The sequence below is a fragment of the Budorcas taxicolor genome, chromosome 7, assembly GCF_023091745.1.
Source record: "Budorcas taxicolor isolate Tak-1 chromosome 7, Takin1.1, whole genome shotgun sequence".
In the NCBI taxonomy this organism is placed as follows: domain Eukaryota; kingdom Metazoa; phylum Chordata; class Mammalia; order Artiodactyla; family Bovidae; genus Budorcas; species Budorcas taxicolor.
The window spans coordinates 62,212,987-62,314,351 of NC_068916.1; the positions used below are offsets into that span (position 1 = coordinate 62,212,987).

The following is a 101,365-nucleotide window of genomic DNA, read 5'->3' on the forward strand; positions in this document are numbered from 1 at the left end:
TTTCCAGTAGTCACGTACAGATGTGAGAGTTGGACTATAAAGAAAGCTGAGCACTGAAGAATTGATGCTTTTGAACTGTGGTGTTGGAGAAGACTCTTGAGAGTCCCATGGACTGCAAGAAGATCCAACTAGTCTATCCTAAAGAAATCAGTCCTGAATATTCATTGGAAGGACTGATGCTGAAGCTGAAACTCCAATACTGTGGCCACCTGATGGGAAGAAGTGACTCATTTGAAAAGACCCTGATGCTGGAAAAGATTGAAGGTGGGAGGAGAAGGGGACGATGGAGGTTGAGATGATTGGATGGCATCACCGACTCAGTGGACATGAGCTTGAATAAACTCCTGGAGTTGGTAATGGACAGGGAGGCCTGGCATGCTGCAGTCCATGGGGTCACAAAGAGTTGGATATGACTGAGCGACTGAACTGAACTGCACTGAACAGTCCTGGTTATGGTTCAAGTCTCAGGGGCTTCAGTGATGCCTCCCTCTTTCCTGGTCAGAATTAATTCTCCTTTTGAGTTCCTTTTTGAGAACTTATCTAAGGACCAATTCAAGAGAATAGTATTTATTTAATGCTGTTCTTTCTTTTCTTTTTTATAAATGATGAGTATGGATTACTAAGAAAATTAAGTCTCAGTGATCAGATTATATTTTTCTAAACATAGGTGGCTCAGCTGGTAAAGAATCTGCTGCCTGCAATGTGAATGACCTGGGTTCGATCCCTGGGTTGGGAAGATCCCCTGGAGAAGGGAACAGCTACCCACTCCAGTATTTTGGTCTGGAGAATTCAAAGGACTATGTATAGTCCATGGGGTTGCAAAGGGTCAGACATGACTGAATGACTTTCACAAACATTTTTTATATATTAGATTAAGAATGTGAATTTCTGTTCTTTAGGGCCATACTTACAATAGCCAAAAATCGATTGGGGGGGGCTTCCCTGGTAGCTCTGATGGTAAAGAATCCGCCTGGAACGCAGGAGACCCTGGTTTGATACCTGGGTTGGGAAGCTTCCCTGGAGAAGGGAAAGTCTACCCATTCCAGTATTGTGGCCTGGAGAATTCCATGGGGTCATATTGAGTTGGACAAGACTGAGCAACTTTCACGTTCACATAAGAAAAAAAGATATGTCTTGGTTTAGATTTTCTTTTTTTAAGAAAGAGGGATGACATGTATGGGGTTGCATTTTCAGGGGTCCAGTTCTTTCCATGGTGCAGCTTGCTGGCATCTCTTCTCTATGCTGAAGAAACTCTGTCATGCCATTACTAATCTCCTCTGTTGAGGGGAAGCCAGCCACACCCTGTACATCATCATTCTGTCTCTGGGGACTGAACTCACTCACTAGCAGCTGCGGAAGCTGAGGATGATGCTTACCTGGGTGGTGGCCCCAAATTTGTGGTAGCTTTAGGCCCAGAGCCTTCTGCATGCTATAGTGACTGCCAACATCCCTCCATATAGGATGAGTGGATGTGGCCTTGGCATGGTCTCATATTTTGTTCTCCAAAGGCAAAACCTGCGAATGGAAGGACCATAATTACTCAGTGGTTCCCATTTATGTTGAGATCCCATTTACCCACTGTTTATCATTCTATATTTATTCATTTCAGCCAACAAAAAGCTCAATACAGAAAAACAAACAAACAAAATAAAACAGGTTCCCCGGTTGCCTACTGGTTAGGATTCCGGGCTTTCACTGCTATGGTCCAGGTTCAATCCCTGGTCAAGGAACTGAGATCCTGAAAGCCTTGAGGTACAGCCAAAAAAAAGAAAAAAGAGAAAAAAAAAAGCCAAACTCCAATACATGACACCACTAGGTTCAAGAAACTATTGAACTATAATAGTAACAATTACTAAAAAGGCCTTAAAGGTCTTCTACTCCAGCCACGGTGCAGACTGCACTGGCACCCGGACTGAAGAAACCTTTTTCCTTATTCGTGGTACGTTAGTTGTCTAGAAAACTCTCTACATGTTCATCCTTTATTCCAGCTAACTATCCTTCTATGCTCAGTGAAGGCTCTACTTCTGAGCAGTTCTGTGGCCCATGGATTATGATGATGATGATAGCTGTTAGAGAAAATCACTGTTCAAGTGTGTTAATCTAAGTTGGTGTCTTTGTAGGAGTTGTGCTTCTAGGCTCAGACCACCTGGGGGAGCACCACTCCTAATTTTAGGTCTGGAAAGTGACCTAGCAGCACAGATTTGCAGTCCAAAGTATAATTTTGGATTCCTTTTCCATGGGGAGAGAGGGGAGAGACTCTTACATACCAGAATATGCAGTGGATCTTGTCCAAAGGATGAAAAAGGAATGCAGATTGCACTGGCACCAGGACTGAAGAAATCTTTTTCCTTATTTGTGTTATGAGTTGGTTGTCTAGAAAACTCTCTACATGTTCATCCTTTATTCCAGTTCCAGCTCTCTGAGACCTATGATTCTGTGTCTCAGAGTAGGAATGTGGGAGCATCAGCTCTGAATGATGGTTCAGGCAGCCTTGCTCGTGTGTGTGTGAGTGTGTGCGTGCGTGTGTGTGTGTGTGTATGTGTGGAGAGAGAGAGCGAGAGCAGCGGGGGAGCTGGTGGTGAGGAGATCCAGAGACAGTTCTGTCAAAGGAGAACTAAAAAGGAAACTGAAGATAAAAGGAGACCACAAGGAGAAGTTGAGAAGGAAACTTGGATCTGAGAGCTGGGGGATAGGAGCTTAAGCCTTGGCTTTAGAATTTAACAGCCCTTTGCTCTCTGACAAGCTATATGGCTTCTAGCCTTTGTTTTCATTATCTGTGAGTGGATGTGAGCACATACATTCAGTGCTGATTTTTTTCCAATAATTTTTCTCTTGCTGGATTAGCTCCAGCACTCAAATGTGTCAATTAAGAGCATATCAAAGTAAATAGATTTTTAATATGATGTTTCATAGGTTGTTTAAATAGGCTGACTTGTTGGCAGGAATTGTCACAGAAGTCTTTATTTCTCCCATTTTATAGATGGATAAAATGAGGGCTACTGAAAAGAGAAGATTCAACATTCCAAATCTTTCCGTCAGATATTTTCCCCTGGCATGTTAGAGGATGAGGGTGCTGTATGGCCAGAGATGCTTAGCCTTCTCATCTGATGCCTTCACTTTACAGATGGGGAGCATGAGGCTCAGAGAGACTATCAATGATCATAGTAATAAGGTTTCTCATTTAATACTGACAATGTGAGCAGCTAGCATTTCTTAGGTATGTATGACGGGCCAGGCAATGTACAAAGTGCTGTAAATGAACTGTTTAGTTCTCACCACAATCCTACCAAGTAGGGATAATTATCTTTATTTTAAAGATAAGAAAATCGAGACCCAGGGACTCTCTTGCTTTAGTTTCTCCATCCATAAAACAAGGAAACTGAACTGAAACAGCATGTCTGGAACTTAAGTCATTTATCACATATGTGTTCTATTTATATTATTTTTCTCATCAAGTCAATAATTTAAAATTAAATTATTTTATTTTATTTGAATTTCAGGGTAGTTTATTGTGTAGCATTATCACAGTAGCTAACTGATATACGTAGGCTGTAATAAAATTTTAAAAAGAAGTATTATAACTCAATTCTAAGCCACCATGGATTGAACATATTAACACAAATACATTATTATGAAAGTAAATAGGGGCTTCCCTGATGGTCCAGTGGTTAAGAATCTCCCTTGCCATTCAGAGGATGCTGGTTTGATCCCTGATCCAGGAAGATCCCACATGCCATGGGGCAACTAAGCCCGTGGGCAACAATTACCAAGACTAAGTGGCAAAGCTACTGAAGCCCGCACACCTAGAGCCCATGCTCTGCAACAAGAGAAGCCACTGCAATAAGAAGCCTGCGCACGGCAGCTAGAGAGTAGCCCCTGCCCACCACGGCTAGAGAAAGCCCATGTGAAGCAATAAAGACCCAGCACACCTATAAATAAATAAATATATATATATATATAAAAGAAAGTAAATAAATGTTACCCATCTCCCCACTAAGTTCATCACATACGTGTCAGAGACACCCTGAACAACCGCCGAATTAAAGAGCTTCCAGATGCAGTCCTATCTCTGACTGTCTATGAACACGGACTCCTGGAGGCTGGTGGGGCCTGACATTGAAGAACAATACTCTTTAAGAGACATCAGCCATGAAAAGGAACAAATTGACTTTCAGGTCAATTCCACTGTAAACAAAATGACTTCCAGGCAATTTACAACAAATGGGACTCCAGAAGCCTCCAAAGGTTCTTTATTCTTTCCGGCTAAGGGGATATACTTTTGCAGCCAGGCAAGTGGTAAGTGGATGACCTTCTCCTGGGGGGTTTCCACCGTGGCTCAGGTGGGTTGGGGGGTGGTCCCCAGGAGATAAAGGCTATCTGAAGCATTCCCACACAGCTTCCTTTCCTTACCTTGTTTTTAGCTCTTGAGAAGAAGAAACATTAGCAGCTATTCCAACTCAACCTTGTGGCACTCAATAGGCTTTGGGTCCAGCAGCATTATTGGGGGTGTGTAATCCATACATGCAGTTATAAAGTACTTTGGAGTGTTGGGACTCAGAGTACTGTTTGAGGACCAGCAGTGTTGGCCTCACTTGGAGGCTTGTTAGGAAAGTAGAATCTCAGGTGGCACCCAGACTGCTGAACCAGAACCCGACTTGTAACAAGGGCCCCAAGTGATTTGTGTGCACATCGGAGTTTGTTCTGAGTTGCTGCTGGTCTGAAAACCACACTCTGCATAGCAAGCCTTCACCCCTATACTTGGCTGATCATTCAAATCAACTGGGGAACTCTAAACTCCCCATATTCCTAGATTCCAAATTCCAAAGATTCAGATCCTATACAACTAGGGAAGGTTCCTGGGAGTCTATTATTAGACAAGGTCTCAAAGTGATTCTGAAGCTTAGCCAAGTTTGGAGGAAGTAACAGCTTGTATTTAGGGAGAACTACGTACCAGGCAGGGGCACAAGCTCTTTACAGATATTAATCCATTTGGTCCTCACAATAGGCTTAGGAGATAGTTTGTAGTATTAGTCCCACTTTCCAGATGGGAAAACTGAGGTATAGAAAAGTAAGGTTATTTACCAAATTTTGAAGTGATGGAGATATAAATAGAATCAGATAACTTGGCTCTAGAGCATGGTTTCTCAGCTTGAGCACTGTTGATATCTGAGGCTGACCTGTGCATCACAGGATGTTTAACTGCATCCCTGGCTTCTATCCAGTAGTTCTACCCCCTCCTACTTGTGACAACCAGAAATAAATCCACACATTGCCAAATGACTCCTGGGAGCAAGCTCACTCCTGCCTGAGGGCACTGCTCTAAAGTTTATACTTGTATTCACTGAACTCACTCCACTGCTTCTCTAAGAACCACTGGTTTCTCACCAGTAGTTTTTCACAACAGCCTAGAAAAAGAAAAATTATTAGCCTCATTCTAAAAGCCTGACTTATCCAGGGTAACATAGCTTGTGAGCTGCAAAGCTAGGACTCATAGCCACACAGAGATCCAGACATGGTGGATATACGGGTTAAGTTTTTGTGAGTCTTTAATGAGCAAAACTGAAGGCTAGGGATTGAATCTGTCCAATTTTTATTCCTGTTTTATTTTTTCTTTCTTCAAACCTTGTCATGGATGTCTATGGGCTTATCTGCTCAGAAACCCTACCCTCTTAACCTGAAGTGACCCAACCCCACTTCTGAATTAGCTGTGGTTTCTACCAGCACTTTCCTAACTACAGCTGATTTGTTCAGGGGTGGTTACTTGACCCAAGCTGAACCACTAAATCAATTCCTTCCCTGGATTACTGAAACCAGACAGATCATCAGATTAGTCTCCTTCTGGTGCCTAAAATGGTAAAAGGTAAAACTCAAGAGCTGTGGACAGAGCTTGTTCACATCAAAAGTAAGGAATGAAGCCAATACTCAGAGCTAACCTGAGCAGGGGTGCTGGAAGCCCTAATGTGACTTGACTCCTGGGTGTGTCTGCTCCCATGCCTGACTGCCTCAGGATACTTCTTGGGGCCTGACTGCTCCATGACAGTTCCCAAGACCTTTCTTATAAAGTCTCCTTTTGTTCCCCAGTTACTTTAGGTTGAGTTGAATGAGAGTCCTTATTACAGTTTTTTCCCTAAAACCAAAATAACTACTTGTTGTGGGGGTGGTGGGGAGCCCTTCTTAATATCAGTAATCTCCTAAAATTTTGATCCATGCAAGCATGCCTGATAATCTAGTTCCTGTTATTTTGAATTGGAAAGATTATGTCACATGACAGATCAACCCTAAACACAGCCAATTTTTGTTGTTTTTTAAATTTTATTTATTTATTTATTGAAGTTGATTTTGAATAAGTAAAATAATTTGGGGGAATCTGAATCAACACAGTAGATGGAAGGGTGATAACTATGGACCCAGTCCCCATATTGTACAGAGAATGACCTTTGCTGATGAGTACCATGCAAATTTGCCTCCTATGCAAAGATGGTTAGATATGATTTCAGAATAAATCTCATTGCAGGAGTGAAAACTTTATTATCAACTGAAAAACATCCCAGACCTGTATCTCAGGAAAAGAAAATATAACTTTAGTGCCCTTGCCACTTAATTTTTAAGAAATGTGAAGCTCTCATGTAAACATATCATTACCCTGTTTAACACTTGAATTGTCTTTTTAAATTTATATTGAAAATGTTTATCTTTTAGAAAAAAAATTTTTTTTAATTAGCCAGGTATTAGTTGCAATTTTTTAAACATACCTAAGATGTTCATGTACATGTCTATATGTAGGTAATCAACTGATGTTAGGTTCTAAATGCGTGCAATGTGATACTGAACACAAATTAACATGCTTGTTACAAAAAGTTGCTTGTCTACAGTAACATCTTCCATATCCTCTTTGTGGACATTTGTTCTGAGTTCTAAGTTGTCTGTGTGGGATTCTAACATTTGGCTGTGTCTGGAATGTAAGACAATGTAAGAAATACCTCAAGACATTTCTCGCAGATTGTTTTGTTAAACCTGCTGTAGTGAGTCTAGGGACATAAATATAAATGCTTCCTAAACAAATATTGTATAGAAAAATTATAGTGGGATAGATACATTTATTCTATGAAGTTTGGGCATTAAAAAATAGAGAATTGTTCTATTAGGAACACAGTGGAAGAAATTTTCTGTATGGCAATCCTGTATATATGTCAATACAGCTGTATATAAAAAAGCATATGAAAGTGTCAGTCGCTCAGTCATGCCAGGTGATGGCCTGGGGTAAGAAGCTTGCCTGCAGGAGGTGCTGGAAGATGAGGAGGACCTTGGCCAGCACTGAGCATTGTCAACATGGCTCAGAAGTTCAAGATGAATACAGCAGCACCAGGAAGGGAAGTGCCCACACTGCGTAGATGCTGAGGACTCACATCCAGAGGTGTGAGTCCTGATCCATCTATCCTGGCAATCCCATTGGCTGTTTCAGTCACCTACAGATAAGAAAGGATGACGTGAACACCAGCTGCCACCCACCAGTCCCTGACCCCATGCCCTCCAGCCTATTCTGCCAATCATCAGCCCTCACAAGCACCAGGCCACTAGAGATTCCTCTGGACAATATTTCCCTTCTCTCCTAACCTTCTCTTTAGTTATTGACTGTTCAGTCTCACTAGATCAGGCCCTGTACACTAGATCAGAGCACCCAGCCCATTCCCTCAATAGGGTTTGTTATGGATTATAATTGTATGCTGGCATGATTATGGCTAATGTTCATCTTTCCAACTGGAATATAAATTTCCTGAGGGTAAGGACTTTAACCAGTTTGTTCACTATTGTATTGCCAACACAGTGACCAGCACATGGCTGATAATCAATATGTATTTGTTGAATGAACTCATTTATTGAAAGAGTTAACTTGGTAAATCATATACAATGAATCGATGATTTATTATTGAGCAAGAAAAAAGTAAATGGAAGATTAATATCATTGTTTGAAAATGATTATTGGGTATGAATATTCAAATATGCATGAAAAAAACCCGACAAACTATTCACATAACTTTTCAGTTCAGTTCAGTCACGTCCCGACTCTTTGCACCACACCAGGCCTCCCTGTCCATCACCAACTCCCGGAATTCACCCAAACCCACGTCCATCGAGTCAGTGATGCCATCCAGCCATCTCATCCTCTGTCGTCCCCTTTTCCTCCTGCCCCCAATCCCTCCCAGCATCAGAGTCTTTTCCAATGAGTCAACTCTTTGCATGAGGTGGCCAAAGTATTGGAGTTTCAGCTTTATCATCATTCCTTCCAAAGAACCCCCAGGGCTGATCTCCTTCAGAATGGACTGGTTGGATCTTCCTGCAGTCCAAGGGACTCTCAAGAGTCTTCTCCAACACCACAGTTCAAAAGCATCAATTCTTCGGCGCTCAGCTTTCTTCACAGTCCAACTCTCACATCCATACATGACCACTGGGAAAACCATAGCCTTGACTAGACGGAACTTTGTTGGCAAAGTAATGTCTCTGCTTTTCAATATGCTATCTAGGTTGGTCATAACTTTCCTTTCTAGGAGTAAGTGTCTTTAATTTCACGGCTGCAATCACCATCTGCAGTGATTTTGGAGCCCAAAAATTAAAGTCTGACACTGTTTCCACTGTTTCCCCATGTATTTCCCATGGAGTGATGGGACCAGATGCCGTGATCTTCGTTTTCTGAATGTTGAGCTTTAAGTTTACTTATTCACTCTCCTCTTTCACTTTCATCAAGAGGCTTTTTAGTTCCTCTTCACTTTCTGTCATAAGGGTGGTGTCATCTGCATATCTGAGGTTATTGATATTTCTCCCGGCAATCTTGATTCCAGCTTGTGCTTCTTCCAGCCCAGCGTTTCTCATGATATTCTTTGCATATAAGTTAAATAAGCAGGGTGACAATATACAGCCTTGACGTACTCCTTTTCCTATTTTACTGGTGTGTTTTTGTAGGAGAGATTTATGGGGACTTTTAATTTGGTAATTTCTATATTACTGATTGATTTTAAGAAATAACTGCATTCTTTTTGTGTTCTAAAAAGAAAAAATTAGCCATAAAGATTTAAAAATGAAGATAAACAATATATCTGTGTATAGAAAAGAGACTTGTGACTCCCAAGAAGGCAGGGGGGCAGGGGAGGAAACGACTAGATGTTTGGGCTTAGCAGATGAGAACTATTATCTATTGGATGGATAATCAAAATGTCCTACTGTATAACACAGGGAACTATATTCAATATCCTGTGATAAACCATAATGGAAAAGAATATATATATATATATGTATGTATAACTGAGTCACTTTGCTACACAGCAGAAATTAAATACACATTTAAAATTTTAAAAAAAGATACATTTATAGATTCATTTCAGAAAGGTAACTGCTGTTAATATTTTAGAGTACATATTGTATACACTTATACATATGCATATATGCTGTTGTTTGGTTGATGAGTCACATTCGACTCTTTTGCAACCGCATGGACTGTAGCTCGCCAGGCTCCTCTGTCCATGAGATTTCCCAGGCACATATGTATATACACACATGCAAACATATATATCTATAAAAGTGAGACCTAAATGTACTTGGTGCTTTGTAGCCTGCCTTTTTATGGACTACACTGCTTGAATTTCTTCCAGCACAAGGGTTTGAAGACCTATTTGCTGAAAATACACACCTAACAAATATTTGTCAAGCAGCTATTTTAATAGTTCAAGAGGAACTTTTCTAGTCTCAGTGAGTTCATAGGCTACTTAAGAGAAGAAATACAGACATGTCTAGATTCAAGAGAAACTATACATTAAAGAAAATAGGATTGAATTATCAACAGCTATTCACCAACAACTTGCACAATCAAGAAATGGACAGGGAATTCCCTGGCTGTTCCGGGGTTAGGACTCTGCACTTCTACTGCTGGAGGTGTGGGTCCAATGGTTGGGAAACTAAGATCCTGGATGTTGTCTGGCATGGCCAACCAACCAAACAAAAATCTCACCTATGTAAATCAACTATAATGGTTAGTCTCTCAGTCATGTTCAGCTCTTTGCAACCTCATGAACTGTAGCCTACCAGGCTCTATCTATGGAACTCCAGGCAAAACTACTGGAGTGGGTGGCCATTCCCTTCTCCAGGGGATCTTCTTGACCCAGGGATTGAACCCAGGTCTCCTGCACTGCATGCAACAGTTTTTTTTTTTTTTTTTTAATCTGGGAGCACTAGAGAACCTGGATGTTTTAGAGTATAGCACACATACAGAAGACGAAGTATATGATAGGTGGGGGTCAGGTGAGCTGGATGGTAGATGGGGACCACATTATCCAGGGTCTTATGAGCCAGATTAGAATATATCCAGTTCAATAGGGAGAACTTGAAGATTCTAAAGTAGTACTGCTTTGAGATAAGGACTGAATTTTGTAGGCTTTCAAAAGCAAAGGCTCATAGTTTAGGCTTTCACTAACTTGAAATTTATTCAAATTGGTTGACTGGGAAAGAATTGCTCAAAGTTCACAGTGGGCTTCCCTGGTGGCTTAGATGGTACAGAATCTGCCTGCCAATGCAGGAGACCCAGGTTTGATCCCTGGGTCAGGAAGATCCCCTGGAGAAGGGAATGGCAACCCACTCCAGTATTCTTGCCTGGAGAATTCCAAGGACAGGGGATCCTGGAGGGTTACAGTCCATGGGGTCACAAACAGTCGGACATGACAGAGCGACTCACACTTTCACTTTCACGGTGGGATAACTCCTGCCACCTTGCATTTCTGCTCCAGGGCTTTGCCTATCTGTTTACAGAGATCTAGCACAAAGGTAAGGAACATACAGAAGAATCCCAGCTGGTCCACAAACAGGAGGAAAAACATGACTGTACCTGAGTGTTGGGAGATTATTTGTTATGAAGAGAGGGAACATGGGACCACCCACTGTGCAGGAGTTATTAACTTCTGCCTCACCTGTCTTGCCTGGGTCCCCCTGCTACTCACATCCACAGGTAGGAAGCCCTGGGGAAGCCTCAGACCTCTTGCTGCTCAGGGAGAGGCAGGAATGCCCTGCAGGCTCTTTTTACCTGTGTCCAGGTATGTTCCCAGGTAGAGCCTCTGTGTCCAGGTAGTTATGGAGCCAAGGGCCTGCCTTGGCCTCCCTACCCCATTATCTGTTGCCCAATCTCACCCGCTTGGAGAAGGAAGGCTCTGGCCCCTGTAAATTCTGATTTGACTTGGACACTGAAATCTCTGCTTGGTCTTGGTCATCCCTTCCTCCACAGAATGACTGTTTCTTCTCTTGGCTCTCCAATCAATGATCCATGCAGCAGCTGAGTGATCTTTTAAAATTTATTGACCATTTTATGATCTTTCTCTGCTTACAACCCTTATGGGGCCTTCCTCTACTCCTAGAATAACATTCTAGCACATGACTGGTTCCTGCCTCCCGTTCCCTTCTCTCTTTCTGTATCTCTTACCCCTCACACAGCATGCTTCACCAGCTTCTGGAGGACTCTGAGCCCATCCCACTCCATGGCCTTTGATACTATTCCCACACCTCTTCCATCAGTCAACTCTTGTTCTTCAGATCTTGACTTAAACTTCATGTCCTCAGACAGGTTTTCCCCACCCTCCCTGTAACTCTTATCTTAGTTCAGAATTATCGGAGAAGGCAATGGCAACCCACTCCAGTACTCTTGCCTGGAAAATCCCATGGATGGAGGAGCCTGGTAGACTGCAGTCCATGGGGTCGCTAAGAGTCGGGCACGACTGAGTGACTTCACTTTCACTTTTCACTTTCATGTATTGGAGAAGGAAATGGCAACCCACTCCAGTGTTCTTGCCTGGAGAATCCCAGGGATGGGGGAGCCTGGTGGGCTGCCGTCTATGGGGTCGCACAGAGTCGGACACGACTGAAGTGACTTAGCAGCAGTTCAGAATTATACATTTGCTTCTTTTCTTATTTACTCTGTCTCTACTGCTAGATCATGAAACTCCATCAAGGTAGGGATCATGCCTACTTCATTTACCCTTATCACCATAACACCTAGAAAGCCTGGTCTATAGTCAATACTCAGTGACACTTGTTCAATAAGTGGATGGATGAACTGATAACTGAATGAGATGCTGGTTTCTCAGTGAGTCAACTGATCTTTTAGGAAGTATACACAGGATCCTCCTGACTCTTAGTTACTACATGCCGCTCTAGGTCATGAATCATCTTGAACTGCCCTGGGGCCTCCATAGCCTGAGCCCTCTTCTCTTTATGCTTAACTGAACCTTCTAGTTTCTTGGCCCTGGCTGCCGAAGTCAGCGGAGCTGAAGCGCCTCCATCATCTACATTTTGGCCTCAGCATGCCTCGGCCCTAGGCTCTTTCTCTTTAGGCTGGTCTACAATTAACAGAGTTAATAAGGGTGAGTAAAGATGCTTGCAGAGTACCTCAGATCACATGACTGATTCAAGACCTGACCTCAGGTCTCCTGGCTCCACAACAGTGATTTTCCTATCACACCCTGAGCTTCCCAGACACCACACAAATTGCTGGTATTTGTGCTAGTGATGAAGATTATCACACACACTACCCCTTGGTACAGTGGTTTTTACCAGCAGTGCAGGAGTTCATACTTCTAAGGGCACATGAGAATTTCAGGGAAATGAGAAGTCATGTGACTTTTTTTCCATTTAGTTAAAAAAATATAGCAGTGATGAATGCTTGTTATCAAATGACTGAATGGTACAGAAGTATATATGTAAAAAGGGAAGATCTCTATCTATACCCCCTTCCCACCTCATCCCAATCTAATTCTCCTTCCCACTTCTTTCCTCAAAGTATGTACTTTTAACAGTGTAGTGTAATTAAGTCCAGACACTTTAAATATATTTATAAACATTATGTATAATTTATATAGAGATATAAATAGTTTTTTTAATCCTGCAGTTTAAAAAACATATTCAATATTATTTTTTAAATTGCATATGTTGAAAGTGAAAAAAGGACACCAACTTTGTAATGGAACATACCCTTGGCTGAAGGAGCATGATAGAGAGGCCTTGTTCTGGTATGCGTATAAGAAGAAATAGCAGGAGACATGGCAAAATCTGTCAGGAGAACTAACACGAAGGAAGTCTTGTTTGTGGGATGGCTCAAAGACTCTCACCAGCAGTGGAAGTGGTGGGTATGGCTCACTAGGACACCCGTGTGGGGCACGGCCACAGACTATCATCTACAGGCTGCCAGGGCCCAGCTGCAGATGTGGATGTGGACAGAAGGAAAGGAGCTGAGTAGGTACGTTAGGATGAAAAACATAGGACAAAAATGGATTTGTGAGGACAAGTCATAGACTAAGAGAAAATATTTGCAAATGACATATCTGAAAAAGGATGATTATCTCCCTTAAAACTCAACAATAAGAAAATGAAGAATCCAATTTAAAAAATAGGCAAAAGACAGGAACAGACCTCTCATCAAGGAAGTATGGTGGTGGTGGTGATTTAGTCACTAAGTCATGTCCTACTCTTGCGATCCCATGGACTGTAGCCCACCAGGATCCTCTGTCCATGTAATTTCCCAGGCAAGAATATGGAATGGGTTGTGATTTCTTTCTCCAGGGAATCTCCTCAACCCAGGGATCAAAGCCAGGTCTCCTGCATTGTGGCGGTCTCTATTGGAGGTGGATTCTTTACCGACTGAGCCACCAGGGAAGCCACCGAAGGAAATATACAGAAAGCAGAAAAACATATGAAAAGATGCTTCATACCATATGTCATCAGGGAAATGTAAATTAAAATAACATGGAGATGGGACTTCCCTGGTGGTCCAGTGGCTAAGACCCGTGCTCCTAGTGCAGGGGGTCTGAGTTTGATCCCTGATCAGTGAACCAAATTTCGCATGCCACACTAAAAGATCCTTCATGTTGCAACAGAGATTGAAGATCCCTAGTGCTGGAACTAAGACCTGATGCGGGCAAAAAATAATAATAATAAAAAAAAACAAAAACAAACAAAAAACCATGGATGGGCTTCTCTGGTGGCTCAGTGGTAAAGAATCTGCCTGTCAATACAGAAGGCATGGGTTCAATCCCTGATCCAGGAAGATCCCACAAGTTGTGGAGCAACTGAGCCCATGTACCACAACTATGTATTCTAGAGTCTGGGAGCCTCAACTACTAAGCCCATGTGCCGCACCTATTGAAGCCTGCGCACCCTAGAGCCTGTACCCCACAACAAGAGAAGCCACTGCAATGAGAAACCTGCACATCACAACTAGAGAGAAGCCTCCTCTCACCACAACTAGAGAAAAGCCTGTGCAGCAATGAAGACCCAGCATAGCCAAAAAAAAAAAAACAAAAAAAAAAAAACAAAAAAAACCCCACGGAGATATCACTACATGTATATCAGAAAGGCCAAAATGACCACTCAACATCAAATGCTAGTGACAATGTGGAGCAACAGAAACACTCACATTGCCAGTGGGAATACACAATAGTATGCAAGTCACTCTGGAAGACAGTTTGGTGGTTTCTCACAAAACTAAATGGATTGTTAGCATACAATTCAGCAACTGCATTCCTTAATATTTTCTCAAATGAGTTGAAAACTTTTGGCAACACAAGACCATACATGAATATTTATAGCAGCTTTGTTCATAAAGCCAAAAACTTGGAAGCAATCAAGATATCTTTCAGTAGGTGGACAAATACACTGTGGTATATTCAGATAGAGCAAAAGAAAAAAATGAGCTGTTAAGCCATAAAAAGACACTGGGGGAAAATTAAATGCATATAACTAAGTGAAGGAAGCCATCTGAAAAGGCTACATACTGTATCATTTCAACTATATGACATTCTGGAAAAGGCAAAACTTAGAGAGACAGTAAAAAGATCAGTAGCGGCCCAGGGTGAGGGGAGGAAGAGTTCAGAGAGCACAGAGGATTTCTAAGGCAATGAAATTATTCTGCATGATAAATGATGGTAGATATCTGTCATACCACGCAACTGCACTCATCTTACACACTAGCAAAGTAATGCTCAAATTTCTTCAAGCCAGGCTTCAACAGTACATGAACCGAGAACTTCCAGATGTTCAAGCTGGATTTAGAAAAGGCAGAGGAACCAGAGATCAAATTGTCAACATCTGTTGGATCATCGAAAAAGCAAGAAAGGTCCAGAAAAACATCTACTTCTGCTTTATTGACTATGCCAAAGCCTTTGACTGTGTGGATCACAACAAACTGTGGCAAATTCTTCAAGAGATAGGAATACCAGACCACCTGACCCGCCTCCTTAGAAATCTGTATGCAGGTCAGGAAGCAACTGTTAGAACTGGACATGGAACAACAGACTGGTTCTGAATTGGGAAAGGAGTACGTCAAGGCTGTATATTGTTACCCTGCTTATTTAACTTATATGCAGAGCACATCATGTGAAATGCTGGGCTGGATGAAGCACAAGCTGGAATCAAGATTGCAAGGAGAAACATCAATAACCTTAGATTTGCAGATGACACCACCCTTATGGCAGAACGTGAAGAGGAATAGAAGAGCCTCTTGATGAAAGTGAAAGAGGAGAGTGAAAAAGCTGGCTTAAAACTCAACATTCAAAAAATGAAGATCATGGCATCCAGTCCTATCACTTTATGGCAAATAGATGGGGAAACATTGGAAACAGTGACAGACATCATTTTCCTGTGCTCCAAAATCACTGCAGATGGTGACTGCAGCCATAAAGTTAAAAGACGCTTGCTCCTTGGAAGAAAAGCTATGACCAACCTAGATAGCATATTAAAAAGCAAAGACATTATTTTGCTGACAAAGGTCCATCTAGCCAAAGCTATGGTTTTTCCAGTAGTTATGTATGGATGTGAGAGTTGGACTATAAAGAAAGCTGAACACCGAAGAATTGATGCTTTTGAACTGTAGTGTTGGAGAAGATTCTTGAGAGTCCCTTGCACTGCAAGGAGATCCAACCAGTTCATCCTAAAGGAAATCAGTCCTGAATATTCACTGGAAGGACTGATGCTGAAGCTGAAACTCCAATACTCTGGGCACCTGATGGGAAGAACTGACTCACTGGAAAAGACCATGATGCTGGGAAAGACTGAGGGCAGGAGGAGAAGGGGACGACAGAGGATGAGATGGTTGGATGGCATCATCAACTTGATGGACATGAGTTTGAGCAAGCTCTGGGAGTTGATGATGGACAGGGAGGCCTGGTGTGCTGCAGTCCATGGGGTTGCAGAGTCAGACATGACGGAGCAACTGAACTGCGCTGGTTTGTCATACATGTGTTCAAATCCATAGAACCCAACAGAGAACCCTAATGTAAGGTATGGATTCTGGATGGTAATGATGAGTCAATGAAGGATCATCACTTGTAACAAATGGGGCTTGTGAGGCAATGGAACAAGCCCTGCTCTGGGAGCTCCAGCCCAGTTTTTACCTTGGCATTGCCTCTGGTTTGCTGTGCAACCTGGAACAAGTCTCCTCCCCTCTCTAAGCTAATTTTCTCTTTGTGTGAAGTGGGCTTGCAGTTCTCAAGGATCTCTTATTTCTTCAGGTTTTATGCATTATTTCCTGGTAGTGGAACTTTTGAATGCTTCCTAAGATAAGGGTAATTAGAGTAACCATTGAGGGTGTTTGCTAAGTGCTACGGTCTCATTTAATCTAGGGAACAGCTCTCTACTATTAGACCCATTTTACAGATGGAGTGTAGGGAGGTTGACCAATGCCACAGAGCTGGTCAGTGGTAGCACCAGTATTCAAAGAAGGTAGACTCCTTTGCCCTCCCTCTCCAACAAACTGAAGGAAGAGCATCTAGGCTCTGCTGCCTGCAAGAGGAGAACAGAAAATATAAAATAAAAGCACTTTATGTTAGACAGGAAATGGGTCTGACCACGGACACTCTCCCAGTCATTTATCACAGAGAGCCAAGAAAGAACCCCAAGGGCACGGCAACTTCAGAGGATGGTGGGTGTGCAGATTTCAACATCACTGGAAAAGGAAAGATAAAGGACAGGCTCTTGAGGCTAATCTCTGGAGATATGAATGCTTTTAGGGGAAGATAAAATGGACTTCTAAGTTAAAGGAAAAATTCAGGTTATCACTCCATCCGTATGCAGAAAATCAGTAACTTTTCTTTTTTTTTTTGAATCACAAATTTCTTTTTCTATGAGATGAAGAATTGATCCTCTCAGAGAAAAAGCAAACAGTAATTATTAAATTTTACCTACAATTTCATGAGATTTATGGAATTCCTATGAAGACCCTGGCCTAGGGAGACTCATAGGATGAGAGTAATCATTAATTAGTAATTATGCTAAAAATAATAGTGAAAGTATTATTAAGTGTCAAGTACTCTAACATTTACAAAACAATCGCATACACGACTTAAACTTTCCAATAAGCAGGCTGTCAACCTCCTCCCCCTTTCTCGGCTGCACCACGCAGCATAAGGGATCTTAGTTCCCTGACTGATAGGGATAGAGAGGACAGTTACATAGGTAGTTGTAGTAGTCTCAGTAGGGCATTATAGGTAGAGATGGAAACCGAGGGAACTTTGGGGGACCACTGTAAGTTAATGATCACTCAAGAAACCCATCAGAAGGTCGTGGAATGAAGCAAGCTTGTTTAACTATAAAGCCATAAATAAAAGCAAGAGATATAGCCCAGGTCATTAAGTGAAAGAAAAAAAAATGAGGCCTGCATTCTGCTGGCCATGGTCAGCAAGACAGTGATCCTTAGGACCAAGGAATTTAAGGGAAAGGTGGCATTCCTAAGTTGGAGACCCTCATTATACAGACACCTGAGATGATCCAACACATTTTAGTAACATATGTTACCATCTTTCTCCTGATTTGAGTAAGTGCCATGACAGTCCCAGTTTGACCTCATAAGGTCAAATACTCTCCTATCTAATATGAAGGAGGAGCTGGTGATATAAGCCTAAAGTCTACTCAAAGAATGAGGAAGAGGGCAGTCTTTTCCCTCTTCCCCACTTTACTTTGATTATAAAAATGTAGTCTGCTTCACCCTCGGGGCAGAGCTCCGTCGCCTGCCTGCCTGCATCCCTCACAAAGCATCCCATATTAACAAATCTACTTCTCGCCTATCGTTTTGCCTCTCACTGAATCCCTCCTGTGCTTAGACACAGAGAACCTGAGCCTCAGCAAATCCAGACACCAGGTGAGTGACTCTAATTGAAAGATCGTGGGTTCAAGTCCCCATCAGAGGTGCACAGTTTCGCAACCAGGGATCAAACCTGAGCCCACTGCAGTGGAAGTGCAGAGTCTTAACCACAGGACCATCAGGGAAGTCCTTCAATATCCATTTCTGTAGGTGAGAAAACTGAGGTTCAAAAGAGCCAGGGAAGGGAGTGACTGTACTTGGGCAGGTTTCTTTTAGGAGGGCCACGGGATACACACACACACACCTACACACCTTTATACAGTATTAAGCCCACTTCTACCATTATGTTTTTAAAGAATAAGACTGTGCCTATCTGTGCATAATAGATATGGCTCATACTTCATTCTTTTTCCAACTGTGTACTATTTTGCAAAAGGCTGTATCATGGTTTATTTAACCAGTTTGGTTGTTTCTCCCGACTGGGGAGAAGGTCAACAGAAGTGGATGGTACCATGCAGCAGCTTTCAACGCATCTAAGAAACCCCTCAAAGACACTAAAACTAGACTGGTGGTTGCCAAGAGATATGGGTGGGGTTGGGAGAAAGTTGGATTGGGAGCTTGGGATAAGCAGATGTAAACTGGTATATAAAGAATGGATAAACCACAAGGTCCTACTGTATAGCTCAGGGAACCATATTCAATATCCTGTGATAAACCATAATGGAAAAGAATAGGAAAGCATATATATATATATATATAACTGAGTCAGTTATTAACACTGTAATTCAGCTAGTTGTGTCTGACTCTGTGCAGTCCTGTGGACTGCAGCCTGCCAGGCTCCTCTGTCCATGGGATTCTCTAGGCAAGAATACTGGAGTGGGTTGCTGTGCCCTCCTCCAGGGGATCTTCCTGGGGATAGAACCTATGTCTCATATCTATCTGCATTGGCAGGTGGGTTCTTTACTGATACTGCCACCTAGCGTTCACTTAAAAAAACCCCTCAGATCTCTCCAAAATTGTCCTTAGAAGACTTCTGGGGGGTAGTAAGCTCCTTGTCAGAAAGGGTATTCAAGCAGAGATCAAGGTATGCAGGAGAGGGTTAACTGGCAGTTTCTATTCCTACATCTTTTTGCTGTGTCTTCCTCTACTGCAGAGGGAAAGGGAAGTTAGTTACATCTCCTACACGTTTCAAAGTATGTTCTTTCCTTTCTGGCCAAAAACACTGATGGAGTACCCCTGTGGTGGCCCCTCAGCTGGGTGCTAGGGACCCACCGCTACCAAGATGCAGAACGTACCTTCCATGACCTTAGTTGGAAGTCATGAATATCAATCAGGGTTTCCCATACGGAAGTAAAAAAATTTTTCAACTGTGGTAAGTGCTCTGAAGGAAAATTTCAAAAGGCTGAGCGTGTGTAATAAACAGGAAGGCTTCCCTGGAAAAGAGGTTCTTTTCACCTCCTTGCTGTAACTAAATTCAACATCCCCCTAAAGTCACTGCTTCCTCTGCAGGCCTCTGAGAGAGGCTCCCCTCTCTTTACATCACGTGGCCAGGAGCCAGGGAGGATCCTTGTTCCCGTTTCTTTCCTCCTTCCTCTCTAAGATAGTTGGCTCCTCGGGAACACGGGACAGCAGACCACAGCACCTCTACTTGCTTCAGCATGCACAACCCTCAGGCCGGCCCCCTCTTCCACCTAGCACCTTCTCTCTCTCTCTCTCTCACTGTTTTTATCTCTCTCTTGCCCTATCTCTCTTCCTCCACCATTTCCCTATTATCATTCTTTTTTTTTTTTTTTAAATTCAGCTGTGCTCAGTCTTAGTTGCAGCATGTGGGATATAGTTCCTTGACCAGGGATCAAACCTGGGGCCCCTGCAATGGAAGTGTGGAGTCTTAGCCACTGAACCACCAAGGAAGTCCCTTGCTGTGATCATTCTTGATACGTTTATCCATATAGAAGTGTCACCTGTGCTCCAGTCTCTTAAATTCTTGACCCCTTTTGCTTCCAAATAGCTTGTTCTCCACCCTACCCCACACATTCCCTTCTACCATCACACCCTAGACCTTGTCATTATCAAAACCTGTACCACTCTTTTTTTTTTTTTTTTAAGTTTTACTGGAGTATAGTTGATTTATAGTGTTGTGTTCCTGCACCACTTTCAAGGCCTCTGTTTCAAGCACCCTATTTTCTGGGTGCCACACCACTCCTGCTGGTCTGTTTCATATCCACTAGTGTGTAGAGCCTACCAGATTGTGACCACATCAGGGTCTCTAGTCTAATGCTAGTCTGTGACCCAGCCACTGCTCTTCATCCCCACATAGCTTCACTCCCTTTTTCACCCAGTGACTGGTCAACCATGTTGGCTCCCTGCTACACACTCCCATCCTCTTGTCCCTCTCCTTGTTTTGCAGCCATCCTCCAAAGCCACAACACTGTCCCGATGCACCTTTGCCTCTGCTTTAAGACTACACCCAAGCCATTGAATGTGGCTAGAGAGCAAAAGGCAGGTTTGCCAACCAGTCACACTTTCAATTTATGAAAACCTCAGGTGGTATATATATATACAATGGAATGTTACTCAGCCATTAAAAGGAATTAAATTGGGTCACTTGTAGTGATGTGGGTGAAACTAGAGTCTGTCACACAGAGTGAAGTAAGTCAAAAAGAGAAAAACAAATATCATATATTAACACATATATATATGGAATCTAGAAAAAATTGTACTGATGAACCTATTTGCAGGGCAGGAATAGAGACACAGACATAGAGAGCGAACTTGTGGACACAGTGGGGGAGGACAGAGTGGGACAAATTGAGACAGTAGAACTGACATATATACATTACATGTGTAAAATAGATAGATGGTGAGAAGCTGCCATATAGCACAGAGAGCCCAGCCCCATGCTCTGTGATGACCTAGACAGGTGGGAAAGAGGGGGTGGGAGGGTGGCACGGGAGGGAGGGTTTATATGCATACATATGGCTAATTCACACTGTTGTACAGCAGAAAATAACACAACATCATAAAGCAATTATCCTCCAATTAAAAAAACAAAAACTAAACCTCAGGTGAGTCCTAGCACTGCGGGGCAAACCTATTTGTCTTATTTATGTTGCTCTTCCACTCTTTAAGAGGCTATTTCCTGAATTCAAACTTCCATTACTCTCCCTCTTTTCACTGTCAGCTGATGACATTGTTCTCATTTCACTGAGAAAACAGAAGCAATCATAAAAGAACTTCCTTATCCTCCAGCCACTAAATCTACACACTGACATGTGTCTGAACGCACAGACTAACTAGGCTTTTTCTGCCGTGAGAATAGCTGAGTCATCCTCATCCTGCCCTAAGTCTCTTTATCTTGTGTACTGGATCTCATCCCCTTTCCTTCACCTACTCAAGAGCCTTCCTCCTGCAAAGATCCTTCCCTCTCTCTTGCATCATTTCCATGAACATATAAACATACCACAGGACCTTTCATCTCTCATCTCTCTGTTCCCTTTCACAGTAAAACTCCTTAAAAGAGTCATCTCTACTCACTCTCTCCAATTTTTCACTTTCCATTCTGTTGGATTTACTTCAGCTGACTTCATCCTTATTACTTCACTGAAACTGCTCTTCCCAATGGCAATGATGCCTCCCACTGCCAAATCCAAAGGCTTAACCTTAGCCCTCTTCTCACTTGTCTTGACAGGAGTAGAAATTGAAGAGCCTAAGCTACTCCATCTTGTAAAAGAGCTCCATTTTGCAAAGGTACTGGGCAAACAGACTTAGACTTTGGATACTGCCTAAACTTGCCCCACTGTGCACGAGCCAATCAGCCCTTAGGTTAAACCTCCTGACTTTAAGTTCAAGAATTTGTGATTTACCTTTGTGATTTACCTTGGAAGTAATGAGTTACCTTTGTGATTTACCTTGGAAGTAACGATTCACCATGGAAGTAAAAAAAACAATCAGAAATCCACACACAACCCTATAGAAGAGGGTAACCAATCAGTAGTCCTTCAGCCTGAACAACCCCTTTGTTACCCTTTCACCTGAATATTCCCTATATAAGCAGTGTAACCCAAAACTCAGGGCTCCTCTCCTTAGCTGCTGCGTTGGTAACGGTGGGAGCCCCAGCTCGAGCTTGGTAATAAAAACTCTCTTGCTTTTGCATCGGATACTGGCTCCCTGGTGGTCATTGGGAGATTTGTGACTTGGGCATAACAAAATTTTGGTCCTATCTACACACACAATTTTTAGTGCTGTGGTGATAGACTCTAACATGCTGCCTCCTTTGATATGTATGGCATTCATGCCCTTGTTTATCTCCTCCTCTTGAGTGTGAGTGGGACCTGTGCTTGCTTCTAACTAATAGCATGTGGCAAAGATGATGTAATGTCACTTTCATGATTACATCATGTCATATGAGATTTTGTTTTACTGACAAACTCTGGAGACTTCAAAGTCAACAGCTTATTTCTTGAGTGGTGGCATACAGATATTTATTCTAATATCATTCTTTAAAGTAGACATATATTTTTTAAACCTTTCTTTATACATGTCATATTTCACAAGATAAAATTTAAGACCTGCAACATGGAGATATTCAACAAACAAACAAAAAGTCCAGCTGACTTTAAAGAAGTAAGTGGTCATGTTAGGAAGCCCACATGGTTAGGAGCTAAGGGTCAGCAAAGAGCTGAGGATCAGCAAGAAGCTGGGGCCCTCAGTCCTACAACAGCAAAGGAATTAATTGTGCCAAAAACCTGAGCTTGGAGTACTATTATTTTCCATTTGTGCCTCCAGATGGGACTAGAGCTCAGCCAAAACCTGGTTGCACCCAGTGAGCCCCTATAAGCACAGGACTCAGTTAAGCCATGCCTGAACTCCTGACCCACAGAAATTGAGAGACAATAAATAAGTCATTTTAAGCCACAATGTTTATGGTAATTTATTAGATAGCAATTCGCAGAGTCAGACACAACTGAGCAACTAACACAATAGGAAACTAATATAGCCGCTTATCTTTTTTATACGGTTGTTTTGTCCATAATAGCATCTTACATCGTATTTTTAAAAGAACACAGTCACAATGTATTTTCATATTAAACTGGTACCATTCAATACCTTCACATGGCAAATCATGACCACAAAAGGCCTGGGTCTAAGTGAGGGTTCAGAGGAGAACCCAGATGCTCTCATACCTCTTATAAAGCCTGACCCTGACCAAATATCTTTGTCTCTCTAAGGTCCAGTTCCCCATATAAAAAATGAATTGGGGGAGGTGGCTTCCCTGGTGTTCCAGTGGTTAGGACTCAGTGCTTCCACTGCAGGGAGCTGGGTTCAGTCCCTGGTGGGGGATTTAAGATCCTGAAAGCCATGAAGGGTACCCCCCCACACACAAAAAACAAGAATGAATGGGTTGTAGCAGACCATCTCAAAGAAACGCTAAAGTGTGATATATAATGGTTCTGTGGCTGACTGACTGAGGGCCCATCCAGTCATCTTTGGAGGAAGGGTGTTGCTAAAGTATGAAAAAGAAGGACTCAGAGCTGAAAGATGTGGAAGATGAATTTCCTCCCCTATTAATTTCATTGGTGAGAAACTGAAGCCCAGATGAAAGGGACTTGCTAAGACATGGCAGAGTCAGCCTCAGCCCTTCCCTTTGGGCTCCTACATCAGTGTTTTCTTCAGTGGCAACCAGGAGGCACTTCTCTCTTCTAAGGTCTCCCAGGTTCTTTGTTACCATTGTGAGGTAATCCCAACGCCTGCCCACACACTCTACAGACAGGACCTCGTGGGTTTGCTCCAGATCTTTTAAGAGTTTGGGCCCAGTCCTAGGAATATTCCTCATCCAGTGTGGCCTTTTCCTGCCTCATTTCAGGAGGACCTACCAGTTGGTGTTGTCCTGTGCTGAGACAGAGATCGAGGAAGCTCTTGGCTGAGTCAGAGGTAGGGGAGTGTGTATGGGTGAGATGGAAGCTGTATGCTGTTTTCAGGTAGATTGGAAGCTAGAGTTTTGGAGAACCTGAGACCAGTAAGCTCTTGGAGGCTCTACAACACACTAATATTCATATTCTAAGAAAGATGTCCATAGATAAATCCTTAAATTTTTTTAACCAAGAGATTTTTAATTAGAAGCTAGAGTCTCCTTATCTGACCATCTCCATTCTTCTTACTGGAGCAATTCTTTTTTTTTTTTTAATTGCTTTTGTTTGTTTGTTTTAGTTCTTTAGTTCTCCATTTCTTTGTATAATACACTTCAATGACATTTTTCAACTAATCAACATGATGTTAGATGCAAATTTACACCTGTCAACCTCCCCTACCCCTCCTCTCAATATAATTATTTCATTTTAGTTCCTTTTAATGTATCTCTGTACTTTTAAAAACTATGTAAGCATAAACTTCTTATAAACAGTTATTTGTGTTAGTTTCCTATTGCTGCTTTAGTAAATTATACATATTGTGCATAAGACAACACAAATTTGTTACCTTGTGTTGTTGGAAGTCAGAAGTCCTAAAATCAAGGTGCTGGCAGGGCTGTGTTTTGGAGGCTCTAGGAAGAATCTGCTTCCTTGCTGTTCTAGTTTCTAAAGGCTGCCTGTATTCCCTTGGCTTGTGACCCCTTCCTCCATCTTCAAAGCCAGTAGAGTAGCATCTTCTCCCTTCTCTGACTTTCCTGCTTCCCTCCTATAAGAACATTTGTGATTACATTAGGCCCAACTGAGACAATCTAGGATAACCTCCACTCATCAAGAGCTTTAACTTACATCTGCAAAGCCTCTTTTGCTGTCTAAGGTAACATATCCACAGGCTGTGGAAATTAGGACCTAGACATCTTTGCAGACCATCATTCTGCATACTCCACCATACATCCTGGTTTTCTTGAAACAGTCCCATTATATGCCTGGTGTGAATACAGCTCCTTTCATTCTCACAAGTATCTCCACCTGAACAAAAAAATCAAACAAACACAAAACTTATCCAGCGGTTCCCAATCTCTTTTATACCATACACTTGTGGAAAAAGCTAACATTTTATACACTGTCAGGATAAAAGAATTGCTCATGACTATAGGTAACTGTCTCAGAAGTTTCAGCCACCTGGTTGCCCCTGGAGGAAAATTACCAGTATCAGTATCCCTATAACTCATTTATGGTACCTCACTGACCAATGCACACCCCACGAAAGCAATATAATATGTTTTAAAGTCTGTTCTTTGGATGTGTGTAGGGAACAAGGTATAAGGAAGGTTGGGAAGTGCCTGCAAACGAGACTTTCAACCAGGGCTGAACATTCTTGCAAACAAGATGTTCTGCCCAGTGTAGGGAACTAGGTATAAGAAAGGTTGAGAAGTGCTTGCAAACGAGACTCTCAACCAGGGCTGAACATTCTTGCAAACGAGATGTTCAGCTAAGAATCCTCTGTTCCCGTGGGAAAAGAACATTTCTTGCACACAAGGATTTCTCTGATTCCTCAAAAGGAACAGACCTAGGGACAAAACGGATTCTAAGTTGATAAAGAAGTTCCCCAAAACAAAGTCTTAGCTGCAGTAAATAAGTTAAGGTAAAAGTTATCTTGCCCTGCGCCTGTGCACTGTATAGTCACTAAATCATAGTGCTTGGCAACTTGCCCTATAGATTGTTGTGCAAAGGATATAAAATAAAGCAGCTGTAAGAAGCAAAGAGTTAAAGTAAAAAGATTCAAACCACTCTGCAGTGTTGGTGTTTCATTTCGTCGCTAGCAGATGTGCTCCTTTAAGAGCAGCATTTGATTCCAAGGAGTGTACACGGGTCCTCACACACATGCACTGACAATGCTCCTGTCACTGCAATCCTGCCTGCAGGTCAGCTTAGGATGACAGACAATTGGCATTTTTCACATATGCCCTCTGGTTCTGTGCCCCTGCAGAATTTCCCATCCCTTGAGCATTCTCCTATACATCAGAGTGTTGTATTGATGGTAGAGTGGTCCTACTGGATTCTCTGGATGGGCTTTTAGACACTTCGCAAAATTTTTCTCTGGGTCTGTGGAATGCATAAATCTCTTAACTCTGTAACACATTTTTTCCCCTCTAAACATACTTCATTTACCACAAAGACACTAGTGATAAAATTTACCATCATTACTCCCTTTCTAATGATCAAAAGTCACAGAGCCTGGCTCAGAGGCACATTAGAGTGTGTTGATATAGCACCAGCACTTTTCCTAGTATCTGAGTTGCTGTTTGTTCCCACAGTGAGGTCCTTGCTTTAAAGGCTGCTTTTCATTTCAACCGTGTTGCTAATTTACTAAATGGAATGCACTCTCCTTTGTCATATGCATGTTACATCTTGATGTGTTTGGCTGTTTTTAATTTCTCATTTCTATAGCAATTTCTGATTTCCATTTCCAAACTAAGAATTTTTAAGTTAACTTTTCGGCACTTGTACCACTGAATGAATTCTCAAATTATACTGTTATGGCTTATAGAATATTTTAATTACACTAACAATAGATGTTTACACTATGGCTAGTAAATAACTCAATTCGCCCACAGAAGTTCCATATGAACAAAGGCATTTAATCTCTGGCTTCTGACAAAACTGGGCAGACACTTCTGTGTCCCAGCCAAAGTGCAGCACAGTTTACAGTTAACTCTTTTGAACATCAGTTGTGCTATTACGGGATACCCTGTGAAACTTTAAATTTGAGTGGGATTCTAAGTACCCTCGGAGAAGGCAATGGCACTTCACTCCAGTACTCTTGCCTGGAAACTCCCATGGATGGAGGAGCCTGATGGGCTGCAGTCCATGGAGTCACTAATAGTCGGACACGACTGAGCGACTTCACTTTCACTTTTCACTTTCATGCACTGGAGGAGGAAATGGCAACCCACTCCACTGTTCTTGCCTGGAGAATCCCAGGGACGAGGGAGCCTGGTGGGCTGCCATCTGTGGGGTCACACAGAGTCAGACACAATTGATGACAATGTGACTAAGCACCCTAAACTCTGCCTATGAAGTAGAACTTTAACATTTTTATACCACACCATCTTAAATTCATGTAATCCAGATATGTATACAGAGACTGAACTGTGCACCCCGGGTGTTTTTCCTCCTTAACCACATAGGCTCATTCTACTTGTGCTATTTGGTACTCTGCATGATGTGGGACCAAGGGCTTGGAAGCAAGAGCCAAGAAACACATGATGTGTGTGACTCTGGGAATACTGCCCCTTATCTCTAGGCCTCCACTGAGAATGACAGGTTGGGCTCACTGACCCAATGGGGGCTTTCCAGCTCTGATAATCTAGAGTTAAAGGAAGCTCCCTGGAAGACTCTCTCATTCTCTTTATGTCTAGTGGTATAAGAAAGAAGAAAAAGGAAACAAAGCGGAAAGAAAAGAAACAACTACAAGAAAAAAACAGAAGGAGCAGAAACATGTTGATAAAAGAAGAGGAAAAGAGCAAAAAGATCCCTCAATTCACAAAGTGTGAGTATGGACTTCATTTATTAACAAGTAGGTTTCAACCCATGATATTTTTTAAGAACACCAGCTGTGGAGTTACACAGAGCTTGTCTCCTGGCTTCAACACTCAGATTCTTGTGTGACTTTGGGCATAGTTTTTCTGTCTTCTTGCCTCAGTTTGACCTATTAAGTGGAATTAAAAATAGTGATCTCATAAGATTTTAGGTGGGGAGTAAATCAGTTGTAAAGCACATGGCAAGCACCCGGGGCATCTGAGATCTTACTATCAATACCATCACTTTCCTGGGGTCACTCTGAGACACTGGGGAAAGGAATTCTTCTTCCTTTAAGGTGTCTGTAAGTCGCTCTGCCCTTTCCCATCCTCATGAGGCCAAACAACTCCAATTCCTGACTGAAAAACCTAAAGAGGCAAAGAAAGCATATTATCCTCATGCTAACCAAGTCTGAGGAGGACAGTGAGAAAAATAAGAATCACTTCTTGTGTCGGCGGGCTGATCTACAGTGTACCAAATGCTCTGACGCCCATCAGACCCTTTCTGGCTGATAGAGGAGGAGGCAGAGGCTCAGGGAGGTTAAGCCTCAAGAGGTAATGTCACCTGCCCAGAGCTACAGAAGGTCGAGAGGCTATATCTCAACAGTTTTGACATAATAGCCTGCTCAGTTTCTCCAAGGAGGAACATGCAAACCTGCATGTTCTCAGCCCTTCAGTGACATTCTCCACTCTCCTGCTTCATTAACTTTGGGTGCTGCTGAGTGGTGGGTGTGGTGAGATGATTAAGTATGTGGTCGCTGGAATTCTGGCTTCAGCCCTGATTAGCCATGTGAACATGAGTGAGTGTTTTTAATCTTTCTAAAGTCTACTTTTGGACTTGTGGACACAGTAGGGGAAGGAAAGAGTGGAGCGAACAGAGTAAGTAGCATCGACATATATACACTACCATGGGTGAGGCAGATAGCTGATGAGAAGCTGCTATATAACATAGGGAGGCCAGCCTGGTGCTCTGTGATGACTTAGAGGGGTTGGATGCAGGGAGGGGAGGGAGGCTCAAGAGAGAGGTGATATATGTATAATTGTGGCTGATTTGTGTTGTCATACGGCAGAAACCAATACAACATTATAAAGCAATTTTCCTCCATTTAAAAAATAAAATAAATAAAGTCTACCTTTCCTCATCAGTAAAATGGGGATGATGCCTTATGCCTATAATGAGAAGCTGAGATACGGCTTCTTGAGCAAGTGATTTACTGAGGGAGTATTCTCAGGAAAGGAGAAGGCAATGGCAACCCACTCCAGTGTTCTTGCCCGGAGAATCCCAGGGATGGCGGAGCCTGGTGGGCTGTCGTCTATGGGGTTGCACAGAGTCGGACACGACTGAAGTGACTTAGCAGCAGCAGCAGCATTCTCAGGAGAAGGGATGAGAGGGAAGCAGAAGTGAAGAAAAAGGGAAAGGCTAAGTGAGGATGCGGTCTCAGCTGGAGACTTGCTTCAGCCGGATCCCACGGGGAATGCTGGAGCACAACTTGCATCACTGAGCTGGTCCCACCTAAAGGTCAGGGGACTGACCTTTGGATCCCATTCCCCTTAAGTAATTGGCTGTGAGTGGCACTTTCCCCATCTGTCATAGAGTGTAAAGGAAATGGATTGGGGACTCAAGGAGTCTTGGAAGGAGAGATGGAGAGATAAGGGGAAACTGAGCAGGACTCATAAGACAAACACAATCTCACCATTCTCCTTATTTTTTCCTGTAGGGATATAACTGGAATTTGCTTCAAAATAATTTAGGGTTACAGGGGCATTGGGTGTGGTGGTGTTTGGTTGGGATACAGATAGATAATATTGGCCAAGAACTCCCTCCAGAGTTGGGTTCACTCCCAGCACCCAGTCACATCTGCTCTTTTGAGCACCATCGGTGGTTATTCTTTTGGGGGGAGGGGGCTGTTCTGGGTCTTTTTTGTTTCGCATTGGCTTCTCTAGTTGCAGTGGGTGGGGATTACTCTTCATTGCAGGGCACAGGCTATAGGTATGTGGGCTTCGGTAGTTGCAGCTCACAGGCTTAGTTGCCCCGCAGCATGTAGGATCCTCCTGAACCAGGGATCGAACCCATGTCCCCTACATTGGCAGTGGGACTCTCAGCCACTAGAGAAGTCCCCATCAGTGGTTATTCTTTACTAGATACAATGGTCTGTTTTCAGTCCTCTTTCTACATGACCAAGCAGTAGCATTTGACATGGCAGTCCTTCCCCTCCTAGAACAACTTTCTTCAGTTGGCTTCCAGGACAACACCACTCCTGGTTTTCCTCCTAGCTCAATGACCATGCCTTCATGGTCACTTTTGCTCATTCATAATCATCTTTCTGTCCTCCCCTATACTTGATTTTTGGGTTTTCTCTCATCTTTATTTGCACTCACTTCCTTGATGATCTCATCTAGTCTCTCTGCTTAACTACCATTAATTTGCTGACAATGGTGACATTTTTATCTATAGGCTGGATCTCTCTCCTCTCCACAATAATTCCAATGCCTACCTAACCTTTTCCCCTGGATGGCTAATAGGGGCTTCACACACAATAATCTCTAATTCCTCCCCACTCAAACCTATTCCTGCCATTGTCTTTCTAATCTAGTTAAAAGCAATTCTCTTTCCTGTTGCTCAGACCCTTGTCTCCTCTGTCTCATATTCCACTTCCAGTCCATCAACATAGCCAACCTATTATAAAAATGTTTTCAGAAACTGACCACATTCACCTCTGTCCCTCTTGTCAAGTCATCACAATCTTATTCTTACTGCAAACTGCCTCCCAACAGATCTCGCTGTTTGTGTCTTTGCCAACATCACCCCAACAGACAAAGCATCCTTTTAAAACCCAAGTCAGATCATGGCACTCTTCTGCTGAAACTCCTCAAATCTCTTCCCATCTCATTCACACACACACACACACACACACACACACACACACACACACACACACCCCTTAAAACGGCTCACAGAGCACTATACAATTTCCACCCTCGGTGTTGCTCTGACCTAATCTACTTCTCTTTCACTAACTCTCTCTGCTCCAGCCACAGTGACCTCGTTGTCATTCTTCAAACAGGTGAGGCACACTCCCACCCCAGGGCCATATACTATTCCCTCAGCCCAGAATGCTCTCCCTAAAAGAAGTCCACATGGCCTGTTTCTTCACCTATCTCAGGTCTTTGTTTACATTTTGCCTTCTCAGTGAGACCTTTCTTAACTATTTTAAAAGGTTGTAGGGACTTCCCTGGTGGTCTAGTAGTTAAGACTCCAAGCTTCCACTGCAGAAGGCACAGGTTCGATCTTTGGTAGAGAAACTTAGTAAGATCCCATGTGCTGCGAGGCACAGTCATAAATAAATAAATAAAAATAAAGAGGTTGCAATCCTTCCTTCTTCCTCTAAACTCCCTCTTCCACTTTCCACTCTCCATAGCAGGTACACCTGCTGACTTGATATGTATCTTACTTAGCTGAATGTGTGCATGTTCTCAGTTGCTCAGTCATGTCTGAATCTTTTGTGGCCCCAATGGACTACAGTCCACCAGGCTCCTCCATCCACGGGATTTCCCTGGCAAGAATACTGGAGTGGCTTGCCATTTCTTTCTCCAGGGGATCTTCCCAACCCAGAGACGGAATCCTGAGACTGCATTGGAGGGATATTCTTTACTGCTGAGCCACCAGGAAAGTCCACTCCATAAATATTTACTGATAAGAAAATTAACATTTTCTCATCCTTACTTTCTTACTATTCGATTTGATTCTTGATTTCTCTAACTGTATTTAAATTTCCAAATTTTTACTTAAATAAAATTTTTAAAATATAAAGTGTATAGTTTTTCTCAGAGTATTCTTTTTTGAATATTTATTTATTTGTTTTTGGTTGTCCTTGGTTTTAAGTGCTGTGTGCAGGCTTTCTCTCACTATGGCAAAAGCAGGCTACTCTCCAGTTTCAGTGTGCATTCTTCTCATTGGGGTGTCTTCTCTTCTGTGGAGCACGGGCTCTAAGGCATGCAGGCATCAGTAGTTGTGGTGCATGGGCTTAGCTGCCCCATGACATGTGGAATCTTCCTAGATCAGGAAGATTCTATCCTCTGCACTGGCACATGGATGCTTAACCACTGGACCATCAAGGAAGTCCAGAATATTCTTTTTTAAAACACATTGTTGTTTTTTTATTTTTACTTTTTAAAAAATTTATTTATTTTAATTGGAGGCTAATTACTTTACAATATTGTGGTGGTTTTTGCCAATGTGAACGTATGGCAAAAACCACCACAATATTCTTTCTGTTGTCCTCATCTTCGTTACCTTCCCCATCCAAACGAGGTTTAGCAGAGTTTTTTGTTGCTAGTTTTGCTAAACTGTCCATGCATGTTGTTTCAGACAAAAGGGATATAGCTGTGCAACTCTGAGTGAGCTTTTCACTTTCATGATGTTTTTACTGATGCTTTCCTAAGATCTACCCCCATCCCCAACCCCTGTCAGTCCCTTCACTCCTGAGTTTCTTTTCCTTTCTCCTACAGTTTCTGTCTAGTCTCAGATGCTTTACATGCCCTTACATGTATTTTGGTATCTGTGGATTCTGTTTCTCTTCTGGTTTTGTTGAAAAAGAATTTGAAAAGTTTTTTTCCTTTTTGCTTTTAAAATAGTTTGTAAGAGTCAAAACAGCTATTTACACATCCATTTGCATTGGAAATCTTTATTTTTTGAGTAAACAGTGGGACCAGAGGTAGACATTTGTATAGATTGGGGAAAAGTTACCTGGCAAAGATAAGAGTTATCTGGCAAAGATATAGAGATATGCTGTTGTGTGCTAGTTTTTCTCTTTCTTTCATTTTATTTTTGGTTGCACTCAGTCTTCTTTGTGGCACACAGGCTCTTCCTTGCTAACCACAGGCTTTCTCTATTTGCACTGAGAGGGGGCTACTCTCTAGCTGTGGTGCATGTGTTTTTCATTGTAATGGCTTCTCTTGTTGCAAAGCAGGGGCTTTAGGAAGTGCAGGCTCAGTAGTTGTGACTCATGGGCTTAGCTGCCTGAAACATGTGGGATCTTAATCCCTGGTCCAGGGATCAAACCCATATCCCTTGCATTGGCAGGTGGATTCTTATCTGTTGGACACCATGGAAGTCTCTAATTTCTAATTGGGGCTTCATAATAATAAGGTTGGGCTTCCCAGGTGGCGCTAGTGGTAAAGAACCCGGCTGCCAAAGCAGGAGACGTAAGTGATGTGGGTTTAATCCTTCGGGTCCGGAAGACTCTCTGGAGAAGGAAATGGCACCCCATTCCAGTATTCTTGCTAGAGAATTCCATTGACAGAGGAGCCTGGTGGGCTACAGTCCACGGGGTCGCAAAGAGTCAGACACGACTGAAGTGACTTAGCATGCACGCAATGATAAGGTTGGGTTTCTCTGGTGGCTCAGTTGTTAAAGAATGTGCTTGCAATGCACAGGCAGGAGACCCAGCTTCGATCCCTGATTTGGGAAGATCCCTTGGAGAAGGAAAGGGCAACACGTTCCACTATTCTTGCCTAGGCAATCCCATGGACAGAGGAGACTGGCAGGCTGCAGTCCATGCGGTCACAAAAGTTGGACAGACTCAGTGACCAAACTACCACCAATGATAAGGCTGATAGAGTCCTAACAGTATCTGAAAACTGTGCAGCCTTTTAAGAGTCTCTCTAATAATAGTATAGCAGGGCTTCCCTGGTGGCTCAGAGGTTAAAGCGTCTGCCTGCAATGCAGGAGACCCAGGTTCAATCCCTGGGTCGGGAAGATCCCCTGGAGAAGGAAATGGTAATCCACTCCAGTATTCTTGCCTGGAGAATCCCATGGACGGAGAAGCCTGGTAGGTTACAGTCCACAGGGTCGCAAAGAGTCAGACACGACTGAGCAACTTCACTTTCAGTCATCATGGGAGGAAGAATCTTATCTACACTAAAGGCCTCCCAGGTGCACATGGGGAAGGCAAATTTCCACTTGCTTCAGTAATTCCAATAAGTTCTGTCTTTCTGGGTAAAACATTAGGAGGAGCCATAGAATAAATGAAATTTGAGGCCCGGAGGTGACCTAAAAGAGGCATTCTAGACTTGGGCTCAGCAGCATTTCAAGCATAGCTCCTGGCACTGAGCAGTCAATGAACTGGGGAGTTCTACCAGGGATGGGATGAACTCATTCATCCTCTTATTTTGACTGGGCATGAATCTACATTCTTTTCTTTTTCCCTGGTGAAATGAACCAACCAGAGTAGATTTTTAAATACATATAAATAGGTTATAGAACAAATAAAGATTTTGAACATATATATATATAAAGTAGTATATGTTTATGAAATAATTTAAACAATGCAAACAGTGAAGAGTAAAAATCTTAAGCAAAACCGTAAGTACTAGTATTCATGATTCTAAATTTTAACACCACGATCTGTACATGCCTATATATAGATATTTCTATAAATACATAGCATAGTGTTTAGAAAACAACAGTAACATGATGGTAACTGTAAATCTTTGGAGAGGAGAGCGAATTTGGAAGAAGAAGAATTTTCACTGTTTACAGAGTCACATATTGTCAAACATTTTTAATAAGAACATGTTACTGTATTACTTGTTTTTGCTGACTGTATAGAGTGTCTCCATCTTTGACTGCAAAGAATATAATCAATCTGATTTCAGTATTGACCATCTGGTGATGTCCATGTGTAGAGTCCTCTCTTGTGTGGTTGGAAGAGGTGTTTGCTATGACCAGTGCATTCTCTAGGCAAAACTCTGTTAGCCTTTGCCCTGCTTCATTTTGTATTCAAAGGCTAAACTTGCCTGGTACTCGAGGTATCTCTTGACTTCCTACTTTTGCATTCCAGTCCCCTATGATGGGGCTTCCCTGGTGGCTCATATGGTAAAGAATCTGCCTGCAATGCAGAGACCCAGGTTCAATCCCTGGGTTGAGAAGATTCTGTGGAGAAGGAAACAGCAACCCACTCCAGTATTCTTGCCTGGAAAATCCCTTGGACAGGGGAGCCTAGTGGGCTACAGTCCATACGGTCACAAAGAGTTGGACACACCTAAGCGAATAACACTTTCTCTTTCTTCATGATGAAAAGGACATCTTTTTTGGTGTTAGTTCTAGAAGGTCCTGTAGGTCTTCAAAGAATCATTCAACTTCAGTTTCTTTTACATCAGTGGTTGGATTACTGTGATGCTGAATGGTTTGCCTTGGAAAGGAGCCAAGATCATTCTGTCCTTTTTGAGACTGCACCCAACTACTGCATTTTGGACTCTTTTGTTGACCCTATGACTATGAGGGTTATTCCATTTCTTTTAGGGAATTCTTGCCCACAGTAGTAGATATAATGGTCATCTGAATTAAATTTGCCCATTCCCATCCATTTTAGTTCACTACTTCCAAAAATGTCAGTGTTCACTCTTGCCATCTCCTGTTTGACCACTTCTAACTTACCTTGATTCATGGACTTAATATTCCAGGTTCCTATGCAAGCAATATTGTTTTTTTACAGCTTCAGACTTTACTTTCATCACCAATCACATCCACAACCGGACTTTTTTTTTTTTCACTTTGGCTCTCTCTCTTTATTGTTTCTGGAGTTTCTTCATTGTTTCTCCACTCTTCTCCAGCAGCATATTGGGCACCTACCAACCTGGGGAGTTCATCTCCCAGGGTCCTAACTTTTTGCCTTTTCCTTGTGTTCATGGGGCTCTTGAGGCAAGAATACTGTAGTGGTTTGCCATTCCCTCTTCCAGTGGCCCAGACTAGCACGGACATGCCCTCAGCCACTCCACACAACTGGACAACATGCCCAGCACCCTGGTCGTCCCACTGCTCATCGTTGTTGAGCCTGTAAACCTTCACTGGCCACCAGGTGTTGGTCAATGTGCTGCCATGGTCTGGGCAAAGGCCTTGCTGGAATCCACAGGAAAGGGGTGTGGGGAAGCCTGGAATCAAGGTTGGAGGCAGCCAGGAGCGGAGGGCTTCTCGGCCCAGCTGCTGCTGGCCGCCGTGGGCCCCTTTGGCTGTCTGCATGGTCGGCTGCCGGCCAGGCTCTGGTCCCCGCTCTGGTCCCCGCCTTTCCTCTCCTCTGGCTCCTCGGCTTTATTGTCCAGGCCCAGGAAGCCCAGCCACCGAGAGAGGGGCGAGCAGTGCTTCCCAGCCTTTCATGGTTCTGCCACAGGAATTTGGGGGCTCCCGCCTCCGCCACAGTCTCTGTGAAGCTGCTTCCTTGCCATAAGTCCCCTCCTCAGGCCCTGCCACTGTACTTATAATTTTTACTGAATATTATAACAGCTTTATTGTGGTATAATTTACATACAATAAACTGCACAAATTTAAAGTGTATAATTGGTAACTTTCAACATGTATATTCACCAGTGACACTGTTACCACAGTCAAGATAATGGACGTATATGTCACCTGAGAAGTTTCCTTATGTCCCTTTATAATCACTTTCTTCTCTCCTGACCTCAACAACCATTCCCAGGCAACCACTGATGTGTTTTCTGTCAGTGTAGATTATTTTAAAATTTCTAGATTCTATAAATACAATGTTTTTTTCTGACTTTTTTCAATAAAGATTTATCCATTTTGTAGCTGTATCAATAATTTGTGGGTTTGTTTCTCTGAGTAGTTAATCTTTTTAAAGTTAAATCTTTAACTTTTTAAGTTAAATTAAAAATTTTTTAATCTTTAAAATTTTAAAGACTTTTTTTAAAGTAAAAGAGAAGCGTAGATAAGACATACACCTCAAACATACTGAAAAGTTGTCATTCAAAAATGTTACTTAAATTTTTAAAATAGAATTGGCCTTACCTCAGAGTCCCACTTCCGGTCGCCACCACATACGTTTGGTAGTTTTAAAATATAACTAAAGTTTTCAAAAGATGTATTATTTCTCACTCATAAAAGCAACATATGATCATTGAAACGTCTTAAAGAAAGTCCAGCGGGTGGAAAACTGAGCCACCTTCCACAAGCCCACAACTCAGGTGACTGCGCTCTGCGACGCCGGGCTCGCGGCTGGTGCCCAGATGTTCGACGCCCGGCTCAGTCCCAGCTCCCAGAGAACCGTCGTTCCCGCAGTTTCAGCTCCCCGTCGCCAGGTGGTGCTGCGAAGCCGAGCCCACCAGAGGGGAGGCGTAGCCGCGCGAGGGAGCACGTGACCCGCGCCTAGGTTTGGGCGCCTGGGTCACGTGACGGGCCCGGAAGCGGCTGCTTGGGCAGCGAAGGGTGGGGATGGCTAGGGCTTCGAGCTGAGGCAGGAACTGGTGGACTGGTGGGCTGCTGCACTGAAGTGGGAGCCAGAGCTGGAGTCGGAACCCGAGCGGTAAGTCTGGGGCTGGCGGCGGGTGGTCGCCTTCTGCTGGACGCAAGTCGCCTTCCTCCGGGTGCAGCAGATGCTCCGGGTCTGGCACCGACCGGCCTGGGCTGCGAGTCCTGGTCTCCTCGGCTCTCCGGTGGCAGCTGCGGTGCGTTGTGGGCTCCCCTCCAGGAGGAGTGGTGTTCTTCGCGCTGTCTCCTTTGACCTCCCCATCCTTTTTGACAGGTGTGGGAATAGGTCCCGAGATGGGAAGGATCAACGAAACGACTAGCTAGGGCTTCTGCTGCGCTTCCTACGATGGTCCAGACATCGCGGGGAGGTGACCCGGCAGTTGCGGGAGCCCTGCTGGGAGATGGCTGATAGCTGGTCTTTGGGTCATAGGATGCCGGAACTACCAGGACTCTGGGAAATTACCTTTTGCAATCACTTTCTAGAGCTGTTGAGGAAATCGAGGTCCAAGAAAAAGTAGGGGTTGCCTAAGGTCATCCGGTGAGTTAGTCGCAGCCTTGCGACTAGAATCCAAGTCTCCGTAAACTCCAGCGGCTCTTTGCTTTTCACCAGACTGCCTCCTGCAGAAAATTTGACAGGTTGGAAAAAAAAAAAAACCAACAACACCCTTTTCCTACGTTCGTTCTTCTCCCCTTTTCAGCTTTGCATTCTCAATTGCCGCTAGATCGGCTTGGCTCTGGGTGTGGTTCCCTCATTCACTGTTCCCCGATTTTTCTGCAGACTCATCATTCGGTAGGTTTTGTTTTTAAGCATTCTGCAGTTTTGTGTAAGTCATCCCAAAATATGAAATAAGAAGCAGAGTATGATGCTCTTGGGAGGGTAGGCGGCGCCCAGCTGAGGTTATGGAGAATGCTAGCATTAACTTGAAGAATGTCAAGACCTTTGCTTTGTTTTTAATGTAGCTTGTCAGATTTGAGGAATGCTGGTTATTCTGATGAATGTTTTGCAGTAATTTGAGGCTTGCTGAAAGAAGATAGCTTGGTGTAATGGAAAGAACTGAGATTGGGAAGTTAGGAGATTTTGTTCTAGTTCTGACACTTGCTTTGCAACCCGGGATGACTTCCATCCTTGCTTGGGTTTAGGTTTCCCAGTCTGTACAGTGATGGGGTGGAATCCCTAAGGTCTCCTTCTGCTCTGACATTGTCTGTATCTCAGTCTGTTTTCTCTCCAGAGAGATCCTACCTCCCCCCTCCATTTGTTTCTTAATACAGTTGTCCAGAAAGCAGTTTCCCTACTTGTTTGTAGCTTGCCGTGAAATCCACCTCCTTTTTTCTTACTGTTTATATTATATCTAAGCTAAATGCTGACAGCTGAAAATGATCTTAACTTTTATTATTTTAAGTATGATCAAGGGCCTCTTTGATTCTTGTTGAGAGCCTATTTTACAGTAATTAACATGATTGTATGTTTAGAATGTGGTTTTTTAAAAGGTGTTCTTGAAGTCAAGAGGACACCAAAGGCTTAATCATTTGCTCTGAGTTTGAGACTGAGGTGGAGGCCTTATGCAACAGAGCCTTCTCTGATGATGATATTAAGTCCCTCTCTCTTTGTTTTCTGATTGTGCCATTTATAATTGTCTGTTCTTGAGTCCTTGTTTTGCCTTTGAAGCATGTATCTGTTCATTTGGCCTCATCCCTGTGGCAGCTTGAAGCGCTCAGATCTTTGTCTATTTTAAAGGCAGTATAAGGAGGCGGATTCCATTTCTTTCGTAGTGTTCCAGATTCGACAGCTGGGACCGGTGGATGGAAATACCATAATGGAAGTGGTTTTTGGGTGAGAATGCTGTTGCTGCTGCTAAGTTGCTTCAGTTGTGTCCGACCCTGTGCAACTCCATAGACGGCAGCCCACCAGGTTTCTCTGTCCCTGGGATTCTCCAGGCAAGAACACTGGAGTGGGTTGCCATTTCCTTTTCCAATACACGCATGCATGCTAAGTCGCTTCAGTCGTGTCCGACTCTGTGTGACCCCCGTGGACAGCAGCCCACCAGGCTCCTCTGTCCACGGGATTCTCCAGGCAAGAACACTGGAGTGGGTTACCATTTCCTTACCCGTTGGGTGAGAATAAGAACTTTGAAAGAAGTGCTGCTCTAGCATGTTGCAACACAGAGTATGCCAGTCCCTATCACTAGAGGTCCTTGTCACTGGGCAGTTACTTTTGGGAATGTGGTAGGTAGAGGATCAGACTAGATAAAATTTTTAAGTTTTCTCCTAGCTAAGGTCATGTGAAATTCTAGGACTGGACTTGTTAGCAGGTGGGATGTGAGTTAGAGATAGTGGAGCAGCGGGCCCACTTTTGTGCATGCTTTATTTTTCTCTTTGCTTAGATAACAGTTCTCATGTTAAATGCTTCTGCTCTTTCTTTGTTTTTTTCCCCTCTCTCTCCTCCTTTCCCCACCGAGTGTCTCAGCTCTTTAAGTTCTTGATACCTCTTCCAGGATCAGATGCTGAGGAGACATTACTGTTAATGATATATTCCTTCTTTCCACCCTGACTTGGAGTGAGATCCTAGAACTGGGCTGAGTGAGTGGAGTTTGGTTTCTACTTGTGTTGACTCGTCCTCATAATTTCTTGCAGAAGTATGTGACTACCCCCTAAGTCCTAGGCTAGCATTTCTCTTTTTCCCAAAGAGGAAGTTCACATTGAGTCTTAACTCAGATCTTGGAGGAATCTTGTACCTCCTTCCTTTGGCCAGGCCTAACTAGGTCTGAGCACACAAAGCTAGCTTCTATTTAATGAGTGTGTGGGGTCCATTGGATAGGACATCTGCATATACTGAGAAGAGTAAGCTCCTGATACTATATTTGGTGCTATCTCTGCTCTTTTCTCCCAGACATTTCTCTTGGAATCCTTGACACCCAGGGCCAGTTCTCAATGATGCTATCTAGTAGGAAGGATTCCTCTGTGCTTCCCTTTTCTGTGAAGTTCAGCATTCTGTCTCCATGGGTTACTGGGATGCTCTCAGCAGATAGATGATTGTTTCTGAGGTGAAGACCTGGCTCAGCTCTCCAGAGTGAAAGGATGGAGGAAGTCCTGTGGCACTTTATTTGTGTAGTGACTCCCTGCCTTGAACTTCCTTCTCTCTAGTAATAACATAGCTGCTACCATTAATGCACCAAGCAGCATATTTAACACCTTTTACTTCTACATTTGTAACAATATTGTGATGTAAGTGTTATTAATAACATTTTTCAGATGAGGAAAGTAAGACAAAGGGAGATTAAGGTCACATAACTAGGCTCTGAACTCATGTACTTTTTGTTATGTGGGATTCCCCCTGTAGACTTAATCCTGCCCGAGTTCTGTTCCCAGGGAGATTTTAGGAAGAGTAGGTGGTGTGTTAGAAAGAACACTGGGCTAGGAATCTGGTATGCTGGTTTCTGATCCCAAACTGTTAACCAGCTGAGGCTTTGGTGTTCTCATCTATAACTGGGAAGCTGGAGCTTGGTCACCTGTCAGTCATGCCTGGTGCTAATGTTTAGAGATTTTTATGATGGTGAGTAAAAGTCAGTTTGCTCATTCAGCTGCTCCTGTGCAGAGCCTGCTGAGGTCAGCAGCTGTTTCGTGGCTGCCCATGCAGCACACTCTGTCAGGCAGGAGTTTCAAGTCAGGGGAAGTGATTCTGTGGTAGATCAGATGGAGTACTATCCCATGTCCTCGAAAACAAATCATGTGGATGTCAGACTTTTTTACTTCCCTCCTTGTAGACCGCATATAGGAATACAGTCTATGACTTTGTTCGTGTGTTTGGAATTCCAGCAATGGAGAAGAGAGCGAATATCTAGAGAATTCACTGCTTCTCTGGGTTCTAGAAAATGTAGTTGTTTTATAATGTAGTACTTTTAATCTGCATTTATCACCAATCCATAAACTTTGGTAGGAGATGAGGCCTGGGGTGTACCTATCATAATAAGAAGCCTGTTAAGTGCTGAGACTGAATCAGATTGGGCCCAGAGACCGGTTTGTTTGTTTTAGCAGTTTTATTGAGATTAAATTCACATAGCATACTATTCAACCATTTAAAGCATACAGTTCAACAGCTTTTCTATTGAATTCACAAAGTTGTGCAACACAGTCATTTTCAGAACATTTCCTCACCCCCAAAGAAACTCAACCCTTTAGCCGTCACCCCTTAATCCCTCCCAGCTCCCAAATGTTCCTCTGTGGCTGACTTCTTCCCCTTAGAATAATGTCTTCAAGGTTCATCCATGTGTAGCATCTATCAGTATTTCATAATTTTCTTTTTTCATTTTTTGCTAAGTAATATTCCATTGTATGGATATATCACATGTATCCACTCATCAGGTTTTTTTCCCCTCATTTTTTGGCGAATAGGAATAATGCTGCTATGAATATTTGTCTGTACATTTTTCTATGGACATACATTTTCATTTTGGTATGTACCTAGGAGTGGAATTGCTGGGTCCTGTCCACCACTAATAGGTACATACCAAACTGAAAATGTATGCCTCTAGAAAAATGTACTTAAAGATGTTCATAGCAGCATTATCCCTAATAGCCAAAATTAGTGGGTCATATGGTAACTATGGGCTTCCCTGGTGGCTCAGACAGTAAAGAATCTGCCTGCAATGCAAGAGACCCGGGTTCAATCCCTGATTCAGGAAGATCCCCTGGAGAAGAAAGTGGCAACCCACTCCAGTATTCTTGCCTGGAGAATCCCATGGGCGGAGGAGCCTGGCAGGCTATAGTACAGTACATGGGTACTATACAATTGTACATGTACAATTGTTTTGGCACCCTTGTCAAAAATCACTTGACCTAGGTATAGAGTTTATTTCTGGACTCTCAGTTCTGTGCAGTTGATCTGTACGTCTGTCCTTATGCCAATACTGTACTGTCTTGAGGTTACTGTAGCTTTGTATTAAGTTATGCAGTTGGGAAGTCCTCCAGCTTTTTTCTTTTTTTCAGATTTGTTTTGGCTGTTTTGGACCTTTTGAATTTCCATATGGATTTTAGAATTGGCTTGTCAATTTTTGCAAAAAGGGAGCTGGGATTTTGATAAGGATTCAATGGAATCTGTACATCAGTTTAGGGAATATTGCCACCTTAATAGTGTTAAATCTCCTAGTTCATGAATATTGGGATGTTTTCTCATTTACTTAGGTCGTCTTTACTTTCTCTCAATGGTGTTTTATAGTTTTCATGTACAAGTTTACAGCTAATGGCTAAATTTCTTCCTTAATATTTGATTCTTTTTGTTGCTGTTGTAAATGGAGCTGTTTTCTCCGGTTTGTTTTCACATTGTTCACTGAAAGTGTATAGGAATACAACTGATTTTTGTATATGGATCTTATATCCTGGAACTTTGCTGAATTTATTAGTTTTAATAGTTTTTAGTGGATAATATTTTTATGTGTTTACCAGTCACCCTTAGGAATGTTGTTTAGCTTTTGGTAATGAAGCGAACTGACACTTGGAGTGCCTTTCCCGCCCTCTTCTCTTTTCCCCTCCTTGACTTTCCTGTGGGCCCCAAAGGAGACCTACAAGTTTATATAAATGGATTCTCCTTGTTGGAAGTCATCCTGTTTACTATACTGAAATTTGGAGTAGAATTTAATCAGTAAATTAAATTTGGCCAGTCTGCTGTGCAGCATGTGGAATCTTTAGCCCCCTGACTAGGGATTTAACTGGCACTGCCTACATTGGAAATTCAAGGAGTCCTAACCACTGGACCACCAGTAAAGTCCCATCACTGAACTCTTAAATTGCTGTCTTAAGAACATTTTAGATTTTCAAAAGTGAGTTCAGAAATGAGCTGCTGCTGCTGCTAAGTTACTTCAGTCATGTCCAACTCTGTGCGACCCCAGAAACGGCAGCCCACCAGGTTCCCCCGTCCCTGGGATTCTCCAAACAAGAACACTGGAGTGGGTTGCCATTTCCTTCTCCAGTGCATGAAAGTGAAAAGTGAAAGTGAAGTCGCTCAGTCGTGTCCAACTCCTAGCAACCCCATGGACTGCAGCCTACCAGGCTCCTCCGTCCGTGGGATTCTCCAGGCAAGAGTACTGGAGTGGGATGCCATTGCCTTCTCTGCAAAAATGAGCTAACTATTTTCAAAACTGTGAGTCTGATAGGTGGAGGAAAGATGCTCTTAAAGTCTTGATTATCAGTTTCTTTTTTTGGAAATTAAAGAAATGTAAAATAAAATAAATACAAGGAGCCATTCATTCATCAGAAATATCAGAAATAAAAATGATACTATCCATGTATTCCCTGGTTGTCCAGTGGTTAAGACTCAGCACTGTGAGGGCCCAGTTCAATCCCTGGTTGGGGAACTAAGATCCTACAAGCCATGTAGCATGGCCAAAAAAAAAAACAAGAAAGAAATAAAATCCAACATTGTCAGGGTTATGAAGAGATAGCCATGTCCATATATTGCTAGTGACACTTTAGGTTAGTTCAATCATTTGTGTAGTAAAACCATTTAAAAAACCTATTCACCTAACTCTACTCCAAGGATATGACTTGAAAATTAAAAATTATGTGTGGGAATTTTTTAGCTATAAGAGAGTCATTAAAAGAAGGAGAAGCTCAAAATTTAACTGGGAGCTAGTGAAGCAAATTATTTTATTATTATAATGATGGACCATTATATTACAACTAAACATCATTTGTGTATATACTGTATTGATTTAAGGAAGAGTAGATATGAAATAAGTGAGAAAAGACCTTAAAATAGCAATTGTTGATTAGTTAAAAATAATTTTTATATAAGGGAAAAGAGCATTTATCAAGGTTATTTAAAGAGTTGATGTTTCAATTTTGGTTCGAATGTATTCTTGAATATATATGTATATTTGTCACCCAACATGCAGACTTTTCTTACTTAGTACTCTCTTGAATCTGAATATTTTATGGAGATTTTTTACTTTGTGTTGATGGACCACACATGTTATATAAACTCAGTTCATTGTCCTCAAGAACCTGAAGAACAAGCTTGTTTTGAGCTCTTAAATATTACATCCCTCATTTGGACAGTTAACAGGGTCTATTAAAACTCCCACAGGGCAGGAATTGGCAATTATAGCAGCAGATGGTGGAAACCAGATTTCATCACAGAGAGCTCAGGGCAGGGTGGCCAAGAAGACTAGCACTAAGTGGGGATAGCTGGAGAAAAGATGCGGAGGCCTTGGTTGCCAGAAGAGCCCTAGAAGGAAGTAACCTCCAGAGAGTGATCACACCCACCCTCTACAGGCTTCATTTCCTGCCTAGCAGTTCTGAGAAGGGCTTCTGCTTGGAACTTTCCAGGAATAAGATACACTATCTCCTACAATGATCCAGTGATCCATTTGGACAACTCCTGTTTTGTTTTGTTGTTTTCCTTTTTGGCCATCATGGAGCTTGCAGAATCTTAGTTCCCTGACCAGGGATCAAAGCCGGTACGTCTGCAGTGGAAGCATGGAGTCTCAACCCCTGAACCAAGGACTCAGGGAAGTTCCTGGATACTGCCTTTAATACACACACACACATATATATTTTTTAAAATATCCTTATTTATTTATATATTTGGCTGCGCCAGGTCTTAGTTGTGGCACACGGGATCTTTAGTTGTGGCATCTGGGATCTAGTTACCCAACCAGGGATCAAACCCAGGCCCCCAGAATCAGAAGGTCAAGTCTTAGTCACTGGACCACCAGGGAAGTCCTGTGGATAACTCGTTTGAGAGTTGGCTTCCTTATGCCAAAGACCTGCCTCCCTTTACTTTCCACCTAATGATCCTGTTTCTGAGTAATCTTTGAGGCTCCAAAGGATGAATCTGATCCCTAGAACAGCTTTGAAAGACAATTTTTGTACCTCCTGAGTTTCCAGTTCTCCAGGTTGAACCTTCTCAGGACTTCCAACCATTCTTCATTTAGCTGCTTTCTTTCCCCCTAGTGACCTTGGTGCTGACCCCTGGCTATGCAGCAGTTGATCATCATCCCCTTTATAGTGTGCTGCCTGGAACAGAGTACAAGGTATGGCAAAAAGAAGAACAGTCTGTCATCTCCCTGGGGTTCTTTCTTGTAGTGAAACCGAGAATTGCATTAGCAGAATTGGCATCTATTGCGTTATCATTGATTTCTGTTGAGCTTATCATCAACTAAAACCAGTAAGTAGCATTATTCTCCTTTTTCAACATGCACAGTTGCCAAGCCACATCTTCCACATCCTGCAGTTGTTCACTGGACTTTCGATCTGTAGATTTTCAGCTTCTTTCTGAGCAGTTTTCTTAGTGATAATCTGCTGTGGGTCACTTCAGTTTTTACAGTGACATGAGGAGGCTTCTTAACAGTGTCTGAAATAAATTGAGTGTCTGTACCAAGAGTGGTTTCTTGGTTGATGGGGAGGGATTGGGGAACTTGTCAGTGTCTGTTTTCTGTTCCTCTTCTTTGGTAATATGCAGGGTTCACCTGGAAGGCTTCTGTTCCTCAGACGCTTTGGGTATGTTGGAAGAGATTCAAGAGTAGCCGTTGTTTGCATAAAGAATTACATTGATTCCTGGAAGAGGTGCTGAGAGATAGGTTAGTATACCATACCCCCCACACCCAAATTTTTAGCATTTGGAACAAAGACCTGAGTCAAATAGGAATTGCTTCAGGCCACTGAGCAAACTAGTGATAAAAGGCAGCTTTAGCACCCAGGTCTTCTGACATGCTTTCCTAGTGGCTCAGATGATAAAGAATCTGCCTGAAATGCAGGAGACCCAGGTTTGATCCCTGGATTGGAAAAATCCCCTGGAGAAGGGAATGGCTACCCACTCCAGTATTCTTGCCTGGGAAATCCGTTGGACAGAGGAGGCTCAACAGGCTGCAGTCCATGGGATCGCAAGAGTCAGACACAGCTGAGCAACTAACACTTTCACTTTTCACACTTCTGACTTGCATAGATACTAACCTTTTTTTTAAAAAAAAAAGAACAAACTATTTATTTACTTATTTGGCATGCTGGATCTTAGTTGTAGCACTCAGGATCTTTAGTTGAGGCATGTGGGATCTGGTTCCTTGATCAGGGATTGAACCTGGGCTCCTGTGGGGTCTTAGCTGCTGGACCATCAGGGATGTGTCCTGCATAGAAACTCACTTAATCGATTTTACCTGAGTAGCAGCTTTCAGCTGTTCACATTAAGATACTTTATAGATTTCCCCCCACCCCAGCCTTCTTATGAGTTTAGTTGCCCCAAGAGCTTAGATGACTCCTTGAATTCTTCCACCATGTGAATAAATGATGCTCTCTTAGATGCTTAGCAAGGTCAGCTCTGGTGGTGAAGTGAGGCAGAATCCTCTCTGGGACTTCCAAGTCCTTTACTGGCTTTCTGCCAAGCACTTTCTTCATGAGGTTATGTGGTTGAAGGGAGAAAATGAGATCACCCTGGATCACTCAGGTGCCAGGTGGGGTCTGAAGAATCCCCAGGGGCTGGACTTCTGGGAGCACTTGACACAGAGCTGTCTAGTCTCTGGCAACTAATGTTACGTGTCAGGTGGGACAGCACGTTGCGATGGCCCTTGGAGGTCCTGTCTTCTACTGGGCATCTGAGGCAGCGTATGAGATTCAGGATAGGGAAAAGCACTTTGTAGGCAGGTGGTCGTACCAGTCTGCCAAGTGTCAGAAGGATATTTGTGATTTTTACTGTTTATGAACCTTTTTTTCCTTACTCAATTGCAGATTCCTGGAGGAAGTTGACTCTCTTTTATTATGATATTCCATCACTGCAACTGGCAGTGTATTCAGTAATGTTTCGAGATTCAGGCAGAGTGTCAGGATGTATGTTTACTGCTTGGCTGCTACCTGGCTGTAGCAGAGCAGGTCCCTTCAGCTTTTGGGGAGGTTGATTCTTTATCTGTAAAATGAGCAGTTTGGAGTGACCTCCAACGGCTCTTTTAGCAACAGATGCTCATATTCAGGGAGCTTACACTGCTCTTGGAACGTATACTTGTAGTGTATCTTAGCGAAGTCCTTGTTCTCTTTTCTGCTGCTTAATTACTAAAGCAAAGTCCACCCAGAGGATACCATCTTCTCTGTCCTTCCTCTGCATGTAATAGGAAGGTTTTCTTCTTCCACTGTCTTTAAAAAAATTGGCAGATCTGTTAAAAAGGAAGACGGGTGGAAGGGAGATGTTGCAACAAGAGCCAGTGGCGGGTACCTGTCATGCTCCTAAGTCTTCCTCTGAGCTGCTTTTAGCTCCGTTTCTCAATATTCATGCTGGTTGCAAGAAAAGAGTCCTAGGATGAGGGAGTGAGTATACACCAAAGAGTATAGAACATACCAGAGGTCCTGGCAGAAAGGGAACATCTTTTGTAGCTTTGGGACCTGGTGGAGAGTTTGAGTAGAATCAGATGATCTGGACGGGATTTCTGGACTGCAGAAGGTTCTTACTGTCCTGAATGCATAGGAAAAATAGAATGCAGCTTAGGAATATTTAGGTTCCTGTCCTTTAAGAGCTTGCTTTTGGGGAAGATGGATGTAGGTAAAATGTCACTATTGTCCGGGGTCCAAGAAATTAGCTCAGTGGAAGGGGTTGTCAATCCCAACCTGAGGCATAGGAAAGACTACAAAGAGGTGCCTGTCTGCGTCTCCTCCCCCTTCCCAAGCAGAACCTCGCCTTTGTTCTGTCCTGGTGTGCTGGCAAATTTAGAAACTTGTGAATGCGGCACCGTCGGTCGAGAGGCAGAAGTCAAGTGAGCTCAGCCCGCCCATGTGTACTTTGTACCTTTTTCATTTCTGTCAGTATCAGGCATTCTCACTGTACTTAATCCATAGTGCAGCTGTCACTGAGCTCTGTGACAACGGCTGCTTCTGCCCTAGAGCCGACCCCAGGCTTGGAGCTAAAGGCACAAGCCCCTGGAGGTCTGAGTGCTGCCCCTGTCCCCCCAGTTACCATGTCCACGCAGAGACTTCGGGATGAGGACTACCGGGACTACAGCTCCACCGACGCGAGCCCGGAGGAGAGCCCGTCCGAAGGCCTGAACAACTTCTCTTCCTCAGGGTCCTACATGCGGTTTGGGGAAAGCAACAGCACAACGTAAGTAGCTGTTCTGTCTGCCCTAGGGGTGGGAATCGTATTCCCATGTTCTGTGTTAGTAATGTAATCCCCCTTTGAGTTATTTTTGCCTCCCGATTTTATCAGTTCCCTACTTTACGGATGAGAGTAACACGTAAAGAGATGAAGTGAGTCATGGTGCTGAGATCTGAGCTCTTTGTCAGTTACTCGCTACTCTGTTTCTTATTTGTTCATTTCACCTGGGTTGGTCGCAGAAGGCTGGTGCTAAGTAACAGCCTGAACATAAGAAGAACTTCTAGAGAGAACATTCTTGTAATTTAGAGCCTTGGGTCATCTGTGCTAGAAGCTTCAATAACTCCAAGTCCAGTACAGACAGTCCTTTGCAAAGTCTCCCCCAGACTTCTGTCCCCATCACCAAACAACCAGGGCATTTGACAGAATAAATAGGAAGAGGGAAGAATAACTTCTCCTGCACTATGCCCTCCTCCAGGAGATCCTCCCAACCCAGGAACTGAACCCAGGTCTCTCGCATTACAGGCGGATTATTTACTGTCTGAGCCACCAGGGAAGCCCAAGAATACTGGAGTGGGAAGTCTGGGATCTTCCCGACCTAGGAACTGAAGTGGGGTCTCCTGCATTGCAGGCAGATTCTTTACCAGCTGAGCTCCCAGGGAGGTCCTAAAAGATTCAAGACGTTGGTAAAGAAGAGGGAACTTCCCTGGTACTCAAGTGGTCAGGACTTTGCTTTCCAATGCAGGAGATGTGTGTTCGATCCCTGGTCAGGGAACTAAGGTCCCTCGTGCCTCGCTGCCAAGAGACCAAAACATAAAACATAAGCAATATTGTAACAAATTCAATAAAGACTAAAAAAAATGATCCACATCAAAATAAATAAATAAATAAAATCTTTAAAAAGAAAAAGAAGAGGTGATTTGCTTTGTCTGCCCTTAGGAGGGCTTACGCCTTATCTCTGGAAACTGAATCCCAAGTCTCATCTGGGTTAGTTTGGCCCTCTGTGGGCCTCAGTTTTTCCAAATATAAGATTGAGGACCCCCATGTGAAGCTATGCTGATTGACTCTTCAAATGAGAAGATTCAGAAGAGGGTTTTCTACTCCATTGAGTTGTCTGGTTCAGTTTTGAAATCAGCAGAGCCCTAACATTTTCTCTGGACCCCATCTTCTGCAGCCCTTCTGTTTATTCCTCAAGCTTTTCCATCATCCTCTGTGTGTTCCCTTGGGGGTTGGGTGTGACTCACTGAGGGATCCATTATGTCCTTGACTCACACTGTCCCCTGTGACTGCCCAAGGAGACCAGGGGAGCTTCTCTTGGAACTCATTACTGGTAAAGCCCCCGTGGCTGCAGTCTTTCCTGGTGCATGGCATTTTCTTTAGTGAACTCCAAACTAGAGGAGACGGGTCTGCCCACATTATAAGCCCCTCTCCACCTCTAGCTGGTTTTCTGCTCATAAAGGTTCCATCTCCATAGCTTCTTTCTCCTGTGGCATGCTACTGTAGATTTCCCCATATGCTTGCTGTGTTAGTTGATGGAAAAGATTGCTTAGGCCCCAACCAGCAGCAGTGAGAACTATCTTTCCTCTCTCTTCCCTAACCTTACCTACCTACGTGACTTCCCCCAGGTGGAAGGAGTGTCAAATGCAGCCAATGCCATGTGATGGCTTCTCTTAAAAAGTCACTCTGGTTACTGAAAAATGCTTCTTCCAAGCTTCTCTCTCTAGTTTTCTTTCCAGTTTTTGCTCCTTGTTCTGAGACCTGAGCTTGTCTATGCAGTGCTTGCCATATGGGGTCTAGGTTTTCATTTTTAGAGGGACTCCTCCAAAGTTCACAGCCAGTCATCTAGCAACATTAGGATTGGTTGCCCATAGGTTTTGTCATGCTGAAGACAATGCATGGCTGTTAGCTATTCTGAATCTCTCTCTTTTTTCACATTGGGTTATAACTAATAGTCAATGCCAAATAATCTCCCATTGTTTGCTGGAAATTGACCGATTGGAATGTTTGATCAGTGTTCTCTTGGTCTTGCTTGGGGATGTACTTTTTCTGAGAGCCCATCCTGCCCTGGTATTGTGAAACAAGGTAAGTGACCCAGGAAAGCCCCTCTGTAAGTGATGGCAGGTGTCACAAACCCATCACAAGTGGTGCAGGGAAAAGTACTCCTTTGGGACGTGGAGGATTGAGTACTTGCCTGCGGCCTGGATCCCCAGAAGTGTTGCATGTAGAAATGTGCCAGGTATGATTAAGTATAAGCTGATTTGGGACTTAGTTAGCTGTACAGGTGAGAAGTGTTAGGGACAAGTTTTTGAGCTGGGTTCCTGTTTCCTGGGGACTTACTCCACCGTGTTATCTAATTTCCTAAGGAACAAAGTATGTGGAAAAAATACCTGGAACAAAGTACAAGAAGCAAAGTATATGCATGCACACCAGGCTCTTCTAGGGATTAGGACTCAGTCAAAATCCCCAGTCAGGGATGCAGATAGGAGCCCCAGGTGCTTCCATGATAATGTGTTTGGTGAGGTTAATTTCCTAACCCTTCAAGTTATCAAGCTGTTGACTGCTTTGATGATGGCCTCAGATTTTACTCTTTCGGGCAAAGTTTTCTTGTTGCCCTATTGAGCTGCATTATACTACTCTTGACCGAGCTTGATACTTTTTCCCCCAGGCTGGCAGGCTGAGAAACCAGTTGACTGAAACTGGTCTTCAGTAGGTTATCTGGAGTTGCCATTTGCAAAGTATGGTCTTCAGACCCTTTGGGGGTCCCAGGACCATTTTAAGAAGCCCACGAAATCAAAACTGTTTTCACAATAATACTAGATGTGATTTGTCTTTTCACTGTGTTGACGTTTGCACTGATGGTTCAGAAGCAACGATGGGTAAAATTTCTGGCACCTTAGCGTGCATCAATGGAGACGGCAATGGCAACTCACTCCAGTACTCTTGCCTGGAAAATCCCATGGATGGAGGAGTCTGGTGGGTTGCAGTCCATGGGGTCACTAAGAGTCGGACATGACTGAGTGACTTCACTTTCACTTTTCACTTTCATGCACTGGAGAAGGAAATGGCAACCCACTCCAGTGTTCTTGCCTGGAGAATCCCAGGGATGGGGGAGCCTGGTGGGCTGCCTTCTCTGGGGTCGCACAGAGTCGGACATGACTGAAGCAACTTAGCAGCAGCAGCAGCAGCAGCGTGCATCAAGGAGGTAACGCCAAATTATGCTCATCATTGTTTTATTTTTCACTTAAGCATGTCCTTGATGAAACAGTCATATCACTAATTTTATTAAACCTTGACCCTTCAGTCTAGAATATTTTGTTAATATTCTGTGTGACAAAATGGAAAGTGCACATGAAAGCTTCTCTTGGAGCTCATTACTGGTAAAGGCCCCCTGGCTGCAGTCTTCCCTGGTGCATGGCATTTTCTCTAGTGAACTCCAAACTAGAGGAGACTGTCTGCCCACATTATAAGCCCCTCTCCACCTCTAGCTGGTTCTACTGAGTTGTCTGAAGAACTCAGTTGTTCTTCTACTGAACAACTAGGAAACTGTCGGTTGTTCAGATCTGACTACTTGGCAGATATTTTCTTGAAAATGAAAGTAACGAGACCGTCACCTCAGGAAAAACTATTAAGGGACTTCCCTAGTGGTCCAGTGGTTTAAAAGTTGCCTTTCAGTGCAGGGGACGCAAGTTCAATCCCTGGCTGGGGAACTACGATCCCACATGCCGCAGGTGCAACTAAACCAGCATGCTGCAACTAGAGAAAGCTCTCGAGCCACAGTGAAGATCCAGCACAGCCAAAAAAAAAAAAAAACAAAGCAAAAACCCAGTACTATATGTTGCTGCTGCTGCTGCTGCTAAGTCGCTTCAGTCATGTCCGACTCTGTGCGACCCCATAGACGACAGCCCGCCAGGCTCCCCCATCCCTGGGATTCTCCAGGTAAGAACACTGGAGTGGGTTGCCATTTCCTTTGCCAGCAATGAAATTTGAGCTTTTGAGCAAAATCAGAAAAAATAAACTCGTATCCTGCACTGTGACCTTGACAGCTTCCCTTTACCTAAAGACTTGTCTAATGAGATTAGGTATGATACTAATGAATGTGATTTTTTTTAATGTCGTATAATGAAATGTGCCAGCATTTGAAAGATCCATGTAGCTCAGGGAACCAGTATCTCCCATATGGCCAAAGTGTGATGTTGGGAAATTGTGTGTGAGTAAAAGATCTATTCAAGGAGCAAGATTGCCAGTGTATTTTCACATAGTAGAGTACGAAAAGGTCAGATTCCACATTACAACTAACTCCTAAAACCTGTGTGTGTCCAGTTTTGATGTAGTATCAAATAAAAAATATCACAGTAGCCTGAACAGGCTATTCAGATACATTCTAACTACATATCTATGTGAGGGCAGATTTTCTTCAGGGACTTCCATCAAAGCAATGTATCACAAGAGGTTGAATGCAGAAGATAATCCAGGTATCAAATAAGACATTAAAGAGATTTGTAAAACAAGTAAGATAGTGCACTTCTCACATTTTATTTTTTTGGAAAATAGAGTTACTTTTTGTTAAAAATTGGTTATTAACATGTAGTAAGTTTATTGTTATTTTAAATTAATATATATTTTTAAGTTTCTTGGTTTAATTTATAAAATATATATATGTGTATATATACATATATATATCAGCAGATATAATCCATATAAGCAAAAACTATGTGGGATCCTCAATAATTTATAAGTATGTAAAAGGGTCCTAAGGCCAAAAAAGTATAAGAACTATGATTTGCTAGGCTTATTTTTCCCTCTTACCCCCATAGTTAAGATTCTCTAGTCCATGGAACTGATACTGTGATAACTCGTATGGTTGTGGGTAATCCCAGCTCGTGGCCATTGGTGAAAAGCTTAGGAGAAGCCACTGCAATGAAAAGCCTATGCACCACAATGAAGAGTAGCCCCCCTCTCCGCAACTAGAGAAAGCCCGAGCACCTCAACGAAGACCTAGCACCACCAAAAATAAATACACTGATTATTTTAACAAAGAATAATTTTGGTCAATTGCTTAGAGCCCTACTGTTTCAGAGTTGAAGTATGCTGTTCTGGTCCAGTCCTCTCATATGAGATGATAGGCCCAGAGGAAGGAAGGGAATTTTCATAATGAATTAATGGCAGAATCAGGGCTGGAGGGATCTGATCTCCTATGACACCCAGCCCAGAGGTGTTTTGGGGAGGCCTCCAGTAGGCAGGTAGTTTTGGTGAAGTGCTTACCTTTGCCTTTAAGTGGATTAAACATTTGCCAAGATGGAAATTTGACTGGTCCATCATTCTGCCCATTATCTCCTAGTCACTGGCCCTTGATAATAGAGGAGTCACCCCTGGACCCTTGCCATCTCTTAGTTTCGTCCAGGAGAGCACTTGCCTCTTCTTGTTAAGACTTGAAGCAGTTTTCTTGATCTTGCATGAGAAACTTGGGGACAGTAGGAAGGTCAAGAGATTTTTTTCCTGGAGCTGGAGGGAGAAAGGTTACCGAGAGTAAAATTCCTTTCCAGAGAGTGTAGACAGGTCTTATTTATTATGGTTCTTACAAGTTAATGGGCTTCCCCGTTGGCTCAATGGAAAAGAATTCGCCTGTAATTCAGGAGACCCTGGTTTAATCCCTGTGTTGGGAAGATCCCTTGGAGAAGGAAATAGCAACCCACTCCAGTGTTCTTGCCTAGGAAATCCCATGGCCAGAGCTCCCTGGCGGGCTACAGTCCATGGGGTCACAAGGGTCAGACACAACTTAGTGACTAAACCACCACCACAAGATAACATGATTTGCATTCAGTTTCTACTAAATTGCAGTTTGGAAGACGTGTGGAAGCATCGTTTAGGAGGTATGTAGGTTATATGTGGAGAAGAATTTCCAGGCAGTGCCAGGGACCAAATCCTGAGGAAGTCTGGGGCAAAGTGGTACCATGTTTGATCTTTCTCATGTGTCTGCCTTATTTTCCTGCAGACTTTATTAGTTTCTAGAGACTAAAGTTCATGTCTGATCCATGCAGTTTCCACCATTGCATTAACACAGTGTTTTACACGTTATAGATGATGTTTGTTGAGTGAGAAAATAATGACACATGAGAGGCTTTCCACTTGCAGCTTGAGAGGGACTTCTCAGGGCAGAAGGATAAATTAGGTGACTGTCTGAAGAGGGCTTCTCCAGTCTTAGGACTCTATGGCATTTGACTTTTTTTTTTTTAATACACAATACACCAGGGACTGTGGGACCATATGACTTTTACTCTGTTCACGTTACATAAAACTTTCTGATAGGGATTTTGGGCTTCTATTTTGTTATTTCCCCAGTTCTTTACTCACAGCAGTGTGTCTGTCCTTCACAGTTATGCTTGGAATCCTCTGTTGCAATTCTGGATCTGAGTCTTTATAGTGGAAAGTTCCAGGGTGAAAACCAATACACCAGGAGCGACACCATACTGTCCCTCTGGTCTAATCTCTAAGCAAGGTGAACTCAGAGATGCCTCGGGGAATGGACATTATAGCCCAGTGACTAGGAGAATGGGCTCGGGGGCTAGACAGCCTGGGTTTGCATCCAGGTTCACACTCAGGTGTGTGACCTTGAACAAGTGGCTTTATCCTGTGTAAAATGAAGTTAATACCTATCTCATGGTGTTATTCTGGGCTTCCCTGGTGGCTCAGTGGTAAAGAATATGCCTGCCATGCTGGAAATTGAATGAGATGATTCATGAAGGCACTTAGCTCAATGGTAAGTACTCAATAAATGTTACCTCTTGTTATTGTTAACCTGCCCTTTTCTGCCTTATTCCCATTTCAGATGGTTCCAGACCCTGATCCACCTGCTAAAAAGCAACATTGGCACAGGACTCCTGGGGTTGCCTCTGGCGGTGAAAAATGCAGGCATCTTGGTAAGGGTCTGCATCGGTGCAAGGAAGTATTGTGACAGATTTTAGGAGATGGTGCATCTGTGTGTGTTTAATTTACTTCATATAAAACATTTTGAAATGGGAAGCTTTTCTTTTTCAAATGCAGTTGAGAAAAAGCAGAGTTCAGGTTTATTCATCTAAAGGTATATTTTGAAGATCTGCTGTGTGCCAGGCACTGTTCTAGATTCTTAAGACTATTATTAGTGAGTGAAACAAACAAAGATCCCTGCCCTCATGGAGGCTACTTGAGGTAAGGAGGAGGTCCTGGCCATTTCCATCAATAATATTAACTAAAGAATAACAGAATTCTGTCCATTTTCCATAGTCTTTCCATGCCCTGCTCTTAGATGGACAACTCTGAAAATCTTATTTTTTCCCTTTCTTGATTCTCCCCCTGATAGTCTGCCTGTCCAGAGCCATTTTGCTTTCTTTTAAAGTTGGAGATAAGGGATTTCCTGGCAGTCCATTGGTTAAGACTCTGTGCTTCCACTGCAGCACTGCAGGGGGCACTGGTTCAAACCCTGACTGGGAGCTAAGATCCTACATGGCTTGAGGGCGGGGCGGGGGGGGGGGGGGGGGGGGGGCGGGATTCTTCACTGAATAAAAATGAAAATACAACATATTAACTTAAAAAAATTATATGGGAAAAGTAAAAATAAATAAATAAATAAAGTTAGAGGTAGCTCAGGATGGACGTGTCCTCTGCTAAAGACTGGCCTGTGCCGTTACTCTAGACAGAACTCGCCCCCTCCCACCAGCCCTTAGCCTGTCGGTTCTTCCCAGACAGTCCCAGGAGCCTTCTATTCTGCTGAGAGGCAGCAGTCTCGAAACAGCGTAATCTGTGTCGTTCTCCTCAGGGAGATTAATTGTCTAGAAGGCCTGCTGAGGTTCAGAGGGTGCCCTTCCTACTCAACTAAGCTGTGAGAATGTTTGTTTCTCGAATGCCCTGCCGGAAGTTCTGTCATTGGAAGGTACCCTAGTCACGTTTTGATCATGTGCAGATTCCATTCTAACCCTGCTTGCCTGTCTCTCCCTCCCTGGCCCGCAACGCCTGTCCGCAGATGGGTCCCCTCAGCCTGTTGGTGATCGGCCTCGTGGCTGTGCACTGCATGAGTATCCTGGTGAAGTGCGCGCACCACTTCTGCTACAGGTGAGAGTGTTCCACGCACCTCTTGAGTGACAGGCTGTCCTTCCAGCTTCCGTTACCAGCGCCGGAAGTGAGCGCTCAACGCACACCACTCGCGACTCTCTGTGCTAGCTGAAGGTGGCCGCTCGTTAATGGCCTTTCTCTGGCAGTTTCTGTGCCCTTTTTCAGCTTGTTGTCACCTGTCACATGGGCTTCCCGGATGGCTCAGTGGTAAAGAATCCGCCGGCCACTAGAGTAGGCACAGAAGACGTGGGTTAGATCCCTGGGTCGGGAAGATCCCCTGAAGGAGGGCGTGGCAACCCACTCCAGTGTTCTTGCCTGGAAAATACCATGGGCAGAGGAGCCTGGTGGGCTCCAGTCCATGGGGTCCCAAAGGGCCGGACATGACTGAGTGAGCACACATGTACGTCATCTGCCACACTAACTTCAACCAGTGTGCAGAGACCATATTCTAGTTTTATGTGCTTTGTAATATGCACCCCACTGAAAAGATTTTACCAGATGATTGCTTAATTATAAGGAAAGTAACTGTCCCATTGACTTCAGACTTACGCTCCTTGAAAGCATCAGACCGAGGACTAGGTGGTGTGTCCGGGGTGGCAGATGGGAACCCACCCAGGTCTCCGTGAGCTCCGTTGGTCCTGTCATTGTCATTGTCTGACCCCACACCGTGCCCTTCCCCACCCTGCTTCCTCCCAGACTGAACAAGCCTTTCGTGGACTATGGGGATACGGTGATGTATGGCCTGGAAGCCAGCCCTGTCTCCTGGCTCCGGAACCACGCGCACTGGGGAAGGTAATGGGTTTCCTTCTTTGCGGCTGTGGCTGCCCAGTGTGGGGGTCTTCAGATAGGGTGATGAGGGGTGGAAGACCATGTAGCTCATGGGAAGAACATTGCTTGGGCTCAGCTCTGCCAGTGGTCATTTGTGTGACCTTGAGCTGTGTGACCACTCCTCTCCCTTGGGCCTCAGTTTCCTCATTGGTAAGACAGAAGGGCACTGGCCTGAAGGTGGCTAAGGGCTCTTCCGGCTTTGACAGCCTGTGACCAGTGATGGTATTTTATCCCCTCTTTTGGTCAACAGACATTTGAACACATTCTTGTAAGTGGTACAAAGCAATTCCAGGTGTAGGGAGGATGTACATGGTCCTGGCTCTCCAGGAGAAGGAGAAAGATATGTGGGAGATCTGTTGAGAACGAGAGATCAGGAATAGGGTATACCAGTAGAGAGAGTATCAGGAACTAGCAATGCACCGCAGGGGCCCCGAGGGGGAGGAGCCTCAAAGATGCTCTTGCCCACTGTGCCAGTAAGAAGCGCCCTTGATAGGTGCTTTCAGGGCCGGGCACTGGGCAGGAGAAGCAGGGCTTCAAGGGGGAGGTGAGGGGAATTAGAGCAAAAGGGTTAAAGGGAAAGAGATGTTTCAGGAGCTGACGTGGGAGGTGTTTGGAAATTTCTCCTTCTGGTAATTTTTCAGACACCTGGAGAGAAGTATTCTACTGTTTGTTTACCATTTGAGGCAATGGTACATTTTGATGTAGAAAACTGATAACATCAAGGGCTGGATCCTTTTTTTTTAATGTTCATTTATTTGACTACATTGGGTCTTAGTTGCAGCATGCAGGTCTCCATTGCAGTGCATGGGTCTGGTTGCCCTAGGATACGTGGGATCTTAGTTCTCTGACCAGGAATTGAACCAGAGTCCCCTGCATTGCACAGCAGATTCTTAGCCGCTGGATCACCAAGGAAGTTCCCCCGACCTTTTTTTTTAATTGAATCATATTAATGTTCTCCAGAAAAACTCCTTTTTGTGATCATAGGGAGACGTTTACCTTCACACATAGTAAGCTTCCTCCTGTGATGCAGGTTCCTGTAATTCTTTCAGCAAAATCATTTTCTGTGCCTGCAGAAGCCAAGTTGCCAAGTGACCCCTGTTGGTTGGTTGGTTGTTGGCTGAGTCTTTCTTCTCCTCTCTCCTTTATTTTTCTGCATCTCTGTTTTTTTCTCTCTCCTCCTTCTCTCTTTCTCTCTCTCCCAATTCCTTGCCCTCTTTTTCTTTCCTCCCTTCCTCCCTATTTCCCTCCCTCCTTTCCTTCCTTCCTTTAATAAAATTAATGAGTGCTCATGGTGAAAAAAACCCCAGCAGCAACAACTTTTTTTAACAAGATAGGAAGACATAAAGTGAAGAGTAAAAGTATAGTCACGGTTGCATGAATATTCTCCTGGAATTTTCTGAGTATGTAAAAACATGTACAGATTCCTTACATTTTTTACACTAGTTACCATACTATGCATTCTGACTGGAAACTCAGTGGGATTTTTTTTTTCCCTTAAAGGTCTTTAGACATTTCTGTTTTGGCACACGTAGATTTAACGTATTCTTTTTACTTGCTGTGTACTGTTCCATCTAAAATGGCCTATAATTTAAGCATTTTCCCTTTGATGACCTATTAGGTTGTCACTAGCTGCTGTTGTAACTGTGCTTAAACCACAGCCGGTTTTGATACATCTCTTTCCATGTCCTTATGTGAGAGTCAGCTGGTTTTTTGATCCAAGTTATAGAAAGAGACTGTGAAGGGGTCCGCTTCTTGGGCTCTTATGCTAAGGGCCCCCTGTAGCTTTAGGACAAACATGATGAAATGGGACAGGCGGGCCATAGGGAAGGGGTAGCCAAGGGACGGGCAGTGGTCCTTATGTGTGTGCTCTACTCCGGCCAGTGCAGTCTCAGGACTGTCTCGGGCCTGCCTGACTGCGTGTAGCATTCCTGGCATGCAGCCAGGAGGGTGTTCTTGGGAACCACACAGGTAGCACTTCTCTTACCTTCTTCCAGGGCTCTAGACCAGTGACACACTTTCTCCTCTTATCAGGGCACACTCATCCTTGTAACCTGATGGGAAGGGTCTCTAATGACTTGGGAAGAAGCACTGTAAACCCCCATCTCTCTGGCTGTCTTACTTTCTGTTGTTTGATCTTTTATCTTTCTTTCTTCTCCACCCACAGGCACATTGTGGACTTCTTCCTAATCGTCACGCAGCTGGGATTCTGTTGTATCTATTTTGTCTTTCTGGCTGACAACTTTAAACAGGTAGGCCCTAGTGAAAAGAATGGCAAGAGATGAGTGGGCTTTCTGTTTAGGATCCCTCCCAAGCCAATTCTGTTCAGCATGAGAATTGAGATCTTAACACTTTACATAGAACAGGGTCAGCGTCGTTTGATTTTATTTAAAGACCTAGGACATTGAGAAACCTCGAGATGTCTTGCTGTCCTCTTGTCTGTATTTTTATTATTTACTTATTTATTTATGGCTGTGCTGGGTCTTTGTTGCTGCGCACAGGCTTTCTCTAGTTGCAGTGAGCAGGGGCTGTTCTTTAGTTGTGGTGTTCGGGCTTCTCATTGTGATGGCTTCTCTTGTTGTGGTTCGTGGGCTGTAGAGCACAGACTCAATAGTTGCAGCACATGGGTCTCGTTCCCCCGTGGCATGTGGGATCTTCTTGGACCAGGTATCAAACCCATGTCTGCTGTGTTGGCAGGTGAATTATTAACCAGTGGACCCCCAGTAAAGTCCTTTCTTGTCTTTAGGTACGATGTGATCAATCCCAGCTCTGACAGTTGGGTTGCTAATGATAATTAGGAAGATCTCTTAAGATGGTTCCATGACCACTGACTTCCTATACGACTTTGTTCACACACTGAGCATTTAGCCTAGAACCCCTTCTGATGGGAGGGTCACTGGCCTTTGTCATCTGAGAGGCTGTCTCTGTTTGTCCCCTTCATTCTAGGTGATAGAAATGGCCAATGGGACCACCAGCAACTGCTACAACAACGAGACAGTGATCCTGACGCCCACTATGGACTCGAGACTCTACATGCTCACGTTTCTGCCGTTCATGGTGCTGCTGGTGTTCGTCAGGAACCTCCGAGCCCTGTCCATCTTCTCCCTGTTGGCCAATATCACCATGGCAGTCAGCCTGGTCATGATCTACCAGTTCACTGTCCAGGTAGGAGCCCAGCCTTCTCACTGTGTCTTATAAATAATCAGAGATACAAAGTGAGGAAGTGAGCATAAATAGGGGTGTTACTTACAAGCAGTGTACTTAGATTAGGGCTTCTTAACATGGGCACTGTTAACACCTGGACCGGATAACTCTTTATTGTGGGGGCTGTCCTGTGCATCATGGGGTGTTTGGCAGCAACCTGGTCTCTGCCCACTAGGTGCCAGTAGCAACTGCTCCCCAAGTTGTGACAGCCAAAAGTGTCTCTAGATGTTGCCCAGCATCTCCAGGGAGGGCAAAATCACTCCCACTGAAATCGCTAGTTTAGTCTTTTTCCCAGTTAGATGATAATATATGATCATTGTATAAGATTGGAAAATAGAGAAAATATTAAGATGACTCTTAAATATTAAATTATAAGATTTATGTTTTTATTCTAAGTAATAGAAGAATCATGATATAATATAATCAGGAATATTATATTATTATTTTACCACTCCAGTTTTGTGTTTATTTGTCAGAATCCTAAATCCGGTGATCATTCCCCCTCATGTAGCCCATGTGGTTAGGTCAGTGGGGTGGTGCAGGAGAGGACATCTGTATATAAATGGGTAGAAGATCAGGCTGAGGATCTTATTTTTATTTCCATGTTTCCCTTCTATTTTATTTTTTTAACTTTGTATTTTATATTGGAGTATGGTTGATTAGCAGTGTTGTGTTAGTTTCAGATGTACAGCAAAGTGATTCAGTTATATATACACATGTGTATTCTTTTTCAAAGTCTTCTCCCATTTAGGTTGTTATATCCTATTGAGCAGAGTTCCCTGTGCTGTACAGTAGGTTCTTATTGGTTATCCACTTTAAATATAGCATTGTGTACCTGTCAGTCCCAAACTCCCTGACTGTCCCTCCCCCACCACCCTTTAAAAGGATACCTTTAAAGAAAGATTTTTGTTTGTTTAGTCGCCAGGTTGTGTCCAACTCTTTGTGACCCCATGGACTGCAGCACTCCAGGATACCTTGTCCTTCATCATCTCCTGATATTGAATGTAATTTCCCAAACAACTTATCAATACATGCTCATTAAAATACAGACAACACAAGTACCTATGAGCAGCATGTCCCCACCCTGAATCTCCTCCACTCTGGGACTCGCTACGTGTTTCTAGGTCCTTTGAATGGGTTTACATATTGTATTCCTATGTAGAGAAATATAGAAAACAAAAATTGGTGTTGTGTTTTTTAACATAATTCTAAAAGTTATTATATATAGTGTTTATCTACCTTCATTTTTTTCTTCAACAGTGCCTCAGAAAGCTTTCCATGTTGATATATCTGTTTTTAACTCTTTTTAAAAAATTATTAAATAGTATCTCAGAGAATGAATGTGCCATACATAGCTTTGTAGTTTATTTAACCAGTCCCCAGTCAGTGGCCTGTCAACTCATGCATCACCTCAGTGTTATTTCAGTATTATGATAGTATCCTTATGCTTATCTTTTTGTGAACACGTATAAATACTTTTTCATGTATTTATATAATATATGCATACAGAGGAGCTGGAGGTACACTTGCTGGAGAGTATACACTTTAGAATTTTTATACTGCCAAGTTGCTTTTTCCAAAAGCCATTTACCAGTTTTACAGATTCCTTTCCACAGTTCGTAAGCATCCCATGCTAGCCACACTGGATGTATCAATCTTTTTAATTTGGGCCAGTCTGACAGGTGAACGTTACCTCATTTTCACAGTCTGCATAACAGTGACCCAGATACCCACTGATGAGGTTCCCAGGAAAACAGTGGGGTATAAAATGCAATGCCTTTGTATACTGAGGAAATGACATAATGAATTTAGATAAACACTGTGGTCAGTGAGCATTCTCTGTTTTTTCCTTCAGGTGGGTGGCACATACGGACTCTTCTCCTGTAGAACTGTTTTCTGAAGCATAAAATAGACAGCTTTCTGTGTTCTAATTTTTTTAATGGACTGGAAGGAGGACCTGTGAACACATGCATGACCGTAGAGTTTCTTCCCCTATCTTTGGCCCATTCATAACACAAGGAAACATAAATAAATGTATGATTTAATTTTATGATTAGAGATCTCAGTCGGCGCTTAGGACATGCTGCAGCGAACATTTTCAAAGACACAGGAAGTGAGGCCAATTCACGTAGACACCACATTTAATTTCATACCACTGCAGATAGCTGGGCTGGTCATTGTGATTGGAGGACAGGGATGGAAGTACAGGGTCCATAGCATCTCAGTCCCAGCTGAGAGAAGTGTCTGTCCAGAGGTCTGTCTGTGCTTAGTACAACCTGCGCTTTCGGACAAGGCAGCCCTGCTGAGGCCCAAGAGCGATTCTGAGCCTGCCTCTGGGCTCAGTGGGGAGGAGTGTTGTGACCCGGGAGTGCTCTCTATCAGGGCTGGAGAGGGGAGAATGTGGTCTGGCTGGGTGGCCAGCAGCTTCTTGTTGACGTGGCACATGGCTAAAGCTGTCCTTCTGGTTGTCTTTGTCGCTGCTCTTACTGCTGTCCCCTCTTGGTATCTTTCCCTCTTTGTCCTGATAAATCCCCCAGTGTCCAAAGTTCCTGAATTTTCTCCTGACCTTGAGCCTGTGCGTGGCTGGTGCCCTTGCTCCTCAGACTCACACCATTGGAGGGAGTCGCTTGACTCCTTCTACCTGAGCAGGTCTCTTTATCACGTGCATGACAAATGGCACAGTTCTGAGCAGAGTCCCAGTAAATGTTTGGGCTCCCAGTGCATGTCCTTATTTATTAATTAATTAATTTATTTATTTATTATGGCAGTACCTGGCAGCTCAAGGGATCGGACCCATTCCCTCGGCAGTGAGAGTGTGGAGTCCTAACCACTGGACCACCACCGATATCCTTAATTCTGAGATATATTTTTTCGCAGTTAATAATGTTCCTAAAATTGGAGTACATCCAGGAATCCTAATGTACATTTAACAGCCTTTTCTCAAAAAGCTGTTATAGTTACATGATAATGTGGTGCAAATGAGGAGATAATATGTTGAAAATGACCTGATTTTAATTTGTACGTTTTTTGCAAATTAAAAGTTTTTCCATTTAATTGGTTGGGGTATAAGGCAGTAGCCATCATTAAGTATGTGAAATAATAAATTTTTTCTGCTGGTCTCATTCACACCAGTATCCCCAGACGTGTAATTTGAAATTCCCTCTGTGATGTCTCAGCCCAATGTATGACCCTGGGCAGTTTCCAGAAACTCTAGTTATACTATGACTCAGGGAATTAAACGACAATCTCACATCCTATTTCATAAAAAAAAAAAAATCTTTACTAGTCTCAGCTTCACTGAGGAACTGCAGTGGTTCTCATAAAGAGATCTAACTGGTTTCTTAGCAGGGGCTCGGAAAAGAAAGCATTTTAAAAATTCTTCATATTTTAAGGAGACTATAGGATCAATGTAATCGCTTTGAAATCTTTCAAAGAGAAACCTACTATAGAGATTAATAGTAGGTCTCTTTTCTGTTCTCTGATGTTATTCTGCCACACTATTAGAACAGGCTCCATATTTATCTAGATACCTCTATAGTTAAATCAGCTTTAATTATTGTAAAAGGCAGTTTTAAAGACATTTTTAAATCTAAAAGTCAAATTCTGAAAGAATGGCAGCTTTTGTCTCTTGAGTCCTGCTCCGTCAATACCAGCCATCACTGGGGAATCTTGCCATTGGTCAGCCATCTAGGTACATTGTACCTGCCGTTATCAATGGCCTTGGTTTTTGTTTGCCTTCTTTTTAAAATGCTGTTTTTGCTATTTTCCCCCCTTTGTGCTGTCGTGTGCCTGTCAATAATATTTTCCAAGTACTGATTCACTGAATTTTTGAAAAAAGAAAGAGAGGAGAGTAGAGATGAAAGAGAAAAATACTCATCTAAAAACCTACCACTTTTTCTTCCAGCTGTATCTGTGTAGAATGTTTATGTAATTGTATCATAGTAAATATATAGATTTTAAAAATATTTTCTATTATGTCATTAGCAGTTTTTCATGTACTGCTTATCCCACTTTGTACTTTTTGAAATAGGGCAGTAGTGTGGTTTAGTTGATGTGCAGTACACTAACAGGACAGATGTTCAGGAACATTTAGGCTTGCTGCTGCTTACCATTCAAAGGCTTTGCTCAATTTTCTTCATATTTTAATCATCTTTTCCTTGTCAGATTATGTTTCTGGAGATGGGAACACCTAGTGAAAGAGTGTGATTCTTTTTATATAGTCTCTAAAATTTGAGTTTCCCCAAAGCAAGTAGACTTTTCTTGGCTTGAAGGAAAAAATAGAAAGGCTATATACAACCCCAAATTATCTCTCCGATGTCATAGTGTCATACTTTTTCCCTTAAGAGAATCTTAGATTTAGGAAAAGTTTGACCTGTCTGATGCTGGGGTTGAAATCATGAATTTGTGTATAGCCTTTGCTCTATTTTGGTTTCTCTCTTTCAGAATATCCCAGACCCCAGCCACCTCCCCTTGGTGGCTTCCTGGAAGACCTACCCTCTGTTCTTTGGCACGGCCATTTTTGCATTTGAAGGCATCGGGATGGTAAGAGATGCATCGTGATTCTCTGGTGCCCTTGGTGTCCTTAAGGTCCGTTTTAAGGAATGCTGAGGAAATGCTCCTAGAAATTACCTTTAAGGTTTATTGGCCGTTTAATGAACAGCATTTCAGAGACTCCACTGAAGTTTCCTAGCTCCAGTTTTTGTTTGCCTTCAAGCCTCTCTCTTGCACACTCATCTCCTGTGCGTGCAATAAGCAGTGGTGGGTAACAATTCTGAATGCAGGGTCTAGAGCTGGATCAATTTGGGGTTAGGCTCAACTCTGCCAAAGAGTACCTATGTGACCTTGTGCAAGGTCTTGCCTTCTTGGATTCTTCATTGTATGCTTCTGAAAAGGGAGCCTAGTGTTAATAGTTTTTAGGATTAAATGAGACATGTCTAAAGTACTTCACATAATCCCTGACATTTGGTGAGCATTCAATAATTTTTATTTTCATTAATAATAGTATTGATATTATCATAAAATCAAAAAACATATGAGTGAATTCTCTGCCCTGAAACTTTGTTGAGCTGTAACCAATAGCCTTCACTCTTAGCTCAGCTTCTCCATCATTGCTGCTATTTCACCAATTTCCCCTAAAGAGAGGAATCTGTCCCTCGGGTGTACCTAATTAGATTTTTACTTGTGTTTTTCATAATAAAGGTCCAGATTTCTTTTCTGAAGAAAGCTATTAGCATAGGGCTTAGGAAATGGGAAGACAGTTCTCCTTTCATGGAGTATCTTTTTGTCCCTATTTGATTGCCCTATCACCTTACACACTTTTTAAAAATTAATTTTCATTGGAGCTTTACAATGTTGTGCTAATTTTTGCCAAACAGCAAAGTGAATCAGCTATACATATACATATACCCTCCCATTTGGACTTCCTTCTCATTCAGTTGTACCGTCTAGGTTTTCTTTAAAGTATATAAGGTGAGCATCCTTATACACTTTTAAGAAAACCTCAGAGGTGGACATTTTTTGTCACAATTTGAGGAATTGCCCTGATGGTGTCAATAGAACATGTTAATAAGACTCTTAACACCATGGGAGAGACTTTTTGAGTGATCATGTGTATGTGACTGTTCTGAGGTTTTAAACCTTCCCTGGTGCTTGCTCTTGGGGCTTCTCATTGCCCAAGAAGAACATCTCACCTTGATTCACAAACATATATGGTTTCCTTGTTGCTTAGGCAGAGGCCTGAAGGGCCCCATATTACAGTAGGATAAAGAGCTCTGAAGCACTCAGATCTGGAAAGAAGAGGCTGAGTGAATGTGGAAAGATGCCTGGGGACCCTGTGTTCTTAAGGAACATTGTGCTGAATTTATCAGCTCTCCCTAACAGCACAGGCCAGAAGTTGTTCTTTGCTTCATTTCATCAGCAGCGGCTCAGATGGAGAGTCATTCTGTTACTGTCATTATCTGTTAATTCATGATTGGTCCATGTTTCCTCTTTTTAAAATAGAGATATGGCTGTTTTGACTCTTAGGCCGGATCTGAGGGTTGTTGAGCGTGACCAGGAAAAGCTCTTGGCTCACTGAGCTTTCCCGTGCTCTCTGTGTTTCTGCACCCCTGGTCCAGACTGGCTGGCCTGGAGGAGATGGGTTCCCTGCCTTCCGGCTCCCAAGACTCCCCATAGAAAGAAACCAAAGGAAAGCTTAGAAGCTGTTTCTTGTTGGATTGTGGATCAACTGAAGCTTGAGCCCCTTGATCTGGTGTGGGGGATGCTGCAGGTCGGTTGGAGATGCACAGCTGTGATGTACCCCGTAGCTGTGGGCCAACAACAGGCTCATGGTGTCTGCTGTCTGCTGGTGTGTCTGGCTGAGACGTGCTCTGTCTGGTGGCCAGAGGCCCTCGTGGAAAATGGGCCTAATGACAAGATCAAAGACAGAGGAAGGGGCCAGTTAGATGTTTCCCTAAGTTGCTTTTCCTGCAGCAGCCCAGCCAGGTGCGGTTGATAGCAGATCATGAAGGTAGTCATAGTCACATTTGGTCTTTTCCCTGTTCCCTGTATGAACCATTCTTCATAAAATGCCTTTCGTAATAATATGGAGGTTCCTCAAAAAACTAAAAACAGAGTTGCCATATGATCTAATAGTCCCAGTCATGGGTTATACATGTCATATATACCCAGGCAAAACTCTAATTTGAGAAAAATACATGCACCCCTATGTTCATAGCAGCACTATTCACAATAGCCAAGATATGTAAGCAACCTGTGTCCATCAACTGATGAATGGATAATGAATACACACACACATAAACACGCACAGGGATATTATTTAGCCATTAAAAATAATGAAATAATGCCATTTGCAGCAACATGGATGCAACTAGAAATTATGATACTAGGTGAAGTTAGTCAGAAAGATACTTACATATGGAATCTAAAACGAACATATCTATGAAACAAAAACAGACTCACAGTTAGAACAGACTTATGGTTACCGGGGGTGGTGTAGGTGGCGGGTGGGGGAAATGGGGAGTTTGGAATTAGCAGATGCAAATTATAATGTGTAGGATGGATAAACAACAAGGTCCTACTGTATAGCACAGGGAAGTATATCCTGTAATAAACCATAATGGAAAAGGTTGCAAAAAGGAATATGTATATGTATAACTGAGTCACATGACTGTTCAGCAGAAGTTAAACACAACATTGTAAATCAACCATACTTCAATAGAATTTTTTAAAACTTTTTCATAATAAAATTTTAAGTATTAAAAAACTGCAAATAAGAGGCCTTTCCTTGGCTTTAGCAAATGTTAAAATCCTCTGCTGTGAGGGAGGAGGCTGCAGGGTCAGTGGTTTGAAATAGGAGTCTGAAAACTGGGTTTTGTTATACATCTCCACAGACTTCAGCCTCCGGGATCTTGTATTAAGTCATGCCACCCCTAGTACCTCAGTTTCTCTAAGTTGGAGGTTTCACTTGTTACTGCTAGTGCCCACCCCTTTTGAGGTAAGGAAACAGTTTCTGGGAACTGGAGTGGCAGTTTTCCTTGACCTGCATCTTGCATTCTTATGACAGGTTAGCAGAGCCATGATCTCAGTCGAGGTACAGTTGGCCTGGGCCACCGCTGGGTCTCTTCCTCTTCATGCTGAGTGGGCATGATGCAAGAGGGCCTGTTGGGAGCTGTGCACCTGCATTCAAGGTGCAAAAAGCACTCCCAACCCACAGGAGGCAGAGAGCCAACCTGCAACAGGAGTCCTGGCTTCCGGGCCTGCCCACGATACCTCTTGGGACTTCCTGCTTAGAAAGTAGGCTCCAAAGCTCCTCTAGCTCGGCAAGTGTTGTTGTTGTTGCTAAGTTGTGTCTAACTCTTTGCGACCCCGTGGACTACAGCATCCCTGTCCTTCACCATCTCCCAGAGTTTGCAAGCATAATGTCTGATGAACAGCTTACATTTGTCTGTCTAGTGAAAAACAGATGTGCTTTGGGGAAATTCTGGGGGAATAAGGAGAGGTTACATTTTTCTGAGAATATTACTTGATTATTGTTGTTGACCATTAATGGTGCTTTCTTATCTCTCACTATTCTCCTAGGTTCTACCCCTTGAAAACAAAATGAAGGATCCTAAGAAATTTTCTCTCATCCTCTATGTGGGAATGACTGTCGTCACTGCCCTCTACATCAGCCTGGGGATTCTGGGTTACCTGCAATTTGGAGCTAACATCCAAGGCAGCATAACCCTCAACCTGCCCAACTGCTGGTATGTAGGGGAGGAAGGAATCCTAGGAGCACTGGGTTTTTTAAAAAAAGTCAATGAGGGTCATAATGTGTGTATTTCCGCCTTCCTGTCTCTTAAATCAGCCCACTTCACTTTAGCCCCTTCTTGCCCCCAGTCTCCAGGCCAGCACCATCCTCCTTGGCTGCCCATCAAGCCTTTCGGCTGGTCTCCCTGCCTGAGTCTGACTCTCCCTCGAATCTGTTCTTCTCCTGTTGCGGTGGGAGCCATCTAACCCTCAGTCCTGTCATGAAGTCTCCTGTCGGGAGGGCACAGACACTTCCCTTAGTTCTTAACGACAAAGAGGAAACCCTGAGATGCAGTGAGGGCCACTCAGGCTCTAGCTCCACCCCCATCTAGCTCCTTCTCAGTGAAGAGGCCTCATGCTGGGAGTCACTCTGTTTGAGAAATCCTCTAATGTCTCACCGACTGAAGCGTCAATCTAGGTCAGTGGCCCTCCTCTCTGCTGCCACGGGGTCCGATGAGGATCCTGTCCTAATCCTTATTCCATTGTGTTGTAGTTGTCTGTTTACCCATGCTGTGCTCTCCCTACATTATAAGCTTCATTCATTTTACCCCAGCCCCCTGGCACAATGCCTGGCATACAGTCAAAACCAAGTGAAAAATTTTTGAATGAAAAGGGAGGACTAAGTGCTGAGGCGGCGAGGCATTTATAAATGAGGAGAGCTCTCCAGGAAGCCACTGGAACACAGAGGATAGAGGTGGTCTGCCATGTCCCAGCTGTCTATAGCCTTGGACAGGCCGCAGCTTCCCACTGCCCCAGTTCCCCTTTCTGGGAACTAAGCCTAGTGATTTCCGTCAGAATTGTCATGCAGATCAAATAACATGCGTGAGCTTGGTACTACTGTACTGTCACCATGGAGAAGTAGGCTGGTGCTGAGCTTTATACTTTGGATGAGTCATTCTGATGGAGACAGATGCCTCGTGGATTGATTGATCCACTGACTGATGGTGGCCACTTCTCCCAGGAGATCTGAGCCCAGAAAGGGTCAAGCATCCAGTCCACGGACCTCGAACCTTTCCAGATACACCAGGAAAAAGTAGGGCAAACTTGCCTGGTCCCCAGCTTCTGCTGTGCCTGTCCCAAGACTGCCACTTGCTCCGTGTGCAGGTGCAGGCGGAGCCTCTCCCTGTGGGCTGGGAACTCTTCTGTATCTCACTTTCCCTAAGTCACGACTGCTGTATTGCAGAGAAACACCAAGACATACTGAAATCCTTCCTGACAAGGTAAATGTCAGAGGGTGTGTCCTAAGCAGCAATTCTTTTTGGAAGATTAAAATTTCATTGCAGACAGTAGCCGTGAGCAGATGCTATAAAGCTTGTCGAATGCCCTAGGGATCAGAATAACCTTTCAGGTCGGCCTGGTTTTAGAGGTCTGATGGGTGAGGCATTGTACAAGGACTGACTGAGGAAATTGAGAAAAATGTTTTTTCAGTAGGATCAGTGTTTCATACTGGTCACCCTGATCAGCAGACAAGTGGTAACCCTGAAGTGGGCTGTTTTCTCCCAAAAGTCTTTCTCTTTCCCTCTAATGCCTGCTTTTCAATTTCCAAATATTCATGCGCTTTCAAAAGAGAAGAGTCAAGTAGTAGCTCAGCATAACTGAAGATAAATGGATCAGGAGCAGCAGAAGCAGCCGACATAATCTGAAGCCATAGGCGAGCATCTGTCTTCTTTCCTCTGATGTTTCCACCCCAGCTCCCTTAATCTTTCTGCCTCCCTTCGGGTATGATTTATTTGGCTGTCCCAGCAGGTGGCTATCCTGAATCTAGACTTCTGAGCACTCCAGAAGGCTTTGGGGCTGCACTGAGTTTAATTATAGAGCTGCTAGCTGGTTTTTTCCCAAAGGGTTTTTAATTATGTATTCTTGGAGCAAAAGACCTTTTGTCAGTCTCAGTCTCTCCCATGGTGTTCTCCTGCTTATAGCGTTAGAACATCTTCTAGGTGTTAAGTTCAACCACAGAGAAAGTCAGTGCACACCATGAACAGTATAATCACTTAAAAAAAAAGTCTTTATTGAATTTTTACAATATTGCTTCTGTTTTATGTTTTGGTTTTTTTGCCCTGAGGCATGTGGGATCTTAGCTCCCCGACCAGGGATTGAACCCACGTCCTCTGCACTGGAAGGCGAAGTCTTAACCTCTGGATCACCAGGAAGTCCCTATAATCACCACTTTTAAAAGATTTCCAGCAAGGGAGGGAGGCTGCAGTTTCTTGCTGGTAATGCATGAGGGTCTTCTTGGAAGTGGAACTTTGCTTAGGGGCAGGATGGCCTTCTCTTTAATGGGCATGTCAAATCTGAATACTTACTGATCAGATCTTTTTTCTACTCTTCACTGTCCTAGGTCTTGGATAAGACAGACGTGTCCCGTGGTAGGTTAGCAGTCTCTCTGAGAAGCCTCCCATGAAGCAGTGGTAGGATAGTAGCCAGCCCTAGTGGGATGGAAAGATGGCTTTTGTTCCTGTGTGTTCATTCTGTGTGATCACCATCTGATTCTAGGGAGCACTGAGTTGGATGGGAAGGATATGAAAAGGCCTGTTGCATTTGAATTGTATTTTTTTTCCTGCTGTTTACTCCTTTTTTCCCTTGCTTTTTAAAAATGTTTTTGTTTTTCAATTTTTACAATGTCATGTTGGTCTCTGTTTTTATTTGTTAAAGGCTATATGCCTGTGGAAAAGATCCCAAATGTTCAAAGGGCATACAGAAAATATTAGGTTTCCACTTGCCTCTTCAGGACCCCCGTTTTACAATTTTCCATTTCGGGGTTGACCATTGCCAGTTTCTTGTGTTTCCTCCTCAAGATACTTGGCGTATATAGGAATGTCACATGTATGTGTGTCTGAAAGGGGGTGTTTTTCCTTCTTTTTCCTTTATTTTAGACAGTGGGTACCATACTGTCAACACTGTTCTGCTTCATGCTTTTTTCCACTTCATTGTATGTCATGGAGGTAGTTTCATATCAGCACCGGAGTTCTTTCTCCTACTTCTTAACACTTCTGTGGGAATGCCGGTTTTCCCAGGTGCCGCTAGCAGTAAAGAATCCACCTGCCAATCCAGGAGATGCAAGTGACATGGTTTGGATCCCTGAGTCGGGAAGATACCCTGGAGTAGAAAATGGCAACCCACTCCAGTTTCTTGCCTGGAAAATTCCATGGGCAGAGGAACCTGGCAGGCTACAATCCATGGGGTCACAAAGAGTCAGACATGCCTGAGCACATTGGGGTGCCATGATTATTTAACCAATTCCCTCCTGATTAACATTGGAACTCTTTTTAATCTTTCAGACTTAGAGCTGCAGTGACATATTTTTACTGTAAGTTTATGTTTGCATGTACAAGTATACCTATAGGATAAATCCCTAGACCTGAAATTGCTCATCCAAAGGAGACATGTGTTTATAACTTGGAGAGATTTGGCCAAATCACCACAGGGCCATTTTGCAGTCTCACTGCTGGGTGTGTGAGTGTGCATAGCTGGCTCTGAGTGTGTCTCGACTCTCTCTGCAGGCTCTACCAGTCAGTTAAGCTGCTCTACTCCGTTGGCATCTTCTTCACCTACGCCCTCCAGTTCTATGTCCCTGCCGAGATCATCATCCCTTTCTTTGTGGCCCGTGGGCCTGAGCATTGCGAACTGGTGATAGATCTCTCCGTGCGCACCGTGCTGGTCTGTCTGACATGTGAGTAGAAGACAAGATCATTACCTTGTCTGTTTTCTCCCCAGAGGGCGCCCAGTGAGGGAAGGCTTGTGTCATAGCCAGTGTTGTGTGAGCAGGGAACTTGGGGCGCTGTCTCAGCATCAGAGTTGAGGCATGTCTGCAGAGGGACTGAATTGATTATAGGTATGCTCTAAAGCATACAGTAATGGGAGTGGTGATTTCTTTATAGAGACAGCCTAAAATGTAATGGCAGTGGTCATGATGCTTAGTAAACGGGTGCAATTATTATTCTGTCTGAAATATGGCAGAAGTTTAAAAGAGATCCATTTAACACACACGCATAATGAGTACTGTAAGTTCTTTGATAGCAGGTGTATCTTTGTTTATTTCAAATAATCATGTTTCCAGTGTGACAGTCTGTTCCTTGGATTGCATTTTGAGACTGCTTGATACTATTCTAAATACTTTCGGATGGTGGTCTCACTAAAATCTGTTTCATAGAAAATTTCTGTTGACTACCCTAGGTGTTTGCTTTATCACTTTGTGTTTAATTCCTCTCTTCTGACCACATACCCAGGAGTGTGAGCTGAGAGACAAGATAGCACCTTATTTGTTCTTGGTTAAAACTGGTATAATTCAAAAATAAATTATTTTTTTGAAGCTCCTGTGAAGTTGATAAAATAATTCTTGAATATATTGGTCTGTAATGTCTAATTTAAATTTTAAGAGATTTGCAGTTTCTTTCCAAATTGAAATGCTTGAATCATAGATGTCTCTTTTTGGCCATGGTTAGTTTTTTTGTTTTTTTTTTAACGTTCATGTTTTTGGGAAAAGAGACATCTTTGCTTATCATATCGGAACTTTCCTTAAAGTATGCAGTCCAAGCCTCTGTATTTGGAGTAAAGCTGGTATTTCTTTTAATAGGTTTTTTAAAGTTATTTTTTAATTGGAGGAAAGTTGTTTTACAACGGAGTGTTGGTTTCTGGTTGCAACAACACAAATCAACCATAATTATATATGTATCCCGTCCCTCTTGAGCCTCCCTCCCCTCCCTCTCCCCTCAGGTGATCACAGAGCACCAGGCTGGGCTCCCTGTGTTATATAGCAACTCCTCACCAGCCAGTTTACACATGATGGTGTATATATGTCGATGCTGATCTCTCCATTCGTCCCACTCTCTCCCTCCCTAGCTGTGTCCACAGGTCTGTTCTTACTTCCGCATCTCCATTCCTTTCCTGCAGATAGGTTCCTCAGTACCATCTTTCTAGATTCCACGCATATGTGTTAATATACGATATTTGTTCGTTGGACCAGAATGGAGTGTTTTAGGGATGAATGATGTGATAGTTGTCTAACATGCACTCATAGTCTGCAAGGTTTGAAATGACTTCATTGGTTGACTGTTAGCAAGAGCAGGGCAAACAAGAGGCTGTCATCCTTTCCTTCCACTTACGTAGATGTGCGGAGCAGACTGGCGCCCATCCCAGGATGGCCCTCCCCCAGCCACCTACAGGTACCTTCCTGATGTTACTTCTGGGGCAGTGGGTGGAAGCTCAGTGTCCCAGGTCTGCATGGAAGGAACTCACTGGAGCTGAGACCTGAAGACCTTCCTATTTAATCTTGGGGAGCTCGCCTGCTGAGGCGTTCTTGTAGGCTGGACCTGGGTAGCAGAGTGCACACCTTGGTTTCACCAGCCCCAGAGAGGTGATGGAAACCAGGAATCTGACCTCTCATATTCTTCACTGGACAGCCCTTTGGGCTATCTCGTTAGACCAGCCTGGAAAATAGCCCACTGCCTGCAGGCCACTGCTGCCCCAAAGTGATTGAAGGGAAGGAATGTGCAGGGTACAGCTATGACTTTCCAGTAAAGCACCTGAATGTGTGATAAGATAAGAGGCTTGCACTCTCCTAGATTTTACTGTTTCTTGCCGGCAACCCTGGAGGCTTTGATCAAGCATGTATAATTCCTCTACAGAGAAATTAGATCTGAGTGTTGAGGAGACAGCACCCATGTGCGCAGTGTTCATAATGTCAACTCTAAGGCCCAGATTCTTGAATCCAAGGGGTACTAGAAGAAAGGATAGGGATAGCTCAAATAATGGGCTTTGTTTCAGAGTGGTTACTATAGAGAAAGCAGGGCTGTCTGTGTACATGTGTTGTCCCTGCTGGAAGAGCTGGGGCCCTGAGCTGGCCCTGGCTCCTCTCACTGCCCCATTTTCTTCTCAAGATTGGCTCAGCCTCCGGTAGCATATGTCTCGCTTCCTGCCAGGTTCCTCTCCACTGCACCCCGCGGCAGCCAACAGTCCTGACTCACAGACCTCCTGCTATCCTTAGATGCCTCTCGGTTTTCACTTCGCTTTTCCTAGCTCTGTCTATGGGTCTCCCCTCCCTTCTGCAGTGTGACGCTCAGAGGATAAGAGCTGCGTTTGATCTTTAAGCACATTGGGTTGTCTTCCCCTTCTCCTGTGATCTCTTGTGACTTGACTTTGCATTGTCATCCTATTAAAGGGTGCAACCCCTTCATCTCTGAGTGCTCAGCCTCTCTTGCCTTCCCTGGAGACTTTGAAGTTATTGTGGGATTCGGGAGCGGCATTTTACTGTAGCACCAACTTAATTGCATTTATCTGACTTCATTTTGTTTTTTTATCTCTGTAACTTCAGATCCTTTGGCCGAAGGTTAATTGGTATATGATTTTAGATCTTTGATGTAACTGATTGTTTTCATTTACAGTCATAAATTTTAATGGCAGCTTGTTTTATTGCTATTTGGGCTATTTTCTTATTATCGCCCCAGCTTTCTCTCCACCTGCTCACTCTCCATCCCCAGGGGAGCAGGAAAATCTGGTTCAGCCTCATTTTCTTTTCCACTTAGAATTCAACTTTCTCACCACTCTTCCCCATCTGCCAAAGATGACCATGTCTGCTTTTTTGATGCTATATTTCACACTTTTGGAGAGGACAGGAAAGAAGAATATGCATGTCAGAGATTGGTGCTTATTTTGTTACAGTTCCATATGGGACAGTAGTTTCTTCCAGCCCATATGTTTGGCCATGCAGACCTAGCAGATCACCTTATGTCCAGACCTTGTGTAGAAGGAGAGGCCGGGAGAGGCTGCTCCACCTGAAAGAGGCCGGAGATGTGCAAAGAGTAGTTCCTTTGGATTCCTTGCGGCACTAACCTGTCCTCCAGTGGTTTGAACTGATCTGCTGTGGCACTTGGCACATGACACATTTTATTTCAGTTAGGTATGAGAATGTCATAAACCTGTTATTGAAGACAGAATAGCAGCACAACCATCTCAGTTAAGAGATCTATCACAGCCTAGAATATAAAGCAGTCCAAGCAGCCAGACTCTTTAGAGAAGGAAGCTTCCAGGTCCAAACAAAGTGGCTTTCTCCACCCCTTTTGGCCTCCCACACATCTCGGTCTTGCAGCTACAAAGAAAGAGAGGAGCAGCACTAACTGTGCTCTGAGCCCCCATCCCCACCACAGGGTCGGTCATGAGGCCTCAGTGTCTTCACTGGTAAGATGTGAAAGGGATCCCCTCACTTCATGTCTAAAACTCTGTCATTCTGCACTAGTACTCTGAGCTTGATTTTAAATTCCTACTAAAATATTGCTCCCAAAAAAGTTAATGTAATAAAAGCATTTGAAGATTGTCTAGATCTAGAGTAAGTGAAAAAGCAATTCCCAATATCCCAGTGACTTAAAATAACTTTTGCGTTTTGTCTTCTGTGTTAATCCCCATGGGTGCTTTTTATAAATAATTGCAGTCCTCATATACATGTGACTTTGTCTTTGGCATTTTGTTTAAAATTGTCTCATGACTATACATATCTTTGAAAATATTTTTTATGACTGCACGATATTCCATTTTATTGGTAGATCATGTTTACGAAACTGCTCCTTTAACACTGGACATGTAGGTTGTTTCCCTTGTTTTTGTATTGTTTTTAAAATTTATACTCCCACTAAATGAAATTATACATTCTGTTCAAGAGTGTTATTAATTTTAAAGACAGATTTCTAGCCGTTTGAGAGCCACACAGGTGAGCTTCACCTACACTGATGGTAATAAACAGCAGTAAGCACTTCTGGACACAGGAGCTGTAAGTGTCCAAGGGCTTTCTGCCAGTGTGCTTGTCTCTTAAGTGCTTTCTCTGCTCTGTGCCTAAGTCAACTCTTTCTGTTGTGGTCTAAAACCACAGGCTCAGAATTCCAGTCAGTTCCTTCTCTAAACATGGCTGTTGGCCTCCTGCTGCTTCAGCAGTTAAAAGATCACATTTTCAGTGTCTCTTAACCCAAAGGGAAGATGTTTTGCAATACCATTGGAGCCCTCTTGACTAATCATGTGATCTGCCCGTTCTCAGGGCCAACAGCTAAGCTGTTCATGTCATAGCTAGGCTGCTGCAGGGGGCTGGGGAACTGCCTGCCAGTGGGGAGTGTGCTATCTTGACCCTCTTTGTATGAGATGCTTTTTCTGTGGGGGAGTAGGGAGAGGGTTCCTGGAGGAGGGCATGGCAACCCACTCCAGTAATCCTGCCAGGAGAATTCCCATTGACAGCGAAGTCTGGTGGGCTGCAGTCCTTGAGGCTGCAAAGAGGCAGACACAACTGAGCAGCTGAGCACAGGGAGAGGGTGTTCCCAGTTGGCTGCTTCCTGAGGCATCTGCCTTCTTGGGTTTCTCTTTCTTAAGGGCTTTATCTCATGGAGTAAAGACATTCAGTGTTAGAAGAGGTTTTAGTTGCTCCCATATCTTTCCTGAGTACCTGATTCCCATCTCTGGAATTAGTGAAATCTAGTTTGCCTGGACAGGGAAGCCTGGTGTGCTGCAGTCCATGGGGTCGCAAAGAGTTGGACATAACTGAGCGACTGAACTGAACTGAGTTTGCCTGGTGTTTGGTAAACAGAGGCCTTGGTTATTAGGCCCTCCGTTTGGGTCCTTCTCCCTTCCTCCTCCCCCAGTGTATTAACTAATGGGAAGTTCATTCTTCCTGCCTTCTCCCCTCATTATGTTTCTCCAGTGTCAGGCTGCATTTAGGGTTCAACTGTGTATCCGGTCAAGCTAGGACAGGAAGAGGGTCCTCCCTTTGCAGCCCTGTGGTCCTGGCTTTTAAAAATTTTGCCCTTTAAAAAATATCTCTATTAAGGACGTTTGTGTTAAACATACTTATCTTTTATATCGGTAGTCAAGTCAAGAACAAGTTTTCAGGTTGCTATTTTAAAGTCATGATGAAATGGAACATTTCCATCCAATCTGAGAAAAGATTCTGATCTTGCAAGCTTATGTTTCTGTTTTCACTTAATTCTTATCAGAGTGGAGCACATGTGACTTCACTTAGCTCATATCATGAAGTACCCATCTGTCCTCCAGGCCAATATGCAAGAGGAAAGGAGAGGACAGACCCTCAGCACTGGGAGGGGCTGGGCAGGTCCTCTGACTTGTCTCCTCCAGATACTTGTCTCAGCATAAACGCCTGCTTTCTCTTTAGTGGTTGGAGCATCCCAGGGACCAGGAGGAATAACTCACACTTCCTGTAATAGTACAAAACCAGAGCTACTTGGTGGTGGTGTAGCTGAGTCATGTCCGACTCTTTGTGACACCATGGACTGTAGCTCTCCAGGCTTCTCTGTCCATTGAATTCTCCAGGCAAGAATACTGAAGTAGGTTGCCCTTTCCTTCTCCAGAGGATCTTCCCGATCCAGGAATTGAACCTGGGTCTCCTGCATTGCAGACGGATTCGTTACCAACTGAGCCACCAGGGAAGCCCTAGTCGGGGGCAGGGGGGCTAGAAGTTACATTTTTGGCCCAACCATGTCTTCTAAGATGGAATCCTGTCAGTCAGCTGTACCACTCTGGAGCAGCACATGGTACTTCCCAGACAGTGAATTGAGGGACATATTCCAGAACACATTCCCAGGTGACTAAATCTGCATTGTGCAGTTCCTTAAAATTTCAGCGATGCAAGTGATCATCCAGTGTTAATGAAGTCACCTTACTCCATGGGTAAATGAACTAAGGCTCAGAATGGGAGCTGATTCCACACCCCAGGTCACACGCAACCTGCTCCTGAGCAGGGATGGGTAATGCTGTTAGCTAACATTTATGAGGCCTTTGTTATGTGTGTAGTACTCCAAGTTCTTTACCTGAATGATCTCATTTGACCATCCCTATTTAGCAGTAGGGAAGATGTCTTAACTAGGTTAAGTAACTGACTGGTCAGTAGTAGGTTGGAGCCTAGGTTCTGAGTCCAGACCCTTAACCACACTCTCCAAGGCTCAGATCTGATGACTGCCTCAGCTGTTTCCACCCCACTGCTCACCTGAACTGAAACATCTGGAGCCACCACTGTGTGGTTAAACATTAGGCAGAGAGATCCAGACCCCAGAGAGGGCAAGTGTCTTACTCCAGGTTACACAGCAGATCAGCTCTTGTTGTCTTAGGTTTTCTGTGATGAGAGCATCATTTTGTCATCAACCTACAAACACTTCCAACTTTCCTCCAAACTCAACCCTGACGGTTTGAGGGATATCATCAACTCTATTTAGAAATAGCTGAAGGCTGAAACAGACTATTTTAAACTTGCAGAGCAAGTTAAAAGCTTATATCTTTGGTAGACTCTGAAGGCTTCAGAACAGTTGAGGGTATTCCGAGATAATTGCCGTGATGGTTCAGCGTAGAAGAAAGAAAGAGGAAGGGATTGCCCTGGGGTTGAAAAGCCCTGGGCAGCATAGGCAGATCTGAAACTCATTTTCCTTGTACCTCCTTTTGTTATCAGGCTTCAGAATCCTTGTCTGGAGTCCTCTGAAAAGCAGAGAGGGGTCAGGGCTGACCTGTACTGGATTTTCTACCTCATCATTGTGGTGTGTCTCTGGGAAAGCTAATCTGGTATCTGAACCCCTCAGTTCTTCACAGACAGGATCTTTCTGCTGATCAGCCGGATCCCCTGTTCTCCCTCCTCCTGCTCATCCTATTCTGTATTTTCTTGATCATCAGGTCTATGATGTTACTGAATCAGGGGCTTGAGGCCCTCGTTCCAGCTCTTGTCAGTTTCTATCATGTAAATTCTTCAGGGCTGTCTTTCCACAGAGACCATAATAATGTTGTGGAGGTCTGTACCTATGGAGCGGAGGCGAATTCAGCTCAGCGAGTGGTTGTTTCCCAGTGCCGTCTGCTAGACAGTAGACGTTCTGCGTGATGGGAGTGCTCCGGGTCTGTGCTGTCCAGGATAGTAGCCATGAGGCACAGGTGGCAGTTGAGTCCTTGCAGTGTGGCCAGTGTGACTGGGGGACCGAGTTCATTCAGATTTGGATAGCTAGTGACAGTGGCGTTATTGTACAGCACGGCTGCAGAGTGAGTGAATGTGAGATGGGTACGTGGCTCTGCTCATCCCAATTCCCAGCCTGCCTCTTGCCTTCCCGCATGGAGTGGTGTTCCAGGCAAAAAAGTGAGTGTTTCTCTTAAAACCTGGCCTCTAAATGCAGCCCACTGCTTTCATCTGGTGCTCACCCAAAGGAGCAGCAATCGATTCCAATAGTCCATTTGGAGGGTACAGTCGGCTGCACAGGATTAAGACGTTCTGGCGTCTCACCACTGTGATGCCTTCCTCAGAGCAATTGGACCTCGCTTCTGCTTTATGAAATGAATGTAGGATTGAAACCCTCCAGTGTGAGTCTACTGTGTCCAGTGTGAGTCTCTTATAGAGATCAGGGAGGAGATACATGTGCTCTGGATTACTGTCTCAATGCTCAGAACTGCTGGCCAGAGCCCAGCAACGGGGAAGACGATTCATCAAAATAATTTGATTATTAGCAAGTTAACGGTGCACTTGCCATGAGCAACGAAATATACACTACTACTGATAATATTAACTGTATTGTGTGCCTGGTGTACACCAGGCCTTTTAAGTGCCTGTGTAACCTCCTTTGATCATCACGACCTCCCTGACGGGAGCTTCTATATCTTCATCTCGTCAACAAGAAAATTGGGGAAAAGAGCCATGTGTCACTCAAGACAGAGCCAGAGTCCAAACACTAGTGCCCAATTCCAGAGCCCATAATCCTCAATAAACCAATGAAACGTTGGCCTTCACCGCTACCCGCCCCCCGAGTGGAGAGCTGAGTTAGGGCAAGTCGTAGGGTCAGTGGGCAATGGAGGAAGTCCTCTGCTTGGATTTAAACAGCACTGTCTGACTAGCTGGCTGGTGGTAGAGGTGTTGGTGTGCTATGGAAAGCTGTGGCGTTTCCTCGTGCAGTCCTCATTTCATCTTTATCATCTGTTGCACCCTCTTCACATACACCTGGGCTAAGTGTCAGGTGTGGAAGCCACCGCCTTGTCCTAACACAGGAATGCAGTCTTCGTAGGGGGCTTTGCTCTCGAGGTCAGCCTGCATAGAGATCTGCTTCTTTTCACTGCGTGAAAGCACTCTATGCCATGGGGCGTACATGGGATTGTTCAGAAGGAGGGTCCCCCCAAGCCCACCGTTTCGTTTCTTGTCTTTCAAGTAGAGAGGTTTGTGTTGGAGGTACCCTCAGGGATAAGAAGGTGAGCAGTCGCTCAGAAAAGGCCTGCCTCTTTTTCTGCTCTCCACTCGCTCTCCTTTGATAGGACCAGATTGCCCTGGAATGTAATTTGGCTCCTTTTCCTCAGAAAGATGGAAGTCACAGACTGTGACAGGAGAAGCTGGGAGATCTGGGTTCCCATCCCAATTCTGCCTACCTTGCAGTGAGTCCCGGGTTAGGCCACCTCTCCAGGCATCAGTTTTCTCATCTGCGCAATGAGAAATTGAGCTGGATTACGTTTTGGCTTCCTTGGAGCTCCCCCTTCTGTGAGACGGACTTGCTAGATTTGCTGAATGGTGAGGTGGCCTCTCCCAGCTCTGGGTGGCCCTCAGCAGGCGTGTCCTCTCTCCCACAGGCATCTTGGCCATCCTCATCCCCCGCCTGGACCTGGTCATCTCCCTGGTGGGTTCCGTGAGCAGCAGTGCCCTGGCCCTCATCATCCCGCCCCTCCTGGAGATCACCACCTACTACTCGGAGGGCATGAGCCCCATCACCATTGTCAAGGACGCCCTGATCAGCATCCTGGGTTTCATGGGCTTTGTGGTAGGGACATGTCTGACCCTGTATGAGCTGATCCAGCCAAGCAGCGCTCCCATCTTCATCAACTCCACCACCAGTGCCTTTGTATAGCAGGCTGGGTGCGTCCCCTGCACCTGCCCACTCTACCCTGCGTGTTCCCCCAGCACCTGGCTCCAGAGCCTCAGGTAGGGTCCAGGCTCTGGGGGAAGGTAAGGTTGCTGTCTGGGAACCCCTTCCTGGCTCCTGGGTACCCTGGGTCAGGTAGGGATGAAGACAGGGTAGGGTGTGGGCAGCAGATTCGCTGCTGCATGGGAGGTACCTCTAGCAGCAGCGCCATCTCTGTTCGTTTGTACTTATTTTAACCCGGAACTTTTCACCTCTTTTCCCTGATCCCACCTCCTCCCTTCACTGCCTGCCTTTCTCCTTCTGACCCACCTCTCCAGATTATCCCTGTTGCACAATTCACTTTATCTAAAAATTTCAGTGTCTCTCACCTCATGTTTTCTCCTTGCCCGGGCCAAGCCTAGATGAAATAATGTGGGCATGCCCCTCTTTATCAAGCCAGGCCCACCTCTTAGCTCTCTCCCAGATGTTTTACCTCAGTATTCTCCTGCCTATTCAAGTCTCCGCCCAGTCGTGGAGCCTACCTAGTAGTTGAAAACCAGCCCCCAAAGCTAGCGGTTCCGGCCTTCACTCTCTCTGGCTTGCCGTGACCCTTGGCAACACCACCTCCTCTCCGGTTTCCTCGCATGGGTCACGATACTGTTATCTTAGTTGCTCAAACTGCTGAAAGATATCAAGTGCTGCCAAATTGACAATATTTATATTTTATTTAAAACCAGCTTTTGTTTTTAGATTCTGTCTCTAGATCTGGGACTATTTGCAACTTGTTCCTTCCTCAGTAAACTCTCACTCAGCTACTCCCTCTGAGAGGAAACTGAGTCCAGGAGGTGTCTACGGAGGCCCTCAGCACCCTTGGCCGAGGACCCCGGAGCTTTCAGTCAGGACCATCGAAGTGCGGACCTCTGTGGGGAGTCACGGACTTTGCCTCCCGTCAACCAACCTGATTGCCTCCTGAGAAGGCAGGAAGGACTCAGGAGCTGTTTGCCGACCCACGAGGCGGAGGGGAAGAATAGCAATGTGGGGTGGGTTTCTCTCCATAGGAGGCTTAGAAAACAGCCGCTTTGTGCGCTCAGACCTGTTCCCTCACCTCAGCTCCTGACAGACAGAGGGCACGGCCGCGTCCAGGAGGACACCCCGACTCTTGCCATGAACAAGAAGATGAGGCCAGTGTGAAAGGCAGTTTCCCGAGTTTGCAGCAGCTGGTCCGACCCTACATGTGGTGCTCGGTTGTTTACAAGCCCTGGAGGACGGGGCGGGTGGGCAAGTGCCCAGCCCCGGGCTGCCTCCAGGATCTGGACTTCTAATGGAACCACTTGGTTGGGACTTCGGTCTCCTGTGCTCTGAACACTAATCATGCCCTCGTCCCTCTCCCCACACCCCGCATGCCTCCCTGGGTATCAGAAAAGAGGCAGCCTCAGGGCTGACTCACCTCAAGGTCAACCTTCAGGTTTGGGGACAAACTGCAGAGAGAGCTGGGAAATGTCCATTGCGCTGTTGGCTGCCTCTTCCCTCTTGGTGTGACAGGTATCACAGAAGGCTGTTCACTGAATCTCCATCTCTTGAGCTGTGTGTGTGTGTGTGTGTGTGTGTGTGTGTGTGTGTGTAGGTACACGCACATGCTCCTGTGTAGGTAACAGGGTCGTGCTGTCGTCCACCTCTGCCAGCCTCTTACCTGAAAGTGGGGAGAACAGCACTCCTTTATCAGGGGTTTACTTTTTGTGTTTCACCAAAGCTCCTGGGGGCTGGGACCCAGCCTCACAGCCCCAGCTTTTTTCTTTCTTTTCGGTTCCAAAGCCAGACTCTCATTCAGTGATACTTGACCTACCTAATCACTTGTTCACTTAGGAAGATGCAGTCAGTGGTGATCTGGTCTCCCTTAGGAAAGTGAACACTTTCCCCCATTCTTTCGGCTCTTTGGTGGTCACTCACAGGTGCTCACGTGACCAGGGTTCTAGCTGGAGGTGGCAGTGGCCCTGCCCTCTGGAGCCGCAAGCTTTCTAAGTAACTTCTGGTTACCAAAGTGTAACTTCAAGAACCTTTAGCTCCCGTTTGCAAGCCCAGGCTCCAGCAGTCTTTCCAGAGCAGTCCTGAGTCTTGTTTCCAGCGGGAAGGCGCAGGCCAGTATTAGGGGCTCAGACATGTGTCCCACCCACAGCTTCCATGGTGGAGGCTTCTGTGTGCTCAGGGCACTGCTAGAGGCAGTCCTGTCCAGGCGGCTCTTGAGACCTGGCCTGGGATGCTGGGACCTGATGACTGGACAGGACGATCCTGAGGGCTTCTGGCCCCAGGTCTATTGCTTCAGGGCCCCTGCCCAGGGAATCTGGTGTGTAGGAGAGACCGCTGCAGCCTTGGGGCTTCAGGAAACTAGCTTGGCCTGGCCTTGGCCCTGTTCAGTTGTTTCTTGTGCTTTTTCTTCTCGGGCAGCCTGATCACATGGCTCCTTCAGGAGACCCAGGCAAGGTGGATGCCATGGGGACCTTCCCGCTTGTGCAGCTGCACAGCAATCAGTTGTCGAGTAAAGGGTTGGCCAGACGGTTGTAGTGGAGGAAGCCCTTTCTTTTACAGAAGTAGCCGGCAATCCAGCTCAGGGAAGCTTACTCCTCTGCTGCCCACGGGGATCAGGGCTCCCTCCCTGCTTCCTTTGCAGCCTCTCCCTGGGCCCTGCCTTAGTCTCTGGTGAAGAAGCCCCAGCATAAGTAGGAGACCAATCAGGGAACAAAAGAGCAAAGGCTTGCAGGCATGTGAGGCCACATCTTTCTGACCAAAGGTAAACAACAGGGCTTTCCGGCCCAGTGCTCTTCCACTCTATGTCCTTCTCCAGCCTCCCCAGGGCGGCCCCGGGTTCCATCAGCCCAGAGGTAGCTTCTCAGAGCCCTTTGTTCCCTCCTGCAGACGCCACTATCAGGAGCAGGTTTCCAGCTCCCTGCGGGCAGTATACCTCTCCTTAAATGCAGGTTCTTGCTGGGAACAGCATGACCTGGCATCCTCTAGTCACTGTTTCTAGAAGTTGTACCATTCACAAGTGGCATTATTTATATTTATGTTGTGCTGCTAAGAGCCCTTCATGTGCACAGACCCTGGCCAGACGGATGTGACTGTGTGGTGTGTCTTAGCCTAGAACCTGCAGCTTGGCTCCTCTGTCACTCACCTCTCCAGTCAGATTCACTGGCTGATAAAGCTCACCGTTTACCCTCTACCCCCACGAAAGGCAAACTTTGCAGTTTGCAACGTTGTCTTAAAGTAATGATCTCCAAACAGGTATGTTAGGAAAATCTTTTCCCCCTCCCTGTTCTCCTGCCTGGCTTTTTTTCCTCAAATCTCTTCCTTCCTAAATTGTAGAACATCATCTCTGTTTAACACTACATGTTCACCTCATGTGTTTTGGAAGTGCAGAATCTCAATTTATGTCTGTTTACAGCTCTCTCTATTCACTACTCACTGCAAGGGAGTCTTTATCAGTTTTATTTCATGGCTGTTTGGATGTTCAGGTGAGCCCTGGCATCTACCTAGCTCAGAACGCAAAGCTGCTTCTCCTCAGTGGAAATAAAATTAAAAAGGCTTGACTTGATGTACAGGAGTCGGCTCCAAGTCTGCCTTACAATTTAATTTTCCAAGGTACATTACGCATCTCCAAGACCATTAAGAGGAAAGGAAAGAGTACGGTTTGTATTGAAATCGTGGTTAATACTTTTAGACAGTCCTGCTAGTTGCAAAGCTGTTTGCGCTCACAGCATCAGCCTATGACATTTCTTCCCTGTCCTTTGTACCCCCGGGTCTTTCCCTGGCCAGGGGACATAAATGGTGCTGAGCTGCAGTTACCAGAGTCGCAGTGGGGAGTAATGGTGAAGTTGCCTGCTGTCAGCCATGTTCTTTTGTTTCAATCAAGGTGATGCTGTGGAAGTGGTTTTGTTTTACTGAACTTTGCTGAACAATAAAATTATGTGACTGTTGTAAACCATGTCAGTGAATGTGTGAATAAGAGAAAAATGAAAAACTGCCATCGAGCAGGTCTTGATAACTAGACAGTCCTGTGTATGTTATGTGCCTTTGTGGATGTGTATGTTCTGAATGGTACATGGAGAAATATGGATCATGCAGGAACTCATGGAAGATTTTGTTTTGGGTTCTGCACACGGATCATGTGTTAAACTTTTCCTTAATAAATGAGCTTTATTTTTTATTTTTGAGAACTTGGAGTCTGTGTCTTTGTTTTTTTTTCTCTCTCTCTCTCTTTTTTTTCCCCCCCAATTACTCAGATCCCTTTACTGGATCTTAGGTCAAAATGTTTCTTGGTTTATGTCACAGAACTCATCCAGGGGAGTAGTGTGAAGAGCAGACCCACCTGTGGGTGGAGAGTCCCTGAGAAGGGGCAGGTAGTTACTTTTCTGTTAGACAATCCTGCTCTTCCTAAGTCTACCCCTGCTTCTCTTGAAAGCTTGAGTAGAAATTCTTAGCCCCCGCTGTGCATGTCAGAGGACCACCCAGGACAGGCGTGATGGTTTTCAGTGTCAAGGTGGTTGGGTGATTGTATTGAATAACCCAGTTATTCAATTAAACACTAATCTAGGTGTTGCCATGGAGGCATTTTGTAGTTGTGGTTAATGTCCACAGTCAATTGCTTTTAAATAAAAAGATAATCCCCAAAATGTGGGTGGGCTTCGTCCAATCAGCTGAAGGGCCTCAAGAGAATAATGGAGGTTGTTTCCCTGAGAAAGAGAAAATTTTGCCTCAAGACTATAGCATTGACTCCTGCCCAAGAGTTTCCAGCCACCAGCTGGCCATGCACATTCTGAACTTGCCAGCCTGCACAATCACACAAGTTCAATGCCTGTCTGTGTCTCTCTCTGTCTCCTCTCTCCGCCCCCACCACCTCCCGTATGTTTTCATGTGTATACATCTCCATCTTACGTGTCCTGCTTCTCTGAAGAACCCTGACTGATATAAAAGATAATACTTGTATTACCCCCACCTTTCTTGAAGTGACGAGATAGATGTCAGGACATGGAAGAGATGATTCCCCTTCCTTTTTTGTCACACTGAAGAGGAAAAGCAAGGCCATCCAAGCTGCCCCTAAGACGATTTGAAAACTAATCTTCGTGGGCTACAAGATTAAGTGAAGTCGCTCAGTCGTGTCCAACTCTTTGTGACCCCATGGACTGTAGCCTACATGGCTCCTCTGTCCATGGGATTTTCCAGGCAATAGTACTGGAGTGGATTGCCATTTCCTTTTCCAGCGGATCTTCCCGACCCAGGGATTGAACCCGGGTCTCCTGCGTTGTAGACAGACACTTTACTGTCTGGGCCAAGATTAGACTTCTCTAAAAGCAGAGCCCTCAAGGGGCACTGTTGAGGCACAACACTTACGGAGGAAGGTGGGGAAAGATGACTGTTTTCTGTGATTAGTGTTATTACTGGACCTGAGGGGCTCAAAGGCATTCAGTGACTGTTCCAGGACAGCAGCCAGCAAGGGACAGAGTTGGGATGCTTACACAAGCCTTGTGGTTACGGAACCCAAGCTCTTTCCTGAGGCGCTGGCTGCCTCACCCTACTTGTTGCAGCCTCAGATGGGAGGGCCACCCTTAGGGACTGTTGACAGGCTTAGGGAGAATGCTACATGGTACCTGGCATGAGGGGCTCATGAAACATAACGTATTAGCTGAATTGAAGAAAACCAAGATTTGGAGAGAAGCTGTTTTACTTGTATTTTTGGTTCTGTGTTCATTCATTATAATCTTGTCTTGCTCACTGGCTTCAGGCAGAGCATTCAGCCATTCTTAGACTATTCACTTCATGTTTTTATTCCTGCTCATATCCATACATAATGGCCATAATCCCTCCTTCCAGGTAACAAAGGCCCTCAAGGTCAGCCCACTGCACTCACACAGACATAAGCTGAGTGGACAGGACCTGGATTTGGACCCTAGATCTAGCTAGGGCTTTTTGCTAAGTAGGTTGGTTTCCTCAGACCCAGCCCATTGCAGATGTGTGCCAAGAAACTGTGTGTGTCTTCAGCCACTACCCTTTAGATCCTTGGCCACTGATATCCTCCCACCTTTGGGAGAATAAATGGGGATATAATTTACATATGATAAAAGTCACCTGTTTTTTTTTTAAGTACACAACTTGATGAGCTTGGGCAAATGCATGTAGTCATCTGGCCACCATTTCAGTGAAGATACAGAATGTTTCCTTTGCCCCTCCAGGTCCCTTGTGTCCCTCTGCTATCAGTCCCATCCCCATGCCACTCACCCTTGGGAACAACTCATTTAACTTTTCTGTCTCCAGTTTTGCTTTTTCTAGAATGTCATGTATATGGAACGTTAAGTGTTGTCCCCTCTGTCTGGCTTCTTTCACTTTACATAATGCTTTTTATACTTAACGTTGTGACATGTGTCCGGAGTTTGTTTTTATTTCAAAATGATACTCTGTTGTGTGGTTGAACCATAGTTTGTTTATTCACTCTCCAGTTGTTGGACATTTGGGTTGCTTCCAGTTTTGGATGTTCTGAATAAAGCTGCTATGAATATTCATGCCCAGATCCTTGTGTGGACAGATGTATTTATTCACTTCAGTTCAGTCACACAGTTGTGTCCGACTCTTTGCGACCCCATGAACCAAAGCACGCCAGGTCTCCCTGATGCCATCTAACCATCTCATCCTCTGTCGTCCCCTTCTCCTGCCCTTAATCTTTCCCAGCATCAGGGTCTTTTCAAATGAGTCAGCTCTTTGCATCAGGTGGCCAAAGTATTGGAGTTTCAGCTTCAACATCAGTCCTTGCAATGAACACCCAGGACCGACCTCCTTTAGGATGGACTGGTTGGATCTCCTTGCAGTCCAAGGGGCTCTTAAGAGTCTTCTCCAACACCACAGTTCAAAAGCATCAATTCTTCAGCGCTCAGCTTTCTTTATAGTCCAACTCTCACATCCATACATGACTACTGGAAAAACCATAGCTTTGACTAGACAGACCTTTGTTGGCAAAGTAATGTCTCTGCTTTTTAATATGCTATCTACGTTGGTCATAACTTTCCTTCCAAGGAGTCTCTGCTTTTTAATATGCTGTCTAGGTTGGTCATAACTTTCCTTCCAAGGAGTAAGCATCTTTTAATTTCATGGCTGCAGTCACCATCTGCACTGATTTTGGAGCCCCCCAAAATAAAGTCAGCCACTGTTTCTACTGTTTCCCCATCTATTTGCAATGAAGTGATAGGACCGGATGCCATGATGTTAGTTTTCTGAATGTTGAGCTTTAAGCCAATTTTTTACTCTCCTCTTTCACTTTCATCAAGAGACTCTTTAGTTCTTCTTCACTTTCTGCCATAAGGGTGGTGTCATCTACATATCTGAGGTTATTGACATTTCTCCCAGCAATTTTGATTCCAGCTTGTGCTTCTTCCAGCCCAGTGTTTCTCATTGTATACTCTGCATAGAAGTTAAATAAGCAGGGTGACAGTATATAGCTTCAACATACTCCTTTTCCTATTTGTATTTATTACTCTTTGGTAAAAACTTTGGAGTGTAATTGTGAGGTTGTATGATTCAGTGTATACCAACTTTATAAGAAACTGGAAATTTGTTTTCCAAAGTGGCTATACCATTTTGGATTCTTACCAACAATTTATGGAAGTTCCATTTGCTCCGCATTCCTCCCAATACTTAATATTGTGGTTTTTTCAGTTTTACCCATCTTAATGGGCTTGTAGTGGTACTTCATTGTGATTTTAATTTGCATTTGCCTAACCACTACTGATGTTGTGCATCTTTTTCTGGGTCTTTTTGCTGTTGGTCTTTTTTTTTTTTAATTAAAACTTTTTATTCATAAACAACATGATTGTCTATGTGGAAATGCAAAATGCAGAAATACAGAATAAAATTTACCATTAGAGACAATTAGCACATTCACAGTGTTGTGCAGCTATTACCAGTACCTAATTCCAGAATATTTTTATCACCCCAAATGGCAACCATATACGCTTTAAACACTTTCTATCCCGTCCCTGCATGCCGTTTTAAAACGTACATGGGTCAGAATGGCTACCATCAAAAAGTCTACAAACAATAAATGCTGGAGAGGTTGCAGAGAAAGGGGAACCCTCTTACACTGTTGGTGGGAATGCAAATTAGTATAGCCACTATGGAGAACAGTGTGGAGATTCCTTAAAAAACTGGAAATAGAACTGCCATACTGCCCGCCAATCCCACTGCTGGGCATACACACTGAGGAAACCACAACTGAAAGAGACACGTGTACCCCAATGTTCATGGCAGCACTGTTTACAATAGCCAGGACATGGAAGCAACCTAGATGTCCATCACCAGACTAATGGATAAGAAAGCTGTGGTACATATACACAGTGGACTATTACTCAGCTATTAAAAACAATGCATTTGAATCAGTTCTAATGAAGTGGATGAAACTGGAGCCTATTATACGGAGTGAAGTAAGTCAGGAAAACACCAATACAGTATATTAATGCATATATATGGAATTTAGAAAGATAGTAACGACGACCCTATATGTGAGACAGCAAAAGAGACACAGAGATAACACACTTTGGGACTCTATGGGAGAAGGCGAGGGTGGGATGATTTGAGAGAACAGCATTGAAACGTGTATATTACCGTGTGTGAAACAGATCGCCAGTCCAGGTTCGATGCATGAGACAGGGCACTCAGGGCCAGTGCACTCCCTGAGGGATGGCATGGGGAGGGAGGTGGGAGGGGCGTTCAGGATGGGGGACACGTGCACCCGTGGCTGATTCAAGTCAATGTATGGCAAAAACCTCCACAATATTGTGAAGTGATTAGCCTCCAACTAAATTTAAAAAATTAAAATGTACATGGGATTTCTTTTACTTAGATATGGTAAGGTACACAGAAACAGATAGCACTGTCATGAAAGATGGTTTTTAAATTTTGTTTGTTTATTTTTGGGCTGCATGGCATGTGGGACTTTATTTCCCTGACCAGGGATCAAACCTGCGCCCTCTGCATTGGAAGTGAAGAGTCTTAACCACTGGGCCACCAGGAAAGTTTCAGGATGAAGTTTTTATACTCACAGATCCATAGAAACAGGAGGCAGAGCCACACAGAAAAGTGCCATGGGTGATCAGGAGGCAGAAGAGAAACAGAAGCGTGGGTGGAAGCCTTTAGGGAAATTTTTGTGGGAAAGGCAAGGCAGGTTAGGGTTAGCAAGCTGAGCAAATTTGAGGTTAGATAGGTAAACACTTTGAGCAGCCTGGGCTGTAAGGTGGTCTCTAGTTGTCCATAACTCCTGGAGTGATTTAAGGTGGGGACTGTGATCCATACTGATAAGATGAATTGGGTTGGGAATTGCACTCTGGATTGGTTGATTTGCGGCGTATCGGGCAGGCTGTTTGCTGTCTCCAGAAATCAGCTGACTCTGGGAGGGGCAATCCCTCTCTGGGTCCACAAAGACTCCAAGAAGTCAAAGCATCATAAAGTGCAGAGAATAGAAAATGTGATTAAAACACTCTTTCCTCCTACCCCTGGCAACTACTAATCTGCTTTCTGTCTCTATGGGACTTTCCTATTCTGGATACTTTATATAAATGGAACCACAATACATGACCTTTCTGGCTTCTTTCATTTTATATAACGCTGTCAAAATCCATCCATGTTGTAGTGTACATTACTAGTTCATTCCCTAGCAGCAGTCACAAAACTGCTTTCTGTTTCTTGGTTTCATTACTCGACGTAACCAGCATCTTCATCATCTCCTCTTCTCCTTCACCTTCCTCTTCATCGAGTTGACCATTTTCCTTCTTTTCTTGGTTCCCTGACTCCTTAGTTCCCTGATCTATCTTCTTTCAGTTCAGTTCAGTTCAGTCGCTCAGTCGTGTCCGACTCTTGGCGACCCCATGAATCACAGCACGCCAGGCCTCCCTGTCCATCACCTTCTCCCGGAGTTCACTCAGACTCACCTCCATCGAGTCAGTGATGCCATCCAGCCATCTCATCCTCTGTCGTCCCCTTCTCCTCCTGCCCCCAATCCCTCCCAGCATCAGTCTTTTCAAATGAGTCAACTCTTCGCATGAGGTGGCCAAAGTACTGGAGTTTCAGCTTCAGCATCATTCCTTCCAAAGAAATCCCAGGGTTGACCTCCTTCAGAATGGACAGGTTGGATCTCCTTGCAGTCCAACGGACTCTCAAGAGTCTTCTCCAACACCACAGCTCAAAAGCATCAATTCTTCAGCGCTCAGCTTTCTTCACAGTCCAACTCTCACATCCATACATGACCACTGGAAAAATCATAGCCTTGACTAGACGGACCTTTGCTGGCAAAGTAACGTCTCTGCTTTTCAATATGCTGTCTAGGTTGGTCATAACTTTTCTTCCAAGGAGTAAGTGTCTTTTAATTTCATGGCTGCAGTCACCATCTGCAGTGATTTTGGAGCCCCCAGAAATAAAGTCTGACACTGTTTCCACTGTTGCCCCATCTATTTCCCATGAAGTGATGGGACCAGACGCCATGATCTTCGTTTTCTGAATGTTGAGCTTTAAGCCAATTTTTTCACTCTCCTCTTTCACTTTCATCAAGAGGCTTTTTAGTTCCTGTTCACTTTCTGCCATAAGGGTGGTGTCATCTGCATATCTGAGGTTATTGATATTTCTCCCAGCAATCTTGATTCTAGCTTGTGCTTCTTCCAGCCCAGCGTTTCTCATGATGTACTCTGCATAGAAGTTAAATTAGCAGGGTGACAATATACAGCCTTGACGTACTCCTTTTCCTATTTGGAATCAGTCTGTTGTTCCATGTCCAGTTCTAACTGTTGCTTCCTGACCTGCATATACATTTCTCAAGAGGCAGGTCAGGTGGTCTGGTTGGTATTCCCATCTCTTTCAGAATTTTCCACAGTTTATTGTGGTCCACACAGTCAAAGGCTTTGGCATAGTCAATGGAGTATTTATTCAAATAATTTTCTTCTTTTAAAATTTGGTCTTTAGGGACTTCTCTAGTGGTCCAGTGGCTAAGACTTCGAGCTCCCAATGCAGGGGGCCCAGATTTGATCCCTGGTCAGGGAACTAGATCCCACATGCTGCAACTAAGCATTTGCATGCCACAACTAAGGCCCAGCACAGTCAAATAAATAAAAGTAAACTTAAAAAATATCTTTAGAAATTTGGTCTTTAAATTTAAAGATTAAACTCTTTATTTTGAAGTGATTATAAGTTCACAGAAAGGTACAAAGAAATATATAGGGGAATCCAGTGCACCCTTCACCCAATCTCTCCCATGTTGACAGCTTGCATAACTATAGTGTTGTAGCCACGCATTCTGGGAAACAAACTCACTCAGAAGGACAATGTAGATAGTGGAGTGCAGTTAATTACACCGGCGGGGCCAAGGCAGAGTCTCCTCTTAGCCAAGGACCCTGACCAGTTTTTGTGAAAACTTTATATACCCTAAGCATACGTGCCCAAACCCACCTCCCCAATTCTCTGAAACTAGTCTGAACAAAGGAAAAAGAAAGATACAATCAAAGTCAACCCGTGCCCAAACTCACCTCCCCAAATTCCCTGAAACTAGTCTGAACAAAGGAAAAAGTAAGATACAGTCAAAGTCAACCCGTGCCCAAACTCACCTCCCCAAATTCCCTGAAACTAGTCTGAACAAAGGAAAAAGTAAGATACAATCAAAGTCAACCCGTGACTCATATGCCTTAAACTTAGGTAGTTAACAGTGGACAATTATCAATAGGCTTGTGGTCATTCCCTAATAAGCATAATAGAATGTATGATTCTATTCGGTCACACAGATAATTAGGGTATTCTTTTAGGCAATGGAGAGCCCTGGGGCTCTTCCTTCCAGGGGCCCGGTTTTCCAGTTGGTATGTTGTTTCCATAGGTACTGGGCATATACCTCAAAGTCCACAGTCTGGCCCAAGATGGAGTCCTGCTTTCAAGATAGAGCCTGTTCTGTTTCCTCCCTCAATAGTACATTATCCCAACCAGGAAGTTGACATTGACACAATCCATGGAGCTCATTCTTGTGTCTCCATTTGTAACACACTCATTTGTGTGTGTGTGCATGCTTGTGTATGTGTCCGTGTGTGTGGCTAAACAATTTTAGTTACGTGTGGCTTTTTCCACCACGGTCACGGTGCTTAACGGTACCTTTACCACAAGACCCCTCCATGCTACCCTTTTGTTAGGTAGTTAGAATAGGAAACAGGAGTCCAAAATGGCAGTGGCTAACAGACAAGGAAGGGAAAAGCCCGGGAAAATAGAGAAAAGGAAGGTCCAAGGAGGGTCCAAGGACCAGAGTGAGGACCTCAGCTAGAACAAACAGCACTCCTGGCTAGCCCAGTTTACATAGGGCAGGCCTGGGGGAGGAGAGAACATGTGAAAAGAGAGCCAAAGGGCTCTCTCTCTCTCTCTCCCGCACACTGGCGTGCTTCCCCACTCTATTCTCTTCGCTTCTTTGGGTCAGCATGCCCTCACGCCTCGAGGATGGATTCTCCTGCTGTTTTCTAAGTAAAATAGAGCTGTAACACGGAGCTGTAACACTGATTTGTCTGAGAGCTATAACACTGTCCAAGACCCGAAAGCTGTGACGTTCTGAGGGCTTTAATGTCCGTCACTCCAAATCTTTGTTGTGACGAGACAGAACCGAGGAGCATACACCCTCCTGATACCTTCATAGACACATCCACATCCGGAACCTTGCCAACATCCGCTGTCCCCTGGCAATGACTAATCTGTTTGTTGGTCATCTCTATCATTATGTTATTTCAAGAATGTTCTATAAATGTAATTATATTCTATGTATCCTTGTGAGTTTGACTTCTTTCACTCAGTGTAATTTCCTCGAGGATCATTCAAGTTGATGCATGTATGAATCGGTCGTCCCTCTTCATTGTTGAGTAGTATTCCATGGTATGGACATACCAGGTTTGTTTATCAATTTACCTATTGAAATTTGCATAGTTTCCAGGTCTGGCTCCTACAAATAAAGCTACTGTGAATATCTATGGATAAGTTTCTTTGTGAAAGAAAGTTTTTGTTTCTCTGGGATGTATGTCAGGAGTGCAATTGCTGGGTTATATGGAAAGCTTGTTTTTAGTTTTAAAAGAATCTTCCAAACCAGTTTATAGAGTGACTGTACCATGTTACCTTTCCATCAGCAGTATATGAATGATCTAGTTTTTGGGGTTTTTTTTTTGCATCTTTGCCAGCATTTGGTGGTGGTGTTATTTTCTATTTTAGCCATTTATCAGACCTTGTAAATGTTTTGTTAGATTTTACCTAAGTATTTAATTTTCTTTGAAGCAGTGGTAAGTGGTACTGTGTTTTTTATTTCAGTTTCCACATATACATCTGTATTATGTAAAAATGAAATTCATTTATGAGTAGTATTGATGTCTTGTGATGTTTCTGCACTTACTTTGTTTTGCACTTCTATGAGTGTTTGGTAAGATTCTTGAGATTTTCTATGCAGATGTTCATGTTGTCTGCAAATAGTGGTTGTACTTCTTTTCCGATCTGTATACTTTTTTGTGTGTGTGTGTCTTTCTGCACTGGCCAGAACTTTCAGTGCGTGTGTGCTAAGTCACTTCAGTTGTGTCTGACTCTTTCTGACCCCATGGACTGTAGCCTGCCAGGCTCCTCTGTCTATGGGGATCCTCCAGGCAAGAACACTGGAGTAGGTTGGCATGCCCTCTTCCAGGAGATCTTTCCAACCCAGGGATCAAACCCACATCTCCTGTATTGACAGGAGGGTTCTTTACTAGTAGTGCCACTTGAAAAGCCCCTATATTAGAAAAGAGTGGTCCCAGTGAACATTCTAACCTTTTTCTTGATCTTACAGGGAAAGCTTTCAGTGTTTCACCTTTACATATGATACCAACTACAGGATTTTATAGAATCCCCTGTATCCCTGTACTGAGAGATTTTCTTGAAATCATGAATGGCTTAATTTTGTTGAATGCCTTTTCTGCATCAATTGCTATGACATTAACATTTTTCTTTTTTGCCTGTTGATATGATGTATTAAAATGGATCATCTTTGAATAGTTAACCAACCTAGCTTACCTGGAATAAATCCCACTTGGTCATGGTATATGGTATATTATTTCAGGTATATATATGTATACACACACATGTGTACATACATATATGTATACACACATGTGCACACATATACACACATATGTATACGTGTGTGTATATATATTTGGATTGCTTTTTACTCACCCTGATATTGACTTTTACTCTGACAAATGTAGAATCCAGAATGGTGCCTTTTTATAAGTGAGCAAAACCATGTGCTGTAACTACAACTTTTGGCATAAGTGGGCTTTTGCCAGTTCCCAGCTGCTATGTGCTACTTAAAGACCACATATATTTCCTTAAGACAGAGCTTCTCAGCCTTGATACCATGTACATTTGGGGCTGGATTATTCTTTGCCGTTGAGACCGTCTTGTGCACTGTAGGATTTTTATCAACGTCTCTGGTCTACTCACTGGATGCCACCTGCATCCTGCCAGTCATAACAACCCAAAGTGCCTCCAGACATGGTCAGACTTCTCTGTGTGTTGTTTGTGTGTGTGTGTGTTGAGTGTGAGGGGTTGTTTGGAAATCACCACCCTCTTAAGAACTGCTGCTTTAATATACTTAGCCTCTACCTACCCCTCTGGAGAAGGAAATGGCAATCCACTCCAGTACTATTGCCTGGAAAATCCCGTAGACAGAGGAGCCTGGTAGGCTACAGTCCATGGGGTCGCAAAGAGTCGGACACGACTGAGCGACCTCGCTAGTCACTACCTGCCCCTAACTGGGGAGATGTCCTTGTGTCTTGGCTGTGAAACAAAGATGTGTGAGCATGGATACTACAATAGGATCTGCCTTTTTAATAGCAATGATAACATATCTGACATCTTCTAAGCATTTACTGTGCCAACCATGCTAAGCACTTTACCTATATTCTGTCCTCAGACCCAGAGAGGTAAGGTGCTGCTAATATCTCTGCTTTTCATACTAAAGCATAACAGGTTAAATGATGCCCAAGATAACACATTTTCTGTTATTATTTTAATTTTTTAAATTATGCAAGTATGATAATACAATTGCAGGAGATTTGAAAAATCCAGAATTATTATCATTTTTGGCCACACCACATGGTATGGAGGATCTTAGTTCCCCGACCAGGGATCAAACCCATGCCCCTGCAGCGAGAGCGTGGAGTCCTAACCACTGGACCACTGGGGAAGTCCCTAAGATCTCACATTTCCTAAATGGTGAAGCCAGGTCTGTCTGACTCTAGACCTCATGTCTTTGGCCCTTGGATCCACTGCCTTGCCACCTGATTCTGTCACTCCTCCCCTCGCATCCCTCGGTGGACACGGTGTGTCTCCAGACCCCTGTCTGCGCACCTAACTCCTCCCACGTTCCCACCCCAGGCTGTTTTCCCCACCCTGTGCCCCACCCATCGGAACTCCCCCCAGTGCTGAAATACTTTAAACCTTCAGGCCTTCCCTTTGTGCTGTTCTCTTAGCCCAGCCGCTCCTTCTCCCTGTGCTGAACCTGAAGCTCAACTTTAATACCCAGTTGTGATGGCTGCTGCTCTGTAAAACAGGGATCCCCTGCCCCTGTTGTACGTACGGGTCTGTGGCATGTTAGGAACTCGTGAGTGGTGGGTGAAACTGAAACCAATCCCCCCACCAATAATCTCTAGTCTTCAGTCCACAAAAGGGTAGTCTGGCTCTGTCTGCCCGTCTTTACCCCCAGACACTCACTTTTTGCTGCTCTTCCCCAAGATGTCACGTGTGTCCCTCCAAAGCACTGCTCTTATTCCTGGAAGATGCTTCTCTGTGAGGCCTTGAAAAATGCCATGTGATGGTGCGGCAGTGCCTGCTGCCCATGCAAGGAGCAGTCTCACAGTTCCCTTGCCATAGGTCCTGGTGGATTCCAGCTGCCCTTCCTCCTGGAACGTGGTTCTGAGTCCTCCCCAGCCCCTTCCTGGCTACCCTCCTGTAGCAGTGCCCAAGATTGCTGTGTAACTCTTAAGGCCCAGCCTCGGAGCTGGATACAGGATTACCAGGGTGGCCTAAGTTGAACCCTGGGGGACTGAGCAGACTCTACTTCCCCAAACCCAGACATTCCAGCTGTTAATACCACCTAGAATTATAGTGACATTCTTGGTCTCTGAACTTAGTTAGATCATTGGACTAAGCCCTCTCAGTCCCAGTTGCTCCTGTTCCTTAATCTTCTGATGTCCCATATTTATGATTAGTTTCAAAAACTCAAATGTAAGGCATAGTTCTGGAGTCAGGCATCCCTGGATTGAATCCGGGCCCTAGCACTCATGAGCTGGGAGACTCCACTTGAAGTCACTACCATAAGTTACAAGCCACTTAACTTCTTGTTATTTTTTTAAATATAAATATTGTTAAGTACTCTTTTGTCTTTACTTTAAAAAAAATATTTATTTATTTATTTGGCTGCACCAGGCTTTAGCTTCAGCACTCAGGATATTTAGTTGCAGCATGCAAAGCCTTGCTTGCAGCCCTGGAGAACTAGTTCCCTGGATAGAACCCCGGTCCCCTGCATTGAGGGGTGTGAAATCTTAGCCACTGGACCACCAGGGAAGTCCCAAGCCACTCAATTTCTGTGTGCTTCTTTTCCTCCATCTATAAAACAGACATGACAGTATTCACACCATAAGCTTTGTTATTGTTCAGTCCAACTCTGCGACCCCATGGACTGCAGCACGCCAGGCTTCCCTGTCCTTCACCATCTCCCGGAGTTTGCTCAAACTCATGTCCATTGAGTTGATGATGCTATCCAACCATCTCATCCTCTGTCGTCCCCTTCTCCTCCTGTCTTCAATCTTTCCCAGCTTCAGGGTCTTTACCAATGAGTTGGCTCTTCGTATCAGGTGGCCAGAGTACTGAAGCTTCAGCTTCAGCATCAGTCCTTCCAGTGAGTATTCAGGGTTGATTTCCTTTAGGATTGACTGATCTGATCTTGCAGTCTAAGAGATTCTCAAGAATCTTCTCCAGCACCACAGGTTGAAAGCATCAATTCTTCAGCGCTCAGCCTTCTTTATGATCCCATTTCACATCTGTACATGACTACAGGAAAAATTATAGCTTTAACTGGACAGAACTTTGTCAGCAAAGTGATTCTGCTTTTTTAATACACTGTCTAGGTTTGTCAGTAGCTTTTCTTCCAAGGAGCAAGCGTCTTTTAATTTCATGGCTGTAGTCACCATCCACAGTGATTTTGGAGCCCAATAAAATAAAGCTCACCACACCATGAGCTTGATGAGGATTAAATGAGATAAGACATGCCAAGCGTTTGTACAACACCTGTCATACAGCAAGTGCCAGTAAGAGGTGATGGTGAGGATGATTGTGGTGAACTGTGTTTTCACCTGGGTCAAGTCAGGTGGGTCTTGCCTGGGTCTCTGCCTTTCTATGCCACTGTCACGCTGTGTCAGACTCAGGACATTTTGAGTCAGAACCCCAGTGGCTTGAGGATTTCCCTGAGACACGTCTGGGGCTGCCACAGCTCTGTATCTTGATCCCAGAGAGCCCTCTAGTGGCTGATCTGCGAATGTGCAGGCGCAGGAGACAAAGGGAAGGAGGGACCTGGTGGGGAGAGAGGTGGGCTGGGTAGAGAAAGGCTCTGTATGAGAAGAGCAAGGAGTTTTCTAGGGAGACCCCCCAGTCTGGGATCAGACCTGAAAATGGTCTCACTACTGTGAAGTGCTACCTGTGGGACTTCAGATCCACCCCTTCTCCTCTGCAGGCCTCAGGGTGAGGAGCATTGGGAATGATGATGAACTGGATCTGTGTTTCCCAGACAGAGGTGATTTAGGGGACCCTGGACAGTCATTTTGAAAACCGGAATGTTTCTGTGTTTTCATGTGGCGCTAGAAAAATTAGTGACTTTCACTTCTTTTCGTCTATGGATATTATCCTTTTAGAGAGTGAGGAGTGAAATCGCTCAGTTGTGTCCCATTCTTTGAGACCCCATGAACTGTAGCCTGCCAGACTCCTCTTTCCATGGGATTTTCCAGGCAAGAATACTGGAGTGGATTGCCATTTCCTTCTCCACAGGGATCTTCCTACCCTAGGGACTGAACCCAGGTTGCCTGAATTGCAGGCAGACTTCTTACCGGCTGAGTCAAAAGGGAAGTCCGAAAGTGAAAATGAAAGCCCCTCAGTCATGTCCAATGCTTATGCAGTCCATGGAATTCTCCAGGCCAGAATATTGGAGTGGGTAGCCTTTCCCTTCTCCAGGGGATCTTCCCAACCCAGGGATCGAACCCAGGTCTCCCACACTACAGGCAGATTCTTTACCAGCTGAACCTCAAGGGAAGCCCTATCCTTCTAAGGTGAATAAAAATATTTTTTAAAATCTAAATACACTAAAAGAAAAATATTAAGTAAACAACAGAACAGGTGTCATTTTATCAGGATCAAAATCATCAAAGTAAAATCAAAAAGCAACAGAACTTTGGGCGCTGCTGGGCTAGATCCTTTGTGGTTTCCTGCACCGAGCTGATAAGCTGATCCTATCTGCATACTATACCTGGCATTGTTCCCTAGCATAAGGGTCACCATTTACTGTTTATGCTGCTATCAGCTCTTTGAACTTCTCTCTCAGAATAGGGGTATTATTTACTCTTCATTTTACTGACCAGTGAGAGGCCCGGTCATACCTGCCTGAGGCCACGTTATGATGTGGCAGAGCTGGTTTGGAACCGAGCCCATTGGACCCCTGAGCCTCTGTCGGCTGTGGTACCACCCACGCACATGCCTTCTCTGCCTACCTGCATTGGGAGCTGGACAGCAGGGACCAGACCCTCCAGTCTCAGTGATGGACCGGCAAGGCCTGCACGGACCAGGTTGCCTGGCGACATTCACATCCAGCTGGGCCTCAAGGTGAGCTATGACTCTGGGCCTCAGGGAACTGGCCTCCCAAGACCTGTGATGTTAAGCCCCCTCAGCCTGGCCACTGCGATGTGGTGCCAAGGGTGCTGGCCAGAGGTCAGCAGTCCTAAAGTCTTGTCCTGGGCCTTTCATTTACTCGCTCCTTAGCAGACCTGTCCACTCACTGTGCCCCGCTGTGTCAGAACTAGAGGCGGTTTTCCAAACAGTGCCTAAGCCCCACCCCTAGAGGTTCTGATTTTGTATGTATGGGTGGAACTCAGGGATCTGCAGGTTAGCTGTTTTGCAAGGGAATCATGGTGCTTAGTGACCTGTGGGGTCCCTTCCAACCCCCAGACTCCATGAACCTTAGCTTGGAATGGCCAGTAGACCCCTGTGACCTTCCCCTGACCCAACCCCAAACAGCCTAGGTGACAAAGAAAAAGATAAACAGTAAAAAAGATATTTTATTGTTAAAAAAACAACAACAGATGAGGAATGAAACCAGGCACCCCATCATTCACGCTCACAGTCGCCCGCACAGCCGTGAACCACACACACAGACACACTTTCACCCACACAGCTCCCCCTAGCTGTAAGCAGCAGCCTTGTGGGTAAGAGTCACCATTTCTCTTCCTTTTTTCTTTTGTCTCCCTAGACAACACACATGAAGAAGCAGTGGACCAGAGTGGCAGGGGAAGGAGTGGCCAGGCCACCAGAAGCTCTGGTCCCTCTCACTCCTGGCTACATATATTCTGCACATGTGCACACGTACTATACATGGATGCTCATGTGTGCAGACATGCGCCCACACTGACCCTCCATGCATAGGGTTGAGTCACTGCAGATAATACTTGGATTGGCAGGTCTCTGAGACAGAGGGGCAGGAGAGGACCCTCCTGGTGTCTGACTCCCTGCTGCCACCCTTCCCTGCGCAAGAGTTGACTTCCTTGTGTCTAGGGAGGACATTGAGTCCCTATGGGGCAGCTCATCCAGACAGCAAGGTTGAAAAGTGCCCAAGAATTATTTTGAAAATGAAGAATCGTGCCCTTCTTGCCTTTGGCCCAAAGTGCTTGCGAAACTTGGGCTGAAGAGCCCAGAGTTTCATGAGGTCTGAATTCTTTAACAAAGATGGTTCAGGGCTGCACAGATCCTGGCAGGCCCTGGCTGGTAGAAAGTCACATGACTTAGAAAAGGAGGGACAAGGTGCTTGGAGTTAGATTAGAGGAGTGGGACCACCAGGAGACTGAGGCCAAGTGATGCCCCTGGGGAACCTTCGTCACCGAGGCTCATCAGC

General features: G+C 44.2%; 1 protein-coding gene and 1 non-coding gene across 2 annotated transcripts; both read left to right on the top strand.

Annotated features, from left to right (window-relative positions):
• Nucleotides 1–33,273: 33,273 nt before the first annotated feature.
• TRNAC-GCA (transfer RNA cysteine (anticodon GCA)) lies at nt 33,274–33,345 on the top strand. The gene has a single exon. It is a non-coding gene; the product is annotated as a tRNA-Cys (tRNA).
• Nucleotides 33,346–36,802: 3,457 nt separating this feature from the next.
• SLC36A1 (solute carrier family 36 member 1) lies at nt 36,803–81,156 on the top strand. The gene is made up of 11 exons (XM_052642858.1): nt 36,803–36,904; nt 47,773–47,920; nt 54,738–54,828; nt 55,908–55,996; nt 56,693–56,788; nt 58,989–59,073; nt 59,768–59,986; nt 64,469–64,567; nt 68,105–68,271; nt 71,815–71,984; nt 80,882–81,156. Exons 2-11 carry the CDS (start codon nt 47,778–47,780, stop codon nt 81,154–81,156), a joined length of 1,434 nt encoding a protein of 477 aa, XP_052498818.1. The 5' UTR covers nt 36,803–36,904; nt 47,773–47,777.
• The last annotated feature ends 20,209 nt before the right edge of the window (nt 81,157–101,365 follow it).

What these genes read in the sequence shown, in the direction of transcription:
- SLC36A1 (XM_052642858.1), top strand. Translation starts at nt 47,778, where the DNA reads ATGTCCACGCAGAGACTTCGGGATGAGGACTACCGGGACTACAGCTCC. An exon ending in AACCACGCGCACTGGGGAAG is followed by an intron (nt 56,789 to 58,988) that starts GTAATGGGTTTC and finishes CTCCACCCACAG; the next exon opens with GCACATTGTGGACTTCTTCC. An exon ending in CATTTGAAGGCATCGGGATG is followed by an intron (nt 64,568 to 68,104) that starts GTAAGAGATGCA and finishes CTATTCTCCTAG; the next exon opens with GTTCTACCCCTTGAAAACAA.